The following is a 126,233-nucleotide window of genomic DNA, read 5'->3' on the forward strand; positions in this document are numbered from 1 at the left end:
AAGAGTGTCATTCACATGCTAACGTGATACCGGATTTTTCACAATTCTCGCAACAAAAGTGGTATATCTTTCAGTTTTAGTACTGGTTTTGGTGGCTAATTAGCACAGTTTGTACCTGAGAATTTGTCCCCGTAACACATATCCCTCGGTGCTAATCAAGAGAAATGGTGAAAACCAACTGCATTAATGTTGTCCTTGAGACTAGTAATAAAAAAACATTGCAATTTTAACTGTTTATTGAAGGACACAAGGACATTCACACACGGAACTTGGGAAACGACATGAGAGATCATCTTAATTTTAGTTTTATTTCGTTATTTTTTAAAGATTCCAGCCTATCCTTGATCTATTTTAGTCTAGTTTCAAATGTTCTGGTCTCTGATTGTTTTTTTGTTTTGTTTAGTTTTTTACACAGTTCATTCTGCAATATCAAATTAATTAGAAAGAATGCTTCAGGTTTGGAGATTAATCAATCAAGATCTCTGGTCATTCATAAGGTTAAATGACAGTTTCAGATGTTAAATGAAAAGCATTTAAGCCGTGGCTGACACAAACAACAATCCTTTTAATTTACGTCCGTTGTCATATCCAGTGTTCAGTGTTAGAAACATGCCAATATCTGTAGAATCCACGGATAAATAAAGGTTTGTTGTCAAAATATAAGTGGCATTTTCTGAGAACATTTTCTCCTAACCCAAAATGCACAGACCAGCCTACTTCAAGTTGCAATTGCCCAGAGATGAAGCTCAGCGTATATTCATAAGTGTCTGCCCTTTACGTGAGGCTTTATGTATAGAACCATGGATGAACATAATCTTTTTGTGCTGGTGTTATATCTTGAAACGATGGGTGCACACCAAACACACACAATAATGTCCAAATCTGTTGAATGTCAGACTTTTCATCTAAATACGTGAGGTGTGTCACAGATAGAAAAAAAAAAATCTTTTAAGATTTCAAAATTCTTAATCTCATAAATCAAAGTATTCCGGTGTAAGAATTCTCAATAAGTTTATGTTGGTGAAAGGTTACAAGGATAAGAATGTTTGTCATCTTTTGCAGTGCCTTCTAAATTGTATTAAATATCAGGCACTTAATGAAAATGCTGTTGATATATGCCTGAACACTGTCACATCGGATTGGAACTAGCATTTTGTGGTTAGACTTTTAAAATTCACATCTGACATGACGCGCTGGTTAAAATGTTGTAATATCGTCTATTTACACTTTTTGTACTGCCAATTTTCCACTATATTCTAACTTTGCTTGTGTATGTTGTGTGTGTGTGATAGAAGATATTGGCATGTTTCTACACTCTTGTTTTACAAGCAGGGGTCTTAATCAATTTCAAGGTACAATTTAATGGACAATGTAAAAAATGTGAATTTCCTGCTTTGCAACCACAGGCATGTCTGATGTCTGAATTGCGTATCTAATGCTCGTCTCAGCGGATGACAGTGTTCTTATTCACAGTAAAATGCAATCAACTATTTGCAAATCTTATCTCTGAAGTGGTAGATGGCTTTGAATCTGAAGTATTTTCACATGCATGAGTGGAAAATATAAATAAAAATTCCTACAAGAGACCATAAAGAAATGATTGCAATTTGATAGTTTTCCAAGATCAAATGATCTATTACATTAGCTTATGAATATGATTAAGAGTGAAAAAAATCCCACAATTACATAGTCATTCATAAAAAGCAGCACCATATAGTGGCAATTTAACTTTTAAACATAAAAATAAAAGAGAACACTGACTGATCGATCAGCGAAATGAGTTCTGCACTGTGCTTTTGAACTTAATTGGCTACGGTTGAGAAATGATTCCTATTATAATGCACCTACAGAAAAATGTGTGAAATACGAATAAGAGGGTCAGTAGAAAATGTGCATGTGACTGTGCCAATAAGAGCTTCCTTCTGGTGGACTAGAAATGGACCTTTCCGATAAGACAGCCATGGCGCTGTCCTAATTTCTTCAATGTGATACCTCTGAAAAAGCAATCAAGCAAAATGGTCTGTAATATACATTCCCCAAACCAAGTGGACCTCACAGACTGCTCCTCTGACACTTTATTAAATACCCAATATAGACGATTTCTGTGCAAGTTGGCTTTTAATTGTAAAGAATAGATTCTAATCAACTAATAGTCATCAAGAAGGGAGTCGTTCAGCACTGTATCGCAGTCTACTGCCACTTCCATCAGGAAAAAGAACATGCTGGATCAGCCCAGCAAATGATCTTTCCAACCACATACAGTGCAGTGTGTATTTATTTGTGCGTTTGCCATGCATGCGTGTGTGTTTGTCTACAGGCGAGTACTGTTGATAAATGGGAAAGACCTTGGAGCCAGCAATAGTGTGCTTTCACAGATGGATTAACATGTCTTCCACTCTGAGGTCAATCTGTCCCATGACGGCGGGCGGAAACCACTTACTGTATAGGTTGCCTGCTTCCCATCAATACAATGCGTTGTCCAACAGAAATGTTCTTTAAAAGGCAACTTCTTGTTTGTTCATGGCTTTTTTCTCCCCTGTAATGTTGGATTCAATCATGTATTAAAGAGATTGGATTTGTCAAATTTCCCAAAGTCCTTGAAGCTAATTCGGATTTTATTACATTGAGTGTCATCTCCTTCAAAGCTAATTAATTACAAGCCCATTGCCCTATACTCATCATTTTCCTCGTACGTCCTCAAATACATCAACCCTTGTGAGTTCCGCAAATATAAATTGTATAGACATCATATAATGTGGTCACTTTTAAGTTTATTTCCTATGGTTAATAGCAACAAACAGTCGTGTCTTTCTTGGCTTTCACTGTAAAGGTCTGAAGCTACTTTTTCCGATTGTTCTTTAATTATTTAGAATTATGTCTTTTTAAATTTATTATTGTTAGGTTCATTAGTCTCACATTTATTATATATTTGCTTGCAATGAATAACGCTTCGCTTGCAACCGTGATAAAAACGGGAAGGTCGCTCCTCTATCCAGCTGAACTTATCAAAGTTGTTTTGAGAAATATCGACCTCTCACACGGTCACTCATACCGAAGATCCGGGAGGACTCTCAATTGTTTTGACTTCGACTTCGCACCTGGTGGTGATACCGCTTCCCCTACGAAGGACTTGCAATTTTTTTGATTTCTGAAGATCCGACAGACCTTCAATTGTTTTGAATAGATGATGCTTGTTGTTAAATATTATGTAATAGATGATGATTGTTGTTATGTAATCTTATGTAATAAATGAGCAGGAGAGGATTTGATTCGTGAGAATGATCCGGTCCGAAGGCGCGTGAGGATCTATTTTCTCTTGCAAGAAACCCGGTTATGAGTCAGATGTCCATTTCTGTTTTAAGGTGAATTTGGGAATACCTATTGGTGAACCTATCAATTATGCCTCCTTATTGGCTGGCCACCAATTCTGTGTGATCCCGCCTGGTGCCCATAATTAGCTGGGATAGGCTCCAGCACCCCCTGCAAATGAATGAATAAATCTATTTTTTATTGATATTTTCCGCCAACTTCATGTTGTGATTTCTTGACTAGGAAAGTCAGGAAGCAATAAATCTTTGATCTGGATATTAGAAATTAACTAAGCCACAATTAAACTATAATTTTCCACACAGGCTCAGGTTGCATTGAATCAATTTTTTTTCTCCAACAAATAATACATTCACATTATATTAGATTACAGTCAACGGTTGTCTGATTATTTTTAACTTTAAAGTGTGGAAAAAAAATCAGGTTTTTTAGAAGACAGCACCTTCTTTTTCATGGCAATTTAAATGATCACTCACACATTTGAAAAAGAGTACTTGACTTGAGAAGTAAAATGGTCTTCATTGGTACATTGGGGGAAAGATAATCTAGAGATGTTCTGACGAAAGTTTAGTTTGGTGTCAGCATAAAGTTCAAAGTCTGATAGCTCTCTGCCCCATCTGTCTCATACCCTGTGACAGGAAGTAGCTTATCTTCTGGACAGCTGCCTGAAGACTCTGTTAGCTGTAGATAGGAGTGACAGAAGACTGACACTCACAGAGAAAATGACACATCATTTCTATAGAATGATGTAGTGCTCTTGTGATGAATTGATTCAAGTCGAACTATGAAATGCACTTTGGCTGGCTTGGCCGCTTTCAACGCTGTGTGTCTGTGTGGGGACTTTGGCTCTTCTGGGGGAGGCCCTTCTCACAGGATGCTTACATTCACATTTCACTGCCTTAGGAAACCTCCCAAATTGAGTAAAAGAGGAACCCACATTGCATATTTTGCTCGTTGTTGCTTCATCACCTCCATTTCATGTGCACTGTAGCACAACTTAATTTTCTTCCCCAAAGTGCATCCTCTCTTCATATTCAATTTGCGTTTGTGGCTTGAAGCGTGGACGCGTGTACATGCATGGCGGGAGGTGAGTTCATAATGTTTGTTAGAGTGCGAGTGCACACGCATGCTTATAAATCTGAGAGTGCAATTAATGTATGGTCATGTCTCAGTAGTGGCTCTTTTGAGAACAATGTGTAATTTTGCATTCATTAGGTATTCCCCTTCAACCGTTTCTGCAACAAGATTTATGATTTGCCTCACAAGCAGACTGGATTTTAACCATCTATATTTTCCTGCTTCTCACCTCTGTGCTGTGCATTTACCAGCCTTAATCCAACTGTGAAATTTGCTTCAAGTGCATATTACTGCAGTAGCCAAGAGCCTCAAGGTGATATTTACCTCACTCCAAAGTGACTTTTGATTGGTGGCCAGTGACTGCTGATCTGGGGTTGCGAAATCCCCACAACCACGACTCGGTATTTGCATAGGCATAGAAATAAATAAAAACAGATGAAAAAGAATACAACAAACCATTATGCTGTATGTGGCTGTTTTAATTAGTGGAAGTCTGTGTCTCTATCACAAGTTGGTCTTGTCTGAGAAGAACAATGATAGCCATGGTGTTGTGTACAGCATGGAGTAATTCGTATTTCGGAAAAAGTTTTGCATCTCAAAGATAGGACGTTGGATAATAACTACTATTAATTGTATTAAAATTACAAAAAGCTTTAAATTTCTGTTTTCTCCCTTTTAACTGGAGCAGTCTTCCAGGTTAATAGTGTTCATGTTAGGCCAACCATATTGCTAATTCAGGCACTCGATTCATTTCGGGGTGTGACACTTGACTGGTGCTTGATGTAATACAATACACATTTGTGTGGGTGCAGATTTAGACAATATACTGTCAGTATAGGAATATAACAAATTTAGGAAGTGCTCCTTTTGAATCATCATACTGGATTTCCCTTTCCTTAAAAGATCTACATTATTTTAAGACTAAGCTAAACCAGTTTATGTTTCAGTTGTGGGATTGAATTTTTAATTGCATAAACTGTTTCAATTATACTCAAAGACAGGTGGTTGTAAAACATTTTATGATGAGCCACAGCGGGGACAGTTCATCCCCTCTAAAATAAAAGGCAATATTTCAGTTGAAATGAATCTGCACCGTGTATAGAAAACATATTTATGTGCACCTCCAGCTCTGTGCAACCATGATTGCTACAGAAACTGTTTTATTCAGGTGGCCACCAGGGAGGCTGTCTGTTGCTTGAACATCCTGTTACGGATTTTCTTTGGCTATTTACTCATAAAGTGGATTCGATCGTGAAAGATGTATTGTGTACTGTATATCAGTGATGCATGCCCTTTCTCAATAATACATTAATCTGCCAGTCAGTCCCCAAACAATCTCAGGCCCCCCGGGCGCTTGCTAATTAGCACAGAGATGCACAGCATTAAATATCTATTTTATATCAAACAACATATAACTGTAAGTAGCTTTTGCTATGAGATAATAGTATGACCTTTGCAAATGTAATGAGTTGTTCACAAATAGCAAATAGAGATGACTTTTTGTGCGCATGATTTCTCAAATATTGACTTCAGGCTTGCATTGCTGGAAAATGGAGTGAAGTGGGAATCATTTTGAGGTCTCGTCATGAATAAATGACTGAAAATATTTTCATGTGTTGGAATGATTGAAGCCTAGGGGGGAGCGTCGTACCCCAGAGGTGTGACATTGCCTAAAATGCAGTATTTAAAACCTTATAACATTTAAACATGTTTTGTTTGCACCAGGTCATAATCAGTGAAGACATACAATCCATTTAAACTGGGTTGGCAGGCTGTGAATAGCCTCTCCCAGCCCTCCCAATTCAGTTTGTCAGCATGAATGGCGGTGAACAAGAAAAGAAAGGAAGTCATTTTTTTCCATGAGTGCTGTTAATTTATTTCGAATACATGGATGGCATAAGATGTACAGCCTTTGTTTAAATGTCAACAACAGAACAGGCCTGAACAGATTTGAAGAATGACGAAAAAGACAGAACAATTATGTCAAATATGGACTGTGTTAAATATGACCTTTACAGGGTTAATGTAACACAAAAAAACAGATTTTTTTTCACAGTTCTGGATTGAAAGGCAGAGAGCCCTCAAATAATAATAGCAATTTAATCATGGCTTTTTAAGAGTTTTTTTTGCAAGTCTCAAAATGGGCACTTTTAACATGTTTGACTCTCAGTTTTCTTATTGAATTTGAATATACAATATACCTAACTGTGTTCTCTGTGAGCATTTAATGTCACAACGAGCTTTCTTGTTAATTTTTCCCTGAGGAAATGTAATTTATTTGAGTTAGTGTGTGTGTCACGATGTGAAAACAACCCGCATGCTCTGAGTGGCCTGAACTCAATTATTGTTTCTTTGAAATGTGTTGAATCCACAGTCTTCCAGAAAAGTTGAGTGGTAAAAGTAAAAGTGGAGGCTTATCCTTGGATTCAGCTTGCTGAACTTTCTGCTCTATCGACACTTCTGACGAGATTAAGCAAAGCTGAGTTGCTCTCGTCTGTGACGTTCCTCCTCTTGCTGTTCCAGTCAGCCTTTCAAGCATTGTAGCTATTTTCCATACTCCTGCATGTGTGCCCTTTCATATGCATGCAGGATTATTATCACGTGGCAAATTTGTGTGTGTGTGCACGCATGAGATGGCTGGCTTGTGTGTAAATGCCTTTGGCGCCAAGCATTTATCTTTGTGTTGATCACGTCCGTGCCGAGGAATTCGGCACAGGCATCAGAGAGTTGCTCTCACAAATGATGCCAACAGTGATTGCATGATCCCGTTCACTTTGAATGATTTTTTTTGCCAATCGCAAGCTCCTCCCCACTCATTCTGAACACGTTTCACGATTGGAAGATCATCTGATATGTTACAAACGAGTGATTTCATTTTAATTGCCTTCCAAACAAGACTAGATTGAGGTGGTGCTATTCTTCAAAGATCACTAAAGCGCTAATCTTTATTTAAATGCCAGCATACCTTTGTTATGTCATTTCATTTCTGAGCTTTCAATTAGATTTATTTTGTTTTTGCACTACACTGACTCTCAACCCCTGTGGATTCAATCATGCTGTTTCTTATCGAACCAAATGTCACTGTCTAGTCGCATTATGAGCTTTTATCTGAAACATTAAACATAGGACGGTGGTAAAATAAGTCCATTACAAACTCACTGGCTGTCACTGACTGATAGACGTCCAACCCATTTGAATTGTTAAAATGGATCGGACATCTTTGGCTAATCGTTGCACCTCTGATTCAGATGAAATCTCTTCAGAGCGACTCATCATATTCCCAATTATGTTGGTGTTTGACCTGAGCAAGGTCAAATCATCTTATTGATCTGATTGATGGATGCCCACAAAAAGAAATGCTTTACAGAATGACAAAAGGTATTTTTGTGTCAGTGGTGGGTCATCGTGGTGAGATTTCAACTGAACTCTGTTCTTAAATCAGTCATTTTAGCATATCTGGGCCAGTATAACGCATTATGGAGCACTATTGATGGACGTTAAAATGGACTTTTTAAAACTAGATGAAGAGACTATTGAAATGTAAATCCATAACACTTCCACAGCTCAAGGAGCGCTTCAGTTATCAAAGTGTTGGCTTGAGGGTTTTTTTGGTCATTCATGCTCTTTGTGATGAAAAGCAGTGCACGGTCCAATAAAAGTGATCTCAAAATAGGGAAAACATCACTAAAAAATACAGTAGATCAAATATCCAATGACATTGTGAAAATGTGTGTGATGTCATATATAAATGTATAGGTGAAACACAGGGGAGTATTTATATACCCCTTTTGTCTTTCTAGTTTGGACAAGAGAGGTCAATGAGCTTTCAAGTTTACATCTTAACCGATTCTTTGAACTCAACTTCTCTGGCACATTTAAGACCTGAGCTGGTTTCTTTAGTGGTAAAAGTCTGAGTCGGGACGTGCCGGGAGGATTTTGAGTTCTTTCTTGCCAAAGCTGCGGTGTTATGACAGGTTACCGAGGTGGAATGGAGTTGAAGAAGAAAACTAATGAGAAGCAGTGTGTAGCGATTGTTTGCATTAGTATGGATGAATCAATGAAGAATATTCAGATTACATATTTTTTTTTGTCTTTTTGCTTTTCCTGCCAGAAAAACACAAAGTGGATGTCAAAAGGTGAAAACATAATATACAATTTGTAATTTGTATGTGAACGCTTGAGTGGGCCTGCTCTTTAATATACGTGGTCTTGTCAGATTATATGCTGCACAGTTACTGGCATTCAGGTAGGCTGAGAATGAGATGTTGAATTAGACACGTTCCACAAGTTTGATTCTTTTTTTTCCCTTGCAAGAGAGCTAATTAAAAGCAGAAGGTTCTAGTACAGCATACTGTGTAATTCCATAATTCCCAGGCCTAAACCTCCCTCCGTTGTGCTGACCTGCAGCTTGTGAAAAAAAAGCATGAAATGAAGCAATTCCCCTGTGGGGCCATTGCATCTGACTTGAGAAACTTCTGGTCGAGTGAGCAGTAGTCCGCTTTCACCTCGACTCACCGCAATGACTGTGTGTCTTCAAGTGGGCCAATGAGGGAGGGCAACGAATGCCCAGCAAACCTTCCGAGCTTCCTTGACAGGAAGAGCAGTCAAGTGGAAAAAGAGAACTGCTTTCTACAGACTTCCATTGCTCCACTACAGACAACTGTAGAGGTTGTCTTCACAGATTGTCACCATATCAAAACACAAAACCAAATTTTGAATTCACTTTAGGCCTGGTGGACGGGTGGATAGCGTTTCAGCCTCAAAATCCTGGGGTCATGGGTTTGATCCCAGGTCAGTTCTCACAGTGTATAATTTGGATGTTCTCACTGAGCTTGGGTGGGTTTTCTCTGGGTACTCCGGTTTCCTCCCACATCCCCAAAACATGCATTGTAGGCTGGTTGAACACTCTAAATTGCTCCTAGCAATGAGTCTGAGCATGTATGGTTGTCTGTCTCCTTGTGTCCAGCGATTGGCTAGCCACCAATTCGGTACACGGTTGATTGGTCGCCGGTCTTTTGGTCGCCTGGAAGGTTATTGATAATTATCATTTAAATCATTGCTCAAATTCCCTAAATACAAACTGCGAATTACTATTTAGTCATACTTAATGCCTTATTAATTATTAGGCTAAAGAAAAGCTCAAAATTTCCCGGACTTTTATTGTTTTTTGTTGGAGAACTTGTTAAGACCCTGACTGACGTACCTTCCTAAGGGGACAACTCATGTACATACAAACTCTTATACACTCACATGTCGGCTCAGTGAAACTGCTCATGGCCATTGTTGGCTTTTATTGATGCGTAGACCGTGTTGTTTTACCTTGTTTTGTCGCCGGTCTTTTGGTCGTCGGTCTTCTGGTCGCCGGTCTTTTGGTCGCCGGTCTTTTGGTCGCCGGTCTTTTGGTCGCCCGGACCGCGACCAAAAGACCGGCGACCAATCGACCGCACACGACCAATTCAGGGTGTCCCTTGTCTAGTGCCCATAGTCGGCTGGAGTAGGCTCCAAAATATAATATATCTGTAATACTGGCAACTGCAGATGATCTATTAATCATACTCACACAATAGAAACTTTGGCATTGGTTGCCAGGCAAACATTTATTGTGTGAAGGCAGCCGTTCGTGACGATGAGAAAAAAAGGTTGCTTGTGTTCCGCTGTATGTATTCTATGGATATGTACCAACGCTTCCACAACATCTCTGCTTTCACCTTTGTCACATTTTCTCTTTTGTGTCATTCTGTGTGCACCTTCTTTTATCCACCTTGAGAAGATGTTTTATCTGTTAGTATCCTCATGTTTGTTGTTTCACTCATATATCTTGACTGGTGTGTACAACATTTCTTCTTTTCAGGAGAAATCAAAGTCTCGGGCAAATATTTTAGTCTTCAATTGGACGTTGACAGCCACTCACTCCACAACTTATAGAGGACTTTTCACTTCCACCTGGCCCCTCAAGAATGTAAAACAAAAACAATGCATTCTATTTTTCAAATGTAATGAACCAATGAGCTGTTTTTAGAGATTTTTTTTATCGTTTTAATATTATTTGAACTTGTCACATTAAAAAAAACTAAAGTCTAGTTTTTATTTGTTCTACATGTGAGTTGAATGTTGATCACTGTCTTGTGAAGTGAGCCATTTAACTTGAGGATTAAGACCATGAACTATTGTCTTTAAAATGTCATTTAAAATCAAAATCATATTGGTGTGCATTGTATCGTGTGCTTATTCAAATGCCTTCTCAAAAAACCTGAAATCTTTTTATGCCTTTGTTCTTTTTGGGATATATTTTAGTGCTCTCTTGAGACCATTTACATAATAAATTGGAAAAAAGGTGGGTACTAGCTACGGGGATTCTTTAGAGATTTATGAAAAAAAGAACGTGCATTTTATTTTTGGAACAATACTAAATGGTCTGTGTATTTTTGTGCATCAATATGCGACCACACGACAGAAAAACCCCAAAGTTAACGAGACTAAATTAATGTGTGTGAATACTGAGTCAGCAGGTGACTTATTGATTTGAATGCATTCTCTAATCAAGATGGTTGATGAAAGAAAATTGCTTGTTGTTCAATTTGCCGGTGCTGTTCTCTTCCCACTGTAATCAACAGTCCAAACACACGCATTGGTTCTGAATAATTTAGTTGTGATGGAGAGATAAATAATAGTGCAATTGATATGGGGCAATTTGATTCATAGCAACAGTTTCCTCTTCCACCTTGTCAGTTTGTAACGGTGCAGAATTCATACTTAAACATTTCCTTCATCCTGTCGCCAGTTGTGCCACGCATCATTCTATGGACCGTTTTCGCCCCGGGGCATTTCTGTGCTCCATTACTGCTCACTCTGCCCATGACAGCGACTATTAACCTTGGGATTGGATGTGTGATTCTGTGTATGTATATACTGGAGAAAATGTAGGAAGATATGTGACATATTTTGGAAATATGCACCAGATTGTTGGATCACATGTGCTGGCATTCACAGGGAAAAAATGGTTATATACAAGTAAAATATGCCTTTTCAGTTTTGGATTCATTGGTCGACAGTACTGCTGGTTTGAAACATCAAATAATAAAAAAAATACCTTATCCAATCCAATCCAATTATTGTCTAAAATATATTTCAGTTTTGGATGTTGGGTGACATTTTGTAAGGCGACATTTGACAACACTATATAGACAGTTGAGTTTATAAGGAAATTATTAAATTTGTCGTCATTTTTACGTTACCGCTTTAAATTGGCTCATAATGCCTGGAAATAAGAAATGGCCTAAGATGATATTGATTGTTGAAAAATATTAAATTGACCAAAAGCACTCAGGAGTGTATGCGTACATGGTTATTCATCTATTTGCACCCTGCAGTTGACTGACAACCAATTCAGGGTATACCCTAACAATTGCTCATAATTAGCTAGAATGGGCTCCAGCACCCATGGAACCCTTGTGAGGATAAGGGGCTTGGAAAATGAATGATTGAACGACTAAATTAAATTGACGATATATTTTGATATATACTATGATGTCCAAAGTTTCTGCAAAAAAATTGACACTTTACACTATAGTGAAAAGCGCAATAACCAGACGGGCAAACAAATAAAATATTGTAAAACATTAACTAATTTCCTGCCTTTGATAATAACAGACGCCAATCCACTTTAGCTGGATTGGACATTTTGGAACGTGAATAGCAGCGAATTAGTTAAGTCCACTTCTATACCTACCTGGGCATAAGATTTTGTCCTCCTCATACAAAAAAACTAAACCGTTTCACTCTTTTGCCCTCCTGTTTGCTCTACCTCACTTTTCTTTTTCTTGTTACCTTTGGATTTCTCTTTCTATTCTCTGCCTTCCACTTGACTCAGCTCACTGTAATTAAAACTTAATGGTCTATCATTTGTTTCCTATTTTGCTTTACGAGGTCTGCAGCAAGGGCTAATTGTCCAAAAAGTATTTGTGTGAGTGTTTGTTTGTAAGATAGCACCTACAACTGTCACTAATACTATTAACCTTAGTCATAATTTAGAGAATCCAATTGTGTGCACATGTGCGTAGGATACAGTGCGCGATAATCCTTGCAGAGACTGAGTTGATAGAATAATGCATGTTTTAAAATATTACTAGGCTGAATCTGGAAGAAATAGTTGAAAGTTCTAACGTCATCGATGGGACAGCAGTGAACTGCACTTCTCACAGACGAGTACGCAAACGCATCGGTCTAAATATCTGCTATTAATGACAACCTAAGCATTGATGCAATCCAGGTGCTTCATTTTCTCTGAACTGATTCTATTTTAACATTCAAAGACTCCCACACATTTGCAAAAGTGTACCTGTGTAACCCATCAAGCTGGTTTTGATTACCTGTGATAGACAGAGTAATAAGGTGCCATAAAATCCAAATTAATAATTGATTTGAAGCTGGGTAGGAAAGCAGTGCCAGATGCTCCCTGTCAGCTTCCCTCTCTCTCACACACTCTCACACACATTAAGCCGATGCAGAGGCGGGCTGGGATGTGAATCCGCTCTCGTTTCATCAGTTCATACGTGTGTGCTGATCTTCAACAGCGTTTGCGAAGGTAAACACATCCCTAGATTTATAACGACTTTAAAAATCAATGCTTTGGGAAAGCAATGCAACATTGGCCTAAACTGATGTAGCTTATTTACCTCTCAGTCAAGAGGTGTGGTTTAGAAAGTTGTTCTTCAGGTTACTTCTGCTTCTTGCATATCTCTTTGTCTTCTTCTGAGAATGCTGTGATGCTGTTCTGTTGCTGCAGCATATGCTTGTAAACATCCCAGAAGAAGGCACTTGAAGTGATGAGAGATTCAGTAAGTGCCTGAAAGTTTTATGATGAAGCTATGGGTAGCAATTTTCTCTACTCCAGTGCTATTCTTAAATTTTCTCACAAGAGGTACATTTTGAATTCCCCCCCCCCAATGTCAAGGTACAGATAAAAAAATCTGATTATTTCAGTCCTAATTTTCATGACGGAAACTAACAAAGAGAAATTATAGACATAGAGAAAAATGTCAAGGAAATCACAACCAAGATGAATCAGTTTGTCACAGAGGATTATTATTCTTTTTATACAAATGTGTTTATTTATTGGAAACAAAATACTGAAAATGTACAGTTACTACCTACATTTCAACATGTTTTAAAACCCTGAGCTAATGGAGTGGCACTGTTTATCGGACACGCGCCATTTAGTGTTAAAACTGAGAAGCACAACAAAATGGCTAAATTTAATCTTCTTGTGTCGGCCATACTGACTGATATTTTCATATGCTGTAGGCCAATAAAAACTGGACAGCGGGTTGCAGTTGATGCCGGGGTTGTAGTTTGGAAACACCCTTTCATTGTGTGTGTGTGTGTGTGTGTGTGTGTGCTGAATTAAATGTCTTTATTTTGGTTCCTGGTACAGATCTGTTAAGATTATACCTGTTTCACTTTGAAGGTGTTTTTTTTCCTGGTTGTACAGTACCTTTACTACATTTCCATGTACTATTAACAATGGGCAGCCGTGCACTACTCGAGAAGTGCGTATTGAGCCCCAACATTAGACATGGCTGTGTATCCATGACATTCCTAATTGCTCATGCTCTTCTGGATACTAATTAGAACATGGTTAATTAATCATTCTGCATCAATCAGTCTGTCTGATTTCCCCCCCCCCCCCCCCCCCGATCTCGGTATTCGATTATATATTTTTCATCCTCATGCTTAATATGCCAAAATAGAACACTGTGTTTTTCTGCCCAGTTCTTTTCTGCCCTACATCACCTTGTCTTACTAGGACGGAAAACTTTTGGTAATGAAGAACTGACCTGAAAGGACTCTTGTCTTTGTAATGTTTGCCTCTCCAGCTGTTGCCCTCTTTAAAAGTGCATCCCATTTTTTTGTAAAATACGTGGACACCTCATCCACATGTACTCTGAAAGTAATTCCGTCTAAAATATGTTGCTTCTTCTATGCAAGTCTGTCTGTGCATTATTTTATTGTATAATTAAACACAGCACTCATAAAATCTTGTGTTTTTTTTAAGGTTGAGGATTAGGAAGAGACCCTTTGTCTGTTTGTTGAACTGAGGCAGATGATAACTGTATATTCATGTGAGCGTGTATGAACAGTATGCTCTCGCTTGAGCAGAGGTAGGCAGGCATTTCTTAGAAAGCGGCTATCAGTTTTTTTTTGAAATGCCACATTGCAAGGAAGTTTTTATTTCATTGGAAATTCCATTATTTTCAAAAGAGCTACTGCTTCACTATTTTCGTCTTTTAATTATATGAAACAAAAGAACATAAAGGTCTTTCTCACTTCCCCTGATTGACAATGAAACAGCTTCAGATTAGGCCATAAAAGAAAGAAAAAAAGACCGAGAGGTTTGGTTCTTGATGGAGAATGACATACGCATGTAGCTACCGACCAACTCTGAGTTATATTTCCACACATTTGATAAAACATGACAAATTTCATAGTATTCTTGGAAAGTTGAAATAAATCAAGATAATGGGTTTTACGATTCCCAATGTCAGTACTCTTTTTTTTTTTACCGGGCACACAAGATAAATCAAGTTGAGATAAGTCTAATCGAAATTTATGAAATGAATAGATATTGCTGACATTTTATTCCAGGGAGGAAAAGCTATTTAGCTCCATTATTCGTCTTTGAACCTTTTTGTATTATGACTATTTCTAAGTACATAATACTGTCCCATTTTAATTCACTCTTTTCATTTCTTAAACAAAAAACAATGCCTGCCATGTCTATGATTCACAATGAGAAGTGAAAGTTGTGTTCTGAATAAGTTTGTAATGTATTAAAATAAAAGTAAACCGTTCTCACAAGCCCTAGGTACTAGTCCACCACTCCTTACGAGGATTTATTTATTCAATCATTTTCCATACTGTTTAGAAGGGTCACCGGGGTCCAGGAGCCTACTCCAGCTAATGATGGCTATGAGGTGGTTTACATGATGAATTGGTTGCCACCAATCTCAGAGCACATACTGTATTAAAGAAAATTAAATAGAACAGAACATGCAAATTCCACATAGACCAGGTATGATTTTGAATGTTAGATTTAGGTTAGGGATAGCTGACAATTTTTTTATTTTATTTTTTATCCCCACAAAAAAATGCAGTTTACATTAGAGAAATGAGAGTAATATATTCAGAAGCATTTTTGTGAAGCATTTGCCAGCAGTTGAACACACCATGGCATCACTCTACGTATGCTAGATGTAGCGATGCCGCAGGGGTCGTATACTGCTGGACGTTAACGTCCCAATGACTGATTGACCAAGAAGATAATTAGCAATTGGTGGAGCCATAGATTTGCTAAATTACTCTCTTCATTTGATGGAATTGGAAGCAGCACCAAGTTAATATTTGGTGGGATGGTGCTTCCTTTCATCAATTTCCAATGACAGGGAAAAACAATTTTTTCCATGAAGCAAACATTTAATTAATGACTTGAATTTCATCCATCAACACATGCTGCTCCTGTTTCATCCCTTGTCCAGAGACACGCCGCATGTCATCCTTGCACAAGAAAACAGGAAATTCATAGTCACATATGTAGTAACATGCATAATATAAGGCCTGTGGTTATATATCTATCATTAATGGAAACACGGGGGACAGAGATTTATGACGTCTGTCTCCACAATCATTTCTGGATTCCAAAGTCTGTTGAGCAATGCAGAAAAATATTAAATATGCACATAACAGCCTGGTGAGGAGCTACATGTGTCATCATGACATAGTAGCAGAATGATGGCAGAAGCACATAACACATTTAGCGACACATAATGCACCGATAGGAAGCGCCGTAGGAAATTGCGAATGGAAAATGAGGAATAACAAAACTATGCATATTTCGAGTATTATTTATTTGCACTGCAAGAAAAAGCCTCAATTAATTGATAAGATAGAAGAAACTTTGACAATTCTTTGCATTTTATTTTACTTGTTTGCTGTCATTTATTCTGATAGATGTCCAATCATCCATCCAATTGGTTGTTTATTACCATCATTGGCAGTGAATGGGATGATTATGCCATTAAAATAACTTTGAATGAAATACGATTGGTATAGAGACCTTATCTTTTCCCCTCATGAAATTCTCCTGCAAAATGTTTGCAGGGCGGAATGGATCAATGAACTGTCCAATAATTTCAATGGGGACAAATGACTTGAGAGATGTTTTGAGTTATGAGTCCGACTGAGCACTCGTATTTCAAGACCTGCACTCAAAAGTACAGCATGAATGTTAGTGAAATCTTTCCCAAGACTTTCATCCCGATAACATGACTGATGACTGTCAGTTATTTTTTATTTTTTTAATCAAGTCTACTTCAAGCGCAACATCTAAATGAAATGTGACATTTTAATTTAGACTTCAGACTATAGATATGAAACACTAGGAGCAGCGGACCACCATGTGGCTCCACTTTTTAATTTATTGAACTGCCGGGCTGGAGGCCATGTAATGATGAAAATTAAAGTGTTGTATGGTTGCATGCATGGTTTGCACATTCACACATGAAAGCAAAGTGATATGATCTTGACGACCAGTATATTTAAAATTTGGCTTATTTTTTGTTAACTTTTTTTAAAAACACTATTAACTTATATTTTCCAAAGTTGTGTTTCTGTTGCTTTGACAGCCCTTATCATGAATGGCTATGAAAATTTGCATGGTTCTATCACATTTCATTTCAGTTTTGTGTTTCTCTATAAGTTAGTGAGTCTATATTTTCTTCCTCAAAAAAGGAACGAACTGTTGAAATGAAATTGTAAAAAATAATTTATTTGTTGGAATATCCACGCCTATTTTTTTACTTCAATATTGTGCACTTCCCAGATATCGTCATGTATGTCATTTCATTATAGTTATCCATTACCAAAGCCCAATGGATAAAAACATTTGGTACTTACAAGTGCAAAAACTAGAACATTGTTCCCACACTGTTTTCGTCATTCAAGTGCGGCCACATTATATTCTGTCATAGTGGGACTGAAATGTATGATCTTTTTAAGCACGTCATATGGTATGGTATTTTATTGATGACAGAAGCTGATTCAAGCTAGAACACCGAGTCCTATAATACCACTGTGAACTCAGTGGTATCATAAGACATCCTTGCAGAAGCCTCAGCCCTCTAGTCACACTCCAAGGGCTTAGAAAGCAGACTCCCTCTAGAAAATTCTGTAAAGACCCCCTATGTGGCCGCCCTCGAGTGTTGTTCCAATCACATTTATATTCAGAAGGAATTTAATTTTATATCCATATCAGAAAATATGGTCACACCATTTCCAGGGAGGAAGAACACAAAAAAGGAGGTAGAACTCTGTTTTCAGTCGAGCTTTACGTCATGAAGCATGTGCATACAATTTTACCCTTTTAGAAACGTTGATAAAACACGCAGAGGGTGTGTCAGCCTATTGAGTGTGTACTGGATGTCATTGGGCCTGCCAAGACTTAATGAATCACGTTGAAAATGCCAATGCCGGTCCCAGATCACACTGCTGTGGCTCATCTATAGAGCGCTGTCAGCACCAGGCGGCTTACTGATGGTAAGAGGCCTCGCAAAACAAACAGCGCGCACACACTGTCTGAAAAGTCTTCATTTCTTCTCCTTTTAAAAAGGTCACACTTGGTCCTCCAACCCCATCTCTCACCAACGGTTGGTCAAATTTGCAATCTCTCACCTCACTATGTATCAGAGCACTATACTATATCATTATTATGGACAGCAGGTGATGACAATGCTTCCTTCCTCTACTTGCAAATCTTGCCAGGCTGACATGCTGATCTCATTCCAGTGTTTTATACCCTGTTCCATCATATTGCGTAATACTTTCGCTTCCCCACATCTTCACATTGGGGATGGGGCACGTACTCATACATGCATATTTGAGGGTAAATCAGTCAGATGCATTAGAGATAGATGAGTGATTATCCCCTCACCTTTCACCACTGCATCGCTCTTTGCCTTCTGCTTGCAGGCCTGCAGCCGCCCCATGTGAACGATAAGCAGAATATAAACATTGTGACATGGGGATAAGACAAATTTACATCCAGAGGGAGTACGGGGTTTCAAACATAGACACATAGAAAAACAATCTAGTGAGGTGCATTATATTTTTCCCTACAGGAATAAACTGCTAACACTTCACATCCCCCCATTCCCTATAAACCATGTGTGCACTAACAGCAACCTAGAATGCTTGTGTGATTTCATCAAAATAACACACTGACCTGGTAGTTTTGTAAACGTTTTCCTTTTTTGTGATGTGGGTGGATCAATGGGTGTAGTTGATTGAAATAAGAAAAATACATTTGATTAAAAAATCATTTAATGCTCTTTTAAGGCTTACAATTCACAAATTTTAACAAAAATCTCTATGTTTAGCTTGATCTAATAGTAGTATTCCCTTTGTAGATGCAGCTCCACCATGAAAATTGACGCGCAGATTAACACTAAATTCAATTGATGGATTCAGAATAACCAGCAATGAAACCTATTTTCATCAATAGACAACCTAGAATAATTGTGTATTTTGTGCTGTATTAAGTATACGTAGTATTGGATTCCTAGAGCAAACTGTAAAGACATTGTAATAACATTAAACCTTTTTTAAATTAATCATTTTGAAGTATTCCCTAGGAAGACCACCATTGCGACTTATATAGATCAGTTAGAAAATCAACACCAGGATTTTTTTTCTAGCATGGCTTTATAAACCAAAAAAGCTGGGTTCTGTTTGCCCTGGCATCTTCATTTTCTTTTTTTTATGTCATAATGTTAATTTTCTATTGCACAAGCTTAAATGCATAACACTTTTACCCTCACGTAAAATATTCTCACACATATGCTGTTCATGGTTGGCTTCCCAATTGGACACAGTCACTTGCACATCTGTCAGTAGGGATGTGGTTTAATGAAGCTTCAAGTTATTAGTCATCGAGAAAAGCAACACTAAAATACTCTCCAAGTGAACATCCGTTCATTGACCTGCCTCCATGCAATATAAACAGCTAGCCATACAGCAAAAGTTGTAGTTAAAGTCAACTTTGATTGGGTTTGACATTGGCACTTATATTATCTTAGCATTCTGCCGCGGCCCCATTTAATGAACCTTTTAGGTGGCAATATTAACTGCCTGATTATATTTGACCCTAGGTTGAGGCTGTATGTGAGGTCTTCAGTTTTAATTTGAGTCAAGTCGCTTCTGTCATGGATAATTGATATTCAGGCCAGTTAAAGAGTACAACATTGTCACTTCTCTGCATAGTCAGCCTCAGGCTTTCTGTTGCCCGAACACTAGGTGTTACATATTCAGAATGCACATTGACGTGTTTACCCTCTGATTGTGGGGAAGGATGCAAGTTAGCAGTGAGTTACACTCAGAATCATTTTTTTCGATGATAAGTAGGTGCCACTAATTGGCGTCCCATTGAAACAAATTGCTGTTATTTGGATGTTGCTGGTATAGTTATTGCCAGCAAGTGGGGGGCAGTCGTACCTCAAGGGCCCCCCTTGAGGTACAACTTCCAAGCAACAGCTCAAAAATCCTGTAAGTAAATGACTTCACATTTTTAGCATTTTGTAGTTTCCACAGGAGATGTCTGATTAATATCAGTTAAAGAGGTATGTTTTCTGCATATTGAGGAAAAAGTCTTGATGGCTGTCTGCATATATATCTCTTTAATGGGAGTTATGGACCTTTTAAAATCGCTGCAAAATTGTGGCCAGTAAATATGTGCTGAAAGGCCAAAGCCATAATAAATGAGCTATCTACAGGCCAACAGATGCCTTGCTGGAACAACACCGATGTATTTGTTCTACACATCTCAGTTTTTTGCAGCCTAGTGGAATCTAACATTACATTTTATTTAAAAGAATGCTTATCATGTTTTAGCAAACCAGTTGACAAAAAAATCAAAATTTCTCTGTTTTATTCCCTTAGTGCAATGTTGTTGATTGTGTCGAATGTATACAAAGTACTGTATTAAATTGATTGAAATCGAAATCCAACGGTGACAAAATTTTCTTCAAGTAATGTTAATTTCAAGTTACCAACTTTTACATTTTTAATGACACATTTGAGGCCCTGGAAAATGAGAGTTAACATCAATAAATAATTAGGAACTTCAAATATAAGACTTAACAAACCTGCTAAATTTGAATTTCTAACAACATAGCTAAGTAAATGCTTCCAAATCAAGAAAAGTAGGACTGGTCTGACATTTTCTAAATGCTGGGTGCCATCTCAATAAGGCAAGTGTCTCTTTGGGGACAACCATATAATTTACACACACCAGGCTACTACTGATCACCATTAATGATAGTAATTCATTCATTTTCCATTCTGCACTTTCTCACAAGAATCACAGGCATGCTGGAGCTTATTGCAACTAACAATGGGCAGTAATGGCGAAGATAATTGGCATAGTTTACTTGCTAATTGTGTGATGTCATGCAATAAAACCCAGATAACTTAGAATTCAAATGAATGGTCACTGATGGCGGTTAGGCTTTATGTAGTACAAGTGGTGGGACAAAAACCTACGGACTTACAGACATAGGCAAATCCGTCAATTAGGCCTGTCTAATAAATCCTGGTAGTTAAAGAGGTGAGAAAGAGTTGATTTATTTTACCCCACAAGTCAACATTAATTTCTTCTTACTCTTTGCATATTTATGGCACTTACCTTCAAATATATTTTATAAATTTAGAAAGTGGCATGGATTGTCACGGGCACCAGACAAATAAACGAGGAGATGAAATTGAGAGGAGTGGTCGCACGAGCAGGCAGTGATTAAAATGTTGGAAGAATATTACACAGCAGGAGATGATTTCCTAAGGGGGGGTTGATTGCCCCGTGGCTTGGTCAGAACATGACTTTTATTACCAGACAGCCTTTTAGGTGAATGACAGATGTTAATTGCTCCTGTGGAGCTTTCATTATTATTAAGAATTTCCTCTTCTCTTAAACATATGAGTGTGGTAGTGGTTGCTTTGAAAGTGAACGCTTAATATTTGGCTCCTGTAGCATCATTATGCTCTTCACTACACGCATATATGCAACCCCAAACAAGAATCATGTCTCAAAACACTCCAAAAACACTCAACTCAAAACAGTGTGTATTTTTTCGTGATATATTTTCATTTTAGTAATGAAACCATTTGTGAGGTTGACCCAACTCTTCATACTGATATTAATGGAATAGAATGCAACTGACATGAAAAATGTGGAGAGATAAGTATCTCCTTGAGTGCCCCGAAGCTAATATGCTATTCTGTACAAAAAGCCTCTGGGAATGTTAGAAGACGGCTGTGCTTGACTGTACTCTGTTTGCTGAATTGAGTTTCAGCAGAGTTCCCTGTGGATTTGCCCAAAACAACATTTGGTCTGGCAGCTAATCCACCTGTAGGATGAGAACTTATTTCTTTTTTTTTCAAATGTATAAATGCACTCAGCCTAACGAAGTCAGGATGTTGTCAACAATATTTACGACATTATCCCTGATTTACAGTATCTGAGCAACTCCACTCTATGTTTTTTTCCTACCACCATAAAGCCACGTTTGAGTCGCAGCCTGATAATCGAATGCATCCCGGACTGGTCGCAGGCAACATTCATACTCACATTGATAAGCAAGGACAGTTTTGTTTTAACTAGGGAGGGAACCGCAGAGCTGTTAGAAAACTCTCACAAGAACGAAAAGAAAACTCCTTGTCCAGTGCCCAGATTTTTTTCTATGAGACAGATTAGAACATCTCTCATAGACCAGTCATCTACCATCCCACCATGCAAAAATGTTGTATTGCTACATAGTTTATGTTGTCACTTTTTCTTACTGCCATAAATGTTCTCCTTTGTATATTAATACTCAAGGCCTATGACCAAGCCAGCATGATCAATCACATCTTGTTTTGGTGGTAGAGTGATTAGACCGTCGGCTTCACAGTTCTGAGATCGTGGGTTCATTCCCAGATCCAGACCTTCCTGTGTAGAGTTTGCAGCGACAGCTGGTTGAACACTCTAAATTGCCCCAAGGTATGAGTGTGAGTGTGACTGGTTGTCTTTCTCCTTGTGCCCTGCAATTGTCTGACCACCAATTCAGGATTTCCCGCAGTCAGATGGTATATGCTCCAGCGCCCCCTGTGACCAGTGTCAAATTACGCAGGACAGAAAATGAATGAATGAACTATTTCACATAGAGCGCTGTCAACATAAATCAAAAGTGAGTCCTTCCTAACCCAGGAGAATAAATCCAATGACTATTTTATTTCTAGCTTATACCTTCTTTTAATGTAAATTTAAGAAATACCACTGAAAAGAACATATCACTTGGAGCAATGGATGACTCAATTCCACTCACAAGATTTCTTACTGTAGTGTTAATCATTATTAATGGGCCAGCAGCCTTCCAACACCTAAAAGTGTTGACGGGAAGATGGATTTAGACTCAAATTCTCCCTGAGTGTGACATATGTGAGAAATAGGAGAGGGCACCACTACTTTACTTTTTAATTGACCTTTCCAATTTACACAGTAGAAAAAGTGTATGATCAAGCTGCTTTTTCCCCTCTCTGTTGCTACTTAGTGCACGTTTTTGAAATTGCCGCAGAATAATATTTTAAGATAAGATGAGCCTATCATTGAATGGAAATACTGTACAGCACAGTAGATTTATTTATAAATACAATCTGTGGTATTTTGTAATTAATGTTGCATGGCTGTATATACACATGACAATTAGAAGTTGTGAACGTGATTTGTTAGTCAACTATTTCCACCCTACTGCTGAGCCGAAACAAAGGATCCTACTTTTTTCTCTAACACTATATTATAATGTGTTTAGTGCCTAGTGATTAGGACAATGTAAAAACTGACCTAGTTAAGCAACACGTGAATCCGTCGTATATAGGAACACAAGTACCGGGCCTCCCAAAACGTCCAGACAAAGATCAACAGGCAAGTCTAGCAGCTCCTTGAAAATGGACAGTACCTTTACATTCTATATTGATTACAGATTTTGATTATTTCCAGGTAGAACTTGAGCCCAAGGACAATGGAAAATTGAAAAGTGTTTAAAACCTTGCCCTCTTCAGTTACTGATTGACACTTGATTTGTCCTTCACGCCCTAAAATGGATGATAGTGAGAAAATGCTCCTTTTGACGTCACCGCTCCAAAGAACATCACCTTATTTTCCTATCTGTTCATGCTCCAAAGGACCCTTTACCTTGCAAAACAATTCTTAGCCTCTTTGCAATGCCCACACAAAAAAGGCCTTTTTTGTTTGGTCATAGTTATCAAAGTGTTTGCTCTCTCACCGCTCGAGTTTTCTTTCACCCCTCGCATGAGTGGAGGGCTGAGTGTGAAAAGCCCGGTTAACCTCAGCCAGGGCCTCGGGGGATCTGCAAGTGTTGTATGCTACATGTCAGAAGCTTTAATGATGGCTCACAGTCAACTGCGGCTCAACTCATCCTCTGCAGTGTGAGTGTGCGTGGACTCACGATCTGGATATACTTCTGTGTGTTTTCTTAAGATCAAGGGTTAACGACACAGGGCGCCGTGTCAAAGCCAGGATTTTAAAACTCTGTTGGCTCCACGTAGCTGTTACCATGGAGACAGTGATTCTAATTCCCAGCCCTTGCTTCTCAGCTGCATGCCTAATTAACCACGCCTACAGAGTATTGATGAGGTATTTCGACAATTTGTGTGTAATATGTTGCATCAATAATATTTTCAATTGCATTTACTAGTTATTGGGTTAGTGGGAAAGTGGTTAGCATGCCCGCTTCACAGTTCTGAGATTGAGAGGTCATTCCCCAGTGGGTTCCGACCTTCAGGGTGGAGTTTGCATGTTCTCCCCGTGCCCATGTGGGTTTTTTCCTGGGTGCTCTGTTTTTCTCCAAAATCACAAAAACATGCATGGTAGGCCGATTGAACACTCTTAATGGTCCCTAAGTATGAATGTGAATGGTTGTCGTGTCCTGCCATTTGATTGCCCAACAATTCAGGTTCTCCTTCGCCTACTGCCCTTAGTTGGCTGGGATAGGCTCTAACGCTACCGCAACCTTTATGAGAATGAACAGAATGAAAAATTGATGAATAAAGATTGGTTTTGTACTGTACTACCACAGTTTTTTAAATTTCTTTTTGGCATCAAATATTAAAGTAAACTAAAGTGATTGAAGCTTCAACAAAAGTGCAGAAATCATAAGTTATAGTGGTGGCATACAACAACCAACATGTCTAAAATTTCCCCAGTAGTTTCCTTGATTTCAACTGAGCGGTACAACATTGATAAAAGTCTTCACAACTCTCATCCTTTATTCAATTAAACCTGACACAAAAATTCGAACAGACCAAGTATAGAATCATCACTCTTAGGATGCACATTACATTCCGAAGCGATCTTTGGGCTGCTGGCTGAACTGCCTTGACAGAGCGTTGCTGCAATGTCTGCCCTTTCTTAATCGGTAATTAATCCTCTGATGTGTTAATCAGGGTCTAGCGTTTTCACTCAGAATGTTCGAGAAAATCTTAAATAATTGAACGATTCACTCTGTACACAAAAATATGCACATTTCTAACAAATACAATGAATACATTGACATTTAGTTGAGGAAAAATAACCAGATGGCAGAGCTTTGTAGAAAAGTAGAAACCACACTACGGCAAACATTCAGGTCAACTTGTCTGTCATTGAAAGGTTGCTGCTGGTTCATTTTCCTTTTTTTTGTTTTGAGTCCCGACTGTGGCGGTTTGGAGGTCCAATTAGGAAACCTCAGTGGCATCTTTCCTTTGAAAATGGTACAACTAACTGGGATAACAGGAGATCTGGGTTACAGTCTGCAGTGTGTATGAACACCTAAGCAGACGACTCAGACCAATGAGGCAAATTACAATATTTATTCAATTGTAAACACACGAACACAAAAACGAAGTAACACTTTTTTTTGTAAAGTCCAAGGTCATTTGTATCTAATTGTCGCAGGGGCTGCTGGAGCCAGAGGCGGGGGACACACTGAATTGGTGGCCAGCCAATCACAGGGCACAAGGAGACAAACAACCATTCACGCTCACACTCATACCTAGGGGCAATATGTAAATAAATGAAATTCACTGTCCTTGAAAGGAAAAAAATCTAAATATTATTAAAAGCAAACAGTTTCCCCACTACGTTGTTGATCCTTTCCAAATGGTGAACAAAGCCCAAGGCCGATTGGACACTCTAAAAATTAGCTGAGATCAGATTACATTGATGTATACCCGCATTTTAGGGGTGAACATTAACAAATTTGCACACGCCGGAATGGTCGCTGAGACAACCTTTGCTACTTGGCTTCACTCAGACACAAGTCTCCCTGGTTGCAGCTTTAAAGCAGAGGAGATTATTTCCCCTATTTCCAGGGAAATTGATTTCATATCAGTTGTGTGATTGTAAATCAGACCTCCATTTCCAAGCAAGCGGGGTTATTACTCTTATCTCCTTGACTGTATTTGTAAAAGCACAGCGATATAGGTTACACGCTCTCAGATTTTATACCTGGTCGCCTTGGGAATTTATGTTTCCTGCCACAGCAGCTATTTCTCTAATGGAATAAATCAATTAAAGTGAAAAAGAAAGCAAAAAGAAACATGTCATGTTTCCTGTCACCCTAAAAATAGCATTCGGGAATTTGTGTTTGGACATAGCAGCAGGGAATTTAGAGATCCATCGGCAAGGTCACTGAATTAAGGCTCATTTGATGCTCTTAAATTGACCGATGTGAAATGGTTTAGTTGGTGTTCATTTGGGAGTTCTTCAACTGTTGACTTTTGACTCAATGGCTGCCATTGACAGCAATAGATATACAATCTGTCCAAGTAATTAATGTAATGTTATTAAATGGCTAATTTAACAATCCTCTCTACTGCTTTTAAATACCTTATAAACAAATTCTCCATTTTACATAGATGAATTTGTTTCCAGTAAGGATTGGATGGTTCTCCTGTAATTTGATTACCTGTACCTCCCTGGACATCCAGTCTCAGTCTTCCATGCTCCTACCTTTTCATTCTTCACTGGATGTGTCACTCAGCCTTGAAATATTCATGCTCTGAACTGAAAAATGAATGCATCTGCTGAAAGGAGCACACGTTGAAGAAAGAAGAGTTAGTTTTTGCCACAGACGTTGTCGTCTGATGAAAGTGCCAACCAAGCCTTTGTTGCAGGAAATGTACATGGTGATTGCCCAATGTGTCCATCCACATGCTACTTAGCAGCCTTTTCAGAGGAATAGCAGTAAATTACGTGAATGTACGAATGATAGAATTTGAATATATTATAATATAATGCATAGTAATTGACAGGTATTCCATGATCAATCTGGACCTAGATTAATGGAATGCTTTGGAATCTTTGTTTTTGTCTTTGAAGTCCCTTACTAATTGAATATACATTTCCCACTCACAAGCATGTGGGTTGTTCCAACATGCTAAATATACAGTAACCTTTAAAAAAAAGTTAAATAGGTTGAAAAAGTGTCTTGATATGTTAGACTAAATCTACTATATTTTAGGAATCTTTTTGAATTTTTTTAGCAAAGTGGAAGTCTGGAAGTGGACGTAAGTGATTATATTCACAGGCATTACCCAAAGGTCAAAATGTCCTCTCTCATGTTCATACAATGAAGTATATTCATTCAATTTCCACACCCCCTAGCCTTGTTAGGGTCACAGTTTGCCGGAATCCAACTCTAGGGCACTTTGGGCCAAAGGCGCACTACACCCTAGACTGGTCGCCAGTTAATCCTAGGGCACACAGAGAGCCAACCATTCACACCTACAATTGCATCGACCCTACGTGGGAATCAATTCCACGCTGCTCGCTTTGAGGTCAGCCGAATTAACCACTCCACCATCTGACACATTATGAGCTATAATTTGGAATGTCCTGTATTTGGATTGGATTGGATTGGATAACTTTATTCATCCCGTATTCGGGAAATTTCGTTGTTCCAGTGGCAAGAGGGTGAGGATGCAGGAATAGCAAAGGCATTTTAGACATGAATAGATAGGTAATAAGTAGGTCAAGAAATAAATACATGAATAAATATATAATTAAATAAGCGTGTTGCTTAGCACATATATACATACATACATACACATAAATGTAGATGCATGCATACGGTAGGTCTTAACACACAGCCATTTTTTTGTTAAAGAGCCTGACAGCTGATGGGAGGAAGGATCTGCGGAAGCGCTCCTTCCTGCAATGAGGGTGCCGCAGTCTATTGCTAAAGGAGCTTCGGAGGGACTCCACAGACTCATGCAGGGGGTGGGAGGTGCTGTCCATGATGGACATCATCCTGGTCAGCATCCTCCGCTCTCCTACTTCCTCCACAGAGTCCAAAGGACAGCCCAGAACAGAGCTGGCCCTCCTGACCAGCTTATTCAGCCTGTTCCTGTCCCTCTCCCTTCCTCCGTCTCTATTTACCTGATATTGTGGCATCTACTACTATTACATCTTGAATTTGTTTTGCCTAGGTTTAGGTTGAGGTATTAAACCTGAAAACTGTTCTAGTATTCATTGATTCATTCATTTTCCATTGAGCTTATTCTCAGTCTTGATAGAGCATATCTCACCCAATTTTGGGCACTAGTTGTGGTTTACCCTCAACTGGTTGCCAGCCAACTGCAGAGTAACTGTTAAACTATTTCCCATTATTTTTCTTTACTAAATCAATCAAATTGCATCTATTATAATTACTAAATCAATCAAATTGTATCTACTATAATTACATCTATTACATACAAATACAATTTAAGATCAGATGTCAACTGAATTCCTGATAGACACATTTTACTGCAGCCGGGAGATAGAATCAGGGTAGTCATCAATAATACAGCACAACAACATACATACAGTACACACAGCGTTGACACGTGTACAACCTTTGTCAACATGTTTGAAACACAATGCTGTGATTGATATCTACACTATTGGCCAAAACACGCTTTCGTAGTGCAGCGCGTCCCACAGGTAGGTAAAGCATTAATCATGGATGAACCTCTGTATCACTGACAAATAAGCCTAATCTCACCAGGGAAGGTGAATATATTTGCGCGCAATAGCACACATGCATTTTATCAGGCTGATCTCATAGGAAAGTGCATGCTATGACTGGCAACCAGAGCATTAATCCAGAGCAGGGGGCTCTCCTCTGCTCTTAGTCTTTACTTATTTCTCTCTTATGTATTTTCTTTCCCTCTTTCTCAACCTCCCTTCTTCTCTTCCGCCTAGTTTCTTTATACTTTTTAAAAATGATTCTAGAAAAGGAGCACCCTGCGATTGGCTGACCATCAATTCAGGATGCCCAAGATTTACTGCAATAGGCTCCAACACCCCCACAACTCTGGTGTGGATAAGCGGTATGTAAAATGAATGAATAGAAAAAGGGCCCTTGCATTTTCATATTTAATAACACAATACCTTTATGTTGTTGACTACTTATTGTGTTTACTACCTATTTATTTATTACTTATTTATTGATTGTTTGTTTGTTATTTTTATTATTTATCGATTGTTTATGTTTGTTATTTTTATTATTTATTGATTGTTTATGTTTGTTATTTTTATTATTTATTGATTATTTATTTGTCTGTTTGTTGTTGTTATTGTACACTTTGTGGTGAAGCTTTAAATCTTATACTTGTATAATGACAACAAACGCATTCAATTCAATTCGATTCAAACAGGACAAACAGCAGACATGAATTGCATGCATGTCAGTAACGTGAAACATGGATGATTATTAGACAAACACAAATGGTCATGAAAAAAAAAATGTTGGATATGATTCGATTGAAACATGGATTGAAAAGTTTCTAGAAAGGGGATGTGCATTCCCTGTTCCCTCATTGCCTCTCTTTGTGGGAGGAAATATATGAAGCCTTTGACTTCAAAGCCCTTTTAGCGCCTTGAACACATGCATTTCCTGTTGGAACACACAATGCTGTTCTGTCCCATAAACGCCCACCTCTGTTCCTTTCCCTTTCCCTCGACCCTCTGACTGGCGGCTTTGTGCCGTGACAGATATATGCTTTTTGGCGTCCTTGCACATGCGACTCTGGGGAAATGAGATATAAATGCCACACTATCTGAGGTATCACCAAAAAAAGACATGCAGCAAATGGTCATGTGGTAGGAGTTTATATGCCTTTTCAGGCCTCTTTTGTACCATTTGAGCATTGTGGCAATCATTAAAAAGAACAAATAGTATTTCTTTTTTTAATTTAGTTTACATGTACACAACTCATAGATGTCCAAATTCATTTTAAGTTCAAAATTAACTGAGTGTGTTGTGTTTGATTGTAACATATTAGGAAGAGCTATATTAAAAATGCCCAGGATTGACAATGGGTGCCCAATCCATTTTGACTGGGAATCATTTGCTGCCAGGCCTCCCAGTCAAATTGGATAGGCTGTCAGAGTTAAATTTGACTGGATGTCTATCGCTGTCAATGGTAGCCAGTCAGTTATTAAACTTGTTAAACTATTAATTTTACATTTTCTTGTCCTCTTTAGTGGTGCTGGAGCCTATGCCATCCAGTTATGGGCACTAGTCATGGGATACCCTCAATTGGTAACCAGACAATCACAGGGCAAATGTTACACTATTTTCCTGTTATTTTGTTTTTATCTTCAGGGATGTTTTCCGTGTTGCATTTTAAAAAAATATTATTAAATTGCTGAGATCCATTCTTTTATTCATTAATTCATGTTCAACACCACCTATCCTTGTCAAGGTTGCAGGGTCCCGCAGCCCATCCCAGCTGACTTTAATGAAATGCAAACCAGACCCCAAACTGGTTGCCAGTCAGTCAATGGGCACACTCAAAAACAGATAACTGTTTGCAATCACAATCACACTGCCACTAAGAGAGAATTGATCCCGAGCCAAAGTCAGGCGAATGTACCACTACACCCTGAGCGACTTTCCCCGTTCTTTTATTACTGCCATGTATTTAATTTTCTCTGCCCTCAGGTTAATTGCTCGGCTTTGCTGTAATAAAGAGGTTAAGATGCAAAGCATTTCATGATGAATGCAGATGATGCCTCCTATTCAAATGTTTGAGGTTGCATGAATTGTACTTAATCCCTGTTCCCAAAAGAAAAAAAGAAAAATTGATAGTCTCTACTTCGCTGTACATTTAACACAGTGAAACCATGTGTCTTTTAATTTGCTGGCCTAATATGGCTCTGTAACATATAGCGATAAGAGAGCGTAATAATCTGAGGTATGGCAAAAGCTAAGTAAATATTAACATATTCCTCACCCCCCTCTCCCATTGAATAATTGATATTTCCATACAGTATCGCTGAGAATGAAATAAGATGTAGGAGTATTAAAATAACTTCCCAGAGATAAAAGAAAATTGATTAAAAAAAGATGAGTGAAAATTAAAGACAGAGAAAGCGAGCCTAAGGGATTGGATTTTGCATACAAATGAAGACGTTGGGGGTGGAGTGGGGAAAACTGAACTTTACTGGAAGTTAGGAAGCCATTTATCCATCGCAAGTCATTGCAAACTCGACCCTCCATCTTTTACCACACTAATCAAAGCACCTAATCTGAGGGATCTACTGTATAATCTCCAATCTCTTACCTCCTTGTACAACATGTAGTTATTAATCATTGGCTGCTCATCTTCAGTTTGCGCATGATTACTCTTGATTATAGCATGAAGTGAGTTCACTTCAAAGTCTATCTCTGTGTCCAAACTCTGAGTTTTTCTTGGGCCATGGCATCGTAATCATTTCGTGCCATGAATTGCGTATAAATAACCAAGTCTTTGGAATTTATTTTTCCGTAGATTGACTGCTAATTCTTGATATCTGAGGGTCTGATATACTGAATCATTTCACCAAGCATTCAAACAATTTGGCCTTGGAACTGGAAATTCAAGAAGAGTATAGATGGGACATAACATATCGTGGGCAAAAAAGGTACAAATCACTGCTGACGCCTCAACAATTGAGAGTGGAATGGATGCGTGTGTTGTTGTGCATGTGTGGGGGTTTTGCCATGTTGAAGATGTGATAAGGGTCTTTAGCTGTCTAGAGCGGACACATCAACACGTACTTCAAGGTCGCCTGTACACTTTGTGACAGTTGTTTCAAGTGAGTGAGAGGGAGTAAAAATAACGAGAAAATGAGATGTCAACATTTTAGCGAATCTTGTCTCAATTTAAAAGACATTACAAAACATACAAGCTTGATAGTATGACAGAGAGTAAACAGCACTGTTTTCTATGAATGAATACATCGACCATGACAAGAAAGCTGGGTTTGAAATAATTACGAGAATATTTTGTCTATGCTTCATTGCTGAGTTACAGAGAAGCTTGAATGTCAGTTTTGCACTTCAAATGTGTTTTTTTTAATTTGCGCTAATATTTCAAGAGACAAAGGAACCATGTTTCGTAGAAGTAGTAAGTAAATAAGTTCTTTGCCTAGGTTGCCAGAGCTCTGCAGGCTTTATAAAAAAATATTTGCAAAAATAAGAGAAGGATATGGATATTACAAGAATGTGTACTTACTAGTACTACAAGAACAAATCGGTACAATGTCAGCTCTTGCTTAGTCTACAAAACGAAAACTGGCTCATAAATTGACCAAAGCTATTATAATAGATGACTTATGTACATCTGGAGTAAAAGGGCTCTGAACAACGAAACAACATAACAACAAGAAAAACAATACCCCTTCCTCAATATACTCTCTTGTTGTTGCTTGTGTTCTCCTGTCCTCGTGAACATTGTTGAGGTGGACCGAGTACTGATTCATTCTTAAATTTGCCTCTGAGCCAGCATGATTGCCTCCCGCCATTTTACTTTCATAACGAGCTGGTACTCTCATCAGATACTAGGCACAGTTTTTTTTGTTTTGTTTCGTGGAATCCTAACAAAGGTATACATACTTAGCACTTTGGATAATTCAATTAAAAAGAATGGAGATAATTTACAGTCTGTCAAGTGTTGTGTTCTCAACTATGGGAATTAAGGTATTACAATAAAAAGGAGAACAACATTTAATGGAAAACTCGTCTGTTATAATAACTTGCAGATTTGCTGTAGATATTACATTGTTGAACTGTGGCTGTACATGAATCATGCGTAATGTGTGTTTCATGTATGATGAACTCTCCTTTAGTCATCACTCCTTTGTCATTTGTTGTTTTCTTTTTTTTTCACCCTTGCTTGACTCTGTGGAGCCCTGGGCTGCTGTCAGCAGAAACAAATAGACCTTTTCCAAACAGTGCGGCATTGGGCATCTGTCAGTCAGGCTGCACAGCGTAGATATTGATCATGTTTGGGTCTGAGTTCAATACAAATGAGAATAACATTGTTTTTATTTATTTAATTTTATCAGAGGAGACTGTATAAAACCACGTATTTGGTCTGTATTGTATATCGATTAGACACTTGCCCCTCATCTCTCCAGTTGTTTCGGTGCAGTAATTTTAGTTAGCACCTAAGTAAAGGGTGTGTATAGCACATCCCCTCCAAACATATTGTTCTCATTCAATTGTTTTTCTTTCCAACATATTTTCAAGTGACCTTTAAGCAATTGGTGTATCAATGTTTACTGACCACGCTAATTAAGGATGATATACCAGCGTGCCTGCCTTGGGATGTGTTGCAGAATGCAAATGAAATTTTGTATTCTCAATTGTATATGAAACGTTTAAAAAGGAAATATATTCCGTTTGATTTGCTTGTCATATACTAAACCAGTCATATGAGCCCAATGATTATGGAAGGACTCTTGATCTTTGGCCAAGGTCTCGACCCTCTTCTCCGGAGGCAAGACGACTATCTGGCTAGCCATCTGCTGGCCCGCGAAGCTTGGTCAGCGAAGCCCCGGTTTGGCTTGCCAGCAGCCTGTTATCCTTCAGCCTCAGCCCCTGGCTCAACGCTACCAACCCATTGGTGCGCCCCTTACTGCTCATTGTCTGCCGCTAGTGCCAAGCCATCTGGCCTCTAGATTTAGCCGATGCCAGCCCAGACGGTTGATCAATGTCCGCCGAGAAGCTCTCGAGCCTGCGGCCTTGACCTTGAGATTTGAGTCTCCAGAACCTAAATGTCAAAAATTTGGTGGGCTCTCAAGAAATGATCTCATCTTTATTGATTTGCTCCAAATGATTTTATAATGAATCATCGCATAAGCTCACTGAGGGCTGATGCTAGCAGAAAATGAGTTACAATAAAGGGAAAACTTAGCAGGAATCCTCACCCATGTCATTTATCAGAAGGGAGGGGGGGCTATCTGTCGTGCAGAGACACGTGGAAAATAAATATTTTTAAGCATTAGAAACTAAAGACTAACTCAATTCTTAGGCCTCACACAGCCATCTGAAAACACTACTAGCTGCGCTCCCTGTGCACATTCTAAAACATTCATACGGCCAAGCCTGTCTGCTGATGCATTTTTCTTTTAAATTATTTACTGTGGAAATACAGGAACAGTCTAATTGAAATGAAAGGAACTCTATTAGAGATAAATTCCCCCACCCCCCTAACATAAGATAAATGTTTTTCCATTGCTGCACTCGCTCTTTATTGTCTTCGTCTGCATCCATTTTTTATTCATATTAGTTTGCTGCTGCCTACAAGTGCAGCCACGTTAATTAAATCTATACGGGTTACTGTAATGTATGTTTGTGAAATATGTGTCTGGTTGATAGTGCCACACATAGCACAGCCTATTGAACAACACTGTGTCTTAAAGAAAAGAGAAGGAGGCACACTGACATGTTTCAATCCATAATGAACTTGTAGGGCAAAAAAAGTTGTTTTTAAAATTAAATAAATGATTGATATGCTAAGTACATAGAGTGTTGATGTCATTGATGACATACTGATGAAGAAAATTGAGATATTTTTGTCATCCTTTTAATCTCTTTGACCAACAATAGTAAAATTATAATGATAAACAGAATGGAATAAAGCACAAAGTTTAGTCCGATTTTATATCAGAAAGAGAAAATTTTTTCTCGGTTATGTACACTGGCTGCTTGGCAATGGCTTTGTGGAAACTTGAGGATGGTATAGAAAAATGCATGAATGGATGGAAACATCTGACAGAAAAACATTGGAATTTGTATAATAGTGCCCCATCTATTCATATCAGCAGACGTGGACACCAATGACAATGTATGGTGTGTTTGACGTGCTGGGGTACAAAGGTTCATTTTCATTTCAATTTTAATTCATTTCTTTTAAAACCTCAACTTTCTCGTCACACCTCCATTCCAAATGAGCTGTCAATACTATTTTGATTCACCCCACATTCTCCCTGCTATGCAAATTTCGACCCCTTATATTTGCAATAACTTCTGGTGTTAGGCTATACCGATAAGGGGAAAAATGATTTGAGTAACTTTGTTTCTTCAGTCTTTTTTTGTTCATTTTAAATGCCTGTTAGAATAAACACACAAAGAAGTCTATATGTGATATTGTCTGTGCCTCTTTTGGCAACAATTATTTGTAAAAGGTCTTTCACTGTGAATTCAGAGATTCAGACTTTTTAGCATGAGTCTAATGATTTTGATTGTAGCTTGATTACAATGTTATCCAATGATGCACTTTTGCATGAGATTGAAACAGTTAACAATTAAAATGTACCTCATAATATCAAGAGAACTGTGAGTTCGAGCGGAGTTATCAGTGAGTGATGAATAAAAATAAACAGAAATCTACTGGTTATAATAACTGCCACAGCATTTACGTTATTTAAAAAAAATAAAGCCACAACAAATTTTCCCTTTCAGCAGAATGAACACAGAAAATGAAGATACCGGACCGGGTCAACAAAAAACAGCAGCACACTGCCATCACAAAGTCACTGTGATGTTCCCTGAAGGACAAATATCCGCTAATGTGATCTATTTCTGATTAATCAGACACAAAATGAGTCATTCACGTAGATGATTTGAGCATTACTTTTGCTTTCCGACAAAAAAAGCAACATCTTTAGTTGTATGTATGCATAGAAACGAAACCCTTTCGAGTGTTGGATTAAACACAAACTGAAGTGACTGCAATTATGCAAAATAGGTCATTAAACTAATAAAGATGTCAGTCAACAATTGCACAAAACCACACTTTCTCTGCGTCCTACATTTCCTTTTTTTCTCTCTCAAACTCTATTACCTTGCTGGCTTTAGCTCTCTCCAAATCTAACACTGGCAAGTTCAGTTGAAGGGAATCTCTGTATTAGAGAGGCTTCTGATGTTGAGAGAAGAAAACATTCGTGCGGTTTCAATAGCTCGATAAACATTGTAGGATGGCGCGCCATGGGTTTAATGAGTAGATTTTGGTGGTGTGACCTACATGAAGCTGCACAGCAAAGTGACAATAGCAATCATCAACAACAAGTCTTATTAATGGCAGCTTTCCACTCACTGTACGCATGGTGGTCTCCTTTTACAACATTGACTGAAAGTCAACTCCCAAATGTGTTTGTGTAGCCATGATTTCTTGAATTTAATTACTCTTTGGGGACTTTGGGGAGGAACAAAATGAATATAGGGTTAATAGCGCATTTTTTTTCCTAATCGCTGCCATGTTGTCATTATCCATCCTTAGTGTGGCATGTTGAAATGTCAACAGCTGAATATTCATCACAGCATTGACACTCCTAAATCTCACGGCAGAGATTCTTTTGGGTGTTGTTGTATTCACCTACCCCAAAGGACTCAGATTAGATTTTTTAAAATGACCGATTAGAATTTTAATGTTTTCCCACAATGTTAACTCTGTGTTTGGCCTTGCTCACAAGGGTAGTGGGGGGTGCTGGATACTATCCTGACCAACTATGGGGCACCCTGAATTGGTGGCTAGCTAATCGCAGAGCACGAGGAGACAGACAACCATTCACACTCACACTCATACCTATGGGGGAATTTAGTAGAGTATTCAACAAGCCGACCTTGCATCTTTTTGGAATGTGGGAGCAAACCGGACCACCCAGAGAAAACCCATGCAGGCATGGGGAGAACGTGCAAACTCTAAACAGGAAGGTCTGGACCTGATTGAACTCTCGATCTCAGACATGTGAGGTTCGACGCCCTAACCACTTGTACACCATTCTACATGCTCTAGCAATTGCTCAATCGTAATATACGTAATATACTTAATATTATATTGAGCTTAAGCTATTGAAGAAATGCTTACACACAAAGTTGAAAGCCAAGTGAACATTACAAAGTGTCATAGAGAGAATTATGGGTTGGGATGTTTGTTGTAATAGATTTAAAAAAAACAGGAAAGTACTTTTCCCCACATATGGCACACAGCATAAGATGATAAATTGCTTCTCTGTAGCCCAGCATAGTGAAAACATCATCATTTACAACACATGATGATTGTACGGGCATGTGTTCGCAAGTTTCATGTTGACAAAGAAACATCATTCATCAGCATTTACGGTATTATGGGGGCAACTATCATATTTCTGATTTAGCATAAATTATTTATTTATATATTGTACAATAAGTGGAGGAGAAATGTTGACCAGGGATATGTCTCTTTACTTGCTCTCCAAACTGAGGTGCCTTTAAGGAGTGCAAATGCGAGGAGTGCTTTTAATCATGATGTTGACTTTGGAGTTTCATTAACTCACTGTCTCTCGTCGTCCAAGGAAGCCAATGAGTCAATAGATTGCTCACTGTACACAAATGTCAGAGATGAAGTTTGGAGTTTGTGGGAGAGGAGAGTAAAGTGTGTTGAAGTAGTTACATGTTGAGAGTCCCATATGAAGAGCCCCTTAAGCCTAGGTTGCCCCCCACCCCTAGCGCTCAACCACTTCACTGCACACACACATGCTTCCTTTTGCACCATCTCTGTTCTGTACACAGGCTCTCTGATGAAATATGTCACTCTGATCAGGCCAGTTCATTTGTAACCTGCTCACATTGGCGACGTCTCACGGCAGTAGCCATATTATTTTTAGGCCATCACTTCCAACTAGCATCAGAAGCCTCCCTCCTCCATTATTTCAGTGTTTCTGCTTCTCTTTGACTCGTCTCGGTGATCCTCTCATGTCTTTATAAGTATGCGTCAAGAGCAGAAGAATCAGACAAGAGAAGGGTTAAGGCGCAGAGCCTGCACAGAACAAAACTGGTGGTGCGTTGAATTATAATGAATATGAAAATTACCTCAAAGAATGCTGTAGCCAAGCCAAACAAGAATTGGTCAAAGGAGAAAAGTATAAAATGAGTAACTGTTTGATCCAGTGAAACCACAGACAATAGCAAGTAAGTGGCTATAATAGCAGGGGTCAACAACTGTGTTTACTTTGGGCATATTCACACTTGCACTGTTTGGTCCAGATTAAACCCAAAACCTTTGTTTGCGCACTTTCACATTCATTCATTTTTTGAACCGCCCCGAATGAGCCAGCCAATCGCAGGGCACAAGGAGACGAAGAAACATTTACGCTCACACTCATACCTTGGGGCAATTTAGAGTGTTCAACTATTGGCTGGCCACCAATTCAGAGTGTACGCTACCTGGTGCCCATAGTTAGCTGGGATAGGCTCTAGCACCCTCAATGAATGTGTACATAGTGTTTTAGTGTAACATTGATAGTTGTGTAACAAAATTTGGCTTTGTCTCAAAGATCCCAAAAGGTCTTCATAGACACACAGTTGACAATAAAATGTTAAATAAAGAACAATAAATTAATAATAGTAATATTTATTTTAGATATATATTCCGGACACAAATCAATGATATACCTTGCATCCCCCCAAAAGCCAAAAAAGACTGTAAACAAACAATTTGACTTGCAATTTGAACCACTGTAGAGAGCATCCTGGCGTACGGCATCACAGTGTGGTACGCTGGAAGCACGGCGGCAGACAAAAAGGCCATGCAGAAAGTGATTAACACTGCCCAGAGGATTGTCGGCTGCTCTCTGCCCTCACTGGAAGACATTGCCAGCCCTCGTTACCTCAGCAGAGCCAAGAACATCATAGGGGACCCTTACCACCCTGGTCACAATCTGTTCCAGCTGCTGCCCTCTGGCAGACGCTATAGGTCCCACAAAGCACGGACAAATAGGGTTAAGGACAGTTTTTTCCCCACATCCATCAGAAATCTAAACTCGCGGTAACATAACACACATTCCCTTCTGCGGTAATATGAAAAGATGTTTGGGTGGTGATCTGCCTCCTACTAGCTGACTGAAGTAAGGTAAGTGAAAGACAGTGAGAGGTAAGCGACCTGTATCCAAAACAGCAGAATGCCAAATTACAAGTCCGTAACTTACACTTATTTAGGTCTTTTGCCGAGTAAACGTAGCTTATGGAGAAGCACCATCAATTTCGTCACACGCAGTTTCTGCGTGTGATGACAAGTAGGCTTTTTGTGTTGTGATAATGACGACAGGGCCTATGTCCGATTATTATTATTATTATTATTATTATAATTTATAGGGAACAAGTAGAGGTGAAATTAAAGACACAGAGGGCAGGTGTATAAATGCTTTAGTTAAGACTAAGAAAGTACTGTTTTTGACCAGCCGTCTGGCGCCCCTCTCTTTGTTAACGTTTCTATTGCACAATTGGCAAACTTTCGGGTGGGGAAAATTAAAAAAGGGAGCTTTAACCTCAAATTTCAAATGGACCATTTTATAAAGATTATTTGATATTTTTTCTTTCCGTTTTCTGAGTCCAGATCATAGTATACATACAACTGTATTATCTGACAGCCTGCCATCTGTTTTAATAGCCCACCACTTTTTATTGCCTCGACTAACTGCAGATCTCATTGACTCGTCTGAGCAGTATTTGGAGCATAGCCACCTATGACAAGATTAATAACCTGTCTTCATGTTGGAGATCAGAGCTGCCAGGCAAATATTAGGATTTCTTTTTTACTTCCACCTGATTCTTTTGCCTCAATGATGTTTTGTGGAAATACTAACTACCTATTAACACAAACCTCACAAGTTTTAGGAGTTTGTGGATTGAGGCAAAACTTGAGAAACAATTTATAAACTGTGAATATAGATTACTGAAATTGAAGTTATTATCTGAAATTGTAGTCTTTCTTTTTTTTTTTTTTTTTTTAGTTTGATGGGACTTCAACCCCAGCACATTTACATTTAGACCCTTCATATAGGCTATTTACACTTGCAGTGCTAACTTTGAACCACGGGTGTGAGGAATTAGAAGTGTTAAGAGATAGATATACGTAGCTATCTTTATTGATTGTATGGGGTGGACTGGTGTCTTCACGCAGCTAACGACTGCAAATGGGTTCAAATACTTGTTGAACTCGCTGTCTATCCATCCAATTTTAACATTGCTTGTTCCTTTCATTTTTATCTTGGAGTTGACTCATTGAATTTGAATCAACTAATAAACGGAAGGCTATTCCTCACGTTTTTTTCTTTTTTATTTCTTGGGTGACTTCATTGATCTGTTGTGGTATATTTTGGTGTGCAGTGATTTGCCATTGAAAATAATAGTGATATACGTATTTCCTTTTTGAAAGGCTTTATTCATTTTATATAATACTGACACATACTCAATAGCAATTAACAGGCGTTTAAAAACACAGATAATAAAACCATTTGAGCATCAGTTTACTTTTTGCCCCACTGAATTTATGGACCGTTTGACATGAATAGCGTAACATTTACTTTCTTTGTCTAAACTCAACTTTGAAACGAACAGAATGACGTCCTTTAAAAAACAAAAAAATTGGGAAACCACCGACTATTCAAGGTAAAATATTCCTACTAAGGTGACATTGTCAGCACTTTGACGGAGAGGTTCCATTATTTGAAAACTTTTTGATAGATTTGAATCTTTTGTAATGTGTTATTTATTTTATAGTACATGACAAGAATATGTTTCATCTTTATTTTAATGTTAACTGTCTAATGGTCAATATTTCTCCATGTGTATACGAAACACTACTAAGTCATAGAAGAGGTTCAAAGAATACAGCTCGCAAGAGGAAAAAAAACATCTTTTGCTTTCCATTTTCAACTCTGAGTTCACTTTTCCAAGTTACCCATTTGTTACAGGCTGTTGCATTCAGCAGTCCTTTGCAGCCAAGCAACAGTGAGACGGTTTGAGTCACTTGGGCAACATCATAGTCATGGTTTTTCACGTGTCGTTCCCTTTGACGTCCTCAGAAATGAAATTAATCTTCACACGTTCATCAGAGAACACTTGCACTGTACTTGCAGGTCCGTTGCGCTGCACAATTATTACGCCCACCACCATACTTGTCTGTATGAACTATCGGGTCACCTGCAAAACAAAGACAAAAGATGTCGGATAAAATCCAGAAATCTCCAACAACTTTTGCATGTTGTATGAAGCATAAAAAGCTCTCAGTGGAGGGAAAGAGCAGAGTTATCGGAAGTGCATATCACTTCCCAGCTGTAAATAATAGAGTGTTTCAGCAGTTGTCGTTTTGAAAATAATGCAAAATGAGATGCGTAGAAGCAACGATCACGCGGCCAGCGTGCTCTTCTCTGGTGCGTGACAAAATAAGATGCGGTTGGCATGACGGCTGTCTGGATCGCTCTAGCACCTGCTGCGCTGCCGTGTCATTTAGTCTTGTTTGTGGAGACTCACCTTTGCCTTCCCATCTTCCCTTTTTCTTTTTCCGCACTCCCATTTTTATTCTATTTTGCTCTTTTAGGTTGATGGGGCTGTAACTAGTCCAGCTTTTCATGTCATCTCAGCAACATTTCCATGCCATATTCATACTGGCTTTCCCTATTTACAGCAAAACATGTTGGTCCTCCTGTACTTCCTGAGTGTTTTGTCCACACCAGGTGCCAAGTGTTGAAGGCCAGCCATCGCCAAGAGAGCACAGAAAATGTCCTCCGCCCACCCCCAGCTGGCAGCTGGGATGGTTTGAGTGTATCTGGGCTGGCTCTGTGGCTCCAGGGCTCCCTCACTGCCGGGGCCTGTTCCCATTGACTCCAGGCATCTGATCCCATGCCTGATCAAAGAGTCTACAGGCGTTTGTTGTCACGCCAATACACTCTGCATACACGCTGATGTAGCTCTCAGTCTGCTATCGTTTTAGGTACCGTGTCCCTTTAGGCGGTAATCTACTCTTGAGTAAATATGCCTGCAGGTGGCCTGATTATATTACATATTCACACCGTTAAAAAAATACACTTTTCCACCTAAGTAATCATAAGATATTGACATTTTAAAATCTAGTATTTTGGAAACTACTAAAGCTCATTCAATGATATTGATTCCAGTTCAAGTCTATTCAAAGACCACAAAATAACTCTTTTTGGGAATTGAATGGTGTTTTCAATGGGAAAAGAGACCAATTTAAATTGGCAAAAACATTTTGATGTTTCTTCAATATTTGATTCTTTCCAACAAGAATCACCTTAATTATTGGCCTTCAAAATGATAATAAAAAAACATTTTCAGAACACTCCCAATATCATCTACTGCACATGTGCAAATATAAGGAAACATGTCTTGCCAATTTGAATTTCGAACTCCTTCATTGGTTGAGATATACTGTATGTGTTCCCACACGGATGCTCACAGCGGTCAATGACTGCTCAGTAGCCCAGCAATGTCTGGCCGCTCAACCATATAATGTTATTTGGCATTGATTGAGCTGTCTTGTGTGTCCTCCCTTTCTCCTCCCTTTGCCCTCCTTCTCTCCACCTCATTTATGCTCCTAGCCAAAGACCGGGAGTGCCAAAACCTCTTTTGTATTCCTGCTTGCTGTGATGCAGGACATGAGCTCGAGCTCCCTGTCATCTGACCAGGTGCAATGTTCCTGTTTTCAGCTGTTTTATGTCTCCCTGTGCGCCTCTGTCATTATTTTCTTCTCGAGTCTCCACTTTTTTTCCCAACATTTGGCCACTTTCCTTTTACAACTCTTATCGTGGCTCCCTCTCATCTCTCGCCTTCTCTCAGTCTATCGTCATTTTCAATTTACGAGCAGGCCTTAATGGGACTATAAGTGTGCGTTGGGTGATATTGATCTGGATGTCTGTGCATCTTGACCTCAGCTGAGCGCACAACAAAATGAAAAAAAAATTAGAGGGCTCTTTATCATCAGGCAAACGTATCATTTAACAGCAGACAACCGGTGCATGCACACACAAATCATTGATTAAAGATCCGAAAGCAACAAACACCAGATATTTGCTCTTTCCAACTATCTATATGATAGTTGGTGATGAAATGCCAAAAACTCGAGTTTGCTTTCATCTTGCACAGAACTTAAAAATGTTGACTTGAAAAAATAAACTCATGCGGTAAGAGAATCAACATCCTAACAGTACACAGGCACAATCAGTGCTATGTAATTAAGACACTTCTAGTTGCCTTTTAAGTGCTAATACATTCACCATTTAATTTTTTTTAAATCTCATGGAGAATGAAAAACCTTTAAACACTTGCATAATATTCCCATTTGGATGTATGACACAGCAAGAAACGTGGCAGAAGCTGATCTCGCCATTGACAGCAATAAACGTCAAATAGGAGGGGAAGACAGTAACTAATCACTTTACACCATAAATAACGTCAACCCAATTTTTGCCACTTTTATTGCTTCACTTTTAAGGGTATTGTGCTGCTCATTTTGGTGTAGATGCCTTGTTGACCAGGAGCCAGTAAAATATAGACAGCGACAGACATGACTTGCATTCTTGCATTCATTTTCTGAACCGCTTATCTTCACAACGGTCGGGGTGGAAGCCTATCCCACCAAACTACGGGCACCATCGTAAGGCACAAGGAACTATTCACACTTACACTTATATCTATGGGCAATTTAGAGTGTTCAATCAGCCTGCCTACACAGTGAGGACTGACCTGGGATTGAACGCTCGACCCCAGAACTCTGAGGCCAATGTGCTAACCACTCAGGTGCTGGGCCGCCACTTTAAAAACAGACTCGAGTAATTTTATTTGATCTTAAAGCAGCGCATTATGTTCCCCGTCAACCAAAACAACATTAAAATGCTCCAGTTATCCATTTTGTGAACCTAAAAATGAGCAAGGATGGTTTGGCATGTGTGACTAGAGTCAAAAAAGTGAAGGATTCTCAATCATCCTCCTGTACTAGAGACAGCCCTTAAGTGTTTAGCAAGCGTGAGATGGCTGGAAGCGATGGATCGAGCGTGGACTTTTTTTTTAACCCAAAAAGCCTCAGTCTGCTTTCTACGACTATGCCTTCAATCAATTATTAAGGCTGAAAACAAAGGTCTGCACCTAGCTATGAATAATGGAAGATGAATAGCAGAGAGTAGGATGAAGGTTAGGAGTAGAGGTGTGCAGTGATGAGAGGTGAGTTTCACACAAACGCATATGTGTGACGGACAGTTGGGAGCGCGTTCGGGTCGAGTCACTGAAGAGCAGCCTGTGGGCTTGATGCATTATGTACACGCACAGGCACTCTTCACACTCACACAAAGACCACACAGGGAAGACCAACACACACATTGCACATATGGCTGAGAAGGAGATATGTGTGCGCCTTGTTTCCGATGTCCTTGTTTTCATTAATGTTTGATGTTGCCTCCAATCGCGGCAGAGGCAGCACATACAGTAAGATAATGAGAAAGAAAACACAATTTGCGAGCCAGGGAAGAAAACAAAAGAAGACTACAGACATACGTACAGCTCAAGCTGATAGAGTCGCATTGGAAGTGAAATACAGAGTTGTACTTTGTACTAGTTTGGGTGTTTTGCCAACAAAATATTCATTTAAATCCGAGAGGACAAATGGAGAGATTTACCGAACTTTACACATATCTAATGTTCTCATTGTAATAAGAATGTTCTTTTTTTACTGTGAATTATTCTAAGTATTTTTCTTTGTTGTTTCTTCATCATTTGCAATACCGCCACATTTCTTATCATGCCAATGGTTGATTGATTGAGTCAATCATTTTCCGTTCCACTTCCTCACGAGTGTTGCTGGGGCGCTGGAGCCTATGCCAGTCAACGATGGGCAGTGGGTGGGTGACACGTTGAAAGTTTGCTAGCAAAGAATTCAAATGAAATATGAATTAATAAAAATATTGTATCCATACTTGAGTAAAGGAATACTTTGCCGCCATTAGGTAACAATAAATTGCATTAATTCTCATATTATGTAAAAATGTGTCTCCAAACATATTACAAAGATCAGTCTGACAGCCGGACAAATATGGTCACGCAAGTCAAGAAGTGATGTGAAAAGAAATAAAAGAAAATTGCAAATGTTATAAAATCAAATAATTTGTTTCTTCACCTTTGTCGTCTTGACTTTGTTGCCAGTGCTGCAACTCCATCCTTTGAGGTCCGGAAGAACCTTACATTCCTCACTCTCCATGCATGGCTCCATCTGACACCACCATTTCTGGGCAACAATGGAGGCTGGCGCAAAAAAATGAAGACATTTTTTTAGAGGGCCATCGAATCCATTTTAACTAGAATTATGGCAGTGAATGATTATTGCTTCTTATTCAATCGTCAGATTTTCAGTGCTGATTTAATAATAATAATAATATAATAATCGGACATAGGCCCTGTCATCATTATCACAACACAAAAAGCGCTCCTTATGATTTCTGTTCATATCAAATGTACATATATGAGGTAGGGGATTTCTATTTTGCTACTTTTTGCTGCTTTTATTATTTATGATCCTTGTCTGCGTGTATTTCATGGCATTATAGTGTCATATGAATTTAATCAGCAGGCAGGGGATCATTAGCATATTCAATTCATGTCAAAAGAAATTCAAAAGGACAAAACTGGAGGCGAGACATGCATTAGACAGCTGAGATGTGTTGTGATCTTTCAGGGTTGCAAGTGGATTTGTGCACCGCACATCACATCCGATCAAAATGAGTGGATGCCTTTAGCAAACTTGGCAGAGAAAAACACTCAAAGAGACATATCAAGAGCAATCTGATTTGTTATCGCAGGGCAAAAAATAATAACGCTGAATGAATATTGGCACAAATTTAAATGGGAATGTCATTGTAAATCACAGGTAATTGCAGGGTTATCAGTGAAGTTGTAACACAGCTGTTAAACTAAAGGCATTTCATCCCCTGGCATAATTCTCAGCAGAGAAATAACACTTGGAGAGAGTTACTGTTTCTTTCAGGGCAGCTTTGCAATTTAGACCAACTAATTGGAATATTTCATTCGTGCAACCAACTGCTCTCACGTTGGAAAAACAAAGTGAAACAGACAGACTGCAATCAAGGCGTCTTTATATTTGAGCTCATTGACGATGTTATGCACGCAGTTAACGACAAATACAATTGATACATTTACTTTCCAAGTTAGTTTTGGGATTTGAGTTTTTCTTCCTGATTGGAATCAAATTAAATATTTTTTTAATGTCCTTTTACATTGTTATCCATTGCTTATTCTTTCTGCCTTCATTCCTACCTTCAATGCATCAAGTGACATCCTCAGTACATAAAGTAAAGTATACGTTTGAAACATTTTGAATCTATTCCAAACTTTTATATTGTATGTACAAAGAGTATTCACTGAGGCTTTCTACTCTCAGTAAAGACTGACTAATTCACTGTTAAACTTCTTAAGAATAGACAACTCTATATTTCCAGCTCTCTAAACATTGTGAGCGCAAGTCGGTGGTTAAAAATATAGAGCTGTGTTCAATTTGGCGGTTTCTTCATTTTTTGTACGGGCCTAAAGCCCAGAACACACTAGATTTGGACTTTTTGGAGACGCACCATGGAAGCCGACAGCTTTAGCGTGCCGCGCTGGAACTTACGCTCGGCTTGCCGGCTCAGCATGCTCGTTCCTCGTAAACATAGGCGTTCGATGCTCACTTAGTCTTGGAGCACCATCGTGATGAGGACGAACAGGGTGTTCAAATCCCTGCTCCATTATGTGGACCAATGGTGTCTCAAATCCTGCATTTTGAGCATGTTTCTCACACATTTTATATGGGTATTATAGCACATGGGTCTGCTATGCCTTTACTATCTACTATTGTTACCTTTGGAAGCCAAATACTAATTCTAGAGTGGTTGGGGAGAAAAATGACCTCATCCAGGTGATATGTTGAAAGTTTGGACAAACTTCGTCAAACTATAACCAAAACTTGATTCAGGCAAGGAAACATTTAGGTGTACCTGACCAAAGGCGGAAAGCTAAATATTTAGGGCATCTGTCCTTTGGCAAAATATGCTAAGATTCTATCTTTGTCCATTCTTTAGTAATAAGCAGTTGAATATGGAATATTAGCACTAAATATTTTCACAAAAACAGACTGGGCTACTTTTTTACCTAAACTGACGCATCTGACGGTTATGGAACGCTAAAATTGTTCCATATTGAAATTCACATTAAAGCAGCACTGCTGCTTTAAAAAATGTAGCTGATTAACATTCCCACTTAAATTCTTAAAAAACTTTGCGGAAAGTGCATTCAGCAGATTTTTTTAGGCCTGTCTGCTTCCTTATGCTATTCTAAAAGGAACCATGTCTGAAATGCAAATTTATGAAGAAAGAGATCAAGGAAAAAGATGGATTGTTTGTATTTAGCTGATTCACACTTAAACTTTATCTGCTACATTCTGAAAAAAGAAACAAACTGGCAAGGTGAGAGGCTGTAATCTGGGATTTCATCAAGCACTATTCAGAGCTGAGCGCAGTGCGAAATATTGATTTTGCAGACACAGGAAAAGGAGAAAGGCAGAATTTCAATGCAATTTATGCTGCATCTCATGGGATTAGAATTATTAGCACTGCTCTGAAATGCAGAATAAAACAAAAACAATTCAAGTGCACAGCTTTCTTTGGCTGCCGGTAAAATTGAATTAGAGCAATACTCTTGACCTGCCCCCCTGTCACAGAAGCATTTGGAACAATGTCTCTGTCTCTTTTATGAAAAAATCTGAATAATGATATATATATATATATATATATATATATATATATATATATATATATATATATATATATATATATATATATAATTCACCATTTTAGTGACTTGACAGCCTCTTGAAAATGAATATTAAGTACTGTCAAAAAATATGAAAAATACTATAAATATCCATTTACCCTCAAATCTAACGAAGCCCTTTGCAATGTTTATTTAAGTGGCATCCACTGAATGGAATGCTTCATAAAAGACAAAAAAGCTGTGAGCAGCAACATAGAGGCCTGCGCAGCCCATTTTTCAAGGCCATTGACAGATTTATTGTATTGAAGTCATTTTTGCAACTAAGAGCTGCGCCAAAATAATCTCAGTTGACACACCAGGATGTAGGCCAAGCAGATAAAACATTTAAAAGCTCATTTTGAAACATTTTTACCACATCAGTCTGAGTAGTTGACATTCTCAAGAGTTGGAAATTTCATTCAACATATCTATAATATAATGGTGATGATTTGAAATATGCCAAAATTTAAATTGAATCATATTGACAAAGTAATGCCATCCATCTTTAGTAAAATAATGCAGCAGGTATTTGAAATGATATCGCTCAAATTCAAGACCGAAAGTGCAAAACAAGCAATCTTTGATTTGTCGGCATTCTATTCTTGGCTTTGATCACCCATTTCATTCAAGTCCACCAAGCATGAAGCAGAAGATAATCAAACTGTGTTTCCGTGAAACGTACCATCAACACAGGAGGGCAAGGCTCGAGTGGTACCAGCGACTTGTCCAGGGAAGCAGGAACATTTGACTGTTTGAGATCGCTCCTCGATCTTGTTCTTGTTGCAGCAGCGATGGGCGGCGATCACTTCGCATGTCCCGGCCTTCACATGTACTGGGAAACATAGACACGATTTGTCACCCTTATCACAGCTTTCTTTAGAATTGCACATATAGTAACAATACAGTCTGTAGACAATGAGTAACATGTAGTGAAAGGAGGAGAATTCCCCCCCCTGCACATTGCTTTCTCCGGATAATCTACAAATGACACAAAATAACTGAAATGTTGTTGGACTTAGTTGGAGACATTAAATATTTTTTGTGGAAGACCCTTGGTGACCGCAGCGACTTTCTTTCCAGAACCGCATGCTAATGACACCCTCAGGATGACGTTTGTTTACAATGTGACCTTTTTATATATTTAACTTAGAGCCAATTGTCATCAATTAATTATGCATAGCATTAAAGCCTCATTTTTACTATTTGTGTCTTCTAAAAATGTTGTCCACAGAGAAATTGGTTGAAATCTCGCTAATGATGATTGTAAAATGTTTAGTCTCATCACTTTAACCAAGACAACAACAAATGACAAACAGCTTTCACGGCTCCATTCGGTAAATAGAGCGGTACATACAGACTTTATTTTGTATGGTCACAAAATCATTTATGAAATCCATAGATACCAACATTGATGGTAAATCTGATATTAAAAATTCATTTATTTTAGAAAAAGCCAAGTAACGTAATATTAAAAAAATGTATGCAACACTATTTAATAACTTGAAAACCAATTTTAAAGAATTGCTGCTGAGTTCACTCGCATGGTGAAAAACTAGATGATTATATTTTCTTCTACAGAACAACAAACTGTACAGTTCATTAAATCTTGGCTCTTTTGGTTGAAACATGTTAGTCTGGTCTGATACTTGTTAATCCCTGCTCCCTTACTCTTTGTATTATTCTAATTGGCATCTCATTTGCATTGCATTTTTCTTGCAGGCTTGACAAGCTTGTTGGCGCACATGTTACTAACAATTCAAACTGACAGTATAAATATCTTGGCCTTCAGCAAGCGTACACTCACTGTGGACCATGTTTGGGCTCAGCACATGAAGCTATCATTAACTCAATTGTATGATTCACCAGTGGAACACAGGGGAGGTAATATCAGAATAAATTGGCAGAGGATTGCATTTTAAAAGTAACTAGATGCCAGTACAGGTCTTGAATGTGATCCATATGGTAAAAGAATCGGAAGCTGAGGTAACCAAACAAAGATTGCATTTTGTTTTTGTTTCAAGACAACAAGAAAAAAATGGCAGAACAATGGCTGGTGTTAAAAAACCAAAAATCAGGTCACTGTTATCTTAATGCAGACCAATCAACATGAGCGGGCCAGACCTTTTAAATTGACCAAATTGCAAACGCTGGCTGGTGATTTTTAAAAAAATGGAGGGGTGGATTTACAAGCGGTATTATAAGAAATATCACACAAGTTGCTTATTCAGAAATCTGTGAAACCCCCCCCACAAAAGAACGATAACAGAAGCAGACTATTTACAACAGAAGTAGTTATGAAACCATCAGTGACAATTGATATGACACGAATCAAAAAGGACGAGAATGGAAGCAGGCTGATAGAACATAAATAGACAAGAGTACAACAACTATTGCCACATACAGATGCCAATTATAAAATCCTCAGTTCACATGTACCTGACTGGCAAACTGTAGCTGCTACCATCATACAATATTTTTTTCTGAATAACTACTTCTGAAAAATCTCAATTGCAAATGTAAATTAACTATTGCTTAAGAATTAGTTCGCTATTTGCTTTTTCAACTTCACCACAATGTATCAAAGGAAATGTTTGCATCCCTGGCCATGTGAACCATTCAAACAAACCAAAAAAGAACTGCATACCCTCACAAGGGGTGTTGGAGCCTTTCCTAACTATGTGGAGACCCTGAATCGGTGGCTGGCCAATCGCAGGGGACAACCATCCACACTGATACCTATAGGCAATTTAGAGTGTTCAACCAGCCTTGAAATTGTTTAATTAATTAATTATTTCAAACGAGATCCATTGTATGAGTGAGCGCTGAACAGATGTTACTATTATTTTCATCAAATTGTTTCTGATGTCTTTAGGCCCTCTATTGATGGGTCGCCGCTGCTATTAATATATTTTGAAAATGCACATTTTATGTAAGAGTGGTGGTGCAGTGGTTAAAAGCTGCCAATGTGGATCTATTATGATAAGCATTCTAACCTCGGTCCAATCCATGTGTTCTTCTTTGAGAAGATTCCAAACATTCTAATTTTGTTTTGAACTAATTACAGCTAAGGCTTAGCCTAAATAAACTTGCTACCATGGCCCAACACAGGACCAACAAATTATTAAGTGGGACCAAACGCGCCATTCTTGGAGATATAAGGAAAGTAGGCTCTAGGGCAATGTTCCCTCTAATTTTTCGTTGGTCTGAGCAGAAAGTCAACCTCCCTGAGCGCACTGAGTACCAGTGTGAGCGACATCATCGGTACTCGGATGATTCGCCTAAAGACGTTTCGCCGACGGACGTTTGACAGACGGGCAGGTCGCCGAATGAACGTTCGGCGGAACGTCCATTCGGCGACCTGTCCATTTTTCATGTAAAACATGCTGTAAAACACGAAAAACATAAGTGGACAGAGCTACTGCCACTTGCTGCCGCTTAAACGGCGCCATCATGGGGAAGGGGTAAAAAAAAAAAAAAAAAAAAAAAAAAAAAAAAAAAAAAAAAAAAAAAAAAAAAAAAAAAAAAAAAAAAAAAAATTTTTTTTTTTTTTTACTGCGCGCCATATGATTGCTGCTGCGCAGCGAGGACGAGAGTAGTGCGCAATTGCGCACGCGCGCAGCTTAGAGGGAACACTGCTCTAGGGGCAGCTCACTCGCTCTGTGTTTGTCAGTCTGGCTTGTCAGTCTGTCACCTCTACAGAGCGGCTAATAAACATTGGTCATTGTTGTTCCTGGAAACTGATTCAATCAAGGGACAATTCCACAACAATGACACTTTTGCTCCTGGGTTTGTATCCCACTGCTCACATACACACACACACACACACGCACACACACAAATATAAATATATATATATATTATGTATATATATATATATATATATATATATATATATATATATATATATATATATATATATATATATATATATATATATATATATATATATATATATATATATATATATATATATGCAACTGATAGGGAATAGAAAATCTGCCTATGACGTGATGATTACCTGCTGGAATATACTGTAGGCTTATTCAAAATAGGAATAGTATATTAATGTTGTGCACCCCATGCATTTCACATGCCACCCTTCAGACTACCGTCTGGTAACGTACCTACAAGACAACACTGTATAAGAGATCAGAAAATATCATAAAAGCATACACTAAATAGTGTCGTGGCCAAGATATTGAATTTCGTTTGCTGTGCACACAGAGGATGTGTTGAAATGGAGCACGAGTTGAAAACACTTGCTCAGTTAATTAGATTATATTGTACGTATCGCAGGGTCGTGCTGCCATTAGTGCGTAGAGGTCCATGCATTTATGGTAATAATTAGATTAGACTCTACTGGGATGGGAGCATTCGTTATGAATAGTTATCAGTAGGTAGAACGACATACATTGGCTCCCCAATAAGATTCCTGACGCATATCACTTGTGCACATGAATATATTCACAGTTTGCAACCCCTCAAGGAGACACACTAAGACACACTAATGCCCCTACGATAATCTAACTCGAGAGATCCTCATGTGGAAAAAATGAAGACACAAGAGCCAAATAGGCCACAAATCCATGTGCCACTAAATGCACAAATTCAAGACTAGTTATCATTTCCTATCAAACAAGAAAAATGCTTTATTTTACAACACATTGTTGCACAAAATACAAATTAGGTGTTCACTGAGAGAGATTGTAATTGTTCCCAGTTTTGGGCATTTATGTAATGTATTTTTATATTTGGAATTACTGGAGAGCCAGTTCTACTAACTGTAAAATGCTTGAAAATAATGGGATTACTCTTTAAAATTGATGCAATAGACCAAAATTAATTAATTAATTCATTCATTTTCTGTCCCGCTTATCTTCACAAAGGTTGTTTGGGTGCTGGAGCCTACACCCTGCATTGGTTGGCGGCCAGGCGTAAAGAGACAAACCACCATCCACACACACACTCATATCTTGGGACAATTTTGAATGTTCAATCAGCCCACCACACCATCCATGTCTTTGGGATGGGGGAGGAAACTGGAGTACATGCAAACTCCACAGAGGAAGGCCTGTTTTGAACATTTAATTTACTCAATCTTGAGCATCTCACTAGAGGGAGTCCAAAAACCACTGCTGTTACTCGTACAACAGTTGAAGTAGAAGTAACAGAGAGAGTGCTATTATTTCCCCATCATGAAGATGCATTTCAAGATTTGTTTTTGTTCTTGTTCTTTGTTGTGAGGCATAAACATCGTCTTTCCATTTATTTCAACAAGGATAGATTGTTGGAAAAAACAAGTTCTTTCAGTTATGAACCTGGTCCATATTAGACCAGTAACACAAGGCAGAACTGTAACAGCACATGCATATAAAACTCACATATCCATGTGCCCATAATGTGCTGCTTATATTCCATTGTTTTGACTCCTTCATATAGCAGTGCTGCTATCAGCCCGCCCTTAATCAGTGAAGGTATAGTAAGCCCCGGTGACAGGACCAGCCAGATGACACATGGTGTGGTCTGACATATTGGAAAGCCGACCGCCACCAACGCTACCAGCGCACAGCACACCATTGTGCACTAATTCGAACTGCAGGCAAAATGCTTGGGCGGCCAATTGCATATAAAATGTTAATATGCTGAGATGTATTAACACAGAATTACCAGTGAGGCATTAACCTTCGTGCACGCGTGTGTGTGGCTGGTCCAAATATGAATGTTTAAAACCTCGTGTTAATCACCAACTCCTGATTGGAGGTGACTTTACAAGCGCTGCAGGCGTTTTCGGCTCTGCATTTTTCTGTCTTTTTCTCGTTCTCCTCTGCTTTACCTCCTGCATGTTGGAAGTTTTAGAAAGGTTCCTGCCGCTTGCGTTTGCTTCGTCCTTTTAGGGTACCATCATTCCTTTACGTCATTTGAAGCTTGTGTGTTTGTGTGTGTGTTTACTCTTCTATGTCATTCTCAAGAAATCTTATACTGCCTCCTGACTCTTTATGACAAGATAACAATGAAGAGGAACGATCTACTTCATCGCAGGCATGTTAATGAGCATTACATTCTGTCTCTTCCTGTCAAAGGAATAAGTAGGGACCCTGGTAAACGTCAAGCGGCATGTATTTTACTTCAGTAGGTGTGTTAGTGTGCATGTGTATATATAAATATATACAATGTCTATGTTGACAGTGTGTTTGTGTGTGTGAATGAGTTATTGTTGTTGTTTATGTCAGCCTGTCATGAAGGTGTCATTTTGCAGATCGAGATAAATAGCTTGCTATCATCCTGCTCACGCCGCGTGAAAGATTGGACAGTCCCTTACGCTGCACTGCACACTGCCACTCAACATCGTGCAAACACTGTCACTGGAAATGGCAAACAGCTTAACTCATTGGCTGCCAATAACGGGGACAAATGTCAAATGTAAATATCAATTGCATTCAATGTATAAAAAGTAACTTATTGAGTGAAGAAAATCCCAGGAAGCAGACAAAAAGACTATAAACATATTAATTAAATTTTTTTCTACGATCTTTAATGTCAGTAGTAATTATATTGCTATGCAAGTAGCCATTAGATTTTATTTAGGGTGATGAAAATAGATACATGAATTTAATTACAATACTTCCATGCACTAGAGCTTAAATTCAGCCCTTTAAGACAGCGGTCTTAAACCGGTCCTCAAAGGGCCGCAGGGGGTGCATGTTTTCATTCAAACTGAACAAGGGGACACCTTTTGCAAGTGCGATCAGTTGATTGCAGCCAGGTGCTACTTATTTTAGAAGACCCCTCATTGGTTAAACTGTCGACACTGGATCGGTTGAAACAAAGACCAGGACCCACTGCGGCCCTTTACGGAATCAGTTTGAGACCCCTGCTTTAAGACCATTAAGCTGTAGTGGTAGTAAAATACTGCCTCAGCACTTGTGACAATTTGGTTAATCTTATGGTTTCCCTTGACAAAAGCGCATCCACCAAGGGAATGAAAAATTCCCCTTGCAAGTAAATGATGCCTGGCAACATTTTAACTCATTATCTGCCATTGATGCCATATCCATCCATTTAAATATTTTACTCTGAATCACTTCCAGCCATTTCATCTTTAGCCACTGGACATGAGTCATGTTATGATGAGCTCTGTGATTGGTGCTTTAAGACCATCAATTCGCAAAGGCGCGATTCCCTCGCATCAGCACTTTCTCTCACACTACATTCATCAGGGCAGATCATTACTTCCTTCCACTCATCTCCTCTTGAGCCTCTGTCGTTCTCTCGCACTATCGCTCAAATGAAAGAGAAACCCTGGTGTGTCTGTGACCGGCCGGTGGCTGAGCCAGAGGTGGAAAGATGAGGAGGAGGAGAGATGAAGGCGGCAATGGCTGATGAAGGCGGCAATGGCTGATGAAGGCGGCAATGGCTGATGAAGGCGGCAATGGCTGATGAATCGGCGTTACAACAGATGAGAAGAAAACTGAAGGACAACCAAAGCAAATTTCCCACTAATAACATTTCAGAATTGAAAGTTTGGATCATTCTCCCACAGTTTCATGCATAATTACACCAAATTAGACCCAACGATGTACCATATTTATTTCTTGCAGACCAGCATGCAGTCTGACTAAAATTCACATTCACACTCAAATTGGGGGTACTTCAAGGGAGAACTCCACCTGTTAGCGGAGATGACCGTTCATGCCCAAATACTTCAGCATTTTGTCAGTGTTTTATTTGGCGCAGTGTAACTAATGGACTGGTTGTCATTATTCTCATTTTAGCCTTAATTACCATTACAGTTAAAATGCAGTTTTAACATTTTGGTGACAAACCTGCAAAAATGTAACATGTAATTCCACCCTCAACACAACTTCTTGAATCCTAACTCGAGGGGTATAGCGAAGAGGACAATCACTACGCTGTGAATATACATTAAAGACTAACTTTCACTTCTAACTTCAAACAATTGGATTGGATTGGATAACTTTATTCATCCCGTATTCGGGAAATTTCATTGTGGCAGTAGCAAGAGGGTGATTAGACAGAACAACAAAGGACAAGTTTGAGGTTTTATTTGTGCTGTTTGAAGTTTTGCATGAAGAATTAGTGAGGAAAAGAATGTGTCCCTTCAGGCAGCTACAGGGGACCACTTCTTCAGAGTTTATTTGGAAATGTTTTTCTTTTTTCTTTTGAAAACACTTGAACTTTGCTTTTATCTTACTGGCAATGGTGATTGTTTTAACTGTAAAGGGGCATCCCATAAAGTCTTCAGAATCCTCGAGAAAGGTGTTATTGCATTACAGCTTGCTATTTCCTTTGCCAAGAGTCAGTGGGACACTCCTGTGGACTAGACTGATGATCAGCCAAGGAACAATCACCGTAAACTAAGTGGGTGTGGAATACGAAACCCATAAGCCAATTTTATGATCCAGCCAGACTATCGTTTGCAGAAAACCATAAAAAGAAAAATAGCGGCTATCTTGTATAATGAAAGAATATACTTTAATAAAATTGTACAGTAAATGTCATTGATTAATTAACGACATGGCAGTAGAACCTTTAACAGCATTGTATCTTGCCCAATGGAGCTTGCAGGATTCCAAAGAATTCCACATTCCAAAATCACTTCATGTCAGGTTAATTGAATACTCTGAAAGTGTTAAATTATTGTTTGTGTGATTCACTGGGGACCAGTCAATTGCATACATGGCTATTTAACATGAATTCATTCATCTTCCATACCGCGCATCCTCGAAAGAATTGTCAGAGCCTATTCCAGCTGACTTCGGGCGAAAGGCAGACTACACCTTAGACTGGTCACCAGTCAGCTGTAGGGCACAGACAAACAACCATACGCACTCAGAATCATACTAGCACCAGTGGAAATTGAGGCAACGCCAGCCCGCACTGAAGTCAGGTGAGTGAACCTCTACACCATCAAGCGTCTTTCCATTCATATACTAAATACTAAATAATGTTTGATACTACAGCACGAACAAAAGAGCATATACTCATGATGAAGGATGAAAGATTTTTTTCTGGAATGTCTATGTCATTAAAAAAAAGAAATTTCAATTAATCTGAACCAAAACATGCATAAAACACTCAGTAGGGATTGAGTGATTTGTGCTTTAATGCAGCCCACAGAGTATTTACAGTGGTGTTCCGCAAGGATTAGTTGTGTGTGAGAGGATTAGTGAAGCTGCATTACTGCTGTGTTATTTAACTCACAACAGCAAAAGACTAAAAATAAAAGCCTCTTAACCACATTTAGGGAACATGAGAGGCCAGGCTTGACAGCTCGATGTTTGTGTCTTTTTTTTTAAAGACACAAGTAGGGAAAAGATGCACACAAACACACACGCATGCACTCGCAGATGTTCTCATCCGCTATACTTTTCATATTTAATCTCTAATCTAGTAATCTGATGAAAATTGCCCCGTGAAGCATATGCTGACTGGCCATAGAAAAACCCGAGTTATACTAGTTAAGGCAAATGTAAGAGTCCAGCATATGTGGTGGGATAGGGAATCACTTTAGCAGACTGGGAAACTCATGTGGAGCAAAGAGGAGTAATTCAAAAAGAGGAAGAAAGAGAGCAATGGCGAAAATGAGTGCGATCTCCAGAGACAGCACATTACCTTCCCTTTCCTCGCTGTCCATCTCCTTCCTCGCATCACCATTGATCAGAGAACATCAGGAAAGTAAAGAGCACGGCATCTGTCACGGCACAACTGCCGAAGTTGCTCTATACTGAGGCCTTTGCCTTTGTTTGCAAAAAACACAATGACCTCATCTTTCCTAAGGTGGAAGCATTGCTGAACCATTGGAATACAGTCATGCCTTGAAATACGAATTACTTGAACGTCATTTGATTCAATTATTTTAAGCTTTGAATTTAGCACAATTTTTAGATAAAGGGTTCAGTATTGCATGGTAAAAAAAAGTACTACCGCAAACAAGGCGTTATAATATATATTCATTCATTTGTTAACTTTCTATACTGCTATGCCTCACGAGGGTCGCAGGGGGTGCTGGAGCTGTGGATACCCTGAATTGGTGGCCAGCCATTCATGCTCACACTCATACCTAGGGGCAATTTAGAGTGTTCCACCAGCCTACCCTGCATGTTTTGGGGATGTAGGCGGAAACCGGAGTATCTGGAGATAATCCATGCAGGCCTGGGGAGAACATGCAAACTAGCACATCTAGCACAAACTACTATCTATCCACATTCTAACCGTTTGCTCCACTGATTACTATTTTGGAACAGTGGTGCTACCTTAAAGCTGCATGAGTGCAATGGAAATACACTTGTAAAGGTTTCCTTCTAATGGATGGCTTTGTATGGCCATGTTTTCAAAGCACCCATATTGAGCTTTTATATAGGATAAGTACAAGAATGCCTCACATTCATTATTTAGAGCTTCAAAGTACTTCTGGAGAACTACAGGGTAAAGTGACTTACATTCTAATCACGGCAACTCGGGGGATAAGATAGCTTTATTGTTGTAACTTTAAAATACAGAAAATATACATTCATGAGGCATTACTGACCAATCCATGACAATAAAAATATTTGGATGCTTTGACGGCAAAGCAGCTCTTTTTTGACACATCTGGTCATTCGCAGCATATCATGAGATGGCATATCAAAATGCTAACAGGAAATCTGAGCAGGAGAAGTACAAAGGAATACAAGCACCACATGGGGAAAGCTCATGCTGTGATATGCTTCCAGTTTGGCTGCAAAGGCAATATTGTTCAAGATGATGCTGTTTTTTCCAATGCTATGAATATAATATACTTACTAAGTCAATTCAATGAGTCTTCTTGAAACAATCAGGAATTATTATTACCTTGTAAATAAGCAATAACCGTAATGATGTTCCTCATCTGTGACAGTTTAGCATATCAAAGTGAATAAAATGGGCTATTGCCTTCATCGAAAATGTGCATTATTAACTATCAATTAGAATTCTGCCTTCAGGTATGAGTGACCTGACTACCAAAGTTTTGAGTGCCGTATAATAATAGTGACTCAATACCTTGCAATGATCTAAACACATTCAAAAATCATTACAACATCGGTCGTGGGTCCATTTGCTATTTTTTTTTAAAGGAACATTCATATTTGAGTTATTAGTATCTGAGGTCAAAGAACATTTTTGCTGATGTTAGCAATGCAGACCCTTTATCTTCTGCATCTATTGTGTCATTTACTCGATTCCTTGGGGTAAATTTGTGACTTTTGGGCACGTATGAAATTAAATGAAAAAAAGAGAACAGAAATTTAAAAAAAAATCCATGCAATGTTTAGCAAAAGGGAAGACCAAAAGGTGAGCAGTGAACAAATGCTTAAATAAAACAGCACTGCACCACCCACCAGGCAAAGACCTCTGGAGGACAAATTAGGAGTGGACTCATAAACAACGAAGCGGCAAGGTTGTATTTGGATAGGAAGAGAAAAGAAAGGGTAGCTGTATACAAAAAAAAAAGTTAATTCTGTATCCCTCCTTCAGCTTAAGTTCATGCTGTGCGACCTGATTGAAATTTCCTGGTTTAATAGCTGTGAAATAGAGGAAAAAGTTGGGACGAATAGGGTAAAAGTACTGCCAATGAGAGGGCAAAATCGGACAGGACTGAAAATATAAGAGTGACAAAAGGAAAATTTGGAAAATCAGCAACATTAGAGCTCTTTTACCTGATCGAAAGGGATATATTACTACATATTACAACCTAGAACAACTCAAGGCATACTTTAATTTCTCTATGTAGCAAGATGGAATCTTAATTTCACACCCTTCAGAAAGCCTTTACGGACTTTGCTGTGTATGGAAGGGTGATTTAAGTGGTGTATCTCAGCACTTGTGCCCATATACTACACTCGTATGCATATAACAACAATCCGGCCTTTGAGTCAGCTCCTGCTTCAGTTTTCTCAGCTCCGGTGTGAAGGGTAAGCCATGAATCACAAGCCTCCAAGCAGGGTTCATCACCTTTCTACGTTCATAGATTAAATTATTTTGTGCTTTTCAAACAAAACATCTAAATAGAGCCATTCCTTTTGGAGGTCGGAATTTAATACTTAGCAAGCAGCCAGTCTGCCTCGCTGACATGAGGAAATCTATTCATACATGAATGTCTATAGAATGTACAAAAGAGACATTACCATTATGAAACACAATGTTCAAAACACAGGTGCTATAAGGACTTGCTGTCTGATGCAGGGACGGCGATATAAATTTTAGAGGCACACTTGATGATCAGCCAATAACAGCATAACCAGATTTACATTAGTGTGTGTGTCACGAAAAGACATCAAACATCCCTGCGAATATTCAATATTTAATAGCCATGTAGAAACAAAAAGACAACTTTTTTCCCTGTTAAAAATCAGTCTGATGGTCGTCCTGACAGATGATTCGTTTGCCCTTTTCACACATGGTTGTTGTTGGATGTAACGCAGAATGCTTTTGGCTGTTTTGATTATGTTCATGTCAAAAATATTGCGTGAGTGCTAAATAGTGCTTTTAGCTGTTTTTGTGTATGTTTTGTTTCATGCGTTAACGCTCAACTGCCCGTCTTCTTTGAAGAAGCACGAGTGCTATCTTTTTTGTTGTTTGTGCTGCTGTGCTCCATTACACCTGTGATCACAGTAATGAATGAAGATGCTCAGCCTTCATTCACTGCAGCTCTAAAATGGGAAGACTCATGTTGAGCCTGATGGCTTCTCTTTCGTCCCAAAAAGCCTGTGGCGTTAGTTGGTAAATTACATAAAGAGGTCATGAGAAATTATGAAGAAACATGAACTACACTTAATGTAGTTGACCAACTGAGATTTTCTCAACTTCGTTTAAGCCATTAGCAGAAGACAGGTTCCGGACAAAAAAGTAAATCTGTGAAAAGGGTTCACTCTAGCCTGATGCCTTGGTATTCGAATATGATTTGTTTCATGTGCAACAACAATCATTCACATCTCCAGTAATTTCTCTCCATTAAAATGATTTGTGTGATATTGGCCAAATGTCGTCTTCCAAATACCATTTTTATAATCTGTCCCCAAACCTTGCAGTGTATTGTACCCAGGATCAATCGATCTTGAACCTCCCCTTGAGTCCCACAACAGAAGTACACTTGTGTCTCTAGCGTTTATGTCTTTGTAGGTGTCGACAAAATTTGCAGATAGCAAATTCTAGTCATGGATCTCAGTTCAATATGTATTATATGCTGTGTTGGCCGAATGAGTCATCATTCCACTATCGTAACCAATGTCATATAAGCAACAATCCAGTTCTAATCTTTCAGGGGTCTATAATATATCTTATATTGTGTGGAATATCATATGAAATAGTCTAATACTCAAAACAAAGCAAGCATCAGGTAATTGATATTTAGTGCAAAGTCATTAAGTGCAGTGTTTAAATGTATAAATATATGAGCCCGCAATCCAACAATTGAAATAACGATAATCCGCCCTATCCTGTAGTGACTGAAGGGATTCAAATGGAAAGGATTTAATATTCGCAGTTTTGTTTCAATTCATTGGAAATTATTCTAATTTGGTTTGTGTGTCCCTTGGTCACTTGGGTCAGCACAAATGAAGAGACGGCCACAGTAAGCTGCTTTGAAATTAGTCATGTTCATTCCAGTACCCTGCCGAACTAGCTCAAAGTTAAACATTAACAAATGCAATTGAATAAGTCCCCCATCTTGTTTTGACCATCAAATCGGCTGTGAATCTTACCAAGTTCTTGAATCTTTGTCAGCACTAAAATTTCACATACATAATTTTCAGTTTGAAATTTTTAGCAAGCCATATCATTGAATCTCGGTTTGTAAACTTAAATGTGGAGGAGCCTTTGAAGAGGCCTGACAGCCTGCCTCCACATATCATATTAGAGAGCCTCAACTACAACCCAATGCATGGAGAGCTGTGTGCATGCGTGAGTTCTTCCATACGTGCTCGCTCAAGAAGACCCTGCCAATGTGAATGACTGGGCAGTCATTTGAGAGAGAGTGGTTTTTGAATTTGTACTCCTTGTAAATTCAGAAAAGGTGCCGTACAGAGGAAATGAACCGCTTTCAGTGGCGTTATGTGGAGATTGCCATCGAGAGATATCGAATCAATGAGCAGACAGTGTGTAGAAAAGCGATCAGCATAATCGCTGGTCTGTATTTCCTTAAAGTCCGAGGCAAGCTTTTTTTAAGAGAAAGATCCAACTGAGACCGAATGGAAGCTTTAATTTGACTTATAATTGAAGGCTGTCTGCAGGATATCTGTGATCTATAGCCCTGAAGCAAAGCCTACTCATTTACTTGAAGATGATATTGTACTACTGGTGGTGGTCAAGGTGTGTGGCTTCCAGTTTTTTGATTTTTCTCAACTGCTTTAAATGGTTGAAAAGTGACTAGTAGATATTGAATAGCTGAATACACACTTGTAATATCCCCTTATCTATTGTTCCTGAATTAGTGCATATGTAGTTCACTTTTTGGAATTATAAATTTTAATACAGAATTTCAGCCACCTGATGGTGTTCACTCACCTGATTTCCGCTGGTGGCAGTATGATTGTTAGTACCAATAGTTGTCTGTCTTGCTGTGTGCCCTATGGCTGACTAGCGGTCAGTCTAGGGTGTAGTTTGCCTTTCGCACAAAGTCAAGGTTCGATCCCAGGTTGGTCCTCACTGTATGGAGTTTGCATGTTCTCCACTGGCTTGCATGGGTTTTCTACGGGTACTCTGGTTACCCAAAATTATGCAAGACAGGCTGGATGAACACTCTCAATTGCCCAAATGTATGAGTGTCAGCGTGGATGGTTGTCCATCCCCTTGTGTCCTTGGATTGACTGGGCACCTGTTAGCTGCAATTGGTTCCAGCACCCTTCATGACCCTTGTGAGGATAAGTGGTTCAGAAAATGAATGAGTTTCCAACAATAAACTCTTTTGATTTAAAATGTGTGAACTGAATGAATTAAACTTTGAACAAACTCCTATTAAAAAAAGGAATGTTTTCCTCTAATCAAGTATGTATGTGTAGCAAGTACACCTGAGCTTGTAAACAAAAAACACAAATGCTCAGTAAATGTCGCCTTCCAAAGAAATTCCAAAACGTGTCAGTTTTTATTTGTTGATATGATTGCATCATGTTCATCTTTTGTAAAATGGTAATAAACAATATCCTGATACCTCGCTATTGCAGAATGTTGCCTACTGGCCGTGAAAAATGCAATAAGGCTAAATTTAACAAGTTAATGATGTGTGCGAGTAACAATGTATGCATATTGCACGTTGTCGCATCAACCTTGGCGTGACCTCAGAGACCGTCTTCAGTAATTATCTGGTTACATGTTTGTTTCCCCCCATGCGACAAGCCGTAAATGGATACTGCAAATCCCTGATGACAACTTGCTGGACAATCAATCATTAATTAAAAGCAGCAGTGAGACACAACACACCTTCACACAGCCAGCTGGTGTTAAACCACAATACTGACATCAGCGTTATTGCCGCTATTTATTACAGCCATCAAGGAAGTGTGTTGTACATTGGGACAAAGACAGAGCGACTCCATTCGTGGTAAAGAGCACATTTCCTTCCTCTGCCCAAGTAGAAAATGACGCCTGGCAGCTGGAGAACATTGGCGGTAATCTTTTGTGCCAACAACACTCATAAAGTCAGAGTTATAGCCATTTCCACACTTGCCCATGTAAACTTCTAGAAAACAACAACCATACCCTCTCTTAGTCACACAATTTGTCGAGGGGAAATCTTAATTCCAGCAGGTATTCAAATAATTAGCTTTTGTGACAATTAAATGCAACAAAGACAACCAGTTCAGATGAAGGGCAGCCTGTGCAAACCCCGATCACCACACGAGAGCCAAAGGCAGAGCTTAACATTTTCAAGCCATCACTCTCAATCTTCTAAGGTCAAACTAAACATACAGTAAAGCCCACGTTAATAACTTTCTGCTCTTCTCCCCAGGTGATGGTGTCATTGCTTATTAGTCACTTGGTCTGACTTTCTTTGGGTCTGCTTGTGTTCTTAGGTTTGGTGAGACAAGAAGAGCAATTTCAACTTTGCGTTTTCCTGCTAAGTGATTGCATTAGTAATAAAAGCACGAAAGGTTCAAACCTGCTGGCATGCTGCGTGGACTGATGGGAAAATTAAGCTAGTGTGACAGTCCTGCTGCGCAAACTTCTTTTGTTTGACGGTGCTATTCAGGCCTTTTGTTTTGTAAATTGAGGTTTTATAAGGAACTCGTTTTTGTCATTTATCTTAATCAACACGATTTAGATGTATAAGATGTAATATTTGTTCTTTTTCAACCAAATTCTATTGCAATGCAAACCGCTACCATATTTTTTTCTGATAGACCCCTCATTGGCTATAATGGACAAATGCCATCAATGACAGTGAAGAAGTTGGAGACCATCAGAATTTACAACACCTTACAGGATTTGGATATATTGCTCAGTCGGCGACAGGAAGTAAAGGAACATATGCTGAAAATAATGGCGACATTTTGTCACATTTAGCATCAATCGATCTTTAAAATGCGGTACCTCAGAACCAAAATTTATTCAGTCAATGAAGAACTCAGATATAATCCTATCATTCAGAAATGACAGAAAAGAACAATACAGCAAGGTCATTTTCACGAGCACACAGGTGATCACGGTGGACCTGAGGGGGGGGGATGATATCCAGCCCTCACATGAGAAATAAAATGGAGAGGAGTAATAGGCCTGTGGGCTCAATTATACTTGTGACTCAGCCACTTGGTCCACACGGGAGCGATATCATGCAATAGAGCATTTCAAAAGCGTAAGACTCATTGCTCTGTCTGAGTCGCAACCGGCAGGCATTTTCCACACTCATCCTCCCCTGATGGGACTGCAACAAGGAGAAAGCCCCTTACTCGACGACCTATTTTGTTAGGGTTACTCATATGCCTCCTCCCAGTTTATTGGACAATTTTAAGAAGGTGCTTCCTGGAGAGATGCCTTGGAGGTCTCATACAGGTATAACGGGTATAAAGTCTGCTTTATTGCTCCAATTTTTAGATTAAAAAAAGAAGTTCTATAGCTTAGTGGACATATTCAGTAGTCAGATGCACAGCTGCAAAGAATGGAGAGTCGTTTTCTTTTCTTTTTTGTGCTTACAGGCACCTAGATTCATGTAATGTCAGGCCCAGGGTTAGCCAGGTGGGTGGATGCGGCTGTCACCCAATTACATTTCTAGCACCAAACAGGTGGAGCAGCAACATGTGCCAGGAATCATCTTCACTGACCTACTTAAGCCAGCCAGCGCTCGGCCAGGTCGCTGGATCATCTCTAGCAGTTCATTGTCAGTCCCTTCTTGCGTTATTTCTTGTTCTTGTTGCCTGATTTCTGACCTCTTGTTTTTGCCCTAGGACAACGTTTACGCCCGCACCTCTTGTACCTTTGCCTCATACGGACCTCCCGGCTCTGGAATTTTTTTGTCTCCTTCACCCAGGCTCACTAAGTCTCAATAAAGATATATATTCACCGTCAGGGTTGTCAGTCTTGCCGGCTTCAGGGCCTTCCGCTCACGGCCATAATATATTCAAAGCGAAAGAATGCAAGTAAGTCAAGTTTGTAAAATAATTATTGCACTAGTATTACTATACTATACTATAAAGGAATCTTACCTGTGTGGCTCCTGTGTGCATGAGTGAGAGTTGCCAGACAAAGTGACAGCAGTAGGCTCCACACACCGACTCCGCACATACAAGGGCCCCGCTCCCGCATTCTGCCAGAAAACAATAGGGGGGAGAATGCATGCATACATTATTAAAGAATATACACAATTCGTGTGACATGAAAATGTCATAATGGCAGGTTAACCCCCTTCCCCTTTTCTGCCAGCGTAAAGCATACATGCATAAATCATGAACACTTGCAAGAAAACATTACAACAAAACCGGCCCAACAGGCATTCTCAAGCCCTCTGAAGTACCTCGCCATTTCAGCAGAAAGGAAAAAAGGTTCACGCACGGAAAAAGATTGTTTCCTGGCTAAATGTTAACATGGCAGCAGAGGTTGAGAGAGAATATTGGATGAGGAAAACGAAACAAAGAGATAAGGGTGAAGGAAAGGGATTTAAGAGAAATAATTCTTCCATTTTGTGTTTTCCTTGCCAACTGCAACACAGTGTCAGCATTGAAAACAGAAATGAGCCAAGTTCAGTTGTGTTAATACAGTAGCAGTGTCAGTGTATGTGTAAATCTGGGTGACTGCAAATAGTTGGCATCTATTAAATGAAAAGACCTGTCAATCCAAACCGAACCGATTTCACAGCGTTCGTAGCTCTGCTGAGAAAACACAAGTGGCAAAAAGACATATGATTAAAAACCAAATAAACCAATCATATTTTATGCATGACTGAGGTTTGATTAATAATGAATCACTTGGCCTTATTGCATTCAGGGAGAAGAGGCTTATTCCGTCCATATGCACCATGCTGTAAGTTAAAAATAGCCAAATTGCAGAAGGTCTTTACTTAGAGTTGTTGAGCAATGTCGCATAAAACTCAAGCCCTTTCTGACAGTGAAAAAAATATGCACACAACAGAGAAACAAACTTCATTCATAAACTCAGGAAACCCTTTTTTTTGTCTTTAAGCTTGTTTCAGAAGAAATCATTAATGGAGGTTGACCAAGAAAATGGGTGTGGGCTATTTCACCCATTAGTGACAGAAAATAAACTGCATAAATGTTTGATGAAATTAACTGTGAAATCAGTGTTAGCGTGCTTTGCCTGGATCTGAGAGCATGTTCAACAAAATAGAATTTAAAAATTAATTTAAACTACTATGAATGCCAAAAATGGTTATCTCTCTCTGCTTCCTAGATTCAGACTTTATAACATGAAACACAACAATGACGGACAACCACCCACACCCACCCACACACACACACAGGGGCAATTTAGAGTGTGAGTTTTTGCAATGTGGGAGGAAATCGGAGTACCTGGAGAAAACCCAACATGAACATGCAAACTCCACAAAGTGAAAACCGACCTTAGATCGAACCCCCATCCCAGAACTGTGAGGCCGCCGCGCTAACCCTGCACAGGGGGGTTTTGTATTCATTTTAATTTGTCAACCAATCCCAATCTTTCCAGGCTTTATGTCTGCAAGTAATATTCTGAGGAAATGTGCATGTGTTTCAGTTAAGCCTTGGCTTGACTTTTAAGCTGGGAGTGTGAGTCATATGGCTGGAGAAGCTGCAGAGCCAGACAGGCTGAGCCAAGGATTTCACAGGCTAAAGGCCATCACACAAACATGGAACAATGTGCAGGTATGTTTTATTGACACATTTGTTGTCCTATCCACCCACACCTTCTTGCGCTCATTTAAGCTCTGCTGGTCAACAACCAAACAAGCATCCTCACAATTTTTTTCATCCAAGCATAGCATAGTGTGCAATAAAGCAGGAGCATTTAATAATGACCAATTGTCTGGCTTGGTGATGAGTAATGGTCACAGAAAAGAACAAGGATGGGAGAAAGGAAAGCAAGTTTGCCCAAGAGTGCTGGGCATTATGATGATACACAGAGCCAAAACTATGGTATATTATTTAATTGTGAATCCTTCCTTTTTAAAATACATTTTACTCAACTCTACTCATATTTCTTAAATCAATTAAATGAACTAGGGAACTAGAAGTCTTTAATACAGCAAAGCAGGGCTATGATGAATCACTCCACAACGCGCACACGGTGCAGAAATAAAAAAAGGAGACAATTGCTGCAACCCTCTCACTTCAAATGGATTGGAATTCGGACATGTAATACTCCTAATGGCAAGGAATGAATTCATGATTTAATTTTTAACTTTAGGTGGTGAACATATAACCAAAAATACAGCATTGGGAAAGAATCAGACACATAATTATGTGAAATTAAAAGGAAGTGACCCAGAAATACTTCATAATTAAGTGGAAGTGGCCTGAAATTGAACGGGAAATGACCCAGAAATGCCCCCGAATCAACAGGCAGTGACCTATGGGAGTTTGTAGATTAGCATAAAAGTATCTTCACACAATTTCTTGAGGAATTGCCTTTTCTCATTGACTAGAATGACTTTTGCATTTTATTAGTTTTTTCACCATAAAATAATCAGAAAGACACTATCTTGGCATAATGTTATCATGAAATGAAATGGCCAATATGGTAATTTTAAAAATTCTATATTGCCCAGCACTAATGTGAACAGATATAGATCACACTCACATTCTACCACTTGAATTTAAGGGCACATCGACTTTTAAACCTGTGAGGTAAAATATGCAAATCATTCTTCCATTATTCTTCCAAACCACTTATCCTCCCTCATGAGGTTAACGGGGATGTTGGAACCTATCCCAGCCAACTGCATATCAATAATATTATTGTTTAATCACTGTTTATAGCAGCAGGTATTGGAAATTTCCTGTGTAGCTTTGTCAGGTATTCCTCAAAGATGTCATATTGAGAAATCTTCCCATCTTGATGATTCCTGCCAACGAAAATGTTGGCAATAAAGCAGCGGTGAATCTTCCAAGCCTCCTGCATGATGTTGCTTTCATTAATCGAACTCCAAGGAGCAAAAGAGAAAGGAAGAGCGAGAGATAGTTGGTGAAAAAGTGGCAGTCTCTGATGAGTTGTGCAGTCTGTTCCATTTCTTTAATTAGTCCCGTTGGAATGCGCACCCCACTCCACAGGCATAGTCAGCCTCCCCTTTTTTCTCCGCTCTGTATTTGAGCGTGTGCGTCGTGAGCGTGCGTGTTTGTGTGCGTCCACACTAAACCCAGACCGGCATCCCGCGGGCAAGTTTGAGTTCCCAAAGGTCTGATAGAAAATGTAGCGGAAATACATTAACATTCAAGGGGTAGCCACATCCCTCAAGACCAGTTATACCAGTAATTATGAGTAAAAGATTTTGGAAACTAAAACAAAAAACATTAATTTTGTTTTAGGGACCTGAAACTATTTACTAATTTGACCACAAAATAATGTGTCTCCTTGAAATCAATGACATCACCTGATCAACAAGTTCAATTACTTACACAGTCACGCTCATTACTCAAAACCTGTATATCAAATAAAATGGTCGGTCTCGTTTTATGTTTTATTTTAAATATGAAAAAGAAATAATTACCTAACAGAATGTAGAGTCTTACACTGTTTTACTTTGTCGCCTCAATGGACATTATCCTAATCCTTCTGGTATATGGCTCAAGCACCAAGAGTCCGTATAATAGGGCTCCGTGGATATGCATGAGGGTTAAAACGCCTCAGTGAGCTGCAATAATATTAGCCATTCTTCTGAGTAATATTACATGTCCCTCTTCTTTTCAAGGCACCACTGCATTTTTTTCATGTCGTAAACTTGATGGTAAATCAGAAAGAGCCTTTCGAGATTTATCCGCCATGAAAGCATGTCATCAGTAACAAGCCGGAGGGGGCATTTTCACTTAAGTAAAATCTAAATATTTCTGGCTTTCAGTCCTCTCTTTCTCAACATCAAAATTCGTGAGAAGAAAATAAATAGGTAAAAAAGGGCACCTCAGAATGTAAGATCACAGGTATTCATTTTTTCTTTCATTCGGCGCAACCACACAAGGGTTGTGGGGGCTGCTGGAGCCGGTACTCGGACGTTTCGTCGAAAGACGTTTGGTCCCCGGACGTTTGGTCGACCGGACGTTTGGTCGACCGGACGTTTGGTCGACCGGACGTTTGGTCGACCGGACGTTTGGTCGACCGGACGTTTGGTCGACTGGACGTTTGGTAGAACGGACGTTTGGTAGAACGGACGTTTGGTAGAACGGACGTTTGGTCGCCGGGTTGTTACTGTTGAAACCAGCTCTCAAAATTATAATCATGAGAGAGAGAGAGTGAGTTTAATATCTAAATATCTAATATCAAAATATCAACAGTAAACTCTCTATCATAATTTGACAGAGAGCGAACCCGGCGACCAAACGTCCGTTCTACCAAACGTCCGTTCTACCAAACGTCCAGTCGACCAAACGTCCGGTCGACCAAACGTCCGGTCGACCAAACGTCCGGGGACCAAACGTCCGAGGACCAAACGTCTTTTGACGAAACGTCCGGTCACGCTGGAGCCTATCCCAGCAGACTTTGGGCAAAAGGCAGACTACACCCTATACTGCTCGCCAGTCAGCCATAGGGCACTCAGAGAGACAGACAACCATTCACACTTACATTCATATCACCACCAGCGGGAATCGAGCATGTGCCTCCCAAGTCAGATCCCTACACCATCAGGCAGCTCAAGATCACAGGTATAAATCTCATTACCCTTTTTATGGAATAGCAAAAGGATTCCCCCAGGTAACAGTTGGCAAAGGTCGACATGATGCACACGGTAACTATGCTGTTAAAAAAGTGAATCTATTCATTAAAAACAATGAGTGCAGCTCTGATATAAAGATACTGTGTAGTACTTTTTTATAGAAACCAAGCAGAAGTCACTGAACCTCTATCCCTGGCATTTGGTTCTGAGGAAAGTGTGAAAAGCGTATCTATTGATGTGCATTTGTTATCGGTAGGTAATGTCATAAAATCCAAGAAAATGGTGCCAATGAAACTTAATTAGCGAAGTAAAAATGTTGGCTGAGAAAAGATCTTTTGATGTCAAATATGTTGTTTTTTTCTGGGTTGTTTTGCACGTGCTCATCATTTGTGTATATAGCGGTGCATTTTCTGTGTATTTTTTTTTAAATCTTTATAGTCAACTATGTGTTGTACATAGATTGGTGAATAAATCTTTTGGGCAACTCAGCTGTATTTAATTATTCAAGTAGAAAAACACTAAAATAAAAAACTGTGCCAGGTAGACAGGAGTGATGGGTCTCTAATGGATATTTTTGTATGATTGAAGAATGATTGTAATGTGCATTTTTACAATGTGTGAAAGTCACCACACGCGTTGCCAATACTCTCAAGCATTCCAATAACACACCACTTCACCGACGGCCAATCAGTGCAAAAAGTATTCAAATTAGAACCAGTCAACTGCATGTTAATTAGAAACTGCACGTCTTCACAAGAGCCCCAAAAGGACCAACTAAAATAGCTTGGAAATTTTCTTTTGGGGCGCTTTCAAAGCAAATTGATGTGCAAACCTGGTAAAAGAGCATCCACTGTTATTAAAAATAATGTAATATTCTGTGTATTCATTGGATATATTGAAAGGAACTGTGGTTGCTCAAATGCAGCCAAACTAATTGGAACCTCAAGAGAGTTCTATGGGTTCCCAAGTACAGCCAGCAGCGCGCGTGTGCACGTGCGAGTGTCGGTGTGTGTTTGTGTGCAATTTTGAGTGGTTCAAGTGTGTATTACCTAATGAAATCCATAACTCCAAGTGGCTTGTAGACAAACCCAGTGGCTCTAAATGAAACCTCCAATTGAACACGATTTTGAGAATTCTGCCGTGTGTACGTATGCACTCACATTCTCTCATTAAATCAGGAAATTTCTGTGACTCCAGCAAAATACGCATCACAGACCTGACATTCCCCTCTTTCAAATGAGCCTTTGCCTTTTTCTGTCATACATGCACATCCTCAACATGCCTCCCAACACATCCCGAAAGCTTGATCCAACCCAAGAGTGTCATACTCTATCCATCTCCCTCTCCCCTCACTCTGTCTCTCATTCTCTCGCTTCGCATTGCTCTGTCGCTTGCTTTGCTAACCTGGAGACCTTGTTTCACCTCAAGGTACAATCCCGACGTCACTATGAATCCATCGTTTGTGAGGCCCCTAAAACTTCCTCGGGTCAAACAGACAGTACAAATGAGAGTACGGCTGCTGACAGTGCAGATCCAGGTGGTAAATGCAGTTCTTTAGACTGAGCTCAACACCATCTAACAATGCAAAAATAACATGTAACCCATTACATGCGGGCTCCTGCTACACATATAAGTATATATAACTGTATTTTCAACCTTGTTCTGAAGCAATAACTTACACTATTAACCAAATAATACCATCCAAATGTCAAATATGGAACTTGAGGAATATGAAACCAAGATGTAAAACACAATGTGGGATTTAGACCATGTCAAGCATGGAGAACATGAACAACATTTTCAGTCGGAGGACCAGGTTGTTTTAATTTAAATTCTCTCCATGTAAACTGAGCACAAAATCTGAATTGAATTAAAAGAGGGATGGGATTGTTTGGGGTAGGTGACATATGAGACTTTGAGAATCTAAATGCAAATTTGTGGTGTAGATGGGCAACACTGAAGTAAGAAAACAGGGTCATAAAATGCAGGGTGAGATATTTGTATATCTTTGCCAAGGAGACAGATACATTTTGTTTAAAAAAAGGTAAAATAATAATCTATTCATTAAGTAAAAGAATTCAGGAGGAACTGTGCTTTCTGCCCTCATGAACAGTTTTTTTTACACATCACCCATTCACCTTGTAACCAGTTTAAGAATGTTATCGAGAAGTGTTTTCTAAACTCTATCACAATGCCCACAACATGAAGACAATAATTGATTGCGAATCTCATGAGGCAAAGGCTGCTTCAGCAGCAAGACATGAGTGAGCTCAATAAAATGAGTTTGTCACTTCAGTGAATGTGCCTTCTACTTCTTAAAGGGCCCCTTTTGATTAGTGAGTGAGGTAAAGTGTAATTTTTTTTTTTTTAAGAATATAACAGGATTTTGATGCCCACAAAATCAAAGTGGGAGGAGAGCAGGGACATCTATGCTGTCACGGGAAAACAGAATTTTTAGAGAAGCGACTGAAACAGCCCTTTGATAGAAATATATGTATTTAATGATAAATTGCATGCAAGCAGACAGTTTGAACACAACCAGGTTGGGCTGCTAGAAAGTGCCCAACTATTTTGGGCAAAACTGGAATCCTCCAGACACATCATTTGTCCGTATGTGATACGATATTTTGGAGAGGAGAGAAAAATGTGCATGTTTTTTTTTTGCTTTCACACGAAAGTTTACATGATGTCGTAATCAACAGAATAGATATTAAACAGCATTTTTTACATAGACGCAAATAAAGACAGCTTTTCCTTTACTCCAAATGAAAATACATATGTATACACTCCACATCAGTGACATCATTAGCAACTGGTGACATCAAACTTTACTTTTATCATATGAAATTCAATTTGAAATTATCTGAAGCCATGCACAAAGAACACCAAGCACCAGAGGCTCAGACTTACAGCGCTGTAAGTAAATGCTAAGCACTAAAGACACATCCCAGCAGAACAGCACACTGAAAGTAACACCTGCCACTGAGTTGCACGCACACTTAATGGTCAGCCCTCCCACAGAAAGTGGCACACAATCTGAATAATAAACATTTGCCTTCCGTGTGTGCGGGTTGAGGAGGCCAGTCAGTGTCTTTCCTTAAGCTTCGTGTAGACAGAAATTCAGATGAAAGGAATGGGACTGGATAAAAGTAGGAGGTGAAAGGAGAGGTAAAGATGACTTCGGAAAAGCCCTGTAGAAAGTTTTTATTTTAATGAAGGCTAAGAATGGAACGGAGGCCAGGTGAAATGGGACTGGCTGTTCTTTGCTTCCATCCTTTTCTTTGCTCATTTCCTCTCGGGCAAGATTATCTGACGACTAACATAGTGATCAGAACAGGACATTGCTCTAATAGCCGTGGCCTTTTTCTCATCTTGTTCAGTAACTTTCCCTAACACCGCCTGTTAAGACCCATTTCCTTGCCCTAAATGCATAATTTTGTAAATGAAGCATCTGCTTGGGTGGTCTCACTAGGCTCTTTTTTGCATCTGGCTGGAGCTCACACACATGAAATCACACACGCCATTCAAAAATAGTTAGACTCTGCATTGCTAACGCTTTGGAGGGAAATGGCAGCTTTCATTAAAAATGCTCAATCCCATAATAGGATGATCTTATTTTTATTATTATACATCCATATACTTCTCATTGTGATCAACGGTCAATCGCAAGGCACATTTAGACAAACAGTCCCATTCTATTCAGACCTCATTGATTTAGAGATCTAAATTCTGATTATTTTGTAACTAAAAATTTGATACACGGTCGATTGGTCGCCGGTCTTTTGGTCGCCCGGAAGGTAAGTGATAATTACCATTTAAATCGTTGCTCAAATTCCCTAAATACAAACTGCGAATTACTATTTAGTCATACTTAATGCCCTAGTAATTATTAGGCTAAAGAAAAGCTCCAAATTTCCCGGACTTTTATTGTTTTTTGTTGGAGAACTTGTTAATACCCTGACTGACGTAGCTTCTTAAAAGGGACAACGCATGTACATACAAACTCTTATACACTCACACGTCGGCTCAGTGAAACTGCTCATGGCCATTGTTTGCTTTTATTGATGCATAGACCGTGTTGTTTTACCTTGTTTTGTCGCCGATTTCAGATCGGGCTAAGGGACGTGCTCCCTTGTCAGACCCAATGGCTGCTACCCCGCACAATTGCGTTACCGTCTCTCGTGGTTCTGACATTATGGAAACGCAGCATCCTTCGAGCAAATGAGGGGCCAGCGTGACATTGGGAAATGGGAAAACAACTTTATGATAGTTTTGTTGAGGAATATGTGCCTAGTCTGACTTTTCTTACTATAGATAGCACAAGGTCACTGATGGAGTTCTGGTGCATCCGCATGACTTGGGCGCAGAGAAATCTGGGAATGGCTCAAGCACCCCGTGAAATGTAAAAGGATAAGCAGAGTTGAAAATGGATGGTTGGATGGATGGATGATACATGTAGTACATATAGAACTACAAGCCGGTAGCCCTTCTAGGAGCAGACTTCCAAAATCATTCTAATCATTGCTCTCCATCTTCACTTGAGAGGGTGGTTTCCTTATTATTCATGCTAGAACATTGAGTCACCATCTGCTTCTTAGTCAGCATGAAAGTAGGTCTCCTACTGATACACAGTTCCCACGTATGCACTTTATATAAGCCATCTCCTGGGGTCCGCTCTTAAAGTAGCACTTCATCAACTCAAGGTCTTTGACCTGTTAGTTGGCTTGTGCATAGGGAGCTCGCCCTGAACTCAGGATGTTGAAGAAGCAACGGCTATTTTAGCATTTTTCAGGGGTGTTGCAAAACATCACCACCAAATAGTATATTACAACTAAGCAATTTTCTTTTTTGAACCAGTTTTTTTCCCATTCATATCCCCATATGACAGCTATATTTTTTGGAGGTCAGCCAAACGCTGGAGGAAAGGGGCTGATAAATGGATACATGATCACGGGATGTAATTACAGTGTCAAATAAATTGCTATTTACCTAGTATATGAACAGGTTTGTGAGCATGTGCGTCTATGTGTGTATTTCAAATGTCCTTCGAAACTCGCTGCACATTCACTTGCAATTTCAGCACACATAACAACAGATGGGCTCCAGTGACACACATATGCATGCAAGTCCACAAACTGGACAAAAATTACCATACTAAAAAATAAAAGCAGTGTTTTCTATGTTAATATCTGAAGAATTTGCATTCCTGTGTGCTGTGATGGGGGCAGGGGTGTTGTACTGACATCTTGGCAAACAGTTTCTGTGAAGCCTCATGTGAGGCGAAGCAGGTTAGCGGCCACATTGTGATTTGTCATATCAGGATACAGTTTGCAGAGACAGGATGTATGCTAAATCAGAAATATTTGGCACACTCAAAGCAGCACTTATATATTAGCTGACGCTAAGTGATCCGAGTGAGCCACTAGGGGTCACTTTGGCAAATAATGTAGTCAAACAAGGGGCCAGTGACATTTGATGTTACAATCTGTTCAAATTTGAACTGAAACTAAAAGTTTGAAATCACGTTCTTCTTTCCTGTAAACTGTAATTTGGAATGGTGCCTCCATCATTGCTATAGTAACCCCTATTTACTCATTACATTCATTCATCTTCCATTGCCTGAGCCTAACCCAACTGACTTCGGGCAAAAGGCAGACTACACCCTAGACTGGTCGCCAGTCAGCCATAGAGCAATCAGAGAGACAAACGACCATTCGCACTTACAATTTTACTGCCACCAGCGGGAATTGTACCCACGCCTGCTAGGCGAGTGCACATCTACATCCAATGTTCCAAAATTAGTTAACTCGAACCAAAACCTCATTTTATTAGTAATATTAGATTTAACATGATAATGTCACATGTCAAAATTATCCTCACTAGGGTCGTGGGGGGTGCTGGAGACTTCGGGCCAGAGGCAGGAGACACCCTGAATTAGTGGACAGCCGATCACAGGGCACGAGGAGAAGGACAACCATTCACGCTTAAACTCAAACCAAGGGGCAATTACGAGTGTCCAATCAGCCTACCGTGCATGTTTTTGGAATGTTGGAGGAAACCAGAGTACCCAGAGAAAACTCACGCAGGCCCGAGAAGAACCTGCAAACTTCACACAGGTGGACCAACCTTGATTTTGAACCCAGGACCCCAGAGCTGTGAGGCCGATGTGCTAACCACTCAAGCCGCCCGGCCGCCCGATGAAACATCTTATACAGTGAAACTCATCCTTTATAGTAAAATATTAGTTTTGCTACATTTTATGATGATAAGGAAATTTTAGAAAAGAGATTTACATGACCCTAAATTCTGAGAAACCTTAAACATTTCTCTTACTCTGTTTTCAGAAAAGTGTGATGTTAAAACAATTACAGGACAAAGATAAATTGATGAATTGCCAATAGCAAGTATAATCCTAATTCCAATGAAGCTCAGGATCAAACTCCTGTTAGGAATATTCCACTGACGAACATACTAATTGGGAACAGTTGGGTGCCATGATTGGGTGTGAAAGGAGCTTGCCTAAATTCCTCAGTCATTCACAAACTAAGATTGGACAAAGTTAACCTCTTTGTGAGTCCGTAAGAAAATAGTCAAACTGTTGAATGCTCCTCAATGTACTTTAGTTAGCAAATCAGGAATTTTATCATCCACAATGATATTAATGAATATGTGTCTATTCATAATATATATATATAGTGAATTTATTTACACATGTATAGTAAGTTAATAAATACCTCTTTATATTTATTATATTTTCATATGTGATGGAGAACAGTATTTTGCACCCGATGTATGTGTAACTGTAATAATTTGGTTTAAAAGAACAACATTTTAATACTACCTTCTGTTCAATGTGTTAAATGGCGCCCATAGCTCCAAATTAAGCACCAATCAGCTAAAGAAAGTGATGTTATTAAATGAAAGTGTTGCTCCTGCCTCTTACTGGTTTTACTACCAAGGAGCTGTATGTGGCTGTAGGGTGCCATCACTCAAACCACAACATAGAACAAACAATGAACTGGACACGGTTATAAAAAGACTTCTAATAACTGTTGTTGTTTTTTCACTAGAAATGTTTAGAACAGGGGTCGGGAAACTTTTTGACAGAGAGAGCCATAAACAATTGATATTTTCTAATGTTATTTCTTGAGAGCCATTCTAAGAATTGAAAAGTCAAAATACATGATAATGTGTGATTTTTTTGTCATTTCACAACTTTTAAAGTACAAAAAGTCAGATTTCTTTTGACAACATTGTTATGTTGTTGCTAATAAATCAGTATCAATGATATCATGCATGCAGAAGAGTAATAAAAAACAAAATTATGATTAAAGTGGTGCTAGAGGCAGTGTCAACGCCCTAGTGACGCTCCTATTAGTGCGTTCGGTACTCAGCTCTCTCATCAGTGATTTCCATATTTTACCTCACAGGTTAGTGGAGAGTCATATGCACCCATAGAAAGAGTCACATATGGCTCCTGAGCCATAGGTTCCCTACCCCTGATTTAGAAGGTCAGCTCTTGTGAATTTCATCCACAGCTGCAGCGTACATGTGATGGATCCAAAATCACACCTGATTCCCGATGAGCATCTCCAGAGATCAACACAAAGGCATGTGAAGTCATGCATAGTGCCTCATTATGTCTCATTACGGGGATGCTGTCTACAAGGTGTGCCGTGATCTACACAAGTGCACACGCAGAAACGGAGAGTCGGGGTCCCATCGGCCCTGACGCAATGCTGCCAAAATAAACAACATCAGCCCTGCCGACACAGATCTCTTTCTGCAAGGACAGCATGAAAACACAACAGCTTGTTTTGCACATATACACACTTTGGTACAAATCTGTCTGCACACACTACAAATACATCTGTCAGACAGACGTGCTAGAACACAGCAGGGAGAAGAGGATCAGGAGGATATTGATATCGCACACGTAAAAGAATAGAGCTTGAACTGTGATTTCCAGACAGCCATCTTTAATCTCCGCTAGGTGTTTTTATAAGTACGTCAATAGAAATAGCCGTCAATTGTTGGCAATGAGTTCTCAAACAAGCTTTTCCAGTTACAGTATTCAATTCGAATGAATCGTTGCTTTTTTCAAATGATTTTAGTCGAATCTCAGGAAACTACTATGGTGTGACATCATTCCTATGAGACACACTCCTTTTACGAGTCTAGGCGCATTGTGCTCTCACTTCATTTCCAGAAGTGGATGTACTGGTTTATTGCCATCTAGTGGAAGACCAATTGTTAGATAAAGAAAAATACACTTTTTATAGCAAATTATATCATTTCCTGACCCAAGTAAAAGTGAAATGACACAGCAATCTTTGAAATTAGTCCTCATCACTGTTGTTGAAGCATAAAAAAATGCAGTTTTTTAAAACCATGATTTTCTTAAATAACCGTAGAACGAACCAGGTTTGTCCGATAGTTTGTGTTGAAAGTGCAAGTCTCATTTTCAAGTAATTTTAGTTGGTCCTATGTCGCAAATTCCTGGTTCTCATTAATATGTAGTGGTCTGGATCGAATTCATTGCTCTGATTGGCCGTCGTCTAAGAGGGTGTGTCGGTGGGAAGCATCTCGGCCAGCTAGATCGAAAATGGCAGCCTGGGTTGGAGATTGCATGAAAAAAAGGTACAAAAAGAACTTATCCCACGACAAAAATACTGCACTAAAGCACAGCAAATGCACATAAATAGGTTTATATAATGTATGCATAATACGGCCCAGTTAAAAACCAGAAAAGGCAACAGCCTCTCACTTTGCAAAATGCAATATTAGTCAGTATATGGAGACTCATGTGATGCATAACAGATTCATTTGCAATTGCAATGAAATGAAATTTCAAAACCTACACAAATAAAACGCATCCACCAGGGCACACATCTCTTTAGGATAATCTTATGTATGAAGCAAATTAAAATATTGGGAAATGACTTCAGTGTCTCTTTAGCAACTTCTGACAAGTCGAATGTACAAAGACATCTATCTACATAACCCAGCTTGTTTGCGTACACAGTGGAGCAGCTCAGGCGCCAGCCCTCACAGAGCCAACAAAAGGCGATGTTCAATCTTCTTTAAGAAATGCAGGTTTGCTACACTCGTGTGCTCAGTCTGTGCTGGTATTTCCAGCTGAGCGCCTGTTGAACCCTTTTGTAGCACGATGGTGGGGGGTGCCAGATTGAGTGCTGCGGGCCCTGGTTTGGTGCCAGCAGGGGCAGGTGGTGGGAATCTGTTGCAGATTATAGTGCTCGCTGACTGGCTAACCAGCTCACCCTTGCCCTGCCGCTCACGCCACCTCTGGCTGAATGACCTCAGTGGCAGGTGGCAGAAGGCTGGAGGACGGCTCATTGGCTGCCCTTTCCTTTTGCGTGGGGAGAAATTTGAATGTGAAAGACAATTCGTTAGGCTATTGGAATAATTGCCAAAGTCATTTTGGATCAAATTAGGATGCTCTTGATTGGTGGAGCCTGACATCCAAAATGGAAGATACACAAAAACAAAGGTTAAACTGAATGTTATCTCTTTGAATACAAGAACTAACAATTTTATGGCTGCATTTATGAATGCCCATCTTTAACGTTTGTCTTGCTTACCATGTTTCACAGGAAATACACTGCACATTCATTCATCCTAGTAGACGTGACTAAACAAGGAGGCCAAGACTGAATATCAAACATCCAGGGATGTCTGTATTGGTTGTAGAGTATGGCCTGGAGTGTAACAAATTTGTGGTGGGGAGAAACATCACGAGGGTGAAATTTTTTTCCACGTTAAATATATGGCAGGTTTAACAGTATAGGGTGATTAACCCATTGCCTACCTTTAACAGTGGTAGATCCATTCAAAGTAGGAAGGCAGGCAGCTATTCTGCTGCCAACCCACTCATATGACATGGGGTAATAAGACAATGATGGGTAGACACAACATGACCAGGTCACCACTGTTAAAAACAATGTGAGATGCTATTAAAATACAAGTCATACTTTTCTTTTGTTCACAGCTTTTGGTAATCATGTATGCATATTCACAAAGTCGCAATGAAAGAATGCATGTAGATTTGGTCTTGTCAGGCTAATTTAAGTGCAAATCAACCAGTCAAGCTCTTCCCCTTTCATGCAGTTATTAGTATTTCACTGTCATAACATCAAAGCATTCATTAGTTCATCTTCTGTACCACTTTATCCTCATGATAAGGAATCCCAGCTAACTATGGACATGAAGCAGAGCCAGAGACCCTGAACTGGTTGAGAGACAAGCAACATATCACACTTACAATCACACCTGTGGGAAATTCAAAGTCAATCGCCTACCATGTTTTGGGGGTGTGAGAGGACGCAGGACTGCCTAGAAAAAACACACATATATGGATGCATTGACTATAGAACTGTGAGCCGCACATGCTCACCTTCATCACACCCTGAAATAAGGCAAATGTTTTATTTGCGCTGTTCACACATCGACCACAGGAGATCAGTGTGCAGTATTTGTAAAAATATAGAAGCCAGACTTAAAGGAGTGGAGTGTTTTAAAGCCAAGAGGCAACAAGAGAGACTGGTATGTGTGGAGACGCTTTGTGGGAGGTTGGAGGGGAATTGAGACAAGGTTTTTGTTCTAAAAACATACTGGCAAATCAATCTCATGCACTGCGCCTAAACAACCCAGCACTCGATAGCAAACACAAACAGCTAGACTAACCAAAAGCAACATTTCTTGCGGGTAACCATGTGTTTCTTTAGTGATCAGAATTTATACACTCACACATGCACAAAAGATGGATGAGGAATTATATCTGTATTATTCTGCAACAGGGTTGAAGAAAACTATTTCAACGTTTTACCTTTTATTAAATTCAACAAGGATGTGATTCCATTGACAACACTGAGAATAAATGATGCACTAGAGAGGAGAGAGAGAAAGAAAAAGTGAGAGAGAGCTAGAGAGAGAGAGAGAGAGAGAGAGAGAGAGAGAGCGAGAGAGAGAGCTAGAGAGAGAGAGAGAGAGAGAGAGAGAGAGAGAGAGAGAGAGAGAGAGAGGAAGAGAGCGAGACATGCTAAACATGATGAGAAGGATGTTTGTGTGTATCTGTTGATGTAGTGTGTACTGGATATGTGGGTCGGCAGGACGGGGGTCTGCAGGGAGAGATAACTGCTCAAATCTGTCCTCTCCTTCTCACTCACACCCTTCTTTCAGGCCTCTAAAAGCTTACCCCCAGGCTTACCCTGTGCAGCACACGGACAGCCCCCCCCCCCACACACACACACACTAGTTTGGATCCTCACATCAACCCGGAACCCGACTCTCATTTCAGACCCAGGCAAAGAAACCTGGGATTCATCTAAACGAACCAAAAAACCCTAAAGGAGGGGCTTGTGTTTATTAATTTGCATCTACTCTAATCTTCCGTAACAGAATAATTTATATAATGTGATCATGCTCACAATTGAACAGAAGCTGCCATACCAGTAAATAAAAGTGACATAACGTGATAAGTTTTGGGTTATAACGTGATTAAGTTAAAAAAAAAGTTAATGTAATAAATTTCACATAGTTTTAACATTATGAGTTTCACATTTTAACATGGTAGGTTTCACATTAAAATAATAAATACATCTTTCACAAGCCTAGCTGATGCTTGATGAGAAGTGAGTTGAGATGAGTTCACTGAAACCATATAGAGCTTGTATCTCAAATTTCTGCTCCCAAGTCAGCGCAACTAATCGGTCGAATGACAGCTTACACTCCAAGTAAACCTGAAAGTTGGGTAACACATCTCAAGCCAGTGCTCTACTGAATTTATGTATTTAAGCTGACTGTTTGTATTAGCACTTACTAGGAAAAGAAGAAAAAGACTTCAAAATGTAAAAACATCTTGTAGTCTGGATTGAATTTCAAAACAGAATGGTTATCTAGCTCTTTGAAACACTAGATTTTGGGGAAACAATTTCTTCAAATTCAAATCACACACAGAAGCTGCTCACCTTTATTCTGATTTTGCTCCTTTTGTGCATTACTTTCCCTCAGCAGAGATCCAGAGGTGACCTCCAGTCTCCTTGTTCATCCTGCATTTAAAACCACTTTGAATCTTATGGATTTCAGCATCTTACTGCCTCTTGTCCAAACACTTTTTGGGGCTGACAAAGACTAGGCTGAGACAAGACGATCCTTATAATGCCATGCTGACAGTTCATTCCCTCACCACCTTCATGTCTGTTCTGCAGCAATCTCATCATTGCCATGTGGGTCACTAGAACATTTGACTGATAGATCTCCAGTGAGACATATCTATATTTTTTTTGTCTATATCTACAACTGCTATGCATGCCAAGTGGTTTCAAATGGCCGCAGTAAAGGTCTTTATTTCCTTGGAGAGTTTCCTCAAAGGAGAATTGTACAGGCTGTGCTGCATTGGTCAGCACATCCAGACAGCTCCTCTCAGGATGAGATGCACCACACAGCAGTTTCAAAGAGACGGTCAAAAGCCTCCAGGGGCCCCATTAATATTGTCACGGATATGCAGATTGTGCATAAAAAAACTCCCAGCTCAGTTTGACACTTGAGCCTCCGGCACACAACACAGCTTATATATCTTACCTGATGATTCACCTTTTAAAGACACCACCACCTCTCCTTTCACCACAATTCCCTTTGGAGGGGATTGGTGAAGATGAATGGTTCTATCAAAGTGGATTAGGGCAGAAAACAAGCATATACTAAATTATGTGTTGTCTCATAACATCATATAACAGTGATGGCAGTTGATTGTTTTACCCTCAACTCCGATTCCCTATTAAATCCCCAGATATAATCACTTTCATTTGAAGGAAAAATCATGGTCAGAACAGAGCAGTGAGCAGCAACTCAATTAAATCTGATGATATAGGACATAACATGAATGGTTGTTTGTCAAATAAGTGTTTGGAACAACCCCACAATTGTTGAAATCTAAAATTAAAAAAGCATAAAGGCATAAAAAAATAATTCATTTACTTACTGTTTTTGATGTTGTTGGAGGAAAATACTCATGTACTTGAAAGTGGAAAATATAACAAAAAATCCTGAGATCATTACAAGTAATGAATGCTCATAAATTTATTCTCCATACCGCTTATCCTCACAAGGCTGAAAAATAAATAATTTTCAATTGCACTGAACACATATTGGGTCAGCTGTAATATAAAAAAAACACGGAATCACTACACCAAGTACTGTAAGACTTACACACCTCCGCCATAGGTGCAGATATGAGGCCAGACTCAACTTCGTCACAGAACTCCACCAGAATGCTGATGAAATTGATTCAATCAGATTGAAAGTAGCCTTTGCCAATTCATGGCTTTGAAATTAGAATTCTTGATGTGTAACCAGGGACCAACACCAAGTCTCTCACACAACCGGAGCCTTGGTTTGCCGAGGACTGAGAAACTTGTGTTATCCTGCTACTCAAATGTCCTTAATACCAGAATACTATATATATATATATATATATATATATATATATATATATATATATATATATATATATATATATATATATATATATATATATATATATATATATATATATATATATATATATATATATATATATATATATATATATATATAGGACAACTGGGCATATGGTATTGTACAACCCAGCATGTTGGGCTCATGTTGCTTTTTTTGCATGCCGTTATCACACTGCGGGTTGGTGTGATGTGAGGCATACGGCAATATTTTATCATTAGTTATACTAGAGGGGGATTAGTAAAAGAAACCATCTTATAGCTGTGATCCCTGGGAGGAGGTGCCTGATACTGCTTGTATTACTTTCAGTTAAGCCTTTCGAGCACCCAAGGAGTTGATTCGTTGTTGCATCCCTCAAGTCTGTCTGTAAAGTAACTTGACACACAACCATGTCCACCCCCTGATTGAGCTCAGTATCCAACCAGTGTAGATTCTGTTATCTTATCTTTATATTGTCTGTGCCTTTAAGTGACTGTGCATTAGGGATATGGCAATGGTGTGGTCGAATGTAGCAACAACCCCTGCAAGCATGGTGCCACATGTCAGGTCAAAGAGGCAGAGATGTTTCACTGCCAGTGCAGAAAATGATTCTGGGGTAAGTTGACAACTGGGAAACACTAACACTGCCAATTATTTGAGCCCCTGAAAAGAAGGTATATTCCATTGAGATTTGTAATCTTGGCATTAAACGTTTTGCTGTGAAAAGAATAAGATGTTCATCCATCTTAATCTGAGATCGGGGCGCAGGAGCACCAGCATCAGCAGGCAAGCCTAGACTTTTTTTCTCCCCAGCGAGTTCGTCCAGCTCTTACAGGGAGATCCCAGCATGTTCCATGTCCAGCCGGTAAAAAAGTTTCCCTCCAGTGCGACGTGCATGAAAGTCCTCAGCATGGAAGACTCTGACTCCTCTCGATGCGGCGGAGCAGCTGCTCTGCTTCGAGCTCTACCGAGCGGTCCAATCCAGGTTGGTGCGGGCAGGCTATGATAATATACCTTTATTACTTACTCACTTGGTATTTTTATTTCCTGTATATATGATACAATACAACAGAGGCGAAGAACACTGAGTGTCAAAAAGACAGTAGCTCGGTAGATTATCATCATTCCAATACAAGCCACCCTCCTGAACAAGAACCTGAGATACTGAAACTCTTCCACTTAGACCTTATAACTGAATTCTGGGTTTCGGTACCCCCATATTCCGAGAGCATCCCTCACAGGACCCCTGTTAGAAATTGTACCAATATATATTTATTCATGTCAAGAAGTGTACATGTTATTATTGACAAATGAATAAAAACACATGTAAAAGCAGAAAAATATGAGAGCAAATTGTAAATAATAATAAATCTATCTATTCTGCAGCCATCCACCAATGCAGCTTCCATTTGTGAAAATACAGAACACAAAGGTGACGTCACTGAAGGCTACAGGGTATTTTCTTAAATAAAGAGTTGCACTGTGTTCACGGAAATCCCTATAAAGCCAAATACAGAATTAATTATTGCTTAAGTAGATGTCACAATTGCATACACTTTGGGTTATCCTGACAGCCAGATGAGGCAGAAGTAACACAACTAGTGGTTCCACTTGAAAGAATATAATCAAAGACCAAAAGATAAAAGTACATTCAGAAGCATGGCAAGCAGTAGGATACGAGTCCTTGATTCAAACTGGCAAAAGGAGTGGAACATTTGAATGCTTCTGTGTGCATGTGTGTATATGTTCTCATGATCTGTCAACAGAGGCTTATTATGCCGTGTCATAGCCTTTGGGATTTTATTTGCTCTCACCTTTTCTTACTACTGGCCACACAAACAGGTCAACTAGAGAGACGAAAAGAACACACTCAAAACAGAACCTAATTATTCCAACTCATTGGCCACAGTCATTATTGTATCGTTGCTTTTGATCAAAAAGCGACATTTCACGTTGCCAACTTGTGGCCATTGAGCTGTCAACAGTAATGAGAGTGTCAACACACGGCCAAAGCGCCACTGTCTCAATTGCTCCTTTTTCATAACTGTTTTTTGTTAGTACGACCATTTTTCTGCCCCCCACAAGGCGGGCAGTTCAGTCAACACACTCATTAGCACAAAAAGTGGCAAGCAGAAAGAAAGAGAAGCTTGCCGCATTCAAATTGCTGTTTTGAATAGAGACCGTGAACACTGATTCTAAAAATTTGCAAGTTTTCATTTTTATATAAAGTGAAATATTTATTCAGGCATGCTTACTTTTGAATGCATTTCAAGCAGCATAAAGGTTACTCTCTAGTAGGGCTGAACCATTTTATTAAAAAAAACTGACATTGCGACTTTTTGCATGTCTGTGATATATTGTGATATTAAAAGTTCAAGATGGCGTCGAGGTTCACCCTGACTTCGGTGCGGGCAGGCACGGGCTTGATTCCCTCTGGTGGCAGTATGATTGTGGGGACAAATTGTCGTCTGTCTCTCTGTGTGCCCTATGGCTGACTGCCGAGCTCCCCATCACCACCAAAAGGTGCTGAGTGATTGTGGCGCACGTTTGAAGTGTCCAAGAACTATGTATCACTTTACGAGCAACTGTCTAATTAAAAGAGCTAGATATGTCTTGCGAGCAATACGTTCCCGACCTCTAATCAGACAATTTAACGACGGAGCAGCTTGCTGCTTTTATGAAGCAATACAATAATTTAATAGATAAAATTAAATGTACGATTATACATGCGGCCATTGGGATGTCGAGGTAAAAACGAGATATCATTCAGGCCTACTTGCTACTTTTCATACGTACTGTAACACGATTGATGTCTCTGTGCTACATGAATGAGTTAATGTGACGAGGAGGAGCTGCATTTATTGGCAAGGAAATGAGTGAGCTGAGAAGGATGGAGTTTGCGCCAAAGGCTGGGACTGGTGCAACAAAAGGAGTGAATAGAAAACATCTGTTAGGACCTTATAGAACAGTGGTTCCCAAACTATTCCAGAAAGGGCCGCAGTGGGTGCAGGTTTTTGTTCCAACCGGTAAGAGGAAGCCTTTCCACCAATCTGGTATCCTAGAAGTGCAATCAGTGGATTGCAGTCAGGTGCTTCTTTTTTCAGCAGAAACCTCATTGGTTAAACTGTTTGTGTTTGATCGGTTGGAACAAAAACCTGCACCCACAGCAGCCCTCCAGGACCGGTTTGGAGAACTCTGTTATAAAACATAGGAGAACAGAGTAATAAAAACAGGTGTCATAATTGTGGATAAAAATAGCATGCCTGAAATGGTTAGTTGATCACAAGCAAAGTTAGGTTGATGTTAATAATTTTGTGCTCAACTGCATGCGCAAAAAAAAAATCCTATTGAGTAAATTCAGCTTCATTATATTTGATATTTAGGAAAAAGAAGACAGTCTGCCAAAGATAGTATGGCTATTATCAGTGCAAATGAAGGGAAACCAATAATGACAGCAGCACAGTCACTCATGAGGGAGATGGATGTCTTTCACCACGGATACAGGCCAGTTAATCGCTCACATCAAAGGAAAACACACACACACACACACGTTCATCTGCAGGTCCTATCAGTGTGTATTCATATCGGATGACACACTCCTTTATGTGCTCTAAAATTGTCGGCCTTATTAACCTTTTTAAGCGTACCACTTGCGCTTTCATAGGGTGGCACTGCAGTCCTAGAGATAACATGGGAAAACACTTGTGAGCACACACACAAATGTCAGTGTTTTAAATTGTATCAAATGGGAGCACTTGCTGTCACTGTTTTCATATTGTTCCATTTATCTTTCAAATATTAGCATATTCTTTGAATTATTTATCCGTGCTGTATTTGATTGCTTCAATTAATGTTTCTAATGATTAAATGAGCATCCTACTTTTTACGAGACACACTTATGGTTTATGGACTTTTTTGCTTCCAGGCCATTTAAGTGATCATTACAACATACTCACACTGTATACAACTGTTGTTAGTCCTGACGCTCGTTGTTGCACGTCATGACATGACAGGGGTCTGGGCGTGTTGATGCAAATTGATTTGGATGCAAACCAAGAGTTTAAGACCGATATTTGACTATAGAACGACTGTTTACATTTGACATGTTCATATTCCTATTTTATTTCAGTATTAAAGTTATGCTGTTTTTCCACTGTATAAACTACCTGGTTGCTTTGCCATTCCAGCCATGCGGATACAATCCACCCAATCCATCCGACAGTCAGCAGTTATAACTCAATGACAGTAATAGTTGTCAAAGATGGCAGCCATTGAGTTAATTTCTTCACCTTCGAATGATCTAGTAGTAACCACCTCAGACTTCAATTGGCCGAAGACATCAGTGTATTCCTCCAGATAATTTGTGGGGCAAGGCGAGGCTGGGTAAACAGAGCTTCTGCAATTTTTCCCCCCGCCTCTGTATACCTGGGTAAAGGAGACGATAATAGAGTTTGCTGAGGCACACGTTATCTGGGAGCTGCGAGCCCAGCAACTGCTGTTGTTCTTCTTTGACATGTGGCTGTGTTCCACAGCAAATGCTCTTGTTGCCTTCACCCGTGCTGTCCTACGCGAACCATTCGGGAATGGAAAGAACTGAGTTTCCAAAGAAATCCTTGTATAGTTGTGTGCACAGTGAAAGAAGCGACGGTAAAAAATGTTATAAAAATAGATGTTTGGATGTTATAGTTCACCTTTGGGAGATGGGATAAGAAAGAACATGCCTAGAGGCTACCAATGAATTTACAGCACCCGATCTCCCAGAAACAATTCTAAATGTAGGTTACACACATTTAGAGTGGCCTCTCCCTCCCTTTAGGCCTCAGCACAAAACACATCTGCCAGAGATAGCCAATCAAAGGCACAACACCCTTTTTACAGTACACCTGCTTTTTATTTATTATCATCCATCTGCTGTTATCTGCTTCACCCCCTCCCTTTTTCCATCCACTTTGTCAAGGTCTCCTTGTCACTCAGTCCTTTGCTTCATTCATTCTCCTTGAGTCAGGCAGCGCTACAGCATGTGGCAAATGAAAGCGAAATCACCTTTTATAGGACACATTTTTCTGGTTGCTCTATTTGTCTCATTTTCTCCATCTCACTTTCTCGCTCTTGTTCACTGGGCAGGAGCTTTGACATTATCCCCGTGGACTAGAGATATGGCTTATTGGTAGGAGAGTGGGATAGAAGAAGTTACGTGCAAGCAGAAAATAGGGTGTCATCTGCTTGCACCTGCACTGACACGTACATACTAACTTTAGGTACCGCTGACACCTCATGTATTTTAGGTTCCATGTATGTCTCAGCAAAAGCAGTGTTTTGAATATGGATGCATGAATGTGACTTAATTAAAAGAGGGATGGACATTTGACTAAATTCCATTCATCAAAGGTGGTTAAATTAACTGGTGCCACTTGTAATGTATGATCCTCATCATACAGCATATGCCAGAGGTACTCTGTTGTACTAATTATTGACACACACATACTCCTACTAACCACCACCACAGCACCTGTCAAACCTGTACTTGCATAAATACATAGACATCGTACATAGATTATCTGTTTGAGTGTTTACATTTAAACTTCTCCAACATCTGGCCTTATGAATGCTTCCCTGCGATTGGAGTGTGTAGTTAGGAGCAAAGAGCGCTGATATTAAGTCTAAAATTGTGCATCATTTCGCTTTACTGGTGATGTTGTCTTATTAATTTCATCTACAACCTTGGTATTATTATTGCTGTTACCAAAAATATGTTAATGATGTAAAAAAATGCATTTCTCATTAAATGTTTGTCGTGTTTTCGTTATTAGTTATTTCCTTTCATAGTAAAAATAGCAAATATCTGAATCCGCTTACTAAATGTTTAGTTTTTGGGGGTTGATCAGCAGTTATGTAAAACAAATGGATAATTTTTATTTAGTTGTCATTGTTTCTTCTAATTAAAATAATTGAAAATAAATCCAATAACAACATACAGATCAAGTTGATAGCTTGCACTTTGTTTAAATATTTTCTTAAACATCGCTTCTGCCTCAAACCTATTTTTTTATGAATGGTTTTGCACTTTTTAAATAATTCAAAAAATTTAAGTGTGCCCAAGAGTGACAAAGACAATACTGATATTTATTATTCCGTAAGCACAATGTTTCCCCGAATTTTGGTATCGCGAATATTTTTATTAGATTATTCCACCATCATTCTTGCATTCATTTGCATTATAACACATCATTTTAGGTTGTTCTTTTTAATGCATGCAGAACAACAACTTTTGAGCCGTGCATTAAGAACTGCTATTTGCAGAATTCAGGTTTGTTCTTCTCAGAACCAACACTTTTGCCGCTGATTCTGCTTGAGGGATATAGTGTACACAACACTGCAGTTTTAGACCAATCTCTTTTTTCAGTGAGTAGATGAACTTTAATGACAAATATCACATGTGTACAATTTATGTGCTTTTCGGGTTCCTAGCATCTTCCATGGCATCTAATCAGCCTATCACTTCATCTCTTTCTCCACCGCTCCCCCGTTGTCACTCATTTCTTCATGCCAGCTTCTCGGTCTCATTAAATTCCAACTTCTCACTCGCGTTTTTCCACGACGTTTGTAAAAGCAAAGTAGGAGTAGTGGCAAAGCAGAAGAATGACAAAATACACTGCAGTTGAAATAACCTTATTTGTTTCAATCAAAAAACGCTTTGCATTCGGAAGGCAACACTTGGAGGTTGAAAAGGGAAAAAAAATCTACCAAAGGCCAGACGAATCGGACGACAGATGGATGTCATTTGTTACCTCCATGTAAAAAGAGTAGATATCAAAATGTGTATAACAGAACCTCGAAAACACTTTCAACTCCAGATTACCGTAAACTCGCCAACTCTGAATTGTGGTGGTTATATTTGACAAACTGAACCTATCATGTGACTATCTGTCAGTAAACTCAGAGGAAGAGACATATTCAGAGATTCTAGAGAGATGTTCGTGTAGATGAATGAACTTGAAGTTGTCTGGAAGGTTTTCCCAGAGAAATAAAAGATGTTCGAATAGGGGGACTCATTCCACATAGTGAAATAATGTGCCATTTCGCTCGAAAAGAACATAAATCAGTGAGTTCAATGAGTTATAGTACTGCAACATGGTTCCCTCTTGTGGAATGTGAATGATTCTCCGCTCCAGTGCAGTTCAGTTGTATTTAACTTTTGCATTTCTGCTTTAATCATGTTTGTTGTGCAACTGCTATTTGGGTACATTTTATTGATATTCCATCTAAAGTGGATGTTGACGATGAGGTAATTCTCTCAAATGTTTTCATATTATCTAGTGAATTTACTTTTACTTTTTGCCCTTGTCAGACTTATTTGGAACATTTATTGTAGTATTTGCCCCATGTTTCAGATATTTTATTTTATTTCTAGTAATATCCAAACCTCCTGTAAAATCTTATCTTGTTAGATGACTTCATTGACCTGTAACCTGCGAGTTTTCATTGCAAGGTTTAACTTTATTTTACGAAAATAACGGTTGTTTTGCGCTCACAACTTTACAAATACAACATGGCAGGCAATGTGTGCAGGCTGGGCAACAGCCTAAACCACTGCAATCATTCGTCTTTGCAAGCGCAAGCATAATGATAACAAATGAGAGCAGAAGAACTGGCTTTTTTTGCACATTATTTTTCCCCGTCGCAAAATGAATCAAATGAGATGTCCTCATCTGACAAACGAGATCAAATCCATTCTAAGCGTGTTTAAAAAAAAAAGAAGAATTAACACTTTTTTAAAAAAAACTTTTTTGCCACTTTTCCTCTAAAACGTGTCATCCATCACCAATCCCAAAATATACTGGACCTAGTTGTACCAGCGCAGGGGTGTGACGTGCTATAAATAAATACCTGTTGGTGTACTGTGGTCTGGTCCTGTTATCCCTGAGAGCCGACTTCTTCTATCCTCATAGCCGCGACGAGAGAAGGGCTTTCATCCACTCTGCGCTCTTATTTTTGGAGCTCGTGCGAAAGTTGCAGCATAACATCCACTTCCACGGCCGACTTGCAGAAACGCAACCGGGAACCGCACTGGAATCCCCGAGAAAATGGTCCGTTCAAAGTTCCGCACCTGTCTCCCTTTTCTCTTGGCACGACGAGGGAAAAACGTGGTTGCTGGAGTGACCCCCCAAAAAAATCCAAGCTCACCAAGCTTTATTGCGTCCAGAATCCATTTTCATGCGACCGGCTGGGAACGTCAAGAACGTGACGGGACAGATGTGATGCTGCTGTTTGTCAGAGACATACTGTCAGTGGTTTGCGTGACCCCCCGACTGCCCTGCTCTTACAGGATGGGCATCACAAATGCGCGTAGCTGTCTGTAGTCGAGTCTCGAAAGTTAAACACCGCCCTCTAGCGGTATAGTAAAAGGCAACCGATCAGAATGTATGTACATAGTTTTACAAATCCACTTTTGAAATGACTAGAAACACCATTAAATATTGAACTCTAGCCCCTACCCTCCCAAAAATCATCTTCCATCAGCAGGGAAGCCCAGCCCCCCACAAATGAAAAATATATTTAAAAAATATTTCTTTAGAAAACAAGATTTTATTTTATTTTATGTAAGATTTCCCAGAAAATAATTCCTGTGTCAAAAGATCAAATCAGTGGTGTTCAAACTACGGCTTTTTTTGGCCCGCAGTAAATTAGGATTCTATCATTCAATATGGCAGACACAAAAAACGCTCAAACTCAGCCTACATTGTCGAACGTCTCGGTTTTGTTTTTTGGTAAATTTAACAGACATCAAAACCATTTCGCTTGCAAAGGTTGGTATTGTATGATCATATTTCACTGCCATTGACAGCGATAGACGTCCAATCCAATTTGACTGGAAGGCTTGCAGCAGCATGTGCAGTATAGATACATTCTGGAACGTTTGTTGATTTATGTATCTTTTTTCTTTAAACCCATCATGTTCAGTTGTTTAGACACAGAGAATCGGAACGACCCACGTGGGAGTTTGGTGTACTTCCGTTGTGGTTTGTTGCTGTGGTTGTGGTTTTGACCGAAGGCTGTCCCCCAGCCCAGCCAATACACACCCCACAAGCCTTCAGGGATCGGTTGAGGGAGCGCACAAGTTCCCTGACATTTGTGGTCATTTGCAAGTGCTTCTCATCTTTGCATCTTCTCCGAAGAGTGTCATCATGGGAGTCTTGAAAAAACTGATATGACTTGGCCACGTGGTTTACCGAAAGTATACTGAAATCTAATTCAGAGATGTCAGTATATTCATATCATATATTAAGTATGAAGCCAGCCCGTTTTAAAATAAAGTACCATTGACTAATCAAACTAAAATTAATTTATTTGAACGTAACAGGTGGCGACAAGAATGGTGGATGAAGAACACAGCACTCCAAGACAAACACTTGCTATCCACAATAGAATTTGGTGATATAATTTCTCTGTTAGGTGGCAGAAATTCATGTCCCTGGCTTCTTTTGTTTAAATAACTATTTCACACTTACCTTAACTCCTATTTGAAAAAAAATCTAATTTCTTAAAAAGTAATGTGATTTTCTGGTATATGATACATTTAACTGAAATTCCTGATCACTACAACCAATGATTTATTAAGGAAAACCTTGACAATTATCTACGGTGCTCCAATTTTTCTTATCACTATCATTGTAAATGTAACAGTTATTAAGGAATATTTTATGTAAATGAGTGTTGGTCAGCATCAAAAAAGTTGCAGGCCATGTGACCCACGACCATTAGCTTGCCCACTCAAGTTCTGTTATTATATGTGTTATGTAATAATATAATTAATGAATTCTCTTCATGTGCCGCCCTCCTACAAGACAAAACATTCTTATTAAGGCAATTTTAGACTCTAAATTGCTTGTAGGTGTGAGCAAAAATACATTTCTACCTTGTCAACAATAACTGCTTGACAATAGTAGAATTTCACATAGAATACACCCCCTAACTCCAATTCATTTTTGGAAAAAACATTTTCCCAGACCAAAATGCAAAGACTTTCAAAAAAGTGCTTTTATAATGCAGAAATGTTTTCACTATCTTGGCTGAGAATACATTGCAGACAACAAACATACCCAAGTTGGCAATAGAAATAAGGCTTTTTCTCATCTCATCTCATCTCATTTTCTGAACCACTTAATACTCATTAAGGTCATGGGGGTGATGGAGCCTATCCCAGTGTTTTTTTTTGGAATCTGAGAGGAAACCGGAGTACCTGGAGAACAGGAGAACATGCAAACTCCACACAGGTGGACGTGACCTGGATTTGAACCGAGGACCCCAGAGCTGTGAGGCCGACACCCTAACCACTCGCACCACCGGGCTGCCCGAAAGAAGGGTTTTTGTACATGTTAACCGAGGTGATGATGAACGGTTAGACCAGGGGTGGGCAAACTATTCCAGAAAGGGCCGCAGTGGGTGCGGGTTTTCATTCCAACCCATAAAGAGGACACCTTTTCACCAATCTGGTATCCTACAAGTACAATCAGTGGATTGCACTCAGGTGCTTCTTGTTTTCTGCAGAAATCTCATTGGTCAAAGTGTCTGTGCTGGATCGGTTGGAACAAAAACCAGAACCCACAGCGGCCCTCGAGGACCGATTTACCCATCCCTGGGATAGACACATAGATCCAGAGTAACTGATCCATTTTAGGGGTGTGATTGTACACGCACATGTACGTCAGGAGGTCCGGTGCCACTTATATATCATCTCAGCCAGTGAGCTAATCTGTCACTAAGGCAGCGAGTTCACATTACTGATCTCTCCTTTCCTTCCTCCTCCTCTCTTTTCACCTCTGTCTTCTCACTTGTCCATTTGTGATCTATCAGTGTTATCTGGTTAATAAATCCAAGCCTTCATCCTGATTTTCCCTTTCGAGAATAGTCTGTGGATACCCCAGCTGTGGGATTTTTCCCTGGCCTTTTTACTGGCTGAACACTTAAAGTTGAAATGTGGACCTCAAGATAACAGACACATGGTTGGAATAGCCTTTTGCTAGTTGGAAGCCCTCAAAAATCATCCCTACTCCTGTGGGATCAGTGACATTTGCACAGATACATCCACGCTCCCTCATTTATGAACACACTCCAGTTGGTGGCCTCCCAGTGACTCACTGAGGGATTAAGACGTGCCAATCGCAGACCTTGGTGGATTTCTGTAACCAAAAAGATAGACCATTTCCTTAGAGAGGAGCTTTGCAGACCATGTGACCGCATTAGTCATGCAAGAACACCAACTGGACCTATTAAAAGAGTAGGTCAGGGTCGTCTGATCACTTTTGTTTGACAAACATTTCCTTCTGTTGTTGCAAAAAAAACTTACATACTAGTACATAGCATAACAAAATACTGGGGGATAAAACCTACAAATATTTGTCACATGACGCACATTCATGACCCTTCAGAATTGTTAAGGACAACCGTATCTACAGATTTCTTTCGAAATACATTCTACATGTTTGTAGCAGGTGCCGAAAATGTGATGTCAAATTTTTATTTTAGATTCTCATGATCATAAAATATTACAATCTTAGAAGAATAATGAATGGTTTGTTCAATAAGCATTAGGTGAAAATATGCCAGAACAACCCCTTGTAACACCAAACATCTAACTCATATTTAAGAAAACAATTATCTCCAAGTACGTATATTTAATATCCTGGATGGATTGGGTAATATTCCTTCATTTTGCGTACCGCGTATCCTTGCAAGGATTGTGAGGGATCCTAGAGCCAATCCCAGCTGACTGCGGGCGAAAGACAGACTACACCCAAGATTGGTCAGCCCTAAGGCACAGAGAGAGACAGACAAATCAATCATTCGCATGCCCAATCATACCACCACGCGGGAATCGATCCCACGCTTGCCCGCACCGAAGTCAAGCCAGTGAACTCTTATACCATGAGGTCGCTCTGGGTGATCATTAATTTATTTTCCAAACCGCGTAAGGTCGCAAGGGGATTAGGTAACGTTTTTTAATATAATTTATATACAGAATTTTATAGAACACTTGGACACATGTTGTGTTGTACACATTAGCTCCCACTGATGGAGATAAACATCCATTTAATTTGAACTGGGAGGGCTGACAGTAAATGATCACTCAGTTACAGTAAATACCATGTTGTATTGGAAATACTGACACAAATATGTTCATACACAATTTGCCCTGGAAAGCAGTCACCATCATTAGCATATAAAAGACAGCAGCTGGAAGGTGTTGTTATTGTTGCTGTTTTTGCTTGTTGTCATCCATTCGGATGGCTCATCCTCTGTTCTTGCGAACTAACGCTCCCACTTGCATTTCTTCCAGTCTTTTTTTTTTTGAGCCTCCACCCCCCATCAGTTGGGCTCCCTTTTTATACTGTGCAGCTAATCGTCACCCTGGGGAAATCTAAAGAATATGCCTGTGAGATGCATGGACTTGACAGAGAGTCCAAAGAAATTATGTCAAATTTTAAATTTCTCAAATCCAAATTAATGCCCCCATATTCAACCACTCTCCAGGTTGGTTTCTGTATACTTCATGTTAATTTTCTGGATGTCCCATTAAATGCTAAATGGAATAGTATTTGGAACAGTAACAAAATCCATTATTGAACCAATTTTCTCTGTCATTTTTCACGTTGATAAAATTCACATTTAATTCATTTTTACTTTTGGACAATTAATAGAGTGTTCACTCAACCTAATATGCATACATTTGGGATGTGGGAGGCAACTGGAGAACCCAAAGAAAATGCAAACGCAACAAGATTTGAACCCACAACCTCAGCAGTTCAAAACTGGAGCTGCCATGCATTAAATAATCTAATTAAATAAATTGAATATTCAAGGTTTTTCAGAGACATGCCTAACACAAATCTCAAAAGTCCAAGTTCTGCTCTTTTAAAAAAAAAGTTACATTAGATAATTTATCACAAGCTGTAAGATAAGCTGAAATACGAAGCTGCTCTCGGCAACCAAGACTTTATGTCAGATAGCAGCAGGGTGCGAGCTAAAAGCTCAACTCGCTCCTCTTGTCCATTTCTCCCTTCCCCTTTTTAAGTCAAAGATGTAAAATGTTCAAAAGGACTAATTTCTTCAAAGTTCCAATGAGCATGAAAGGCCAGTCTCCTCCCGCATTGCTAATTGATGGCCTCAGATCGCTGCATGAAAGCCTGGTGAGCCTTACTTGAGACTCTCATTAGCAGCACCGACAGAACAGTTAGAGACGCTGCGTTAAATTTACATCCCAGACATTCTAGACACACCTTACGATGGCCTCCTCAGTCAAATTCAAAATGCAAATTCATGTCTCAATATGTGCAGCATATTCTTCAGACTATAAATCACTTTTTTATAGTTTGGCCAGTTACAAGTGCGATTTATGTGTCTTTTTTCTCTATGACCACAGAAAATCTTTTTTTAGGCTATAGCTATCCAAAAAAATGTGTATTACATTTTACATTGACAGGTGTCAATTTAGTCTTTTGTTCTCCATTTAAGTATTTTTATTTTAAAGTATGTTTGTTCTTGGTTTCTAATCAGATAAAACATATTCTCCAGTTTGACTTATACATACTTGTTTCCTCTTTGTGCAGTATTTGGCTGGTGCAACTTATAATTCGAAAAATACGGTAACTTTGGTTCAAAAGACAAGTTGCATTCTTTGAGTCACGTGGTCTCAACAATGCACAATCTGACAGAGGTGGTAGATCCGGAAATGCTCATGTGACCAGATATCGACAGAGTCACCTACTGTCCCACTTGGAGGAAGAAAAAAAAAGTGATGATGCTCTAACTTATCAGATGTCCACGCGTGGAAGGAGTCAGTTATCCTATACGTGATACACACACCAGATGGAAAGCTGGGAGCAAGTGCAAGGAGAGAGGCTGCAAAGGAGACTTGTTGCTATGGCGTTTTAAAACATTCAATATTGGAGGTGAACACGGCGACGGTTCACATTTGTTATGCATTCTTCTTGCTGACAGAACATAAAAGCAGTGTTTTTTATGGTTCTCTCGTCTGACATCCAAGGAATTTTATTGGGGCCAATAAAACCAATGGCTGTTCTTATACAGCTTATTGGAAATAAAAAGTGTACACACGCAAGTTCAAATGCCAGGTTCTGTGTTCAAATTCACAAAAAAAACATGTTAAATCAGACTCAGAACATCCGCTACCATTTAAGTACCTCTGATGAACCCCAAAAAGAGTTCATCTGTTTTAAGAGGCTTTTAGTGCGAGCATACTCCTCAATTATGTTTTCTCAACACTGAGGGATGGGTATAAAGTGTGATGTTTCTTCACTGAGCTAATTTTGAGTTTGGAAACAATTCTACTCGGGCTCAAAACACAGCAGATGGCAGCAACATTTTAGATGAGATCCAACCAACATATTGAGTTCACGAGTGTTTTATGAGAGAAATGGCTTCATGTTGATCAAATCTTTCCATGTTGTAAAGCTTATTACTAGAAAATGGAAAAATATAAATCGATTAACTTTTTTCTGTTTAGAAAACAGAATACTTCATATTGTAGATTCCCTGTGTGTAAATTCATACAAATATTCTCAGATTTGTTAGTTTTTTTCTGATTGCTACAACCTGTCATTTTAACATGAGACGCGTAATCTATTTTTCGTCATCTTTCTTCCATTGTGACACTTATTATTCCTACTCTTCATGTACACCAATTCATTTCATCTTTGGCTAATGGTATTTTCAACTGGTTTTAGCAACATGGCAATGGGGGCATGTGACTAACTAGGTTTCTCCAGGCTTTCCCAGTGGAGGATTTGCAAGCAGAAAACAACACCAGTAGAAATCTGGGATTTAATCGTTCCGCAGTTCTGATTTATAGACAGGCATTCCTTTTACTTTAATCCTCTCCCACTCTTAGTTTCTCCTTGTATTTCTTTCTCCCGATCTCTCCTTCCCAAAGCCCGTAAACAGATTTAGCTCTTATCGGGATAGGAAGGGAAGTTAGAGAGGATGACATTTGTGAGCTTTATATTCAGGGAGAAAAGTACAGGCAGATAGAATCGTGCTAGAGAGATATAATGGAGCAATGTAAGATTGGTGGCCAGAAATGATACAGCAACCAGGAACAAAATATTGAAACACCAATCCCTTTTTGCTTTGGGCTTCCAGATAAATGCTTCACAATGCAGACCACAGCTGCCTTAAACAATAATACCTGACAATTGACTTCTGACATGAGAAATTTTTAGTTTAATGATTGAGAACCGCATCAGATGCCTTTCCCAAAAAGTTTTTTATTCAACATCTAGTAGAATATTAGGGCCATTTAATGTATAATTTAAGTGCCAATGTCACATATTGCTATTTTAAAGGTTTCTTTTCTACTTGCATGGAAAAATACCGGTACTTGTAACAGCTGTGCTCCCAACCCATGCCTGCCTAAAATCCATCCTTACTTTGGCCCAAGGTACATAAAACTGGATTCAATAACATATGGGAACCTCAGCACAGATTCATGCCATTTTCTCCCTGTATCACAGTGGCTCTGTGGAACAAAATAGAGCAATAAATTCTTTTTTTTTTCAAGATTGTGGCATTGCTGTGAAGTTTGGAGGTAGTCTAGTCTTTTTTTTAATAACCTAATAAATGGTCTGACAAACGAAAATGTCTCAGAGACACATCATAGCGGGTTAAATTGCATGAACGTTACACGCCAATATGTGTTAATAACCCATAGAGACATCAGTGTGCAAAGAGACCACTGAAAGCAATTCAGTACATTTGCCAGTGGGTCCACACTGCATTCATTCATCCAGCTCATCACTCCTTCCCCACCTGCTTCTCCCTTTCCGCACTTTTTAAAATCCAATTTCTACCAATGAAGACACTCACAGAAGAATAATGATAATCCATGCAGGCCTTTGGCAGCAGATTGGAAGTATTTTATAGAAGAGAGCAGGGGAATTCTGATCCGATCTTTCTTCGTTTTCAGAAGGGTCTTTTACTCAACTCGCTTGCTGAGGAAAGAAGACACCCAGAGGGAAGCAAGATGAAAGACATTTTCGAAAGAAGAAATCCATGGGCCTACATTTTGTGCTACTGATAGCACTGTTTTGGCAGGGAATATCTGCTCTGGGCATGAGTAGGAGTAGGAAAATGACACTGGCGATAAATGTCAATTTTAGGAAGAAATACAACTCTTTTTATTTCATTTAGGTCTTGTGTAAAATCTTCAAAGTATCCTCTGGGGAACCAAAGGGACATGAAAAATACTTTGCAATAGTTCATTGGACGTTAACTGTTTTTAATGAGTCCTCATAAAACACTTTCTAAACTGAAATGAGTTACTATATGTTTGCAACCACAACAGTTTTAGTGCTGTGAAATGTCACCTTGTACGCCAGTGCCCTCTTCTGGAATAAAGAGGGCAGTGGTCCTCCAAAAAAATAAATAAATAAACCCACTGCACTAATCATGTTATTAGTAATCCACTATAACATTATGCCGGTCAAACATAGGCACCGACATAAAATATAGATGATAAAATAGATTAAGTTGATAGAACAAAGTGATACTTAAATATTGGATAATTTATTCCAAACACTTAGAAGTTAAATATTACATATTATATGTAAAAAAAAATGCTCATACACCAAATAGTTCTCGAAAATTAAATGGATTTAAAATTAAAAGTGCAAAAAGATAACCTTTTCCATGAATTAAACACACCAATGGTAGGCGCTATGCTCTCCCAAATATTTAATAGTGCTATCTATCGCCTTTGGGTGACATGAGGTCATGACCAGCCCACAGCATAAACTTCCTTTGAGCCAAGGCTTCCATTTTAAGCGGAAAAATAAAACACACACACATACACACCACCCAAAATAACCCATTGCCTTTAACCCCCCCCCCCACACACACACACACAATCAATGTGGCTGAAAAATAGATATACCCTCAAAGGTCAAAGGTGAACATCAAGTTGATGCTGTCAATGTCAAATCTGTACTTAAAAAATAAAACAATTACTGGCTTCAATAGTCTATATTTCATCAATTTCATGATTACACAATATTGATTTAACGGACAACTATGTATGATATTTGCCAATGTTACAAAATCAGCCTACTTTTCAGCTAAATGAATGAAAAAAGCAAAGAAATTTTGATGGGTTTTTTTTTTACAACTCTGAAACATATTAGCTATATTTGAACCATTATTTTTCACAAAACAGCATATCTCACAGAAGATGATATTGATTAATGTTTTGCATTTTGGTTCTTGCTTAATTATGGTATCCATAATTCAGCAGCCTGTGCACGTGGTGCACTTCTTTATGCTCCCATTAAAAACAGAAGCAGGAAAGCCTAAACACCAACCACACGCACTGTCTGTGTAAATCTATCAACTATTTGACAGTACTCGTGATAAACCTTTATTTAAAATAAACAAAGAATTTAATGAACACACAACTCAATGTTAGGCTCCAGCACCCTGACCGTTAGGAGGATAAAGCGGTTCATAAAATGAATGAATGCATAAACAACTCAATGTTAGAAATTGTCTACTACCCGCAAACGTGCACACTAACATTATCACATTGATCTTTGGCACTAATAGTTGGATTGGTTATTACCATGTTACTGATCAAATATCTAATGGAAAGAAAAACTTCTAATTATGGAAAATATTAATTTATTGTCTTTTCGTTAGAGTGGTAAAACTACTATATAAAATGTAATGAATAATTATCTTTAAAAATAAGTAGAGATGTTTAAAAATGTGAGAACAAAACAAAAAGGCATTTTCTTTATCGGCTGGATGTTAGTCAGCTCACAAGTGTTCATTTAAAACCAAATAAGTGACGTCAGCGTTTAACCGTAATAGGGTGGAGGTAATTGGAGCAGTAAAATCATGTTAACCAATAGCGTTCATGCCTTGAAAATCGTAATCAAGTTGCATTCACATACCCCGATTTTTGCCACTTCTGAGGCTCTATAATGAAGCCCATTAAAACACCCCGGGTTGCATGAAAAGTAATACTTCAATTAAAAAAGTAGAAAGATAATGTACTGATAAAACTCAAGTTTAAGCCATCCACCAAATTGTTTCGCTTACTGAATGAGCAGACTTGCCATTACTTTTAGTTTTACGAGCAGCACTTGAACGTATCTGTCTGGGAGGTTTGAGTCTGGTTCCGTCTTCTCAGCTGGTTCGCTTCATTCAACTGCTTCTGCTTCGAGCCCGGAGAGGGTGTGTGAAGGAAACACGGAGGTCCTCAGTTTTTGAAAGTCTTTATCAGCCAAGGTAGGCAAACAAGCATCCCTTCAAATGTCCCGCGTTAGGCATCAAAGTTGACCTGAAAGTTTCAGTAGCATTGCTCTCTTAGCTTAGCTAACTAGCAACAGCTCACTGACTTGTTGAAACATGTTACTTTCGTCCAAGTTTGCCACCCATCCGTTCCCGATCACTTGAAGATTTCCGGATTGTAGCACGAAACTAAGGTCCCTGCATCAAATAAGGTTTTCTTTGACGAGGAAAGAGATTTTTGAAGCAGAACCTTAAACCAAGGAACGCAGTTCTAACGGTGTTTCGCTTCGGATGACGTCATCGGAATGAAAAGTTCAAGTTTGGGCTCTTCATGTGTATTTCCTCTGGTATACACGTCCACAGTATTTTTGCTCTTTTTGTATTATGGCGAATTGTGCAGAGGTTAAAAAAAGAAATCAAGGTGACTGCTTGTGTCAGGAGCGAGAGGCTAGTTGGAAATGTTTCTCCGGAGGAATCTGAGCCACCACACCCTTGTTGTGCTGCTCGATTCCATTTGAGCAGAACCTTGTGTTTTCATGGATCTTATATTCGTCTCTCGGTATGCATTTCCATGGGCGAAAAAAAGGAAAAAAAGATTTGCCCTATGTAGTAGTATCTGAATCGGTGGCAACCCCGCCACCATCCCACACATTCAACCAGAAAGCCACCAACACAATACATTCCAACATTATAACTAGATCCTATAGTGTTGATCTCTGTGAGGGCTTCTCTTCTACTGTTAATGAGGTCAACATGTGGAACACTATATCCAGGGCATCATCATGACCTAGGTTTAAGGACCAGTTCCTAACTTTTTTGTTCTACTGTGGTTTGCTATCATAATCTGTTTCTCTCCCATTGAACGTTCTCAATCATCACTCAACAACATTTCAGTTATTGAATGCTTTTATTGTCATTGTACTGAGATTGATAATGAGATGAGACCCGTAGGAACTGTGTGGTGTTGTCTTATCAAGAGGAGGTTTCCTAACAAGTCAGGATCTATTGTAAGAATAATATGAGGAATTTTCCATTCAAAGGATTCTCCATCTAAGCCAGTTTTCATTTATAAAGGGGACATGGCTTTAAATGGAACAGAAGGACATGATGGGTCTCTCTCACTGCATCTGCGACGGTGACTAAAATCTCCCTTATAAATATCAGTCATATATGAGTAAAAACCTCTGGCAGTGTTTCCTGTTGAGTATCTGTACTTGTTGGAGCATGAAGTCCCAAAAAGCAAGACAATTTCTGTTGATTTGTAGTGGGGCCGAACTGCATCCATGCTTATTGCTTATGCGGCCCAGAAAAAAAAACATGCTGGAGCCCATCACTGTTGGTTGCCAGGGGACTATAAAAAATGCAGGCACGCAGCCTGCCATGCATGTTTTTTGGATGTGGGAGGAAACTGGAGTACCTGGAGAAAACCCACGCAGGCACAGGGAGAATCAATGACCTCCACACAGAAAGGCTGCAAGCCACCAGTATACCCTCACTCTCATAACTGTCAGGTGGAGGTGCTATCCACTTCGCTGTGGTTTAAATTGTGAATCAATTAGTAGTTTTCTTCTGGGTCATTTTTCTGTCAAAGTTTCATTATTCATTTGCTAGTTATATTCACTGTCAGATGACTATACCATTTCCATTTCCTGGTGAGAATGAGGAACTAACAACATTTTATAAAAGATAAAGGGACATTATTGACAGGCTATCATTTTAAGCAGGGGTTTCCAAAGCGGTCTTCCAGGGCTACTATGTGTCTTGTTTTTGTTTTAACCAATCAGGTTTCTGCTAAAACAAGCAGCACCTAAGAGCAATCAACTGATTACACTTGTAAAACACCATATTAGACAGTTGCATTAAGAGTTTTAGTATGCAAATTGCATATTTCTTTGACCCTGGGAAATAATATATAATAATAATTGATAATTTCTATTTGATTTTGCTGACAAACATTTCAATTAACTTTCGATTTGCAATTTTTACATTTCATACTTTTGAATGCATGAATGCCTAATTCAGAATTAAATAAGTTGTTACTTTTATAACGACCTTGCATAAATTAGGACAAACACGAGCATGCACGGCTCCAATCTGATGCGGTGGCAAATACGACATGTGGCACAATGCATCTCCATACCACAAATGCTCAAGTGGATTACATGGTTTACTATTATTGCGTGGTCTTCTTAACAGGCCTGCAACACAATGCAAGAAGATGATAGTGAAATCATGTTTGGTCTTAGGCGTTCGTCATTTCACATTCTCTTGCTTCTGTCCTAAACAAAATCATTCCTGCAACAATGTGTCTTTATATGATTGATAATGCAGTGTGCAATTAAGAATACAGCAACACAAACAAGATTCTTTCCACTGAGAGACACACATTCAAGTTGTTTTATATCCCGTCTCAAACTGATTTGGACAACAGTGCTTGCAATGCTTTATTTCGTTCTGAATGTAACCCCCATTTTTGTTTTCTGCTCACTTCCGGTAAGCGTAAAGCTCGGCAGGTTATCTTCTGTTTACTCGCAACTGCTCGTCAGTGTTAAGCAAGAGAAAGTGAAGGTTTCCCTGGGCCAGGTGGAGTGTTATGTATGAGTGAAGTGTACGTGGTGCGCGTTAAAGTGGGTTAGACATTCCTCCTACTTTGTCATCTGACATTTTTACGCAGTCCCACTGGGGTGTGTGTGTGTGAGTATTCAGTGGCCCATTATTAATCATTGAGGAATGCTGTATGTAGCCTGTTTTCAGCACTCCACCATTGACTGTTTTCAGTTTCTATTTTATTCTTTTTCTCTTTGTAAATTGGGAAGATTTTGATTATTTTGGTCTGATGGTTTGCTGTTGACTGCAAGGCTGGGTATTCTGGCCAGAGAAAGATTATAATCTTTGCTTGAAACTAAAACTACCAATTATATTTTGAGTTCTATATTAAGTAGATCGTATCATAATATCACCTTGCCTCTCTCAAACAAGCCTTCTCACGGTCAATATTTGAAGCAGTAAAGCCAAAATTGCAAACAAATTCAGTCAATAATAAATAAAGGAAAGGAAAATCCAGTACAGTAGCAGTACAGTTAATTTTGGAGACCAAAATAAAAAATAGTATTGGTCAAAACACATCTGTATAAGGACCTCCCCAATGCAGACCTCAGCTGTAGTGTAATCAGTGGCTTGGAAAAACATCAACATTGGACTGTTGGTCCCTATTTGCCAAACTATAGTCAGGTTGCATTTTTATCACATTTTACTGATTAAATATGCCAAGGCATGATCAAAGTAATTGAGAGTTTTTTGTTTGTTTAAATCTAAAATCTTAAAAGCCCTCAGGCCTAGCAGTCAGAAAGTCATTCTTGTCAACAACCATGGGTAATTTCTTTCTTAAATGCACTTTATTTCCAAGATACACACCTGGAGTGAAAAGAGTGATAGCCCGTTGGTTCGATGCAACCAGTTTTGTTAGCGATTTGTAGGAGAAGGAATAAGGAGAGGAGTTGGAAAAAAAATCAATACCAGTGTGCCTGCATGTACCTAGTATGGGAACCTTGCACTTTTGGACTTAAACAGGCTGTCACAGTCACGTATTATGTAAGATGTGATCATTTATCTTGAGAATGGAGTCTCGTGACCACGATGTGGCACCTCGCCTCTTATGGGTCAGCACTGTTTAACAGTTGTAGTTATACCCTTGTGCCTGGGATTGCTGAGGCTGTCATGTGACTCGTGGATCTTTGGACAGCACTGGTACATTCCTCAGATCAACTAAAAAGTTCGAGATAAAACCTTCCCCCCCTTTGAATTGCCCGCCTCCTCCCACCTCCTGTTCCATTCCCACCTATAATTTTTCCAGCGGGCATCCCGAATAGAACACGAGCCAGGACGAGGGAGGAAAGTTTGCCTCACGTGTTGTAATCACACTTTATTTAAATTAAACTTTTGTGTTTGCAGATGGCAGCCATCAGGAAGAAGTTGGTCATCGTTGGGGATGGCGCCTGCGGGAAGACCTGTCTACTCATCGTCTTCAGTAAGGACCAGTTCCCAGAGGTCTATGTCCCCACTGTGTTTGAGAACTACATCGCTGACATCGAAGTGGACGGCAAACAGGTACACTTGTTTGAGCCTTCCGCATGCTTGGATGGCAAGAAGTAAAAAAGGGGTAAAAGCTGGGGACTTTTCTTTGCAATGCCGCCCCTCCACATGATTCAATAACAGGAAATGGACCAATGCCACCTTCCTGTGCAGTCATGGAAATCCCCCTCCCCCTACCCTTTGTATAAAATGACTAATGTCGTACTTCCTGTTCCTGCTTCCTGCTCCTCAACATCAGGCGTCAGATAACTGGGAGTTGGATTTAAATGAAGCTCTTCACATTGAAAGTACGCTCTGTGTCTATTTAGAATGGATGAAGGAGTAGGGACCAACCCCACTCACAAGAGACATCTAACAGCCAAAATTCCAAATTGGAATGTATTTGTTTGGCAAGAACAAAAAAAAAATAATAATAATATTAAAAAAAGAACATCTCAAGGACAGTGCTAAGAACAACAGAGGCCAGTGATTATTAATAGACAAATAAATGGGCAAATGAATAAGTGAAACAGTGAATAAATAAAGAGCAAAAATAGTTAAAACCATTTTTTTTTTATTTGTATAGAATATGCTGGACCAGTTTACTCATTAACTCCTTGTAAAAGCCATCAAGAAATGCGACCAAGCCGGCTAAAAATAAGTGTCACGTAGTCAGGCTCAGAGCGTGAAGTCGGGCATCTTCCGGCAGAGAAGGCAGCAGGAAGGACGTCCTCCCGCCTATTTTTGACAACCACTGACCTGCTTTTGTGGCCCCGACGGCAGGTGGAACTGGCACTGTGGGACACGGCAGGTCAGGAAGACTACGACAGATTGAGGCCTCTTTCCTATCCCGACACAGACGTTATCCTAATGTGTTTCTCCATAGACAGCCCCGACAGTCTTGGTAAGTGTCAAAGCATGCACTTGACAATGTAAGGATATTCTGTGGCTGCCATTCAGATGGTTAGATATTGTGCTTTCATTCTGTATTATATTTTTTTGAGGATGTTATGAATAACAACCATGCATTGTGTTCTTTCCCACGCCGTGTTGGTATTCCATAACTCCACACGTTAGCGGAGGGTCAGTGACCTCTCCGTGTTTCTATGTGACCAGACTAAGGAGGAAGTGGCGACGTTTTCCTTATAAGGGAAAAAAGCTGGCATTCACTACTATTCCTCAATATACCAGTTTTTTATTAGAGGTGGAAACAAAAACGACCATTATAAATGTATTTGTTCTTAATCTTTTTTAACACTAATAATTATTTCATTTAGGATTTGCTTTGTTTTATTTATTGTTTTAATAAATGCTGCTACCACAAGTAGTGTTAGGGTGATTGAGTACAAACAAAATTCATACGTATTGCGAAGAACGCAGCTAATCAATTTTTAGCGAGGGGAAAAAAAAAAGATTTTAAATGCGCCTTACAGTACAGGGGCACGTTGAAGACAGATTACTGTTTGATTTGATTGAATGATGATGTTCCGTTTATTAGTATCCATCATTAAAGCAGGGGTAGGTAACATATGGCTCGGGAGCCATATGTGGCTTTTTTTGATGGGTGCATATGGCTCTGCGCTAACCTGTGAACTAAATTATGGAAACCGCTGGTGAGAGAGCTGAGTCCCGAACGCACCAATAGGGTCACGTCAGCACTGAGGCGCTGCTTTAATCATAATTATTTTTTTCCCTTTAGACTCTTCTGCATGCATTCTATCATTGATAAGCAACAGTGTAACAATGTTGTCAAAAGAATCCAGACATTTCTGTACTTCAAAAGTGAAGAAATGACAAAAAATGCCTACATGTTCATTTATTTTTACTTCATCATATGGCTCATAAAAATGTGAATTGTTTATGGCTCTCTCTGTCAAACAGATTCCCAACGCTTGCATTAAAGTAACAAAATTATATTATTTTTCTCAAAATGTTCCAACCAAAAGAAATACAGTGGTACCTCGAGATACGAGCTTAATTTGTTCCGGGACTGAGCTCGAATGTCGATATACTCGTAACTCGAACGAACGTTTCCCATTGAAATGAACTAAAAACAAATTAATTCGTTCCAATCCTCTGAAAAAACACCAAAAACAGGATATTGGATTGGATTTTTTTTTAATTTCTTTTAATTCGCCATCTATTAATAAAGTAGCACATAACTAGTGGTTTAATATTACTAAAATGTGTTTAATAGTACTAAAATTATACGGATTTCGAAGGGGGAGAGAGGGGGTGGGCGCTTTTTGCACGGCAACACGCTCGTTTCATAACATAAACAAATTTAAATGAACTTGGATTACGATGCAGACACTCCAAAATAAATTTAATCTAACCTTACACTAAACTTAATTCTAATTTTGTATTAAAGTTTGATATCTTTCTTCTCCCGGTTTGGCTCTAGTATTTGCCCCGCCTCCACCCTGACTTTCACTATCCATGGGCTGTTTGCTTTTGTATTCCCTTCAAAATATTACGAAAATGATGCACACAAATGTCCTCACAATAGGATGACGCACGACCACTTGCCAACGAGAAGTAGTCTTGTATTAGCGATCGCTCCGCCAACGGGAGCTAACAGGCTAAGGGGGGGAAAAACACTGAAAAAATGCAACGCTCCGCCCAGTGCTCGCAGAGACATTACAAAGAGGGAGTTGCGACCAGAGACATTACACGAGGGAGTTGCGGGGAGAGAGACAGTGCCCCTCATGTTCTTATGAGCAGCCAACGAGAAATAATATATACTCGTATTAGCGATCGCTCCGCCATTCGCGCTGAGTGACGGAAAAAAACACTGAAAAAAATGCAACGCTCCGTCCAGTGCTCGTAGATATGTTATACACGAAAGAGATTCTGCAAAAAAAAACACTGCGCTAAAATCATAAACAGCCTCTCATGTCTTGGCCACCTGGCTTTCTCGTATCTCGAAATTTGTCTCGTATCTAGAGATAATTATTTGCTCGAAATTTTACTCGTATCTCGAAATGCTCGTATGTCGAGGTTCCACTGTGCAGTAATTGACAACAGGTCCAAAAGTCCTCCAAAAGGTCATCAAAGTGTCAAAAGCATTTTTCTTTGAAATAGAGAATTTTTTTTTTCCTCTAAAGAATGAATACAGACGCTCCCCTACTTACGAACATTCAACTTACGAACAACGGTACATACGAACATGTCTGCAAATTGCGTTTAAGTCCAAAAATGTTCGCAAGTCCAATTTTGTATTTCGCGTCTTTTTCGGAGTAGTACTTCTTTCCGCCGCTAATACCGACGCCTGGCGCTGTGAGAGCTCAGCTCACCCAGCATCTACCTTCTTCGTTGCAATGCGGAAGTGCGTGAATGTATCTCCAGTGTGCAAAGAACCTTTTTCATTTGTATCATTAAATATCTCATGCATCCAATATTGAATATGGTTGGTAAAAAGCTAAAGGCTTCTATTGAGGGAGTTGCAAGGAAGAGGCAAGCCATTTCATTTGAAACGAGTGGCAATAATAACGAAGCTTGATGCGCGTCAGAAAGTGGTGAGCGTTGCACATTCAGTACCATTTATAAACAGAAAGATCGAGCAGCAGGACCCAAATATTGAACGTTGCACAAAGTTTGCAAATCAATTGAATGATGCCATACAGTGCTACTGCATCATTTATGATGAAAAAAAGAAGAAAACTGTGCAATCGTCATTAGGTCGCTTCTTTTGGCCAGTTTCTAATACATAAATCTATCTCTCTCCAGTACTGTACATATTCTCTCCATTTTATTAAATGTTTTTTTTTTCAGTACAAACCAATGCGTGTTACTTATACAAGCCTTAAACATACAAATGCACTTATATAAACCTTCAATATACTTATATAGGCCTTAAACATAAATTATAATACAAAATATAGCACTAAATCAACTTACAAACAAATTCAACTTATGAACAATCGCTCGGAACCAATTGCGTTCGTAAGTTGAGGAGTGTCTGTACATGCAACAAACACATTGTAAATGATTACATTTTGGGAGTTTGTGTGCTTCCACACGCATGTAATGCCACAGTAATTCTTAAAACTTCAGCAGATCTTTATCCTGAATGCTAACATTAGTGGCTTTGGTTTCCCCTTCTGGTAGAGAACATTCCAGAAAAATGGACCCCTGAAGTGAAGCATTTTTGTCCCAATGTCCCCATCATCCTGGTGGGCAACAAGAAGGACCTCCGGAACGACGAGAACACGCGCAGAGAGCTGGCTAAGATGAAACAGGTGCAGCCCGACTAACTGCTGATGACGGCAAATGGCCGAATTCTCACGTCTGCCGTGATATTCCAACCCACAGGAGCCGGTCAAGTCGGACGAAGGCAGAGACATGGCCAACCGCATCAGCGCTTTCGGGTACCTGGAGTGCTCGGCAAAGACCAAGGATGGCGTGCGGGAGGTGTTCGAGATGGCCACTCGTGCCGCTCTGCAGGTCCGCAAGCGCAAGAAGAGGAATGGCTGCACGCTCCTGTGAGAGTGCAGATCGGGTGCCCGAGGGCAAATGAGGAAGGGCTTCCCATACCCCCTGATCCGCCTCTACAACGCTACTGGACGTGGAGCGGCTCCCGTGGACCGTGCAACCATGCCGCCAGCCAATATTAAAGACTGACACGCCTGTAACAGCTAAAGATCAGCCTTTGTAGGACTTTCCTCTGTTTCTTTTCTTTTCCATCTTCCTAATGTCAATGCTGAGGACATGCCCCTTCCTCATTCCATTGTTTGTATTTATATGTGCATTTACTTTACAAATATATCACTTCTGCCTCCGTAATGATTGATGATACCACTTGAATTCTCACTTTCTGGTCTAACGCTTATTTTTACCATCTCATCCTGCATCACAAGCCCTGACATTAATATAGACCTTTTTCATTGTAGGAGTTACCCAGCAATAAGGCAAATACACTGTTAGATTGCTCTACGCATGCTCTCTAAACAGCTAAGAACACTTCCCCTTTTTCTAAGATAATTCCAACACATAAAAAAGATAAATAATTCAAGCATAACTCTATTGTCAAGTGCATCGACTCCTGTATTTAACACGCAAAGTGTTCTGCTTACAAATTAACAGATGGGTACTTCTATCCAATGGTCGACAGCAGAGTTACACCCAAAATAAAATGTCAATGACCAAAATCTACCACAAGACTTCTTTTTATTGATCTCAACTGAGTCGTTCTGGAATTGAAGGACATGTTCTGTTCAAAATTGGAAAAAAAGCCTTCATTTTCTGTACCGTTTATCCTTTACAAGGGTTGCGGGGGCACTGAAGCCTATACCAGTAAACTGGGCAGTAAGCACGGGACAACCTCAGCCAATTGCTAAGGCAATGAGACGAAAAACTATTCAGGCTCAGACTCATACCTAGGCACACTAGTGTTCAACCAGCCCACCATGCTTTGGGGATTTGGAAGGAAACCAAAGTACCCAGACAAAACCCAGCCTGGCACAAGGAGAACATACAAACTCCACTCAAGATGCGGACAAGAAGGTTGGTGCCCACTGGGAATTAATCCCTTGATCTCAGAACTGGGAGGCTGTGCTAACCACTCGACTGCCGTGCAGCCTGCTTATTCATCATTAGCTAATAAATGATCCCCAAAAAATGTGAAAAAAAGGTTTGTCGGATGTAGAGTGACACTGTTTTATAAATACATGAAAAATAGGATAGAACCAAAAGAAAATCAAGAAAGCCATGAAAAATGGACAGCTTTCTCTGAATAGCTATTCATGATGTTTGTCCAAACAAGTGCACCTTCAATTGTAGCAGCCATTTAAATTTAAATGAATATTGGGTACCTTTTACAGTATAAATGCACCAAAGAGGCTATTATTTACACAATTCTGATGGATTTTTACTATCCCACTCGAAAAATCTGAAGAATTTGTGACCCTTTTGGCTAGAGTAAGAAATCTTTATTTGGGCTATTAAAACATACAAATTCTATGACATGAGTAGAAAAAGATGAGTCTGTAAAAGTCAAGCTATTACGATTCTTTAGATGGTTTATAAAGATTCCTAATCATGTGTAATTATCCAAAATGATGCCAGTTATGAAGCCATTATGTAATATCTTCTCAAATCTGGTCTGCTTGGTCCAAGGTACAGGTGCGGAAACATTACGTACAAAAACGGCCCCCTCATCTCTTCACAGGTCACTCCTCAGCTCGAAAGTGCCATTCATCGGTGTCACCTTCCATTAAAAAGGATAAAAACCTTTTAATATCTGCTTTCAAATTGAGGACTTCAGGCACGTGTAGTCACCTTGAGAGCGCATCCTTTGGTAAAGCTTCGAATACCTTTCGACCACAGCTTCATCATCCTCTACAGCCTGGTACCCGCGGTAGGCACCTGCTTTTTGACAGTACATAATGAACCTGTGCGACAACATACATTGGATTAGCTGCGTTCTTCGCAAGTGCATGAAAACTAGTAAAGAAAGAGCAGAGTACCTCTTCCAACAGTCTTCAGTGCCAAGTACCCTCGGGTTTCCCACGACGATCAAGAGTGCTTGAGCTCTAGTCATTGCCACATTGAACCTCTGATCAAGGACATTGGTGTTAAAGGGAAAGTGCATTGGACATCAATAAACCCATTCATGCACTTATTATGGTTCTTCCTCTTCTAATGCACTTTGGCTGGTAGAAGCAAATGAACGTTTGTTTATAGGCAAACTCACCACAAACAAAGAAACCATTTAAACACACACAATCACGCCTACGAGGAATTTAATGTGTTCAATCAGCCTACAATGCCTGTTTTTGGGCAGAGTACCCAGGGAAAATCCACGCAAGCATGAGGAGAACATGCAAACTTCACACAGGAAGACCATAGCACAGGATTGAATGTACTAAACACCGCACCAAATAAAAAGGTGGAATTTGTTGAAACATAACGCAACTAAAAAAATATGCAAAAATTGAGTTGAAACAAACATTGCTTAAAAAAATTAACAAAATTACATAATTCGTGTCACCGCAAAATGGCCAAATCGAGTTGAAACATTACATCTTAAATGTATGTGCTAATTATAATCCAAGTAGTAAAATATATGTAACACAAAACCCATTACCGTGGAAAATTGAAATTACACAAAGTCAAAGCAAAAGGAAGGTTTTCGTTCTGTTTAGCCAAATGAGATATTTGAATTTTTTTCCCTTTATAAAATAAATTGTATGGCATCAATATGCATATCCCTAACAAGATTCACATTCTGAACCAAGTCCAGGTTTATCAAAGCATTTCCCACTTTAGTCTAAAATTGTCCAGCATACCTTTTTGTTGCCAACAAAGCCAAGGTTAAAGTTTTTGTCAAAATCGGTGTACTCGAGGCTGCTTCGGACCGTCGACACCAAGATCACTCTTCTCTCCTGACCTTGGAACTCCTCCACCGGACCGACCTAACACAATCAATTCATGAATGAATTGTATGTTCCTTGTGTAATATTAAAGATGGTAATGGGGTGAACTTTAAGAGGATTCATACACATTAATTACCTTCAGGGCATTCATGTCATGAGATCGAAAGTTCTTCTGAATTTTGTTGAGGGCCTGATGGATTTTCTGCACCTGTTAAAGAAAATGTAACGGATATCCACATCAGGAAAGTCCATTGTTTGCTTTTTTTTGGTGCGGACAAAACGAAATGGATATTATTTTTTTACTTTCCACATTGCAATTTTCACAAGAGGATTTGAAATCAAAACCACACGAGCAATAGTCGTTCAATCATTGGACAAAAGTGAAGATTCAGGAGTATAATTTTTTTTTTTGTAAAATCATGGGGCGCCGGTGAGCTGCACTTATGCTCAAAAACCTTTCACCTTTGTTCAACTTTTAAATAGGATCAGGATTTTCATGTGTATTTTCAAGCATAGTTTTCACGTTGACATCTGCTCAAATATCACACATGCTGTCTGCTAATTGCTCCACGTTGAACCCTGACTTATGTTAGCTAATGTACTGCTGATCAGCGTGAGGTGCTAACAAAACAAAAATTTCCCATAATGCCTTGTGGGACAGGAACCTGTTACCTACAACAAGGTGTATTATTGCAGAACTGTCGCAAAGCACGTTCCCAAATACAGTGAACCGCACAACCCTTCGCTTGGAAGCGATACCAGGCCACTATTCCGGCGATGTCTTGGACAGGCTGTTTGCAGGTCTGTATTTAAACCAGCCCAAAAAGATGCGGACAACAAATTTTTGGGGTTTTGTGCAAACCAAAAGGGGCAGGCATGGATATGCTCTTAGACAAGAACAAAGTAACTCTTAATGCCATTTGATTTCTTACTTGTTTCCGGTAAGGAGCAATGATGCCGATGTCTTTGGGAGCGATGATGCCTACGCCTTTTTTGCCACCAGTCGTCAGCAGTTTCTCTACGTAATTCATCAGAACCTGAATCTCCGCTCTATTGAAGAAAGACGGACAGCTAGCCTCGCGCTCATCCATTCCCATCACCCCGTGGAAAATCACCGGGAAGTCCTAACATAAAGTACATCACTCATCAATTAAATAACCGGTCAGACAAAGTGTTTTCATAAGACATACCTGTTTTTCTAGATGTTCCCATTTACAGAAGGAATTGATTTTCATTTCATCTCCGCAGACCTTCAACATCCCTTCATAGAAGAGATCATTGGGAACCGCCAGAATGGCTTTGTGGGACCTCACGAGGATAAGAAAATCATTTAATTTAACTGAAGGATTCATGAGGGGGAAAAACAAAAGGTGAGATTTTACAACACCTGTAATTATGTAGCAGTTGGGTGACAAAGAGTTCATTGAACACACCATTCTCCTTTTGGTACACTGAGGTGATGTTCATCATTCGCTCCAAGAGTGAAATCCCTGCAAACAGCAGGGATAATCGAAATCTAGCACATGCAAGTATGAGGACTCTAAACCGTACCCAGTCCGTATTTTTCCGCAAGAGGGGATGCCACAATTGGTCCCAGCTGCTTGTGGTCTCCAGCGAGAACAACCTGACCAGACTTTGGATCCAACAGTCCTTTAACGCAAGCAAAGTTCCACAAAGTTCAGGGCATTTTTTTTAAATGATATTTCTTGGCTTCTCTTTTTACCAGCTAATGGGATCAAACATTCTGGCTCCGTAGCTTGTCCAGCTTCATCAACAAAAATGTGAGTGAAATGACCGATTGGGAGATCTCCTGTGACCAACCTGCATAGAGCAGAAATAACATGAGTGGGGAGCCCAATTCACCTGCATCCCAGTGCCTTGAGTACACCTGCACAAGGTCTAGACTAGTGTTGTACAATAATACATACATCAAATCTCTTAAGACTCAAATGAAAGAGAGAAAAGGCTTATATTTTCCACCAGATAGATGTTAATACCCAAATCAATAAGAAACCAAGTTCTTTGATTAGCAGGTAAAATCTAAAAAGCAGACCAAAAGCTTCACTCTTTTTCCCCCAGAAGTTAATGAGCAATTGAAAAAAAATTAATGTGTTAAAATGGGTTACCTCACAAGTTAACTCTTTAACGTAACTTTAAAAAGAAAAGCTGCGATTATTCATACTTTCTGCATTCTAATTTGCATAATCACAGTAAAACATACCTGGGAACTGTTTACATTTTTCAAAGTAATGTGCTCTCTTCAATAAGCACAAATAAATACTATCTATACCACTTACTGCATTCTCAATTTGCATACTCTTTTTATAACATTCACATAATAGATGAAGACGAGTTCCTCATCTATCTCTGCATTCAATAATGCCGCTGCCAGTGTACTTCATTATGTAAACACACAGGACCCATCAGTGTAACAAATGTCAACAAAGGCACGCATCTGACGCTACCTTCCAGTGGTGACCAAAGTCGTCACGAAGATTCGATACGTCATCAGTTTTTCTTTAGAAGGGAAAATGAAACAATCTCCATCCAGGTTAGAGCATGCCTGTGAGGTCACCGCAATCAACGCACACGCAGACATCAGATTGGAATAGACTGTGGCACAATTCATAAAGATTAAGATAAATTTTGCAGAGCACATCACAGCACAGCAAAAGTGATTTCTCCCATGAGGGTATCAACTACTCTGGATCATAACACAAGTTTGGGCTCATAAATTACCAAGTTCTGGAATGAGCAAAACGAGATACCACTCACTGTCCATGTGCATCAAGCCCAAAAAGTGCCTTCCACTAACCTTGATTTCCTCAGGGACACTTTGCGGGTTACGACTGCTAGCATACATGCGGTACACATTGCTCTTATTCCCATAGTCCCTCAGTATCCTGGCGCAGAGGAGATCCGCAGCACTGTTGGACGGAGCGCAGGCAAGAATGTGGCAGTTTTTTTCCAGTTTGTCAATCTGTTTGATGGCCTCCACCAAGGTAATGGTTTTTCCTGAAAGGATTTCAAAATATGTCAAGACTTTGCTGCGCCCACATGAGCAGCGCCAAGTGATTTACCTGTACCAGGTGGTCCGAAAACCAAGTAAGGAGCAGGTTTGGATGTGCCGGCGACGATATGACAAACAGCTTTCACCTGCTCAGGGTTGTTGGCTAACTGTCTGTCAAAGAAGCTAAGCCACAGGAAAAGTGGAAGAAATCAACGGCGATGGTATTAGTTACACCGGGTGGGGTATCCTGACGTGTTTCATATACACTTCATTTTTTACTTAGCAGAAAGACAAAAATATATATATATATATATATAAAAAAGGAATAAAGTTATTTAAGTAATAGCCAAAAATCCTTGAGTGCCTCACTTGAGTTTAAGGATGTTTGATGTCTTTTTTGAGGCGAGGCTGGCTGGTGGTAACAACACATTTTTCAGTTTAAACTCAGTTGCAAAATCCACAGCTCTGTGCTCTACTCGAAGAATCGATCGATTAAGTGTGAACTCCACAATGAACTTCATGCCATCAAGAAAAATGTCCAACAATCTGTGTGCACATTTGCAAAAAGTGTAGAGTAAAAACGTGGAAAACCTTTGGAATTTCTTAGAATTTTGCAGAAATTGACCATAAAATGGGTGTTGTGACTCTTACGTTGGACTGAAGCCCAGTTTGACAGAGTCCCGCTCTACTTTGTGGACACAACCGCAGTATTTCTGTTTTGTTTCTCCTTGAGGGTAAACCAGCAGTTTATCCCCACGCAACACAGATGGTCTGTTCTCAGACAAACCAGGTACCTGAAAGATGAAACATCATAATTTATGTTCATGAACTTAACTGTAATGAGAAATTGTATTAACCGTCTGAAGTTAGGGGTTTTAGCACATTCAACAGGGGCTGTAAACCCAAAGTTTACATGAATAAATTGTTGATTTTGGACCAACCAAGACCGTGGTTAACGACCATGACAAATCAGAATAATCCCGAGAGGCAGGGGATACTGTCCCATTAACGAGCAAAAAATAAGTGAAGTCATGTTGCTTTTGCTGGAAGTTTATAAAACTATCCTTTGTAAAATGCTGACTCGCTGCAGAGATGGCTTTCGTTCGATCTGTCCTCTTGTTGACTTCAGTCGGTAATCATTGAAATAATCAATTTGAGTTTACAGCCCTTTTGAACATTAATTTCTAATCTGCATCAACAGAAATAGATGAACAATAAAAGTATCTTATGGACTATTGTTAGTTGACCTCCAGAACGAGCAGGTTCGGGTTGGCTGGATCTCGTTTCATGACGGCGTATTCATAGTCACTGTTGGGTATAAAGTATTTCCTCATGTTGATTTGCATCTGCTCCTCCTCCAAATACAATAAATTATGGAACCTTCTAGAGTAGTTCTTAAAGATCAGCACCTGACTTGAAACATAAAAGGACAATGAGTCTGGAACATAATCTTGAAAGCTAAACACTGAAATATAAATAAAAAGCCAAGGCACTGCTGCTGAAATGCCATTTTTCTTTTTTGGGACATTTTAAAAAAGTGAAAGACTTTTTCCACGATTGAGTCATTTGCTCCCTTAGATAAGAGGCGTTTGAACTGGAAGGGTTTGCAGTAAATTATCATATTTCATTATCAGGTTTTTTGTTTGTTTTTGTTTTTTTTATTGGAAGGGCTGCCAGTGAATGATTTCTGCAAAACCCTCCCAGTTCAAATAGAATCAATCAATGCACATACCACTGTGAGAAAGAGAGACTGTTTCAGGTCATAAAAGAAGTTGAAGTCTGTGTTTAGGCAGGATGTTTGCATCAGCATAAATTAGGAAAGCAGTCATTCATGCCAGACCTGGAATGTGCCAACTCACATTTTAGTTTGTCTGTTATTGGTTTAATTTCAAAGCAAGCGCATCACAAGAGTTGTGAAATAAACACACTTTTCCCCATTCATTATTGGTAGGAAGTTAGTGAATGACTCCTTTTCTTCTTACAAATGGCATTCATACAGCAGTGAGTAGACTTTTTATACCCATTGTCAAGTTTTTGAAAAACCTGTTAGCAAAAGCAGGATCCTGCATCAGTGACTTGGCGCGCCGGCCTATATCTCTTGGCATCGGATATAAATAAAGCGGGACTACATTTATTAGCTCCGTCAACGATTGCCTGAATGGAAAGAAAGTAAATCACAATTAAATCGTACCACGAGGCTACATCAAGTAGGTGTACAAAGGGCAAGTCAGATACATTTGGCAGTCCTTCTTGAGATAATGTTTGAGAGTTTTGCTGTTTCAAAATTAGCAGTGAAAGTACGATTTTAAGGGTATGTGCTATACTCATTTAAAGCACATATTAAACACGAAATTATAGTAATACCTGTACATTTTCAAAATCCTGATAGTTTCCCACTTTTTTTTTCAAATCATATCCTAGTGTGGAATGTAAACTTACTCATCAGGTGGAACTCCTCCCACAACTCTGCATTCTAATTCAGGGATAGCAGCACGAAAGGAGGGTTTGAAAGGAGCAATGGGCTTCAGCTCTTTTCCCAGCTTGTCCAAATAATGGAGATGAATGTTGCGCATGATGTAGAAGAAGGTGGTCTTGTACTTAAATTCAAAGGTCAATCTCACGGGATAGTGACCAGCATACACAAATTGATAGTTAACCTGGATAGGATAACTATCACCTAAAACATGACACATCAAGTCATACTTTGTATGGAGGCGACAACTGTCGAGTGATGGAAAAATAAAAAATAAAGTGTTGTTTATTACCTGGTTTGAGTAAAAGCGGGTTTTTTCGGGTTACCTTCTGCTCATCGTTCAGAGTGAAGCAGCTCAACTTATTCAAGGCAGCATAGTACATAAAATCCACAGGATGAGTTCCAGTGTTTTTCACATCAAGGTTCACAGTAAACTTGGAAAAAAAAGAGGGAATGCAGTGAAAACATGTTTAAAAGATTTTGCTGCAGACTTTCATACAACTTCTACAAAAAAGAAAGAATACCTGCTTTGTTTCCGCCTCCCACCAAATTGAGCCATCCTTAAACTCCTTGTCTGAAGTGATGGCGATACCCTTTTTATCAGAAATTAACTGAGGCCTTTGGGTTTAAACACAAAAAAAGTAAAAGTTTGATTAATGAGTGACAATATCCTGATCAAGTTGAGCAATTCAAACCTCCACCAAGGACACACATCAGTAATTTGGTTCATCCCTTTCGTAAACAACCAAGACAAGCATAAGTGAGCACGTGTTTGCTCTAACTCAAAATAATTGGCAGTTTCTGGGTTCATTTTCTGCTTTACTTCATACCTTCATGCCTTAATTTTAAAGAGACTGTAAAATTGAAAAGGACATATTAGATTTGATTGATCAAAGAAAAGCCTGATTTGGATGAACAAAATCATTAATGTAAGTTTTGACGAGAAAATGAGGCTGATTGCGCTGAAACCATGCCATCCTCAGGTCCCAACGGTCTATGAGTAAACTAGGGCTGTGTGACATAGCTTGTGTCCATGATTAAAGAGAATCTTATTTGGTCAAGCTTGTTTGTTGTGTCTTCACAACTCATCTACCATGCCAGCAAGGGCGTACGCAATGTCCGAAGGATCCTCATCTCCTCCACATTTTTGGAACTGAAGAAGGATCACCTGTCACGAACGCTGATGAAATATGTCGCACTCCCGGCTACGACCAGAAGTAAGGCTAGAAATATAGCAAGCCTTTGGCAGGAATTGTAGCTGATCAGAATACACATATAGTGGGCCAGTAATCCATGACCTAAACCAGCTGTGCTTTGTTCATAATAACACAGACCACATAAAACACTTTCCCAACAAAGGCTCATTTTCCATACAAGGGATTCTAATGTATGCGTTATTGTACCTGGAAGTAACAATCGAAATTATTCGGGACCTCACTGGAAGTCTATCCAACCCTATAGCATCTATCATCAGCCATTGCTACTTATCAACTGTGTCAACCTGTCACACTCTTCATTAGATTGAATTAGATTAGCTTAAACTGTATTCATCCCGTTGTAGACGAAGTCCAAATGACATAAAACATGAGCACATCACAAATTTCAAATTTGGGGGGGATTTGGGTCTGTGATTGTCAGCACAGCTTGATGGTGAAGCAATGAGAAAGTTGCGATTGTGTCGACTAGCCACTGGTGACGCTTAGTCTTTTGTAGTTGTCGGGGCAAACCAGAAAGAAAGTTTTACGTTGTGTTACCCCAGCATTTATCTTCAAACATATTTAGAAACAACTCATCAAAATGACTCTACAGTCACTTGCGGGTTTCCTTTAGCCATAAAATGCTTTTTACACGTCTGTGGAAAAGTAGTGCAATAACCGATCTGTAAAAGAAGCGTCAACCCTGTTGCATGACTGACTCGTAAAAAATGCAGTTCAATATTTAGACTTCAGTTGCCAGTTGTGTCCTTGAGTGAGTTTTAGAAATGCCCAAAAGAAGAAAACAATAGTGGCAGCAGAAATATTTGTGCTAGATAGACCATCTTCTGATATAGAACCCTGGTCTATGTACAAAGTGTTTACACAGCAATGATGTCACAAACATGCTTTTTTTTTTAAACTCCGATTGCCTTTGACGGCAACAAACATGCAATGCATTTTCACCAAATTCATAAAGATTGGCTGTGACGTCTATTGCCGTCAATGTCGGCTAAGTAGTTTACTCATTGGATGCCACTGAAGGCAAAAGAGAGCTAATCCATGAGTGAATGATCACTGTGAACATTCCCAGTTCATTGGGGTGTGTCTATTGCCATTAATAGCACTCAAACAGGATTTTTATTGGGTCAATTTACCTGTCCTTCTTAAGCTTTTCCTTCAACAATCTGGCATTGTTCATATCTTCTTCCATCGCTGAATGCAGTGGCTTATCTGGAGTTGGTGCCTCATCCTTCACGACAATCCGATTCTTGACTTTCTGCGGCTTGGGTCTGCTTTTCCTATCCCACTCTTTCACCATAATCATTTGGACCTGAGCACATCACATAATGTCAAACTGCAAAAAATATCCTATACAATATTTATTTATTATTTTTTTGCTAATGCTGCTTAGGTTGTTGTCATGTTTTTAAAAATAATAATTCAAAACTTCACGATCATCAGATCAGATACATTTTAAAGCACAGATTATGTTATCATTTTAATCCATACCACTTGCCTCGTGAAACTTGAAAAGAACAACACAGTGGAAGTTTGGGCTTGAAATGAAGTGAGTGCAAAGGCATACCGGTAAGAAGTGAACTTCATCTTTGCGCACGAATATTTTATTCTCTTGTTTCATGAAGTAGAGGACGGTGCTGAAGTTTGGCCACTTGTTTTCTTGAATCCTGAAAATTAGATGAAGGGAAAACATGACCCAACCTTTCATTCCACTCGAAAGATGCACTGTTATAAAACTCGCAGCACACCTGGCTTTGAACTCGATGTTATAAATGTCTTTCAATTCGGCTTTCGCTATACTGTTTATTCGATCCGTTTCTCTCAGAAAGACCAAGAATTTGGTGCCGGCTAGGTGGCCTGACTTCTTTCTTCCAGGCATTCTCTTTTTTTCCGCCATAAAGCAGCCCTGAACTTATGAGCTTCTCTCACACTCAAATACCGGAAGTGAAGAAGAACCTCCCACGAAGTCTACAGCTCGCCGCTGTGCTTTATAGTACAGTTCGGATGGGCGGTGCTTCCTGTAACAACTGTGAAACCCCCTGAAGCACGTATACCGCAGTGAAGTTTCGGTAGAAATCACGCGCACCTTCATGAACTCCGAATTCAGAGAAAACGAAACTTAAAACCACGTACTGAGACCTAAACAAAATACGTATATACACCGATAAAGAAAGATGCTTTTGTAATGTTACTGATTCGCTTTCGGTGCGCAAAGTAAGTCATAAAGCAAGTGTCGCTGTACTTTAAATCAATGCCCCCGACCTGTAAAGTGAAAGTAAAATGGAGGAACGACACTGAAACAAAATTGAAAGATGACATGTTCATGGGACACTTCAGGTACTACTGTAAATAAAAAAATCCAGATATAATTGTTCTTGCATTTTTTTTCTTGTGAATTTTTCTTACAAGGGGTTCGATATTGATTTTGAACACATTCAATCAGATTAAAACATTTATGTCATGTAAGACAGAAATTGTTCAAGTTGACAGACAATAAAAAACACTATAATTAAAGTACTTAACCCTTTTGGGGACTGAATTGTTACAGACAGTCGACAGCTGTATAAAAAGTGCTGTATTCCTCCATTACACTGAGCACTGGCTCCCCTCAAGGCTGTGTACTGAGTCCTCTTCTGTACTCCCTGTACACATACGACTGACTGGACACCGACCCACCAATCTAACTCCATCATCAAATTTGCCGATGACACCACTGTGGTCGGACTTATCTCAGGAGGGGATGAGTCGGCCTACAGAGATGATGTCAACAAACTGTCTTTGTGGTGTTTGGTGAACAATCTCACACTAAACACCACGAAAACTAAAGAAATAATCCTGAACTTTCGCGAACGCAGCACAGATCTGGCCCCACTCCTCATAAATGGAGTATGTGTAGACAGGGTCCAGTCCTTCAAATTCCTGGGGGTTGAAGAATATGACATATTTTACTCATTCGTTTTGTTGTAGCTATTTTATTCTGATATATTACCACTGTAGGAGTAAAACCACTGTCTTAACTCGATTACAATGAACAAAAGGTCTCTGTCTAAAGTTTCTGCTTTGAGGTGGGTTACATGTTTATAAGAAGACAGATGGTGGAAGCTGAGGAAGCAGTAACGCCAAGGTGCCAAGCAGCGGAGGTGAAACTTCAAAGGAGACGCTGTGGACTCCAGCGGAGAAGGCGACCGGGGACAGATGTGGATTCATGGGACAGCAGTTTCCAGGGGGGGGACCCCTCCGGACCGTCGTGGGACAGTCCGCATATCATTAGAATCAGCGAATGAATATTCAATTCTGTATAACTATAACTAGGCAAACACGGGTGTGGACCATTAGTCTCTTTAATCCTCCACTGAAGCACGGCGACGCTCAGCTGGTTTTATATTTGGGAAAGGGACCCGGAGCTCTGTAAGGATCAATATCAGGAATAAAACATCTGTGGAGTAACGCGCAAACCCTGGTCTCTTCCTTCGATGCTGAACACGCACAGTTGTTAGACGGGATCAGGCTGAGTTAAGGAATTAGGGATAGGTGCTAAAACTGTACGTCTAACACCAGGAACATTGTCAGGGACCAATACCACCCTGGTCACAACCTGTTCCAGCTGCTGCCCTCTGGCAGACGCTACAGGTCTCACAAAGCACGGGCAAATAGACTTAAGGACAGTTTTTTTTCCCACAGCCATCAGGATTCTGAACTTGAGCTAGCACGACACACAATCCCTTCTGTGCAATAACTTCTGGGTGTGCAATAACAACGTGCAATATCTTAGAAATCTGTGCAATATTTGAGAATCTGTGCAATATTTCAGAATCTGTGCAATATTTCAGAATATGTGCAATATTTTAGAATTCTGTGCAATATTTCAGAATATGTGCAATATTTTAGAATTCTGTGCAATATTTTAGAATTCACCTAGCCGGGATGTGACTTTTTATACTTTTATACTACTATTTATGTTTTTTTACTGGGAAAACACACTTTGAAAAGCTTGGCGTAGCACCACCAATTTCGTTATACGCATGCTGTGTATGATGACAATAAAGGCTTTTGATTTGATTTGATTTGATTTGATTTGAAATTATATATTAAGAATATAATATATTGTTGATTATATATACTATATATATGTGTGTGTATATATATCTCATTTCATTTTCTAAACCGATTTATCCTCACTAGGGTTGCTGGGGGTGCTGGAACCTATCCCAGCTGACTTCGGGCCAGAGGCGGGGGACACCCTGAATTGGTGGCCAGCCAATCGTAGGGCACAAGGAGACAAACAACCATTCACGCTCACAATCATACCTAATGGCAATTTAGTGTCCAATGAGCTGAGGCCAACGCTCTAACCACTCAGTCACCGAGCCGTATATATATATATATATATATATATATATATATATATATATATATATATATATATATATGTATATATATATAATTATATTATTAATAAATAATCTAATGTGTGTGTTTATAGGCAGCCCCCCGTTCGAGTGGTTAGTTCACTCAGTGCATGGCATTGATGGCGATAGACATCCCATTCAATAAACTGGGAAGACTAGCTGTGAATGGTCATGTTTCACTCGCTGTTCAATGCATTTTGACTTGGAGGGACAAATGAACGAACACTCCCGTGTCAATTGTTTAGCCGCTGTGCGAACATTCATCTAGCAAACATGTTTTTTGTTCTGGATGCCATGACCCAATTCCATGCCTATAACAATCTGAATCTGACCATGAACAAGCACACATTGTTCCTCCTGCACCATAGAAACGATTGCAGTTGAGATACTCTTTTTTTTAATTTTTTTTTCATTTTCGAGGCCAACTCTTGTTTGTTGGTTTCCTGGTCTATCACGGTGTTTCCTTCACACTTTTGGCACTGGGCTAAGAAACCCTGTGGGCATGCTGCATATGGATGAAGTAAATACTGCCACATGCTACCAAAATACGAAAGAAGCTGTATGGGTGGTCTCACCTGTTGTGTGTTTCATTTTCATGGTGGACGTTCAAATTGATTTGCTGTCATTATTGCTTGCTAACTGGAAAGGAGTGTGCTTGGAATTATTTTGTGGTGACTGTGGAAGCCTTTGTTTTGGCCAATTTAATAACACCATGCAGCCAAACCAGATTAAGACGGTGTGAGAAAACTGGGAGGTGTTGGCCCATGAGGCTAAGATAAATTTCACATATTATGTTATTGTCACATAGTGTATTTGAGCTATGCTTTCTTAGTTTTTTTAAAGCTGATAAGTCAAAGGGTAGCATTGTGTAACAGTATCCAAGCAGTGCCACAAAATCTATTTTTTTTCTATGAGTCACAACAACAAGACAATCCTAAAGAGGGCAGAGGAGGCAAATGATTCAATAAACTTACCTTCAGAGTCAAAATGAATAGTCTATGAAGGACAGCAAATTTCCCCAAAAGAATACCTCTGAGTGAAAATGCACTTGATGTATGCAAAGGAGTGAATGTCATACACATGTTGAAACCTTCCAGAAAGTAGTTTTGCTGTGGAAATGAGCAGCCAGCTATTCAGTTTGAAATGAAAGCTAGGTTAATTAAGTGCATTTGATAGAAAAGGCAAGAGGAAAACAATAGTAGTATTTGCTAATTTAGGTTTTCATGAGTTCCAATTTAGTCCACTAGAGGTTACCAGAAGCTGCACTTTTGTGAACTATTACAGAGCTGGGCTAGATCACTTGTGCCTCTGGGTTTGGATCTAAGGCCAGGACTTGTGAACCGATGACTCAGCCTCAGAACAATTAGTAATGTATGTTTGTCCTGGTCAGTGTAAAAGGCACACGTCAGTTTGTGTCTGTGCGACACACTCTTGACCTTGTTTTTTGTCTGGCTTTACTGCACAGAGCACCACTGCAGAACTACTGTCGTGTTGTGTCACTGACCTGTAGCTCAAAACCTCATATGACCAGGAATCACTCCTCCAGCAGTTGAACTTACTTGAATATTTCTCTGTGTCAAGCTAAGAATCTTAAGCGGCCGCAGCTGCTTTTCCATGGCAACTAGGTGTTTAAATGGATGGGCATTATGGGCTGTAGAACAGGGTAATGACCGCTCTGGCCATCGGAATGCTTTGATCTTATCAATGTGGTGAGAGGGGATGCTCCCACTTTCTGATGCTCTAATAGCCCCTGCTCTAATAGACCACCAGGGTCACCCTGAAACACCCGCTCCCATACATGCAGAGATGCATGTAAAGACAAATCTACTTCAACTATGCTAATCACCCTGATTATAATTGCTTGTTTTCTGATCACTACTTGTTTTTGGTGATATTAAGATGTCTTCAAAGTGAGCGAGACAGATTTTATAAAGTGCATCCGAGCAAAAACAATCTTGTTTATCAATTTTAAAAACTAGGAGAAATACTAATGTGAATAAAAGCCAATATTTCCGTGAAGTAGACAAAACTGCTGCAAACATTTTTAAATGCAGGACTGTTTTAGCCAATATAATGGGAGTATTTCACATACTCCACCATTGCTCGTGACGTTACATCCAGAATATTGTACGT

General features: G+C 39.4%; 3 protein-coding genes across 5 annotated transcripts; 1 reads left to right on the top strand and 2 right to left on the bottom strand.

Annotated features, from left to right (window-relative positions):
* Positions 1-39,978: 39,978 nt before the first annotated feature.
* On the bottom strand, positions 39,979-91,568 carry LOC144075728 (chemokine-like protein TAFA-2). The gene is made up of 5 exons (XM_077603069.1): positions 91,132-91,568; positions 65,102-65,202; positions 48,112-48,261; positions 44,746-44,870; positions 39,979-40,760 (listed from the first exon to the last, which is right to left on the bottom strand). The coding sequence occupies exons 2-5, from the start codon at positions 65,199-65,201 to the stop codon at positions 40,749-40,751; spliced, it is 387 nt and encodes a 128-aa protein (XP_077459195.1). The 5' UTR covers position 65,202; positions 91,132-91,568; the 3' UTR covers positions 39,979-40,748.
* Positions 91,569-101,243: 9,675 nt separating this feature from the next.
* Positions 101,244-110,772, top strand: LOC144072445 (rho-related GTP-binding protein RhoA-D). Its single transcript, XM_077597572.1, has 5 exons — positions 101,244-101,544; positions 105,499-105,654; positions 106,402-106,522; positions 109,729-109,859; positions 109,933-110,772. Exons 2-5 carry the CDS (start codon positions 105,499-105,501, stop codon positions 110,104-110,106), a joined length of 582 nt encoding a protein of 193 aa, XP_077453698.1. The 5' UTR covers positions 101,244-101,544; the 3' UTR covers positions 110,107-110,772.
* A 761-nt stretch (positions 110,773-111,533) lies between these two features.
* LOC144072409 (putative helicase mov-10-B.1) lies at positions 111,534-121,665 on the bottom strand. Of its 3 annotated transcripts, XM_077597569.1 has the most exons (23): positions 121,440-121,664; positions 121,259-121,358; positions 120,828-121,003; positions 119,002-119,095; positions 118,770-118,911; positions 118,444-118,681; positions 118,048-118,158; positions 117,252-117,417; positions 116,656-116,798; positions 116,374-116,550; positions 116,075-116,187; positions 115,810-116,009; positions 115,460-115,557; positions 114,718-114,815; positions 114,546-114,644; positions 114,382-114,484; positions 114,185-114,302; positions 113,927-114,118; positions 113,131-113,202; positions 112,908-113,033; positions 112,086-112,174; positions 111,898-112,010; positions 111,534-111,826 (listed from the first exon to the last, which is right to left on the bottom strand). In XM_077597569.1, exons 1-23 carry the CDS (start codon positions 121,586-121,588, stop codon positions 111,789-111,791), a joined length of 2,955 nt encoding a protein of 984 aa, XP_077453695.1. In that variant the 5' UTR covers positions 121,589-121,664; the 3' UTR covers positions 111,534-111,788. The 3 variants fall into 3 exon arrangements, with proteins under 3 accessions (XP_077453695.1, XP_077453696.1, XP_077453697.1); XM_077597570.1 differs by lacking the exons at positions 111,534-111,826; positions 111,898-112,010 and having other exon boundaries at positions 112,125-112,271; XM_077597571.1 differs by lacking the exons at positions 111,534-111,826; positions 111,898-112,010; positions 112,086-112,174 and having other exon boundaries at positions 112,904-113,033; positions 113,927-114,044; positions 121,440-121,665.
* Positions 121,666-126,233: the final 4,568 nt, after the last annotated feature.

This window comes from Stigmatopora argus, chromosome 1 (assembly GCF_051989625.1).
Source record: "Stigmatopora argus isolate UIUO_Sarg chromosome 1, RoL_Sarg_1.0, whole genome shotgun sequence".
Lineage (NCBI taxonomy): Eukaryota > Metazoa > Chordata > Actinopteri > Syngnathiformes > Syngnathidae > Stigmatopora > Stigmatopora argus.

What these genes read in the sequence shown, in the direction of transcription:
- LOC144075728 (XM_077603069.1), bottom strand. Translation starts at nt 65,201, where the DNA reads ATGCGGGAGCGGGGCCCTTGTATGTGCGGAGTCGGTGTGTGGAGCCTA. An exon ending in TGCACACAGGAGCCACACAG is followed by an intron (nt 48,262 to 65,101) that starts GTAAGATTCCTT and finishes TATGTTTCCCAG; the next exon opens with TACATGTGAAGGCCGGGACA. An exon ending in CTTGCCCTCCTGTGTTGATG is followed by an intron (nt 44,871 to 48,111) that starts GTACGTTTCACG and finishes TTTTTGCGCCAG; the next exon opens with CCTCCATTGTTGCCCAGAAA.
- LOC144072445 (XM_077597572.1), top strand. Translation starts at nt 105,499, where the DNA reads ATGGCAGCCATCAGGAAGAAGTTGGTCATCGTTGGGGATGGCGCCTGC. An exon ending in AGACAGCCCCGACAGTCTTG is followed by an intron (nt 106,523 to 109,728) that starts GTAAGTGTCAAA and finishes CCCTTCTGGTAG; the next exon opens with AGAACATTCCAGAAAAATGG. An exon ending in AGCTGGCTAAGATGAAACAG is followed by an intron (nt 109,860 to 109,932) that starts GTGCAGCCCGAC and finishes TCCAACCCACAG; the next exon opens with GAGCCGGTCAAGTCGGACGA.
- LOC144072409 (XM_077597569.1), bottom strand. Translation starts at nt 121,588, where the DNA reads ATGGCGGAAAAAAAGAGAATGCCTGGAAGAAAGAAGTCAGGCCACCTA. An exon ending in GGGAGGCGGAAACAAAGCAG is followed by an intron (nt 118,912 to 119,001) that starts GTATTCTTTCTT and finishes TTTTTTTCCAAG; the next exon opens with TTTACTGTGAACCTTGATGT. An exon ending in TCAAACATCCTTAAACTCAA is followed by an intron (nt 116,188 to 116,373) that starts GTGAGGCACTCA and finishes CCTGTGGCTTAG; the next exon opens with CTTCTTTGACAGACAGTTAG.